The 110569-nt window shown below is 39.7% G+C and overlaps 1 protein-coding gene across 1 annotated transcript; it reads left to right on the plus strand.

Annotated features, from left to right (window-relative positions):
- Nucleotides 1–38234: 38234 nt before the first annotated feature.
- Nucleotides 38235–103048, plus strand: LOC139749589 (protein GPR107). The gene is made up of 14 exons (XM_071663673.1): nt 38235–38387; nt 42603–42713; nt 46995–47128; nt 51584–51719; nt 57829–57877; nt 62764–62879; nt 71201–71314; nt 75679–75809; nt 79950–80099; nt 83932–84049; nt 85057–85187; nt 90293–90434; nt 94524–94675; nt 96606–103048. Exons 1-14 carry the CDS (start codon nt 38289–38291, stop codon nt 96754–96756), a joined length of 1734 nt encoding a protein of 577 aa, XP_071519774.1. The 5' UTR covers nt 38235–38288; the 3' UTR covers nt 96757–103048.
- The last annotated feature ends 7521 nt before the right edge of the window (nt 103049–110569 follow it).

Consider the following 110569-nt stretch of genomic DNA (forward strand, 5'->3'; position numbering starts at 1 on the left):
TTTCGAGACTAGGATACGAGTGACGATGATTTCAAGACTAGGATACGAGTGACAATAATTTCGAGACTAGGATAAGTGACAATAATTTCAAGACTAGGATACGAGTGACTGATTTCGAGACTTGGACACGAGTGACAATGATTTCGAGACTAGGATACGGGTGACTATGATTTCGAGACTAGGATACGGGTGACTATGATTTCGAGACTAGGATACGGGTGACTATGATTTCGAGACTAGGATACGAGTGACAATGATTTCGAGACTAGGAGACGAGTGACAATGATTTCGGGAAGATATGATAGTGAGAATCAGTGAAAGCTTTTCCAAGTCCATTGGCCTCAGAACAAGAGTGAACCTGAACCATGAAGTGAGGGGATAGGTTGTGTTTGAGGAAGAGAGGACACATACAACCTTACCTACAACAATAACATCATGTACGCCTGGCAGACACAAAGTCATCACGCCAAATCCACGATCACAAGAAATACGAAAAAGAGAAATTCGTCAAAGTTAGTTGAGTCATCTTTGTTAATGTGACACAGTTTATGTTTAGTGGAGGTTTTACGAGGAGCAGGAGGGGAGAGGAGGAAACTGCGAGAGACTGATCAGATGAAACAAGTCGGGTGGTTGCCAAAGCACCAAGGATTACAGGTGGAGAATGGGTTGACTAAAGTGGCTGTGACGGCCTGGAACACGAGTTGGGCGGCTGATAATTCACTCTAGTTTAATGAGAAATATTGCACTGATAAGAGATTTCAATCACCACTTGTGAGTTAAGTCACAGTCCTTTCAGTAAATAACCTTATTTTGATATTGTCACAACCTCGGGGTAAAAAAAAAAAAAAAAGAATGGATGGGTGTTATACAGTGAGTAAGGTTGAGACCACACAGTAGAACAGAGAAGGTGTAGCATCAACTGACAAACTCATCTTGGACCTGGTGACATAATGGGTGGGAGATGTGAGACGCAAGAGGACAGACGGAAGTGCTGGTGATGGGAGAAGCACTAACCCTTCCAACACGCAACCATGGATGGATATCAGGAACAGAAATGTGAACATGATCAGTGGACAAATTCATCAGACAGATACATCTCTCAAAGAAGTAATATATTGACAGACGTACCAACTTATGACGTCTTCACATGAAGAAAGATTTCTTGAAAGTTCGAGAATATTGGTGATCGTATCATAAAGCACCGTATTTAGATCAAGGTATATCTAATAAGTATGTCAATCCCACCAATTTCTCTGTGAGCATATTTTTCACATATTACCGGAGCTAATTGCACCACCAATGATTTCAGAACAGTATTTAATACTCTAAGACTATAGGAAGCAAATTCAAATTTGAAGGCAGAATTTCAATACCTACCTTTACATTCATATGTAATGTATGAATTTTCATGAAGCACTTGTGAAATTGTTTATATCGGGGAGGAATCATGCAGTCTTTCCACAGACACAGAGGAACATGAAGGGTTTCCATTCAGGACAAACAGACACAGAGTCAACTCAGGAACTCACCGCAGGAACTGCCAACATGGATCCACAAGCCAGTGAATCTAAATTCTGGAGAATACAGCTTGCGAGTTGCACATGTATATTCCAAAGAATTTGCGGATATGGAGGGAAGAACTAAAGCTAAAATCTTATTTGTCTTGTCCTGATATTAATTAATTCGTAAGAGTTTCCCTTCAAGTTCTCGTTTTCGTTTTGCCAGTGGCTGTGTCACTGCAGCGTGGTACCAGTTTTGTAGATATACAGTATCTGGGACCCACTGTTTCTGGTTTGATTGAAATTTCACGTTTCTTTGACTTTTTATGGTGTTGTATTTGTCTTTCAGTTTAATAATTCTCTTACTTATATACTCTATGATGATCAATTAATTGTGTTCTTGTTCACATTTTCTATTGTAAGTCTTATTCTTGAATTCTCTGTCCAAACACACTGCATTCCACTAGGCTCCTCAGGAGTCATGTAAAATATGTGCACTCCACTGATGACAGGTAAAATCAAACCCAAAACATCTGAATGTTTTTGTCGAGAGCAACTTGAAAATAATATAAAGGTCCTCAAACACAACATTCGTTCAATTCTTTGATCGTCTCCGCTTTCCACATGCGTGTTCCAGCTATTTGAGTATAGTACATATAGGATTAACCAGACTTCGCTAGCATGAGTTTACATCGAAGGGAAAGTCACCACTGGCCAGATAGTACAAGTGGCATCGAGACCGAGGGAGGAGAATCTCGTCCAAGAACTTGATGACACTCTGAAGTGGAGCCCCATACAAGAGGTCCTACGGTGTGATATATATATATATATATATATATATATATATATATATATATATATATATATATATATATATATATATATATATTGCATATGAACGCACACAACCATATAACATACAAACTTCCTACAGCAAGGATCGACCCCGGGAGCACTACTCCTAGGCTATGAAATCCCCTAAAAGAGTAATGACTATTCGAGTACTATGGAGAAAAACTGGAGGAAGTGAAGTGGTTTAGATATCTGGAAGTGGATTTGGCAGCGGATGGAACCGAGGAAGTGGAAGTGAGTCACAGGGTGAGGGAGGGGGCTAAGGTTCTGGGAGCGTTGAAGAATGTGTGGAAGACGAGAACGTTATCTCCGAAAGCAAAAATGGCTATGTTTGAAGGAATAGTGGTTCCAACAATGTTGTATGGTTGCGAGGCGTGGGCTATGGATAGGGTTGTGCGGATGAGGGGAGATATGTTGGAAATGAGATGTTTGAGGACAATATGTGGTGTGAGATGGTTTGATCAAGTAAGTAATGAAAGGGTAAGAGAGATGTGTGGTAATAAAAAGAGTGTAGTTGAGAGAACAGAAGAGGGTGTTTTGAAATGGCTTGGTCACATGGAGAGAATGAGTGAGGAAAGGTTGACAAAGAAGATATATGTGTCAGAGGTGGAGGGAACGAGGAGAAGTGGGAGACCAAATTGGAGGTGGAAAGATGGAGTGAAAAAGATTTTGAGCGATCGGGGCCTGAACATGCAGGAGGGTGAAAAGCGCGCAAGGAACAGAGTGAATTGGAACGATGTGGTATACCTGGGTCGATGTGCTGTCAATGGATTGAACCAGGGCATGTGAAGCGTCTGGGTTAAACCATTGAAAGTTTTGTGGGGCCTGGATGTGGAAAGGGAGCTGTGGTTTCGGTGCATTATACAGACAACTAGAGACTAAGTGTGAACGAATGTGGCCTTTGTTGTCTTTTTCTACTGCTACCTCGCGCACATGCGGGGGGGAGGGGGTTGTCATTTCATGTGCGGCGGGGTGGCGACGAAAATGAATAAGGGCAGACAGTACGAATTAAGTACATGTGTATGTATATGTCTGTGTGTGTATATATATGTATACGTTGAGATGTATATGTGCGTGTGTGGACGTGTATGTATATACATGTGTATGTGGGTGAGTTGGGTCATTCTTTCGTCTGTTTCCTTGCGCTACCTCGCTAACGCGGGAGACAGCGACAAAGTATAATATATATATATATATATATATATATGTGGCATTGAGAAGAGTGGGAGGTGGGCTGTTTAGAAAGGGTAGTGAGTGGTGGGATGAAGAAGTAAGAGTATTAGTGAAAGAGAAGAGAGAGGCATTTGGACGATTTTTGCAGGGAAAAAATGCAATTGAGTGGGAGAAGTATAAAAGAAAGAGACAGGAGGTCAAGAGAAAGGTGCAAGAGGTGAAAAAAAGGGCAAATGAGAGTTGGGGTGAGAGAGTATCATTAAATTTTAGGGAGAATAAAAAGATGTTCTGGAAGGAGGTAAATAGGGTGCGTAAGACAAGGGAGCAAATGGGAACTTCAGTGAAGGGCGTAAATGGGGAGGTGATAACAAGTAGCGGTGATGTGAGAAGGAGATGGAATGAGTATTTTGAAGGTTTGTTGAATGTGTCTGATGACAGAGTGGCAGATATAGGGTGTTTTGGTCGAGGTGGTGTGCAAAGTGAGAGGGTTAGGGAAAATGATTTGGTAAACAGAGAAGAGGTAGTAAAAGCTTTGCGGAAGATGAAAGCCGGCAAGGCAGCAGGTTTGGATGGCATTGCAGTGGAATTTATTAAGAAAGGGGGTGACTGTATTGTTGACTGGTTGGTAAGGTTATTTAATGTATGTATGACTCATGGTGAGGTGCCTGAGGATTGGCGGAATGCGTGCATAGTGCCATTGTACAAAGGCAAAGGGGATAAGAGTGAGTGCTCAAATTACAGAGGTATAAGTTTGTTGAGTATTCCTGGTAAACTATATGGGAGGGTATTGATTGAGAGGGTGAAGGCATGTACAGAGCATCAGATTGGGGAAGAGCAGTGCGGTTTCAGAAGTGGTAGAGGATGTGTGGATCAGGTGTTTGCTTTGAAGAATGTATGTGAGAAATACTTAGAAAAGCAAATGGATTTGTATGTAGCATTTATGGATCTGGAGAAGGCATATGATAGAGTTGATAGAGATGCTCTGTGGAAGGTATTAAGAATATATGGTGTGGGAGGCAAGTTGTTGGAAGCAGTGAAAAGTTTTTATCGAGGATGTAAGGCATGTGTACGTGTAGGAAGAGAGGAAAGTGATTGGTTCTCAGTGAATGTAGGTTTGCGGCAGGGGTGTGTGATGTCTCCATGGTTGTTTAATTTGTTTATGGATGGGGTTGTAAGGGAGGTAAATGCAAGAGTCCTGGAAAGAGGGGCAAGTATGAAGTCTGTTGGGGATGAGAGAGCTTGGGAAGTGAGTCAGTTGTTGTTCGCTGATGATACAGCGCTGGTGGCTGATTCATGTGAGAAACTGCAGAAGCTGGTGACTGAGTTTGGTAAAGTGTGTGGAAGAAGAAAGTTGAGAGTAAATGTGAATAAGAGCAAGGTTATTAGGTACAGTAGGGGTGAGGGTCAAGTCAATTGGGAGGTGAGTTTGAATGGAGAAAAACTGGAGGAAGTGAAGTGTTTTAGATATCTGGGAGTGGATCTGTCAGCGGATGGAACCATGGAAGCGGAAGTGGATCATAGGATGGGGGAGGGGGCGAAAATTTTGGGAGCCTTGAAAAATGTGTGGAAGTCGAGAACATTATCTCGGAAAGCAAAAATGGGTATGTTTGAGGGAATAGTGGTTCCAACAATGTTGTATGGTTGCGAGGCGTGGGCTATGGATAGAGATGTGCGCAGGAGGATGGATGTGCTGGAAATGAGATGTTTGAGGACAATGTGTGGTGTGAGGTGGTTTGATCGAGTAAGTAACGTAAGGGTAAGAGAGATGTGTGGAAATAAAAAGAGCGTGGTTGAGAGAGCAGAAGAGGGTGTTTTGAAATGGTTTGGGCACATGGAGAGAATGAGTGAGGAGAGATTGACCAAGAGGATATATGTGTCGGAGGTGGAGGGAACGAGGAGAAGAGGGAGACCAAATTGGAGGTGGAAAGATGGAGTGAAAAAGATTTTGTGTGATCGGGGCCTGAACATGCAGGAGGGTGAAAGGAGGGCAAGAAATAGAGTGAATTGGAGTCATGTGGTATACAGGGGTTGACGTGCTGTCAGTGGATTGAAGCAAGGCATGTGAAGCGTCTGGGGTAAACCATGGAAAGCTGTGTAGGTATGTATATTTGCGTGTGTGGACGTGTGTATGTACATGTGTATGGGGGGGGGGGGGGGTTGGGCCATTTCTTTCGTCTGTTTCCTTGCGCTACCTCGCAAACGCGGGAGACAGCGACAAAGTATAAAAAAAAAAAAAAAAAAAATATATATATATATATATATATATATATATATATATATATATATATATATATATATTTATCATGGGGATAGGGGATTAAGAATACTTCCCACGCATTCCTCACGTGTCGTAGAAGGCGACTAAAGGGGACGGGAGCGGTGGGCAAGAAACCCTCCCCTCCTTGTATTTTAACTTTCTAAAAGGCTAAACAGAATATATATATATATATATATATATATATATATATATATATATATATATATATATATATATATTGCGTATCCCTGGGGATAGGGGAGAAAGAATACTTCCCACGTATTCCCTGCGTGTCGTAGAGGGCGACTAAATGGGAAGGGAGCTGGGGGCTGCAAATCCTCCCCTCTCATTTCTTTTTTGTTTTCCAAAAGAAGGAACAGAGAAGGTGGCCTAGTGAAGATATTCCCCCAAAGGCCCAGTCCTCTGTTCTTAACGCTACCTCGTTAATGCGGGAAATGGCGAATAGTATGAAAGAAAAAAAATATATATATATATTGCGTCAAATACTGTGTCATTTTTCAGATCCAGCGTAAACAGGATGGTACTGAAAGTCACGTACCTCCTGTCTGTCCTCAGACCTTCAGCTCTGGTACGGACTTTGATCCTCCAGTTAAACCAGAAGAGCAAGCTGAACACCCCTGCCAGACATATTCTCGTGACAGATGAGCAAGCTGAACACCCCTGCCACACATATTTTCTTGTGACACCACCATCTTTAACGTTCTCATCAGTCTACAAGTACAATCTGTACACCCCTCATTATAAGGGAAGAAGACGCATAGCCTAGTCTATCATTAGCTCGTACGAGGTACAATCTCCATAAGAATGTAGACATTTCAGCATTTTCCTAATATCTATTATGCTAGTGTGTGTGTGTGTGATTATCATCCAAACTGTATTCCAGTAATTTCCAATTAACTGTCACGCTCGTTAGACGCAAGACTGACTGACCACCAGATCAACCACGTCGTTTTGTTTGGTTGGTTGGTTGGTCAGGCTCTGGGCCTACCAACCTTCACCTCGTGATTTAGGCTGACTGCAACAAGATGCGTCCACCAACCGAAATCAGAGATCGCATGCATAGTGTGAGATTATTATTATTACGATTCTTTTTTAATCATGCCTGACTCAAGCTTAACATCTGAAGAAGGTGTTTTAAGAGAGTTTTTTTTGAGTGGTGGATGTAAGCTCACGTTGACGGCCTTAATGATCCAACCAACCAACCAAAATATCTCTAACAACCTCTTCGCCTGATAGTCACGATTCTAAGGCCATAAACACACACTGTCACTGTGCACGTGGCATGATGAGGCTCACGACGCCCTGGGAAAGTACGTGTGCAGCCTGTATCGTGTGTCTGGCAGCCCGTCCATGTGTCGTTACGCTGAAATAAAGTTTGTCTTATCGCCTAAGATTAAATGTCGTACCACAGATAAGGTATGAGATGTAGTGTTTTTGCTAACCATTTCATAAACAAGTATTCGGTGAAACTCATATTTCATTTTCAAGCAAAGAAACAGATATGAATTATGGACAAAGTGAGCGCATTACGTATGTCTAAAAGCTCCGGATATTTTCATTCGATGGGAAACCCGTCATAATCAGCATAAAACGTACTACTGTCATTGTGTAGTTCATCGTTAATGAGGATATGTAATTACTATATGTAGCATAGCAATGTAAATATGGTTATGCCACCAAATATGAGCATTAACTTTTTTCTTTTATTATACTTTGTCGCTGTCTCCCGCGTTAGCGAGGTAGCGCAAGAAAACAGACGAAAGAATGGCCCGACCCACCCACATGCCCATGTATATACATAAACGCCCACACATGCACATATATATACATACCTATACATTTCAACTTATACATACATATACATACACAGACATATACATATATATATACACATGTACATATTCATACTTGCTGCCTTCATCCAATCCCACCTCCACCCCGCCACACATGAATTGGCACTCCCTCAGCATGCGCGCGAGGTAGCGCTAGGAAAAGACAACAAAGGCCACATTTGTTCACACTCAGTCTCTTGCTGTCATGTGTAATGCATCGAAACCATAGCTCCTTTTCCACATCCAGGCTCCACAAATCTTTCCATGGTTTACCCCAGACGCCTCACATGTCCTGGTTCAATCCAATGACAGCATGTCGACCCCGGTATACCACATCGTTCCAATTCACTCTATTCCTTACACGCCTTTCACCCACCTGTATGTTCGGGCCCCGATCGCTCAAAATCTTTTTCACTCCATCCTTCCACCTCCAATTTGGTCTCCCTCTTCTCGTTCCCTTCACCTATGACACATATATCCTCTTTGTCAATCTTTCCTCACTCATTCTCTCCATGTGAGCAAACCATTTCAATACACCCTCTTTTGCTCTCTCAACCACACTCTTTTTATTACCACACATCTCTCTTACCCTTTCATTATTTACTCGATCAAACCACCTCACACCACATATTGTCCTCAAACATCTCATTTCCAGCACATCCACCCTCCTCCACACAACCCCATCTATAGCCCACGCCTCGCAACCATATAACATTGTTGGAACCACTATTCCTTCAAACATACCCATTTTTGCTTTCCGAGATAACGTTCTCGCCTTCCACGCATTCTTCAACGCTCCCAGAACCTTCGCCCCCTCCCCCCACCCTGTGACACTTCCGCTTCTATGGTTCCATCCGCTGCCAAATCCACTCCCAGATATCTAAAATCTTCATTACCTCCACTTTTTCTTAATTCAAACTTACCTCCCAATTCACTTGTCCCTCATCCCTACTGAATCTAATAACATGAATAATAGCATAAACTGTCATATGAAAATTCACAATATGTCGGGGCATACCAAGGTAAATACAGTAATGTTGCGAATGCAATAGGACGTGGTGAGTGCGGCCATTACCACAGTGGATATAAGGTTAACATATCATCAAACATGGTCATACCATGACATGTATAAGCATCAGTTTAATAATATTCACATTAATATAGTCTACCATAACACGTTTTCTATAAGCAATCAGCTACTGTGTTGACACTCACGCGTTTGTATGCGATATCTCTTTGAGAACACGTTGAGCATATTAACACTCGTGTCACTCTTGCGAAATATTAAGCCAGTGCAAGACGCACACATCAGTACAAAACACAGCAGCAGAGGTGAGAACATAGTCGACTAAGGCATCACGCAACAGAATGACAGAGGGAAAAGATATGACACAGTGCCTTTTCTAGTGATCTGAGCAGAAATCAAGCGGCAATCTAACGACAAACTGTTGCTTCACAACTGCGTGCGCAGCAGAATAAGTGTAACAGGCGACATTGAACAAGCCTGGAAGACTTTTAAACAAAGACATAACCTCGTCAGATCTCTCCTTAGTCCTGCAGCCAGGTGGTACTACCACTAACCTTTGATCTAAGTCATATTAGACGCACCTTCAGGCAGTGTTATGCTATCCCAAGTGGTTTGTCAACATTGCTTACTGTAAAAGTTGGAAGACATGTTATGCATCTTGTAACAACAATGTGGAAAAGGATGATACATCCAAATGTTTGGTGTTGCCCTATTCTCCAACTTAGCTAATGTAAGACAGGTACTAAAAGACAGTTCCTATAATGTTGCCTTCCAGTTCATTAACCCAAAGTCCTTAACTACAAGTACGCCAAATCATCAGAAAATTTGAAGTGTTTACGCCATCAAATGTAAGGCATGTGAAGATGTATACATAGCTTAGACAGGTAAACAGAATCTGATAGATGCTACTGGCAAAGTCATTCAGTACGCAAAAGGCGACCACAGTTATGCCATCGCTAATCACGCAAGAAAACGATCACCCTGTAGACGTTAACAACCCAATCACATTTTATCCTTCATCTGATTTTGCCACCCGTAACCTCACTGCCAATACTAAGAACTGTAATTCATACCCAGGTAACTTTCAAGCACACCCAATTATCAACCAAATCATGAAAGAACTGACAAGAAACAATAACATTAGAAAAGTAGTTGAGCGCACATCTCGTTACCCAGGCAGACCTTCCCCCACACAACCCCCCTTAAACACATGGCAACCCCCAACACACACACACACACACACTTTCCCTCTAACGGTCAAGCCAGAGTATACCCCGAAATGACTGTGACATGACGGAGTCTGTGTGGTGGTGTTGGGATTTAAAAACTTTATGATATTTTTGCACCTGATAACACGGACTGTCCCCGTGAAACATGTAGTGCAGCATGTACTGAACAATACGCGTTCGAGAGAAAATTCCTCTCTTGGATCCTTGCTCTGTTCCCTCGTTTGGAAAGTTAGATTGGAAGGGAAGATTTCCATACACCAGCTCCCGCCCCCTCTTAGTTGCCTTCTAGGACACGCAGGGAATAAGTGAGCAATATTCTTTCTCCTCTATCCCTATATATATATATATATATATATATATATATATATATATATATATATATATATATATATATATATGGGCGATCATAGCCAAACTGTTGCGCTCCTGCCTAAGACGCAGGGGTCCCGGCTTCGAACCTGCAAGTGCGCGTTCAAATGCACTATATTTGTGTGTATATATATATATATATATATATATATATATATATATATATATATATATATATATATATATTGATAGCCGTTTCCTGCGTTAGCGAGTAGCGCAAGGAACAGACTTAGAAAGGCCGCATCCACTCACATCCATTATCTAGCTGTCATGGGTAATGTACCGAAACCACAGCTCCAAATCACAAGAAGGCCGAATTGACCTTTCTATGGTTTACCCACGACGCTTCACATGCAGTCCACTGACAGCACATCGACCCTTGTATACCACATCGTTCCAATCCACTCTGTCACATGGACTCATTTCATTTTTTTTAATGTTCAGGCCTCCGATCACTCAACATCTTTTTCATTCCATCCCTCCACCTCCAATTTGGTCTCCCGCTTCTCCTTGTCCCCTCCACCTCTGACACATATATTCTGTCAACCTTTCTTCACTCATTCTCTCCATATATCCAAACCATTTCAACACAGCCTCTTCTGCTCTCTCAACGACACTTTCTATTACCACACATCTCTCTTACCCTTTCATTACTTACTTGATCAAACCAACTCAAAGCACATATTGTCCTCAAACATTTCATTTAAACACACCCACCCTTCTCCGCACAGTCTTATCTACAGCCAATGCCTCACATCCATATAATAATGGTGGAACAACTATACCTTCAATCATAACTGCTTTTGCTCTCCGAGATAACGTTCTTTCTTTCCACACATTCTTCATCGCTCCCAGAATCTTCGTCCCCTCCCCCACCCTATGACCCACTTCCGCTTCCAAGGTTCCACTAGCTGCTAAGTCCACTCCCAGATATCTAAAACACTTCACTTCCTCCACTTTTTTCCACTCAAACTCACAACTGAATTAACTTGTCCCCCAACTCTGGTAAACCTAATAACCTTGCTCTTATTCACATTTATTCTCAACTTTCTTCTTCCACACACTTTTCCAAACGCAGTCACCAACTTCTGCAGTTTCACACTCGAATCTTCCATCAGTGATGTATCATCAGCGAACAACTGACTCACTTCCATGACCCCCCCCTCATCCCTAACAGACTGAATACTCACCCCTCTCTTAAGACTCACTCATGTACCTCCCTCACCACCCCACCTATAAACAAATCAAACGATCATGGTGACATCACACACCCCTGCCGCATACCCACCTTCAGTGGGAACCATTCACTCTTCTCTTTCCTACTCGTAAACATGCCTTACACCCTTGATAGAAAAAAAAAAATGTTTCTAGCAGGTTTCCTATCACACAGTGTATTCTTAAGACCTTCCACAAGGTATCTTTATCCACCGTGCCATATGCCTTCTCCAGATCCATAAATGCCACATACCAATCCATCCGTTTCTCCTAGTACTTCTCACACACATTCTTCAGTGCAAACACCTGATCCACACATCCACTACCACTTTTGAAACCACACTGTCCTTCCCCAATCTAATGTTCTGTACATGCCGTCACTCTCCCAATCACCACCCTACCATACAATCTACAAGATACACTCAACAAACTCCTATAGTTCGAAGTCACCTTTATCTTTAACTTTATACAATGGCACTATACATGGATTCCTCCAATCCTCAGACACCATACCATGATCTATTCATTCACTGAAAATCCAGTAATCAACACAGTCACCCCCTTTCCTTATAAATTCATCAGCAATACCATCCACTCCACCACCTTGCCACATTTCATCCTTTATAAGGCTTTCGCTGCCTCTTTTCACCAAACCACTCTCCATGACTCTCTCTCTTCGCATAACACCCCGACCAAAACACCCGACATCTGCCACTCTGTCATCAAACACATTCAACAATCCTTCCAAACACTCACTCTGTATCATACGTACTTTATCATTACGTGTTGTCACTTCCCCCTTTGCCCCCTTCACCGACGTTCCTATTTGTTCTCTTGTTTCTCGCACATTCGTTAACCTCCTTCCAAAACATCTTATTCTACCCAAAGTTTAATGATACTTTTTCACCCCAACTCTCATTTGCCCTCTTTTCAACCACTGCATCTTCCTCTTGACCTCCTGCCGCTTTCTTTTATGCATCTCCCAATCATTTGCACCTCTTCCCAAACGCCTTTCTTTTCTGTTTCACTAGCAACTTTACTTTTCCATCCCACCGCTCACTATCATTCCATCTCTCCTGGTATTTCTTCACACAAGTCTCTTTTCCCAACTCCCTTACTTTCACCACTCTCTCTTCACCACTGCATCCTCTCTTCCTAAAACCTCTACAAATCTTCACCTTCGCCTCCACAAGATAGCGATCAGACATCCCACCAGCTGCCCCTCTCAGCACATCTCTTGTACACGCGTATCAATTAATATATAATCCAGTAACGCCCGTTGACCATCTCTCCTACTCACATTCGCGACCTTGAATACCCCATTCCCCCAATTTTACCCTTCACTGCCACATTACTTACCTTCGCATTCAACTCACCCTTCACTAACACCCGGTCTCGTGCACTAAAGCTGCTGACACACTCACTCAACTGATCCCAAAAGACTTGCCTCTCATGATCTTTCTTCTCGTGGTCAGATGCATAAGCACCAATAATCACCCATCTCTCGCCATCCACTTCCAATTTCACCCACATCAATAACGTCAACAAAAATGCAACGGAAATTTAATGCCCGCAAAACACTAACTGGCACCAGACTTAGACAAGAAGAATCCTTCAAAATCCTATTTATCAATTCATCCGTTCCACTTTAAACTATGCCTCACCCGCTTGGTCTTCCACTTTCGCAAAAACACGGTTGCAAACCATACAAAATGATGCACTCAGATCAGTTACTGGCTGTCGAGTAACCACAAACACTCAACACTTCACAATGACACAAAGGTCCTCCCTAAACAGACCTATCTCTAAGTGTCTCGACACTCACGTCTCTGTAACAACTTTAGATCCCCGTTATCCACTAACCACCAACGCTCAAGGAGAAATAAAACTTTATCCCTGACTCACACTTCAGTAGTTTCTTATTCACGGCTTCCCCTAACTCCAACAAATATAACCGACAGAATACACATGCACAGAAATAGCCCAAACACAAACAACCGACCTCTTATTTCAGTCTTAAACTGAAATTCAGCAGACATACACCCATCAGATACCACACTCCCCAGACAAACACGAGTTTGGAAATACATCCATCACTATAACATTACAAACACCGTTTATCCCAGGACTCATCATGACTATGGTGTTACTACCACAGAGAAGACTTCGAGCACTCACTACTGAACTGGTCTACACCCTCCGCTGGTAGACGAGCACACACACCACAACACGTGATGGCCCACGGTCCTGACCCCGGCACGTGAACAACTCCCCGAGAGCTGCATGAGCCTCATGAAGGTAGAAGGAGCCCGTGAGGGAGGAGGTAGTGTATCATATGCATGTGTGGGTGGGTGTGTGTGTGTAATACTTCCTGTCCCATGGGACCATCCTACCTTCATGAGGCTCCCGGTCTACATCTAAACGAAGATCACACAAGAAAATTTACGCAAACTCAAGTGTATCCTTTTAGCACGTCAAGAGACGTGAGACTTGATAACATGAAGACGCTTGAAGACGTTGGGGTCGGGTTTCTTTTTCCTTGTGGCGCCAAGGACTTGAACCCTGGTCCTATCTCGTGGCAGGCTGTTAATCCAACCACTCTAGGCATTCCGACCTGTATATGTACCTGTCTCGAGGATGGAGCGTTTGTGTGTGTTGAGGTATTGTAAGCTGAGGGGCGACCCCAGCCATCCCTCTGTCTCACGAGAGGTTGTGATCCCCGGGGAAGCTGTAGCAACACACACACACACACACACACACACACACACACACACACACACACACATATTTATATGTATATACACACACACAACAGCATAACCCGTAATTTCACATCTGTCCAACCTTAAACACCAATTTGGTAGGTTTACTGTTCAACGGTAAAAGACTGGAGGCAGCAAGCAGCGCTTTCCCGTCGAACAGATCCTGACTGACCCAACCCACGAGAGACAGAGGTTCATCATGATCATCCCAGTGAGTATAGCAGTGTGTTCTGGAGACACACCACAGTGCTTGGTGAAGCAAGACTCATTCCCTGTCGGGGTAACGTCGGTGAAGTGCCTACACCACCGCTGACGGTCTGCACTTTAACAGGGTCCGAGCTCTGGGAAGAGTCTCAGCTCCGCAAGAAGAGCAGACGAAGGAAGGCAGCGAGAACATGAGTGGTACTGACGACGTGGTCGACCTAGCGAACGCTGTAGGAAGCGAACACTAGCACAGGCCGGTCCTGCAGGGATCAGTCCCTTGCTGAGACACGATCTCACGAACGCACTGGGCACCGCCTCCCTACTAACCACAGCTAAATACTCTCATGTTTAATGAAAAATGGAACTAACTGACATGCCATGAAGTGACCTTTAACACCAGAGACCTTCAGTAGATTAGTACATCACTATCACGCTGTGTGACAGCGGTTACTGATGCTTCAAGGTCAAACCCACTTTGAACCTGAATTAGTTTAATTGTCTTTCCCTAAGATTCTTCGTTCATCCAGTTCAGTGTTATATTGTGTGACTCACCTGGCTAGTACTGACTGGTAGTATTGACGTCAAGATATTTCCAGTTTGCAATACAACCATTTTCTCGTATCCATGTTAAAGTGTGTTGTGACTCAGTATGCTTACAGTTTTGTAACAATTCATGTGTTGTTTTATTGATTATAACCATGATTGCTGTTATGTATGTCACATTACATTTCAGCCTAACAGGATCATTAATGTCAGTATTAAGGAGTTCTTTCAAACCACCGTGATGGGCCCCATGGTATTCTTGATCGATTGTAATCATTCTGCTACTAAGTTGTCTCAGTAAATTTTTTTTCTCTTTTTCGCTGTTTCCTGTGGGGCTGGGTAGCGCCGAAATGGATGAAGGCAAGCAAGTGTGAATATGTACATGTGTATATATGTATATGTCTGTCTATGTGTATGTTTATGTTGATATGTATATGTGTGTATGTGTTTATGTTGATATGTATATGTATGTATATGTGCGTGTATGGGCTTTATATATATATATATATATATATATATATATATATATATATATATATATATATATATATATATTTATATATCTGTTTCCCATTTTAGAAAGTTAATACAAGGAGGGGAGGATTTCCGGCCCCCCGCTCCCGTCCCCTCTAGTCGCTTTCTACGACACGCGAGGAATACGTGGGAAGTATTCTTTCACCCCTATCCCCAGGGATAATATACATATATATATACATATACACACACACACACATACACACACATACGCACATACACACACACACACACACACATACATATATATACATATGAAAAATGTAAGAAACAATTTAGAAAACAAACTTTTAGCTTGAAATGAATGAAAAAAATGGATGTCACATAATGGTTCAACCTCTGGCTATGGAAAAGGAAATGTACAATTTATTCACACAAACGTCAATAGCAGTTCTCATCAATTTCACCACTGTATCAATAAGCTTCAATGTCTAAGCTACATTTTTTCTCCAACTTCACTATTTTCTTGTCAAAAACACCATGCATGAAAACTATCACTCCATTAACACAACTATAAACATTTACTTCCCCTTTACATTATCTCGGAAAGCAAAAATGGGTATGTTTGAAGGAATAGTGGTTCCAACAATGTTGTATGGTTGCGAGGCGTGGGCTATGGATAGAGATGTGCGCAGGAGGATGGATGTGCTGGAAATGAGATGTTTGAGGAAAATGTGTGGTGTGAGGTGGTTTGATCGAGTAAGTAACGTAAGGGTAAGAGAGATGTGTGGAAATAAAAAGAGCGTGGTTGAGAGAGCAGAAGAGGGTGTTTTGAAATGGTTTGGGCACATGGAGAGAATGAGTGAGGAAAGATTGACCAAGAGGATATATGTGTCGGAGGTGGAGGGAACGAGGAGAAGAGGGAGACCAAATTGGAGGTGGAAAGATGGAGTGAAAAAGATTTTGTGTGATCGGGGCCTGAACATGCAGGAGGGTGAAAGGAGGGCAAGGAATAGAGTGAATTGGAGCGATGTGGTATACAGGGGTTGACGTGCTGTCAGTGGATTGAATCAAGGCATGTGAAGCGTCTGGGGTAAACCATGGAAAGCTGTGTAGGTATGTATATTTGCGTGTGTGGACGTGTGTATGTACATGTGTATGGGGGGGGGGGGTTGGGCCATTTCTTTCGTCTGTTTCCTTGCGCTACCTCGCAAACGCGGGAGACAGCGACAAAGTATAAAAAAAAAAAAAAAAAATATTTATATATATATATATATATATATATATATATATATATATATATATACATACATACATATTTCTTTTTTCTTTCTTTCAAACTATTCGCCATTTCCCGCGTTAGCAAGGTAGCGTTAAGAACAGAGGACTGGGTCTCTAAGGGAATATCCTCACCTGGCCCCCTTCTCTGTTCCTTCTTTTGGAAAGAATATATATATATATATATATATATATATATATATATATATATATATATATATATATATATATATATATATATCCCTATGAGTCCACGGGGAAAATGAAATACGATAAGTTCCCAAGTGCACTTTCGTGTAATAATCACACCATCAGGGGAGACACAAGAGAGAATAAAAGTCAGTTGATATACATCGAAGAGACGAAGCTAGGACGCCATTTGGTAAACATGTTATTGTCCAAAACATACAACGAGCGTTCATAAACGAAGAGACGTAGCTAGGACGCCATTTGGTAAACAAATGACAACCCGAATGGAGGTCGGAGGCGTACGAGTCTGGCAACAAGCTTATCATAAACTTTTTATGTGGACAAGAAGGGAACTTTTTACAAATTTTAACAATAAAGCTATCCAATTTGTTTAGACCTTCACTAATATCAATGTTACAATTCTTTGTGTAATCAATAATAGAAGATTCAATAATAATTCTCGTGGTACAGGAGTTAGAGGTAATAACTGAGATGGCATTACTCCAGTCAATACAATGATCATAATCCTTAACATGATTAAATAAGGCATTTGATTCTTGTCCTGTTCTTATACTATATCTGTGTTGCATAAGTCTAACAGAAAGATCCTTACCAGTCTGCCCAACATAAAACTTATTACAATTTCTAAATGGTACTCTATAGATGCACCCGTGCAGAACTTTCTGGTGAGTTCCTGATTAAAATATTCTTTAGGGTATTGCTGTTGCTGAGGGCAACATTTACATTATAGGATTAAAGCAAAATGGGAAGTGAAATTATTATCAAAAGAGAGCACTAAAAGGTTCTTGGTGTCAAGGGGAGGTTTGGGTTCAACTCTATAGAATTATTTCTTTCCCATCTTAAGGGATTTATCAATGAAAGATCTAGGATACTTGAGTTTGAGAAGATATATTCTATTGGATCCAAGTTAAAGTATCCTGGATCTTTCACTGATAAATCTCTTAAGTTAGAACCCCGTATCCACAGCCAAACACCACAGGTCTCTATGTGGTTTCCCCCTACCCGCTTCATATGTCCCAGCTCAGCCCCTTGACAGCAAGTCGCTTCTCGTATAACACGTCGCTCCAATGCACTCTCCCTTGCACACCTCACACCCTCCGTCATGTTCAGGTCCCGAGAACTAAAAACATCCAGTCTTCCATCTCCAATTTGGTTACCCCCCCCCCCCCGACACATCCCCTTGCCCTTGTCCACTCCACTTCTGACATGTATATCACCAAAATTGGCCTCTCCTTACTCAACCTCTCCACATGTCCAAACCATTTTACCGTAGCTAGAGTATTTCAGATACAACTCATCCATCCTCTGAGGAAGTTAGACATGGTAGGATTCCTTTGACCCATTATTCTTCACAAAGAAGACAAAATGCAGCGAGTAAAGCTAAGGTAGAATCAAGGGCCTCAGGCGTAGATAATCACTAGGCATCCACGAAGATGATTAACTATAAGCAATCATTATGTAAACTTGCACAGAATAAAGAAAACGGTGAAGACATCGAACAAAACACAGTAAGTGCAACTGAAATGACTTCAGTTTCTCTAAAAGGAGAAGAGGGAAACAGAAGGTATGACTTTCAAAATACGTCAAGCACGGGGACGTAATGAGCCTTTGATCCAAAGCAAGCGACGAAACAATTCATGAGACTGACAGAAGCTTGTTCAGGCTGAAGAAACAAACCTGTGTCTTAGAGTCGGAGAACAAGGGAATTCCCTCTTGCTCAAGACTAATATAACGCGGATAACGCTAAGGTAACAATCTGACACACACGGTATGGCCTGGAGCTTTGGACTAAAGACAACACGCATCTGCTGAAGCTGAACGACAGGCCTAGCTACTGCAGAGAGATGGATACCAATAACAACTGCAGGCTTTAGCCACTGATGGCTGAACGTACAGTTCAACCTAACCTACCAGGACTGTCATTCCGAGCTCCCCTCTCGTCTAGGTTACATCACCTCACACCAACCAAACCTTTAACCGCCAGACAAACCTACTTCATAATCATTGTTGAATATACAACGAATATTTTGTATTTTATAATCGTTGCTATTTTCTCTATGTCTAGAAATGCTCTGAGATTTTTCACACTGCATCTGGGCTCCTATTCTGAAAGCAACCAGCGATACAACTTCGACGTGTGGCCGTTACCCTGCTCCCCTGGCGTCTCAATAAACTTGCCTGTAGAGTAGAACAGCTCACTCAACAGGACTGCAGTTAGGATATTTGATTCGATTTAGTGCCCCTCCGCGTTACTATTCAGAACAAAACCATTCGAAAAATCAGCAGGGAATGACAGCTGCAACATCTCACACGTAAAGTTGACGTGTGACCAAAAAATACGCCAAGAAAACAACAAAATTGTGTCTGAAGGAGAGAGTAGCTAGACACAAGAACAGCTCGAGTACAAGTTAAGGGCATTTGTGACATCTGGCATAACAGTAGCCAATCAAGTGACCGCATTTATCGTTATTTAGCCAATCAAGTGATCGTATTCATCTGGCACGGCTGTTGTCACTGTGTGTAGTTAGTCATTTGATAATTATTCAAATTTTAGGCCTATCAATCGCCAGGGTCATTAAGGCGGTAAAGTCAAGTTATAACCATCAATCAAAAAATATTTCAACACCTTCAGGGATTCGAGATAATGCTAAGACCATACACTATATATATATATATATATATATATATATATATATATATATATATATATATATATATATATATATATGGTCCGCGTTATAAGTGTTGACTGGGGACCAGCCCATAAAGACAACAGATTAGCACCAACTAGCCAAGACACAGGCTACTATAACCCAACATAAGTAATAAAAGTTGCTACAATCATCGACACTCCTCGGTATCTTTTGTCTAATGTTCGGGAAAATCTTTTTCCCCTGCAAAATAAACTACGCTTGGATTCATAATTCTCCCTCAATCAAACTTGTATATGTCATTTAACCTAACCGTCCAACAAGCAAAGCAAACGAAGCTTTTGTTAATAACACTTTATACTGTAAGATAAGTTATGAAGTGGATGACTGCAGTAACTTGACCTGTTGTGTCAGTCGATTACCTTGTACATAACGAGGATCAGGAAGGTAAACAATGACCGTGGTGGTCATGTAATAATAATAAACACAGACAATCGGAAAAGAGTACTTTCGTCATCATGCTACTTGCGTAAACTATACCAACATTCATCACCCGTTACCTTAACTTCCCATTCTCTCAGAATCATGCTGGTCTGTCATAAGGAATACTGATGGGGTCGCGACAGGGTGACAAATTACTGGATGGCACTGAGTAACAATCTACTGGATGGCATGTGACAATCTACTGGTGGGCATAACGTCTCAAAACAGTCAAGTACGTGGTTAATCATGTTACGATGGGCGGTAACATCTTAAGTCCTCGTGACGAGGTTAATATACTTAAGTTGTCACTTACGGACTCCAGCTAGGACAAGCCATCACACTGATTCTAGATAGGACAGTCGATTAGGTCATCATGCAATAACTACGACATTTCAAACCATCGTTATCAAGGTTATCATGCGATGACACCCAGCTTGGACAGTTTGACATACTGTTTTTAGGAACAGGCAATCACACTACGCTTTCTGCTACAAATGACCTCAAGCAAACCAATATTGTGCTTACACTACACAAGCGGATCCAAGATATAACAGTCTGTTGGCACTGTTGTTCTCGTGAATTCTTAAGGTACATTTAAAGCAACCTGATCGTTTGATACAATATTCCCTTATTTTCTGCTCATATAACATATATCATACCTACAACAGGATCAGTTTTCTCCACAACCTAGTCAACAATAGTAACAAGCCACCACAGTACTTCAAAGACCATAAATCCACCACTCAGTACACAAAACACTCCATTTTTTCTAGGCTGTTGGGTCTGGCTGTCCTATCGTTACCTACAGTGGAGATGATTCCTCAAGTTCCTGAGCTCTGTAATGTGATACACAATAATATCGACTGTAATAAAAAATATCTATTCTAATGAGCGTATAACGGCACAACACTTACCCACAGGAAACGGTACACCACACTGGCTATCTCTCCTCGGTGTTGACGTTCTGGGGTTACACATGTACTCGACAGCCACTAGTGTTAAACAAACAAGAGTAAATCCACCACTAGATACATCAAGAGGCTCTTTTGTGCCGCAGTTCAGTACGGAGATCCTGATCACTGCCCACAACCACTAAGCGTTGCAACCGCGTAAACGAGCGTGCCTGAGAGTGTGTCTGGCGCACCACAAGAGACCAGTTCGAACAACTGGCTTGCCCTGGGTCTGTGGCAACCGACCGGAAGGGCCTTGGATCTGGCGGTGTCCTCCCCTCCCTCTAGGGCACCCTCCTCATGCCTTGCCTCTCCCCAGTAACGTTCTGGTTGTCCCTCGTCATCTCAAACTCCCTCTCCACTACCCTGTCGTCATATGTACTACTGACGGTGCCCATCCTGAATGTCACGTCAAAAAGATTATTTTTCAAGGTTATTTTTCTAAGCATAAACACAGCGTACCTGTGACGGTGTGGATGAGGGGAACACATCAGGAGGGAGGCAGATACAAGCATGGGACGTACACACGGTAAAGAGGTAGACATCTTCCTTCATGGATCGGATGAATTTCGATATGATAATAACTACTCGTGTTATCGGTAGGTTGGTAAGCGTTAATATCAGATAAACATATTCCTGATAATTATGGTAGCCCTATATTATAGATCTTTCCATCGAAATATGAAATCAATAAACATTTTTTTTTTATGGCAAATGACAGTAAATGTTGCAAGCAATGGATGTATTACAATGTTACAAAAGCAGGGCTACCAACGTGAGGCCTGACCAAGGAGTACTTCTAAAAATCCTTTGTCACTGGTGTCATATTGTTTAACAAACGTAAAAGTAGTAACTAACTTCAGCAAGGGTACATGATACAGGATATATAGCTCAAGGAAGAGCAAACTTTGAAGACCGTATAAGAATATTCTCAAAAGAATCCTCACCAACAAAAAGGTCACCCCTGACATCTTAGGACGTCAACAATATCATGTTCATTTCAACAGCAAGAGAGCTGATATGACACGATGTTCAGGGACATAATTTTATGTATCTGTAACTTAGATGTATTCTAGCAGTGACATAATTTTGAGGGTCTATCTTTATTATCATTAAGGACACTCTTCCTCCCTCCCTCCAGCTCAGCGGTGCTGCCGGTCAGCTGGCCAGACGAGTCAGACCATCCCATAGGTTGTTGATATGTATGGGGGTCACTGAGACCTGGCAAGCGGCGGTTCGTATACAGGTCACCTCTCACAACTGGGGGACGATCACCATCAGTTATTGTGTCACCTCCATACGATGGTTGGTGACATGGATCATAACGACGCATAAGCTTACAAATTCTGGCCACCACCTCCTGGACTATCTATCATCTTGGTAAGCAAAGCTCCAGCATGTCTCGACTGCTCTTTATTTCATTAACTTATTTAAATCATATTTTGACCTACATTTTTTGCGAAAGGGGAGACTGATGCTTACACTCGATACCAAAACTTGTGTTGACAGCAGCCGGCAATGATGACGCACATTTGACATGTTGAGTATTAAAGGAAGGAAGCACATAGTTATACCATAGAAAAAAAAAATTACATTATAAGTTGGTTATAATGCCAGTCTTACAACACTGCTTGCCGGTAAAGGTGGGAGTGATCTTGCTGTGATGTTGTCATCATAGGTTTGATAGCTAAAGTTAATGGAATATAGCAAACATAAGTTAGATTCCTATGAACCCAACACAGGGCCTATGCCCGTAGCAAAAGGGTGTGCATGCGGGTATGCTGGCTGGAACATTTGTTGGTCCTGTGGTCAACCAACGAAAACGCTCAAAATGCATCGGCAATCTCCATGCTGAGTGACCTGGGCCTCCCTGAGAAATCACATCCCCAACCTGGAAACAAGGCCTGGCTGTGGACTTAATACAGCTCCTCCATGACATACAGACGAATAGTTGACGAAAAAATGTTATAATTACTTTCAAACGATGAATACCATTTCACAGAGACATTTTCAAGTGTTATCTAGTACAGAAATACGCTACACAGGTAAAGCAGGTACTACTGAGAAACAATTTTTTTTTTTAACAAAATGAAAACTTTTGAGTGCGCTTATTTTTCTATATTTCTCTTGTTATGTCTAAGCAGATAGTCGAGAAAATATGTAGATGAACATCTAACTGAAAGCAGATATTCCCGTATGAAATTAACTTCTTTTTTTTTTTCAAAGTAACAGGGAAATGACCCCCACAGCCCCTGTCTTTGCCCCCCAATTATTCTACTTTAACAGTCATGGGAGGAAGTGCCCTTTTAGCTGGGAAATGTTTCTTTTGGCCGTCTGGACCAAATGTCATTATATGTTATCTAAGATATCATAATATTATACACCGTGCTTCAATACGTATATGAATGTACGACTATTCCTAGTACTATTATCATAAAATTCAGCAGAAGCAAAGTGACAAACAATGCGTGTTTGCCTCTATCAGTCTCACACTGACCATACCTCCTCTGAGCTAGGCTTCAACCGTAATCATTTTCAACGCCTCCCTCCTCAGCCTTCCCACATGCTCCTTTACGGTGGTGACCAGATCACCTTTTTATGTGAACCCCCAACCTTGTGGGTGTCAGAAAATGTTCTATGAACATCCATCTGCTGATAAATGAAAACGAATCGAATACTCTTAACTGACATTGAAGCGAATACTCTTAACTGACAGTGACCCGAATACTCTTAACTGACAATGAACCGAATACTCTTAACTGACAATGAACCGAATACTCTTAACTAACAATAAACCGAATACTCTTAACTGACAATGAACCGAATACTCTTAACTGACAGTGACCCAAATACTCTTAACTGACAGTGATCCGAATACTCTTAACTGACAGTGATCCGAATACTCTTAACTGCCAGTGACCCGAATACTCTTAACTGACAATGAACCGAATACTCTTAACTGACAGTGACCCGAATACTCTTAACTGACAATGAACCGAATACTCTTAACTGACAGTGACCCGAATACTCTTAACTGACAGTAACCCGAATACTCTTAACTGACAATGAACCGAATACTCTTAACTGACAATGAACCGAATACTCTTAACTGACAATGACCCGAATACTCTTAACTGACAATGACCCGAATACTTTTAATCATGAATACACAAGACCGCAGCGTGGGGGCAATAATCAACAAACAGTTCAAGCCCAGGTTTTCACTGGCAATAATTATGATAATTGGAAGATCCTGGGACTGTCCAGTGATGAGTGAGTACAGTTACATATTTCAGACTGGAAATGAGGTACGACTTGCAGCAATAACTGATCTCTTACCTTCTATGAGGACTCGTGTCTGCTGGGCACATAGATTATTCGAGGTGACCCTCACACAACCTTGCATTCTTCACACAGGAAATTTATCTTTGGATTAAGATCATCCTTCCTGCTACCGATGATCCATCTTCTAAGTCTAAGAAAATCAAGGGACACCTCTTAAGTAAGCGATGCACGTTGGAAAATATACAGAGAACGGCACAAAGAAATGATATGCACGAATCTGGTCAGCCAGAGAAAAGCCATTAACTGGTTTCCTCTTATATTTTGATCCAATATCACAGCTTAGTCGACCAAAATATAACCTTAATGACAAAGATTGAAATTCACCTGTCATCTTTATTCGATTAAGACAAGAAGAATAACAGTGGTTTTGTTTGCATGATTTTGTGCAATTTATTGAAGCACAACACTGCCTGAACTTTAATTGTTGCCAATTTTTCAAGGGCTCATCTCTACCGCTAGGTGCACCAACGTGCAGGAAAAATATAGTCATCCAGTAAGGAAAAAACCACAGTCATTTCTATAGATAGTTTATAGTTATATCTTGCGGACTCTCATCGACCCTCCTCTCTTCTGTTAAATCGATCGATTCCTAAGGATTAATAAAAAAAAACATCTTATTCTATAAATAGCGAAAATCTCACTAACTTTAACGCCTTAGCATCGGACCTTCCGATTACACACAGTTTAAGGAGACAGTCCATGAATTTTGAGGGCGTCATGGACTGTGAAATAAAGACCGTCTTTTTAAACCCTGGCAGGGAGACCCTCATCTCAGTCCCTGTGGAGGGTAAGGATATTCTTGAAATTGTATTCGTTGAGAACGCTTGGCACCTCCCTCACCCGCAGGAATTACTGTGGGATTATATTGGTACGACTGTTTGCACGGGAAGTCCCACGGTTGATTTGATCTCATTCTTCCATACTTCTCTGCTGGTGAGAACCATATTGCGTCATATGCTGGCTACCCTTATGAGCTGAAAAAAAAAGAAGAGCAGCATACATATGAATACAGTAAACCATATGAAATAAATTCAATTTAATATCAAAATCTCAAACTGCAGTGAATAATGAATACGCACTCCAATTACAGTAGTAAGATAAGAATTTCTCATGGAATTATTTTGAAATATTTACACTTTTAGAATGATAAATAATCTTTTTATTCCTGTAGCTCTGTATTGATATGATGATAGGTAGTTTTTCTGGTGTATTTCTAGTTTGCATTTGTAAAGTCTGCTGACAAGACAAAAGTTCACGAATATTTGGCTGTTTCATTCATGATAATGGCATAAGTCTGCATGTTATCAACACTGTGAAGGCTTTTCTCCCACTTCAAAAACAAAAATTCCAGAACACTACTCATACATATATTAACTCAAAACTAGATGGTTTAATGATAATAATGATAATAATAATAATAATATTTATAATAATAATAATAATAATAATAATAATAATAATAATAATGATAATATTGATAATAATAATAATGATAATAATAATAATAATAATAATAATAATAATAATAATAATAATAATAATAATGATAATGATATTGATAATAATGATAATAATAATAATAATAATAATAATAATAATAATAATAATAATAATAATCATAATGATAATAATAATGTGATAATAACAATAATACGCAGACATGTCTCTCCTAGGCCACCCCACCCCCAACAGACCGCAGACTTGCCCCTCTCTCCGAGAGCCTCGCATTCGTTCCTTTTCCACCCATCCATAAGCACGTTGAACAGCCATGGTGCCATCACACACCCCTGCCACAGACCCACCTTCATCTCGAGCCACTCACCTTCCTCTCTTCCTACTCGCACACACGCCTTGTTACATTAAAAACTCCTTGGTTCAAGTAGTTCTCCTCCCACACCGTGTGAGGACAATATTTGGAGTGAGGAGGGTTGATCGTGTAATAAATGATAGGGTAAGAGAGAGTTGTGGTAGTATGTACAAGGGAGCTGAGTGGGTTTGCTGATAGGGTTTGAACGTATGGAGAGGATCAATGAGGAAGAAGGGTCTGACTAACGTACATATGTCAGAAGTGGAGAGAACAAGGAGAAAACCGAGTAAGACGTGGGAGGATGGAGTAAGAGATGCTTTGATTGTTTAGAGTCCTAGACATGCAGGAGGATGTGAGGCGTGCACGGGACGCAGCAAATTGGAGCGATTTGGTATTTCAATGTGCTGAATCAGGTCAGCGGTTAGAGGAAACCACGGAAAGATTTGTGGGGGCTTGGTTGTGGATAGAAAACTCTGGTGTCTGTGCACTGCACATGACAGCTAGATAGTGGAGGTGAGTAAATGAGGCCGTTCATTACCTGTTCCTGGCGCTACCTCGCCACATAGGAAACGGCGAATAAGTGTCTGTGTGTATATATATATATATATATATATATATATATATATATATATATATATATATATAATTCATTTATTTATTTTGCATTGTCGCTGTCTCCCGCGTTAGCAAGGTAGCGCAAGGAAACAGACGAAAGAATGGCCCAACCCACCCACATACACATGTATATACATACACGTCCACACACGCAAATATACATACCTATACATCTCAACGTATACATTTATATACACACACAGACATATACATATATACACATGTACATAATTCATACTGTCTGCCTTTATTCATTCCCATCGCCACCTCGCCACACATGGAATAACAATCCCCTCCCCCCGCATATGCGCGAGGTAGCGCTAGGAAGACAACAAAGGCCACATCTGTTTACACTCAGTCTCCAGCTGTCACGCACAATGCATATATATATATATATATATATATATATATATATATATATATATATATATATGTGTGTGTGTGTATATACAGCGCTGATACAGCGCTGGTGGCTGATTCATGTGAGAAACTGCAGAAGCTGGTGACTGAGTTTGGTAAAGTGTGTGAAAGAAGAAAGTTGAGAGTAAATGTGAATAAGAGCAAGGTTATTAGGTACAGTAGGGTTGAGGGTCAAGTCAATTGGGAGGTAAGTTTGAATGGAGAAAAACTGGAGGAAGTAAAGTGTTTTAGGTATCTGGGAGTGGATCTGGCAGCGGATGGAACCATGGAAGCGGAAGTGGATCATAGGGTGGGGGAGGGGGCGAAAATCCTGGGAGCCTTGAAGAATGTGTGGAAGTCGAGAACATTATCTCGGAAAGCAAAAATGGGTATGTTTGAAGGAATAGTGGTTCCAACAATGTTGTATGGTTGCGAGGCGTGGGCTATGGATAGAGTTGTGCGCAGGAGGATGGATGTGCTGGAAATGAGATGTTTGAGGACAATGTGTGGTGTGAGGTGGTTTGATCGAGTAAGTAACGTAAGGGTAAGAGAGATGTGTGGAAATAAAAAGAGCGTGGTTGAGAGAGCAGAAGAGGGTGTTTTGAAATGGTTTGGGCACATGGAGAGAATGAGTGAGGAAAGATTGACCAAGAGGATATATGTGTCGGAGGTGGAGGGAACGAGGAGAAGTGGGAGACCAAATTGGAGGTGGAAAGATGGAGTGAAAAAGATTTTGTGTTATCGGGGCCTGAACATGCAGGAGGGTGAAAGGAGGGCAAGGAATAGAGTGAATTGGATCGATGTGGTATACCGGGGTTGACGTGCTATCAGTGGATTGAATCAGGGCGTGTGAAGCGTCTGGGGTAAACCATGGAAAGCTGTGTAGGTATGTATATTTGCGTGTGTGGACGTATGTATATACATGTGTATGGGGGTGGGTTGGGCCATTTCTTTCGTCTGTTTCCTTGCGCTACCTCGCAAACGCGGGAGACAGCGGCAAAAAAAAAATATATTTTATATATATATATATATATATATATATATATATATATATATATATATATATATATATATATATCCAGGACCCCTTTTATGGCGCTCCTGCACCCCCGAAACTGTACTCCGAAAAGGAGCAAAGAAAGAGCAGATTCGTATGACGTTCCTGGACAAGACTGTAATTCCACATCGTCCACAGAAGATACCAAAGTCTCACCAACTCTGACTCTTGACCTGCAGAGAGTGTGTCAGTGTACCGCTCTCTGGCCAGCACAATCGCAGTAGAAGCACTGGATGTTTACGATCTAAACTGGATTACTGGCTGTGCAGAAGGCGGCGCCCCAAGGGCTCCCAGAGCCTGGATTCACATGGTCAAGGATGCGGGCAAGTCGAGTGCTTGACAACCTTCTCCTTAGTGATGGCCGAGTATACGAGGGAGGGAGCACACCAGGTCACAAGAATGCGGTCCTCGACAGCTAACACTACTTCTACTTCCAGGTTAGGTTAGGGATGAGAGGAGACCCGAGAAAGACATGACTCCAGTCATTAAGGTCAAAAGTGGTTTGTTAAGGTCACAGATCGTAAGCTCACCTTTTTTTTTTTTCATCATTACCATTACACTGGTGGCTCTGGTGAGGTCATCTGAGCCGTGTGTCATGGTCGTCGGCCCAGCTCATGACCTGTGTACCCTCTGGGGGTTAAGATGTCCAGCGACTTGCCAGACGCGGTCTTGTGAGCTGACTTCTCCATGACTTGAGGTCGCTGCCAATGGGGTAATAAGTGGAGAGTGGAGAAGAGTGAATAATGAGAGGAATGTTGATGTTTGTAGAGTGGAGTTGGTACTACAGATGGATGAGTTCTCTGTTGATGAGATAAGCAAAGAACTGAAACCAATCTTAACCGAACCTGGCACTTAATGTTTTCCTACAGTCTAGGAAGATAAAGCAGAAGGGAATACCACAAAGCTAAACATAAGCATAACTTGTATAAGGATAATGACAATTACAACAATAGGATTGATAACAGAAAATTTAAAAGGGAAATTAAAAGTAGAAAAGGCAGATTTTCTTAGGAAAGTAAGAGAAAATAAAAGCAGACTCAAGATCATATAAGAAAAGATATGGAAAGGTAATGAAAATATTTGTGAAAGTCCTACTGTACTAATAATAATTTCTATAAACATTTTAAACTGATTTGCAATGAAGATAACGCTGAAAATGTTAATGAAAGTATTGAATATGAGGTGAACAATGCAAATATCTCTGCCATACTCAATAACCCCATAACTGATGATGAAATGATAAGATACAGTATATCAAAAAAAAAAGGTCCCTGAAAAAGACTTGATATTGATTACATTTGTTAAATGTATCCAACAATTAGTAAACCCGTTATATGTAAAACATATAAGAACTGTACACTGTCTACGTCATCGAATTGATCTAAAAACTTAATGGTTGTGATCAAATCACCCCTCACTTTTCTAAGGTGGTCACATTTAAGGCCTGTAACCTTATCCTGTTGCTCAGCTCTCCCAACTCTGGTACCATCTCTGTTGTCTTCCACAGAACCTTCACTCTTAGTTCTTGGTGCTCTGTACGTGCGTTGACCAAACTTGAGAAGACTATCCTAGTTTTGGTCTTATGTAGGATGTGTGTGTGTGTGTGTGTGTGTGTGTGTGTGTGTGTGTGTGTGTTGCGGGGGAGGGACTGCCCTTATCTGTACAGACGTCCGGGACAGTACACCCCCACCCTCCTGCCCCAACCGCTCCATATACCCTTCCGTTTACTCTAACACGCTGTGCTCTCACTTTCACATGCTGTACTCTCCCTACATATATGCTATACTCTCCCTCTCACATGCTCTGCTCTTCCTTTCACATGCTGTACTCTCCCTCTTACATGCTATACTTTACCTCTCACACATTATACTCTCATCACACGCTAAACATTACCTCTCGAATGTTATACTTTCCCTCTCACGTACTATATTCTCCCCCTCACGCTATACTTTACCTCTCACAAGCTAAACTGACCGTGTCACACGCTATAACGGTCCGGTTAGCGAGTACATCTTGTCCGATTATAAATGGTTTACTGTAGGGGATGGAGACGGTAGGGGAGGCCGAACTACCTAAACCCCATTACATTTCTGAGCATAGCTTCAAATTAGTGAACAAATTTCCAAACATTCTATAAACGATGCATATAAGCGACCAAGTCAGCGAGCAGATATAAACGCTGTCATATATATACATTAGAACTTTACATCCTTATGTAATTAGTGCTTATCATGGGTAAATATTGACTCTACAGTTATGTCAAGATTACATGTATGTGCTGAAGAACTTTGCCGCAACCATCTGGTTCTGAATTATTACACACTGCAACAAAGGTATGGTTTGAAGTGGAAGGTTAGGTGATGTCGTAGTTCCTTTAAATGATTGGGCTACGATTGCAAGCGATATGCTATTGTAAAGATGAAATAGTATTTACTTGTCCTAATCAACAAACTCCCCTATGGCCGATTCTCCTTATCTGATATAAAGTCCCCTGATTATGTGATTATTACACAAAGGTACACTTGGGAACTTATCGTGTTTCGTTTTTTCCCGTGGACTCATAGGAATATCTTGATCACGCGCAAAATTGTGATTCTTTCCAATATATATATATATATATATATATATATATATATATATATATATATATATATATATATATATATTGCCGCTGTCTCCATATGTATATATGGTCCCCCAGAGCAGGAGTACAACAGAATATGAATGTCACTACTTTCTTGCAGTTAAGATAAAACACACCACACCGATCTAATTACCCTCTGCACAACATATGCTCGACCCAACACTAGCACCCACGACCTACACAGTTTTTAACTACACACATATTTTCGTCTATTTTCCAGCTGATTCTAACGCTCAACACAAAGCATTTGACCACAGTTGACACGATGCTGACTGGGATGACTTATTCTCTCTATATTCTCTCAAACGTCTTAACTTACTAGGACCTGATTTTCACGCCTGTTTCCCTGATACTGGAGGAAAAGGCAGACCAGACCTCGTCTTCTCCGACAGAGACAGTAATTACCTTCATCCCTTTCTATCTCCCGGGCCTCGATGTGGGTCCGATCACATTCCCTTCTTCCATCACCTCTCATCTAACCCTATACTCATCCCATCACTCCCACATTATCATTGCAATAAGGCAGATTGAGACACCCCAAAAAACTAAATGCACATTCACCATCAATTATGAAAATAAATCAACCACATTAATATATACACACATAGAGCACATGCATCAAGCAATCATACATGCAGTTGACACAACCATCCCCAAAATCACATACACCGCGAGATACTTCTTCCCTTCCCACAATACCAAGGACTCTTCTACCGTCGATGATTTGACCAAAACAAACATCGATTGTGCCTAGTGCAGCGGGATCTCACTATTCCGTGTTGATCCCTACTTTATATATTCTCCACACAAATGATTTACCTGAACCTCTATACACTGACTCTATGACTGCAATACGCAGATGAGACGTAATTCAGCTAATACGAGCTGTGGCCACTACCAACATTACTAGTAAAGCTCAGAAAAAAAAATGATCAAGTTTCCTTATGGGAGATGAAATGGAGAATAAAATCAGACTCTGCAAAGTCCAACATATTTCAACGTACGACAGAGACACGACCTAACTAGCGTTCACCTACACTCCCACATACAACGTCATTCTCCTATCTCTGTCACTCACCAACACTTTACTAGACCTACAGTATGATGTTTACCTAAGAATGAACAAACACATTCAAACAAAGGCGGGTATTGCAGGAGGAGAGCTAGTGATATTGTATAGATTCAGGGATGCAAATGTTAAAACCAAACTGCATCTCTACAAAACCCTGATCAGACTTACGCTCCTGCAGCACCAGAACACACAGCCAAAACAAACATCGGCTACCTCCGGGTAATTCTGAATCAAGCACTGAGGTGGATCTGTAACATTAAATGGCATACTTCATTGAGAATACAGACCTGCATGAGAGCAAAGTTGCCAGCCTTAAACTTCTACTGCAGACACCTTTGGCGCCACTTGGTAGCACCTACGTGCGTGCCAGCCACTCAGTGGTCCGTAGGAAGGGGATTACTGCAGAGGAGCGACGCTGCAAGCATTGTCTTTAGTTTGATCATGGACTCTGGCGAGGACGCTTCTTGTTCTTCTACATCATCGTGGACAATCACATCGCGGTGACCATCTGTATCGGATTTTTTTTTTTTTTTTTTTACAAAATACCACTGGTTTTGTATTTGGGTGTGTGTGAGTGAGAGGGAAGAGGGGGAGAGAGAATTTTTGTTGTTGATACTCACTAATTTAAGCTATGTTCGATGCATGAGGGTTTCATTTTGAAAATAAAGATGATTCATCCCCAACCGCATAGGAGCAATAGATGGGAAACACAGACTCATTCAACCAAGTGGCAGTGGTTCTAGTATATAATTTTGTTATAATTAGTATTTTTCCTTCGTGTCGCTGGGTGTGCACGATTCTAATTACAGGTTTACTTTCGTTGATATTGGTTCCTATGGTAAGGCATCTAACTCATCAATACACAGCAACAATATGACCATTCATCAAATGCAGGAAAATACTTTGAACATCCCAAATGACAGACCAGTGTCAACAGATGAAGACCCGCTCCCCTTCACTGATGACGAAGCCTATGTATGGTCTTTCCACCCTTATTCTAAGACCGTACGAGGGAAAACACTGCCACAAGAAGAGAATTTTGAATTATCGGCCGTCAAGAGCGAGACACTATATAGAATGCGCTTTGCCATTGTTACAAAGAAGTGGCGCATTTTCCACAGACCACTGGATGTAGATGTTCGAAATGCTGAAACTGTCATGATGGCGGGTTGCATATGACACGTTTTTGTAAGAGCAAGGAATGGTGTTGACTTGGGAAACACTGAATGGTATAGGACTGGATGAAGGTGAACCTGTTGTACAACCAGGGGGTCCGCGATCACCTTTAATAGAAAAGTTTGCCAAGTACTTTTCTAGCGAAGGATCTGGCAACTTAGAATGAACAGCAATTAACGGATCTTTCACAATCCTAATCTGAGTTTTGTTTGAAACAGACTACTGCAATTGAAGTAATATTCTTTATCTTTAAAAATAAAGAGTAAAAAGTTTTGATTTTGTAAGTTTAATCATGAAAAATATAAGTTGATATATTTTACAATACAACTGTGTTAACGTGAAGAAAAAAAATCATTGTATTGTCATTATAATCATTCTTACTACTTTTTCATTTTCATTCAAAATCCACTAGACTACTATTTTATTTCTATTCAAAATCTACTAATTTTTTGTAATGTTGTTGATTGTACAACATATGCATTATCTATAAAGAATAGCAAAGAATATATCATTATGAATAATACAGAAATACATCTGCCTTTTGTCTGGTACGTTCAAAATGTCAGCTCCTCCCATGCCTTCCCTCTTGAGAATTCATTGCTGTACTCATTGCACCTCGGGTCCCTAATCGATGGTCGTTGTTCTGCTTCAATAATAAATCGGTCTGTATCAAAATTGGTCATCGGACAACTACAACACCAAGTCCTTATACAAGCTAAGTTGCAATGACCTACTGGGTTGGCTGTTGGCTTGTCCCGGTCGCATGACTCGACCACTGAAGGCGGTCCGTGAGGCAAGAGCCACGCGACGCATTAACGCCACCTGCATCGCAGAACTGCGTCTCCCTGCCACACACAGACGCACGCCACTGACGCCCGTGTGAAATCACACCATCAAAGACCCTAAAAATTTTGCAAGACAGGAGACTGGGTGTCTCGGAGTATGAGGTTGATAACCAAAACACAGGCGTCGTTCAAAATCAAAAACAAACCAAAATGGCGGAAGTCATCCGTGTGTTGTATTGTATGTAAACTCACAAACACACCCAGAGGATGTATTTCATAGATTCCCGCGGGAGGAAGAAAGGTAAGCATCACATTGTGTTATACTCATGCATAAACCATATCAGATAATGGCAAAGAAGATATAATGGCTGATAATCACCAGGTCGACTTGGCAGCGGTTTACCTATTAGTTCATTGTTACGCAGTGAAAAAAGTACTAATGAGCATTCCATATAAATAGATGTCACAGAAATTTCTTTCAAATGCTAAAGAAGAGATAAGCGCAGCAGTGTATCACATTTACCTACCCATGTTTCTGCAGTACAATGTTATCATTATTTTTAGGTACCTGAGATGGAAGGAAATTCTAAATCAGCGGGGAACAATAAGGAAATTACAATACAATGCAATAGAAAGTGGAAAGTGAGTCAGTTGTTGTTCGCTGATGATACAGCGCTGGTGGCTGATTCATGTGAGAAACTGCAGAAGCTGGTGACTGAGTTTGGTAAAGTGTGTGAAAGAAGAAAGTTAAGAGTAAATGTGAATAAGAGCAAGGTTATTAGGTACAGTAGGGTTGAGGGTCAAGTCAATTGGGAGGTAAGTTTGAATGGAGAAAAACTGGAGGAAGTAAAGTGTTTTAGATATCTGGGAGTGGATCTGGCAGCGGATGGAACCATGGAAGCGGAAGTGGATCATAGGGTGGGGGAGGGGGCGAAAATCCTGGGAGCCTTGAAGAATGTGTGGAAGTCGAGAACATTATCTCGGAAAGCAAAAATGGGTATGTTTGAAGGAATAGTGGTTCCAACAATGTTGTATGGTTGCGAGGCGTGGGCTATGGATAGAGTTGTGCGCAGGAGGATGGATGTGCTGGAAATGAGATGTTTGAGGACAATGTGTGGTGTGAGGTGGTTTGATCGAGTAAGTAACGTAAGGGTAAGAGAGATGTGTGGAAATAAAAAGGGCGTGGTTGAGAGAGCAGAAGAGGGTGTTTTGAAATGGTTTGGGCACATGGAGAGAATGAGTGAGGAAAGATTGACAAAGAGGATATATGTGTCGGAGGTGGAGGGAACGAGGAGAAGTGGGAGACCAAATTGGAGGTGGAAAGATGGAGTGAAAAAGATTTTGTGTGATCGGGGCCTGAACATGCAGGAGGGTGAACGGAGGGCAAGGAATAGAGTGAATTGGATCGATGTGGTATACCGGGGTTGACGTGCTGTCAGTGGATTGAATCAGGGCATGTGAAGCGTCTGGGGTAAACCATGGAAAGCTGTGTAGGTATGTATATTTGCGTGTGTGGACGTATGTATATACATGTGTATGGGGGTGGGTTGGGCCATTTCTTTCGTCTGTTTCCTTGCGCTACCTCGCAAGCGCGGGAGACAGCGACAAAGCAAAAAAAAAAAAAAAAAAAGAAAATTTAAATCAACCAAACATAACCTAACCTATGACGAATTTAATTTCCCACATTTACAAGCTTAATATTTTAATGGAAATAAAGTACATGACAGCTGAGTATGTATGATTTTTTCTTATTCATTTTTCAGTTTAACTAACATGCACGGCATCAAAGAATGTATTGTTTTATCCAGTGGTAATTTTATTCTTGATTACCTGCATGGATTTTGCCGTCACTCTGCAGGGCTTTCTATTTCTTTGAGGAACTTGTTTCTTTAAATATCAATACATGATTACTATGGATCTTGATACTTTCTTTTTCATATTGTAAATGTGACTCAATTTGCTACATTGCATGCAGCCTGAGTCGTGGCCTTCAGCCATAGTGATTAAGTGTCTGTTGCATGCAAGTAGATTATTTTTGTATATTTGGAAAATGATTTTTAGTGTCATTGTGTCAGTGTGTGTTTGTCCAGCTTTTTTTTGTAATATCATACAGTGCATGCATTAATGCTTGATTTCCCTGCATTGCACTAAATTATAGGCTGTTTCCATTGCAGTGCATGACTAATGAGGTGTTAAGGTGTTCAAGAGAATACAATACAATATATGAGTGAAACTGAGGTTTTTATAAGCAATTGATAATTTACAATAATAATAGTCAAACAAACCGATGTTTTTTTTTTTCCCTAAGATACGTGTACCTTCCTTCCAATGCACCAACTTCACTGTTACATCATGAATATATAAAACATGTTACCACCTTACTGTTCTGTAATCATCCCTTATTGTTTCACGTACTTCACATAACAGCCGAGAAATTCAGCAAATACAGTGGCCAGACGATAATAATCCATGTCGGCATAATACCGTTTGGTCAACCAGTGCCGGCAGTATTGAAATAACCATAATCATAATCCGTTATTCCCTGATTTTGACGTATAGACTTTAGAATGTGTGTAGTGGATACCTAAATCACAAATGTACTCCTTTCTGTTAGACAGAAACTGTTATTAGTGTTTCTTAAGAAAAAGTGTGCTGTCTCGGACTGACATCAACTGGTTGAAGGAATTTTGCCTAGGCTGTATAGGTCTGTAGTCACCTTAATGACGTCGCCGTTAGCAGGGGACAGCTTGTGTCCTCAAGTGACCAAATAATCCTCGGAAGAACGTGTTTGGCTGTAGCGGGTCAAAAGCTGCCTCCGTAATTAGCGCCGCTCTAACCAACATGGAGGTCAGTAGCGTGCGACATTCGGCTCAGACGTCTCTAATACCCTATGGGAATAGCTAGCTACTTCTCACAGACCTGACCTCACCTACAGGAGCTCCACGTCGACTCAGCATCCACGCACTTTTCCCAAGTGCTCCTGTTCCATCTGACGCCTACCAGCATCACAGGATCCCTGCCAAGCCTGCCTCGTATTTCTTAACCTGCCACAACTGACCTCTCCTTTCCTCTCATGACCCTGCACCTTCAGTAGCTTAATGACCTCTTATCCAAAGCCAGACAGGCGCCGACGCCGCAGATTGCAGGACTGCCAACCTTAAACAGTCAATTTCCCCTTTCACAAATATTGCTGTTTTCTTTGTCTCTGAAATCGTTAGAGTATTTATTATATGGCACAAGGCATTGCAAGAATGGCCTAAAAGAAAAAGATATCTATCCTAGTCGAAAAATAATATAAACTATGATTTTTCCCATTTTTAGAATCAGGCTGGACTTTATGAAAAAAAAAATTGTCAAAGTTTTAGACGAAGATGAGAGTTTCAGCTATCTGATGGGAAAGTTCTGTAAACTTAGTGATGCAACATTAAAATATTTCTTTGTTGGTCCGAAGATAGAAAGATTTCATGTGATCCTGAGTTTGACTCCAATCTGACACTCATTGAATTAGCAACTTGACACCCCTCCAAGGTAGTTATCAAACTCTAATTAAGAAACTAAAGCAGGTATCTATGAATTGATCATCTTTACTAAACTACGCACTCATGCGATGCAAGATGTCTCTCAAAATACACTTCCGCCACTCTCATCTCGATGTCTTTAACCTGGGAACATGGGTACGATCAGGTTAGAGTATAGAGAAAGGTTTCGTCAAGAAATATCAACGAGAGAAATTTTACCGGAGCAGGTGGAACCCAGCAATGATGGGCGATTATTGCTCGTTTTAAATGAAACAAGCTATAAAAGCTACGACAAATGCCAGTATTCTCTCAAAAAGAAGTGATATTTTACCAGTCAATCATAAGTTTTGTTTTTTAATTAATATATAAGAATGGTTTTATCTTAAACTGGTTCCTGACATATCAGATTTGAAGGATTAAATCATTTTGATACACAAACTTTTCAATTTTTTTCGTGTAATAATACTACTAATTTTCAAAAACAGTATCTACTCGTTATACGGTTATCTTGTTTTCATATTTTATTATTCATATCATTTGATCATAATCCAAGTAAAGTGAATTGCCAAAAATAGAACAATTATCTACTTTCTCTTTTCTTAGTTCGTCTCTGCTCCATTGTTTACATTTCAGTGCATTCATAACAGAATTAATTAGGATTATCTGCATAGTTCAAAGGAAAAATTGCATCATATATTTTCATGAGCTTGTCTATTAAATTTCCTGAATACTTTAACACACCTTATCAAAATATATTTAAAAGCACATAAAACTCTAGGTTTTCGTATTTCTAAATGACTCGCGGAACTGTCATGGCCGAGAGGTTTAGTCAACAAGCAAGATGATTAGTATTTGGCGTAGATTTTCATTGCAACTGATTTTGCTGATTCTTGCAACTACTCCTCAGACCTACGCACGGAAACACGAATTAGAGTTAAAGGTAAATAACTTTTATGATAAACGTTAAGATAACTGTTCAAGTTACAGATGGAGAGGTACATTCAAGTGACATTATGGATTAGTTCTCGTGACTCGCATACACTCAATACTAGAGTGGAAGCAATATGATGGATATGATTTTTCTTTAAGGGTATATCAGGAGTAACCTGGATGTGGGGGAAACGCATCAATGCATTCGTTACATTCAGGGAATTAATGTAGACTGGCACTGTGCGATTTGATGATTAATTGCTAGGCAGTGGTTGTTTTTTTTCGAGTAGTCAGCAAAGTAGGTTTTTCAGTCACAGGTGTCGAGTAATCAGCATCAGTGGATGAAATATGATGTTGTCACCTAGGTAAGTAGTGGGTCAAGCGTTATTTTACCGAGTAGTCTGCACTGTTGGTTCAAACGTTCTTTTGCCTATTGGTGTATATTATCGCTCTTTGTAATCACTTTTACATTTGTAGAACGGGATATAATATGATTTGCTGAAGTTTTGGCGGTAGGTATTTGTCGACGCTATTGGCATTTCCTGTTGCAACATTGAACTTGACACCATATTTATGGCCTACCCAGAGCTATTTATTTTATGACTGGACCAAACATGAACATGCTGTTACCTATTTGAAGATGAAATAATGTGCAGAAACACAAGTATGAAAGCTACAGCAATTTTTGTAGCAAGATTTAACACGAGTAAAGTTCCTGTCCAACACGTCCACCATCCTCAGTACCACCCTAGTTATAGCTCATGCCTCACAACCGTGTGGTATCATCGGAACCACTATTCCTTCAAACAAACCCATTTTTGCTCTCCAAGATAACATTCTCTCCTTCCACACATTCTTCATTGCTCACAGAACCTTTGCCCACTCCCCCACTGTGACTCACTTCCAGTTCCATCGTTCCATTTGCTGCTGAGGCCACTCCCAGATATCTTAAACACTTCACTTTCCCCAGTTTTTCTCCATTCAAACTTACAGCCCGGTTAACTTGTCCCATAGCCCTACTGAACCTAATAACCTTGCCCTTATTCACAGTTACTTTCAACTTTTTCCTTTCACACACTTTTCCAAACTCAGTCACCAACTTCTGTAGTTTCTCACTCAATTCAGCCACCAGAGCTGTATCATCAGTGAACAGCAGCTGACTCGCTTCTCAGGCCATCTCTTCCCCAACAGACTGCATACTCGCCCCTCTCTCCAAAACTCTTGCATTCACCTCCCTAACCTCCCTATTCATAAACAAAATAGACAACCACGGGGCATCACACACCCCTGCTGCAGACCAACCTTCTCTGAGAACCAATCACTCTCCTCTCTTCCTACTCGTACTCATGCCTTATATCCTTGGTAAAAACTTTTCACTGCTTCTAGCAGCTTACCTTTGACACCACATACTCTTAAGCCCTTCCACAAAGCATAACTATCAACCCTATCATATTCCATCTCCAGATCCATAAATACTATGTACAAATCCATCTTTTTCCTAAGTATTTCTTGTGCACATTCTTCAGTGCAAACACTTGATCCACACATCCTCTACCACTTCTGAAACCACACTGCTCTTCCGCAATCTGATGCTCTGTGACATGATGATGAAGTGCTCCTGTATGCTTCCAAGGATTTTGTATCTCCACGAGAATTTTAGTTATTCCAATCTGTTTCCCCGTGACTGAAATCCCCATTATTGGTTGTTTACCATCTCCTAGGAGAGAGTGTCTCATTCCAGCTTTCTTCACCCTTATTTTTACTTCATCATTCCATATTTACACGTGTTTTGGATTGTTGCTTTCTTGGAGGACTGCAAACACATTGTATTGTTACACACTTCCTTTCCAAAGTAATTGTCTGAAAGTATTATCTTGTAGTAGATCCTGGGATTTTGATGGAATTCCATATCGTGAGGGCTAGACTTTCCTTAATTTTTTTTTCTGTCCCTCCATGCTATTGTGTACCCGTCTGGACAGACTAGGTTAGACTTTAGTTCATTTGTGAGTTGTATCTCCATCATTCCCCCAGTGTCATGGTTACAGTTACATAAACAGTTCCTGAATTCCAGTTTCTTCTGTTTAGATCAGATGTCTTTGAGCTAGGAGTAGGGCTGTTCTTCCTAGGCTTGCTCTAATTTCTCTTGTTTTTTCCCTTCTGCCATTTCTCTCTGACTATCTCTCTTGTGTCCCCCTGTTGTGTGTCTCAAGAAGTACCCTTGTGAACTTATCTTTTCACCATAGTAATCGACTAAAGTTCAGTGTAGTTTATTTGTTTTATCTATGGTAATCAACTTTTCTGTAATGCTCACAAAATAATTTTCAACATTCCAAAAGTTGTAGACTCATAGTTTGAAGTCATCCCAGAAACATTCTTGAAGCAAAACATGAATATGGATGAAAGTGATTCTAAGTTGACTCTCACTAGACTTGGGCACATTTTCTTTTGAAATCTAAAAGTTTTTTATGCATCAGAATAACTCTTTACAAAGATTTCAGCAATCATGACTTTTTTATTGATAAGATAACTCTTAATGCACACATAAAGTGGTGTAAGAAAATCAATATGAAAACCTGCAGGTTGCTTTGTTAGAGATTTATTATATATTTATTAATTTTATTAATTTGTTGCTGTCTTCTGCATTAGCGAGGTAGCACAAGGAAACAGACAATAGAATAGTCCAACCCACCCACACACACATGTATGTACATACATGTCCACTCACACACATTTACATACCTATACATTTCAACATAGACATATAAATACATACACAGACATATACATATATATACACACGTACATAATTCATACTTGCTGCCTTTATTCATTCCCGTCGCCACACATGAAATGACAACCCCCACCCCCGCATGCATGCGAGGTAATGCTAGGAAAAGACAACAAAGGCCACATTCGTTCACACTCAGTCTCTAGCTGTCATGTATAATGCACCGAAACCGCAGCTTCCTTTCCACATCCAGGCCCCACAAAACTTTCCATGGTTTACCCCAGAAGCTTCACATGCCCTGGATCAATCCATTGACAGCACGTCGACCCCGGTATACAACATCGCTCCAATTCACTCTATTCCTTGCACGACTTTCACCCTCCTGCATTTTCAGGCCCCAATCGCTCAAAATCTTTTTCACTCCATCTTTCCACCTCCAATTTTGTCTCCCACTTCTCCTCGTTCCCTCCACCTCTGACACATGTATCCTCTTTGTCAATCTTTCTTCACTCATTCTCTTCACGTGACCAAACCATTTCAAAACACCTTTCTCTGCTCTCTCAACCACACTCTTTTTATTACCACACATCTCTCTAACCCTTTCATTACTTACTCGATCAAACCACCTCACACCGCATATTGTCCTCAAACATCTTGTTCCAATACATCCACCCTCCTTCGTACAACTCTATCTATAGCCCATGCCTCGCAACCATATAACTTCTTGGAACCACTATTCCTTCAAACACACCCATTTTTGCTTTCCGAGATAATGTTCTCACCTTCCACACATTTTTCAACGCTCCCAGAACTCTTGCCTTCTCCCACACACTGTGACTCACTTCCGCTTCCATGGTTCCATCCGCTACCAAATCCACTCCCAGATATCTAAAACACTTCACTTCCTCCAGTTTTTCTCCATTCAAACTTACCTCCCAATTGACTTGTCCCTCAACCCTTTAATACCTAATAACCTTACTCTTATTGGCATTCCACCAATCCTCAGGCACCTCACCATGAGTCATACATACATTGAATATCCTTACCAACCAGTCAGCAACACATTCACCCCCTTTTTTAATAAATTCCACTGCAGTACCATCCAAACCCGCTGCCTTACTGGCTTTCATCTTCTGCAAAGCTTTTACTGCTTCATCTCTCTTTACCAAATCATTCTCTCTAACCCTCTCACTTCGCACACCACCTCAACCAAAACACCCTATATCTGCCCCTCTATTGTCTAACACATTTATCAAACCTTCAAACACCTTTATGTTGGTGTTTTTATTGTGTTTGTTGATGGGGTATAGAAATTTGGAAGGTAATGAAATTTTCAGTATGGATATCCGACATATTTTCTTAACAGTACTCCATTATTGTTGATGGTTAGTGTTATATTACTGGGATTAATTGGTTTGATTATACATTGAAGCTTAAGACTAATTAGATGCATATTTTTATTGAACCTTTAGCATTTGGTATGGTATACTTTTGCAGGATGATAATAGGCGGTATTTCCCAATTAGTACCTTTGGATTCTACCGTGATGGCTATCTTGATGTTGAGGTGACCAAGTTCAAGATAAGACCAAGTGATCCTAAGAAGGAGGTAAGTTTTTTATTAGTTTCTTATGATTCTCACCTTTGTCTTCAATTTAGATTTGGGTAGATGTATATTATGAGGACACATACTTTTTTCTCTCATTTATGAAAGTTATGCATAACTTAAATTCACTTGCTAGAACACTCATAGTCTTACAAATTTTAGTTTTAAGTAAGTATTCCATACCCTTAAAGTATGGCAGAGACTCGAAGGCCAGCAAGGAAAGAGTAGATGAAGATTTTGGAAGAAAGTTTAGTGAAGAGCTGTAGAAAAGTCAGTTGTACTGGAAGGAGATGAAAAAGGAGTAAGAGTGGAAATGGAAATGTGAGATGTATGGAAGGGGAGTAGGTGTAGGTGAATCAAGAGGAGAAAATGAAAAGAAAATGAAAAGAGTATTTTGAAGAACTAATGAGTGTGGGAGAAGGTGAGGCAGTGGTTAGTATATGCATGGGTATGGAGGATGAAAGGAAAAGGATACAAGTGCAGTAGCCTTTTGCAAGAAGGGAGGCAGAATGGGTAATAATGAGGTTGAAATTAGGAAAGGCACCTGGGGTGAATGAGGTTACGGGTGAAATGTTGAAGTATGTAGGAGAAGTTGTTGTAGAGTGGATGCAATTGATATGTAATTTAGCACGGAAGCAAAAGTTTATTCAGAGGAAAAGGGACTGTGGATGTTTGTAGTAATTATAGAGAATTAAGTCTGTTAAGTGAAATGGGAAAAGTGTATATAAGATTGTTGATTGGTAGAGTGAGGGAAGTGACTGAATGTGTAGTAAGTCAGGAGCAAGGAGGTTTTAGGAAAAATAGGGGATATGCTGATTAGATTTTTATGGTGAGAATGACTGTGGAAAAGTATCTAGCTAAAGATACGAAGTTGTATGCAGCTTTTACGGGTCTGGAAGAAGTGTATGACAGAGTTTAGTGGAATATTTTATGGGATGTTGGATTGTATGAAACCCTTGTAGATGGAGACTTGAGTGAAAGTTTTGGTAAACACATGGGAGTGAGGCAGGGCTGTGTGATGTACTGTGACTTTGGAACGTATATATGGATGGAGTGATGAGAGATAAAAGCAAAACTAAGGAAAGGGGTGCAGAGATGTAGTTTGGTGGTGAGGTATGGTGGCTAGTAACAACCCTGTTTGTGGATGACAGCTCCATATCCACATCCAGGCCCCACAGACCTTTCCTTGGTTTACCCCAGACTTTTCACATGCCCTGGTTCAGTCCATTGAGAGCACGTCAACCCCATTATACCACATTGTTCCAATTCACTCGATTCACTCTATACCCTAGCCTAAGCCAGAGCACAGCATCCCCTTAGTGTAGCAGAATATGCATGTTAAGAATTCATGAGTATTTTGTGAAGATTAAGCTTTCCTTAGAGGCCAGATTTTAGCTATAAACCCTTGGAACAGATTCATTGACCATTTTCCTTTTAATGTATGTGAGGTGATGAAGTTTTAAAGTTTCCAGAGGTTTATTGTTACTTTATTCTTGTGATAAATATCCTATATTGCTAACAATAAGGGACTTTTGTTTGTGGGGTAGCTTAAAGTATTCATCTATTTGATTTACCACTTCTCTTTTTGGCTTTTTTCCATGGCAGAAGTTTTGATCAGATATAAGCATGATAAGAGTATTAGATTAAGCATATATGAAACCTACCACATCTGTTTTGCTTTTCTGTGCCACAGTGGTGCAGATTCTTTTGGAGCTAAGATATTTAAAGTTGAATGATCCATGCATACCAAGATTGTTAGAATGACACAAACTATTGGCAGAAGAAATAGAGTTTAAGGGGCTCAGAAATCTTTGTCCCATTTGGGTACAATATGTTCTGTCTCAGAAGGCATTGGTTGTAATCAGAACAACCATGGAGAAATAGAGATTTGCGTATTCCTTGAACTTGGTTATGATTTTACTCATAGATGAAGTGCCCATATATATATATATATATATATATATATATATATATATATATTTTTTTTTTTCTGCTGTCTCCCGCGTTTGCGAGGTAGCGCAAGGAAACAGATGAAAGAAATGGCCCAACCCACCCCCATACACATGTATATACATACGTCCACACACGCAAATATACATACCTACACAGCTTTCCATGGTTTACCCCAGACGCTTCACATGCCTTGATTCAATCCACTGACAGCACGTCAGCCCCGGTATACCACATCGCTCCAATTCACTCTATTCCTTGCCCTCCTTTCACCCTCCTGCATGTTCAGGCCCCGATCACACAAAATCTTTTTCACTCCATCTTTCCACCTCCAATTTGGTCTCCCTCTTCTCCTCGTTCCCTCCACCTCCGACACATATATCCTCTTTGTCAATCTTTCCTCACTCATTCTTTCCATGTGCCCAAACCATTTCAAAACACCCTCTTCTGCTCTCTCAACCACGCTCTTTTTATTTCCACACATCTCTCTTACCCTTACGTTACTTACTCGATCAAACCACCTCACACCACACATTGTCCTCAAACATCTCATTTCCAGCACATCCATCCTCCTGCGCACAACTCTATCCATAGTCCACGCCTCGCAACCATACAACATTGTTGGAACCACTATTCCTTCAAACATACCCATTTTTGCTTTCCGAGATAATGTTCTCGACTTCCACACATTCTTCAAGGCTCCCAGAATTTTCGCCCCCTCCCCCACCCTATGATCCACTTCCGCTTCCATGGTTCCATCCGCTGCCAGATCCACTCCCAGATATCTAAAACACTTCACTTCCTCCAGTTTTTCTCCATTCAAACTCACCTCCCAATTGACTTGACCCTCAACCCTACTGTACCTAATAACCTTGCTCTTATTCACATTTACTCTTAACTTTCTTCTTTCACACACTTTACCAAACTCAGTCACCAGCTTCTGCAGTTTCTCACATGAATCAGCCACCAGCGCTGTATCATCAGCGAACAACTGACTCACTTCCCAAGCTCTCTCATCCACAACAGACTGCATATTTGCCCCTTTTTCCAAAACTCTTGCATTCACCTCCCTAACAACCCCATCCATATACAAATTAAACAACCATGGAGACATCACACACCCCTGCCGCAAACCTACATTCACTGAGAACCAGTCACTTTCCTCTCTTCCTACACGTACACATGCCTTACATCCTCGATAAAAACTTTTCACTGCTTCTAACAACTTGCCTCACACACCATATATTCTTAATACCTTCCACAGAGCACCTCTATCAACTCATCATATTCCTTCTCCAGATCCAAAAATGCAACATACATATCCATTTGCTTTTCTAAGTATTTCTCACATACATTCTTCAAAGCAAACACCTGATCCACACATCCTCTACCACTTCTAAAACCACTCTGCTCTTCCCCAATCTGATGCTCTGTACATGCCTTCACCCTCTCAATCAATACCCTCCCATGTGATTTTCCAGGAATACTCAACAAACTTATACCTCTGTAATTTGAGCACTCACTTTTATTCCCTTTGCCTTTGTACAATGGCACTATGCAAGCGTTCCGCCAATCCTCAGGCACCTCACCATGAGTCATACATACATTAAATAACCTTTCCTACCAGTCAGCAATACAGTTACCCCTTTTTTTAATAAATTCCACTGCAATACCATCCAAACCCGCTGCCTTGCCAGTTTTCATCTTCCACAAAGCTTTTACTACCTCTCCCTGAGGATAGGGGAGAAAGAATACTTCCCACATATTCCCTACGTGTCATTGAAGGCGACTGAAAGGGAAGGGAACAGGGGGCTGGAAATCCTCACCTCTTGTTTTTCATTTTCCAAAAGAAGGAACAGAGAAGGGGGGCAAGTGAGGATGTTCCCTCAAAGGCTCAGTCCTCTGTTCTTAGTGCTGCTTCGCTGGCGTGGGAGATAGTGAATAGTATGAAAAAAAATATTTATATATACTTCCCACGTATTCCCTGCATATTGTAGAAGGCAACTAAAAGGGAAGGGAGCGGGGGGCTGGAAATCCTCCCCTCTCGTTTTTAATTTTCCAAAAGAAGGAACAGAGAAGGGGGCCACGTGAGGATATTCCCTCAAAGGCTCAGTCTTCTGTTCTACCTTGCTAACGCGGGAAATGGTGAATAGTTTAAAAATATATATATATATATATATATATATATATATATATATATATATATATATATATATATATATATATATATATATATATATTGATTATAACTTTAGCTATTGTATTATTGCTGCTTATTAATACTGTTGACTTTTGTAGGCCTGTTGTTAAAGAAAGTATTCATATCTTTGCCAGTTTGGATTCAGCCTTGAGAAGACTGCTAACCCATACACAGAGAATGAGCCTAAGAAATGTCAGTTGGAGAATTTTCAACCAAATGACACTTTAGTGCAGCACGTCTTCTTCATATTTGATCTGAAAAATGAGAGGTAAGTTTTGATATTGTTCTCATTCATCATACTCTGTGCCAAATGTGTTGAATATGAATTGTTTGAATATTGAAGAAAAAGAGGGTGGCTGTTGTGAGAAATTTGATAAAAGAATGTTTTGCTCATTAGTAGGAAAATGAAGTGATTAGTGGATTACTAGAAATTGTTAAGATTGCTTCACTTTGAAGAGAGATTCATGGGATTTGAAGAAATGCATGATAAAGGTTGGATTGGTGTACAGTGTATGTGAATTGAAAGTGTAAAAATTAACTGAATGAAATTATTGTAGTTCTAGATTGTTTTTGTTTTTACAAACATAGGATCCCTTCTATGGGACTCCTGCAGTTTCAGGGCTTTGCTCTGATGAGAAACTGGGAAGTGAATGACTCCTTTGGAGCAAGAAGTTCCTTGTTTAGCCCACTATTTTAAATCCATTGAAGATGATACAACTTTGCCAAAGGGGACTTTTCATTTGTGGTGTAACCACATGCAGGCAGAGCCTGTGTAATGTTCTGAGTAACACGTTCCTTTGCCTTCCCACCACTGTATTCCTTACCAGTCATTGCACATTTAGATCTCTTATTGACTTGGATAGATTACTGTAAAAAGTTAAATAAACAAAATGAAGTGCCCACATCACTCATGTGAGCCATTTGTATCAAAACAACTGCTAGTAAGCATGAGTTTGCACCACTGCATGGCTCCCAGTTGTTGGTATGTGAGCCTTGCTTGGGGCACAGTATGTCATACTGAACTAGGTTTGATATTTTGACTTCAGACCATGTTAATCAGCTACATACGAAGAGGTACTGTTTAAATCAGGAGTCAGCAATGTGTGTCTCTTTAAGATGACTTGTGTGTGTGTGACTCTTGGCCTTTACTTTTACTGAGATTTATTTCTCAGTAAAGACTTATATATGTATAACAAACAGAATGAATGTAGTATTAAAAACATTTAATAAACCTTTTGATATATGAACAGGTCTCCTCATATAATGACTTGGCCTCACTATATTTCACATGTGAGTGAGGAAGTGGTATGTTGATGACAGGCCAGAAGTATTATGCAGACAACTCACTTATTCTTTGCTTTGTAGTTAATTATAGGAACACGTCTTATTTGCCACTGAATCATTAGTACACATAGGGAGCTTGTGAACTCAATTTATTTATAAGAATGTACTTTTTCATGTTTCAAATTTTTTTGTATATGAAAAAAGGGGAAAATAGAAAGACTGTGAATGATTGAATGCAGAGGAAGATGGGGGAAAGTAAACAAGAAATAAGATTGGTAAGAAGAGAGTGATGAAAGTAAGTGAGCTTAGAAAAGAGACCTTTGGGAATGAATACCAGGAGACTTTTTAAGAATGGCAAAAGGTGAGTAAAAGAAGTAAGGGGAATGAGGTTGAAGAATGGGAGGTATCTAGAGAAGCAGTGCTGACATGCGAGAGATGCATGTGGCATGCATAAGGTGGGAGATTGGCAGACTAGAAACGAAAGTGAGTAGTAGGATGAAGTAGGAAAGTTGCTAGTGGAAGAGAAAAGGGAGGTATTTAGACTACTTATAGGGAAGGAGTACAAATAATTAGGGAATATATAAAAGAAAGCAACAGGAGGCCAAGAGGAAGGTGCAGGGTTAGAAAAAGAGGGCAAATGAGAGTTGGGATGAACGAGTATCAGTAAACTTAAGGGACAATAAGAATACATTTGAGAAGGAAGATAATAATGTACGAAAAACAGGAGATCAAATAGGAACCGTTGACGGGGGCAAAAGGGGAAGTGGTAACAGGTATTGATGAAATGATGAGGAGATGGAGTGATTATGTAAGATGAAATTTGGTGAGGTGACTGGAGTGGATGGTACTGCAGTTGAATTTATTATAATGTGACTGTGTTGTTGGTAAGGATTCTCATTGTATGTATTTATCATGTTGAGGTGCTTGAGGATTGGTGGAGTGCGTGTATAGTGCCACTGCATAAACCAAGGGAAAAAAGTTAAGTGTTCAAACTGTGGAGGTATAAGTTTGTCAAGCATTCTTGGTAAGTTGTATGGGAGGGTAGTGATTGAGAGGGGTCAAGGTATGCACAGAATACCAGATTGTGGAGGAGCAGTGTGTTTTCAGAACCAGTAGCAGATGTATGGATCAGGTGTTTGCCATAAGGATTGCATGTGAGAAATACGGAGAGAAACAGATGGATTTGATGATGGCATTCATGGATCTGGAGAAAGCACATGATAGGGTTGAGAGAGATGCCTTGTGGAAGGTCATAAGGATGTCCGGTGTGGGAGGAAAGCTGCTAGAAGTAATGAGAAGTTTTGATCAGGAGTGTAAGGCATGTATACAAGAAAAAGAGAGGAGGGTGAATGTTTCCAAGTGAAGGTTGGTCTTCTGCAGGGATGTGTGATGTCACCATAGTTGTTTAGTTTGTTTATGGATGAGGTGGTGAGGAGGGTAAATGTGTGAGTCCTGAAGTGAGGGGTGATTATGCAGTCTTTGAGGGATGAAAGAGCCTGGGAAGTGAGTCAATTGTTGTTTGCTGATGATACAGCAGTTGTGGTGGTTTGAACGAGAAACTGCAGAAGTTGGTGACTGAGTTTAGAAGTGTGTGAAAGGAGGAAGTTGAGATTAAATGTGAATAAAAGCAAGGTTATTACATTCAGCATGGTTGATGGACAAGTTAGCTAGGGTGTGAGTTTGAATGGAGAAAACTTGGAGGAAGTGAAACGCTTTAGTTATTTGGAACTGGACATGGCAGCAAATGAGTGAAAGTGAGTCATATAGTGGGCGAAGCAGCAAAAGAGTGAAAGTGAGTCATAGAGGGGGCGAAGCAGCAAATGAAAGTGAAAGTGAGTCATAGAGGGGGCGAAGGTTCTGGGAGTACTGAAGAATGTGTGGAAACGCACCATTATCTGGCAAGGCAAAATAGGTATGTTTGAGGGCATAGTAATCCCAACAGCATAATATGGATGTTAGGCGTGGGCTATAGATAAGGCTGTGTGGAAGAGGGTGGATGTGTTGGATATGAAATGTTTGAGGACAGTATGTGGTATTAGGTGGTTTGACTAAGTAAATAATGAAAAAGTGAGATAGATGTTTGGTACTAAAATGAGTGTGGTTGAGATAGTTGAAGAGGGTGTAGTGAAATGGTTTAAACATATGGAGAGAATGATTGAGGAAAGGTTGACAGAGGCTATATTTGTCAGAAGTGGAGGGAACAAGAACAGGTAGATCAAATTGGAGATGGAAGGATGCAGTGAAAAAGATTTTGAGTGATTGGGGCCTGAACATGCGGGTGGGTGAAAGGCATGCATGGGATAGAGTGAATTGGATCAATATGGAATACAGGGGATAAGAAGCTGTCAGAAGACTGAACCAGGGCATGTGAAGCATCATGGAAAAGTCTGTGGGACTTGGTTGTGGATGGGAGCTGTGGTTTCAGTTCATTACATATGATAGCTAGAGAATTGATGTTAACAGATGTGTCCTTTCATTGTCTTGTACTCAGCTCACTAATCCATGAAACTGCGGTCAAGCATGACAGAAAATGAAAATAAAATGTACAGATGATATTGAATAGTAAATGATAGTAATACAAACACAATTATGTAAAACATAAGAGATCTAAATATCTAAAGAGTGTGTAAAAATACTGTAATATTTTATTTACCTATTTACTCATTTACTTTTTTCTGTTATATGAATCATAGTGTTTGTGTGTTTGGTATGAGTATTATGGTTTTACACTTATCGATAAGTAAGAAATGAATTTACATACCATGTGACTCTAGAGACAATGAGTTTTATGCCAGATATTGAAAAATGGTACTTCCAGGATATTAGAATGCTTATGTAAACTGATTCAGTTCCTCAGTATCTGAAGTACATTTGTGAGAAGAATGATATAAATGGGACAATAATAAGTGGAAAGTGCCTGTGTTTTGTTACTATTTGTTGTATCTATCTTATTCAGTGCTCTGTGGTCTGGCACGTTTTGAATCTGCTGCCATTAGTTATTAGTGTGTGAATCTGCCTCTAGGGTGGTGCTGTTAGCAGCACTAAGGCGCCAAAATCTGTTTACACTTTAGCCGTGCTAATTAACAGTCCTGTTACTTTCTTATACTCTCCTGTATTTTAGCCCTTCAGGATGTCATCCAAGAGACCAAGAGGTGCAGATGGTGCTATTGCCAATAAGTGTAATCATGAATATTATCTTTGCTTGAAAAGGTGGACTTCCTGAAAAAATTACATAAAGGAACTTTTGTAAAGACTTTGTGTAAGTGCTGGGAGATTGGATCATCAACTGTGTATGAATTAGGGCACAATTTCTGTTTTCTGGCATTTTCTGTAGTTTGGCAATGGCCAGGTCTCAAGGTTGCCAGGTTAAAGAGGTACAACCTGTATTCCCATGTATTGATTATGTTTCATTTGATTGATTATGCCTTCATATTTTCAGGGTTTACTTGAAATGTAGTGAAGACATGGCATACCTTCATGTCTTGAAAGGTAAAGAGAAATTAGGAGAAATCATGGGAGTGGAACATCTGCCAAAACTAACAGACAGTAATCTCTTCATATCACATAAACAAAAGGTATGTGCAGCATAGTTTGTTCTCTTATTTCCATGACTTTCCTTCCTCTCTTAACAGTATCAGCATTTTCAGTGAATCTCCATTCTTACAGATTGATTAGGTAGAAAGTTAGTCCATTAGAAACCAAATTCTGTTACATTTCAAATTTTTTCAAAGGGAATTAGAAATTCACAACATATACATGTGTATTGTAACCTTACCTTGGTCCAGAAAGTTTAGAGTAATTGTGAATAAGAGCAAGGTTATTAAGTTGAGTAGGGTTGAAGGACAAGTTGATTGGGATGTAAGTTCGAATGGAGAAAAATTGGAGGAAGTGAAATGTTTTAGATGTTTGGGAGTGGACTTAGCAGTGAATGGAACCATGGAAATGGAAGTGAGTCACAGGGTGGGGGAGGGTACCAAGGTTCTGGGAGTGATGAAGAATGTGTGAAAGAAGAGAATGTTATCTCGGAGAGCAAAAGTGGGTATGTTTGAAGGAATAGTAGACCCAACAATGTTATATGGTTGTAAGGCATGGGCTATAGATAGGGTTGCAAGGAGGAGGGTGGATGTGTTGGAAATGAAATATTTAATGACAATATGTGGTGTGAACTGGTTTGATCAAGATATGTGAAAATTAAAAGAGTGTGGTTGAGAGAGCAGAAGAGTATGTGTTAAAATGGTTTGGACATATTGAGAGAATGAGTGAGAAATGATTGACAAAGAGGATATATGTGTCGGAGGTGGAGGGAACAAGGGGAAGTGGGAGACCAAATTGGAAGTGGAAGGATGGAGTAACAAAGATTTTGAGCGATCAGGGCCTGGACATAATAGAGGGTGAGAGGTGCGCAAGGAATAGAGTGAATTGGAACGATGTAGTATACCGGGGTCAACATGCTGTCAGTGGATTGAAACAGGGCATGTGAAACGTCTGGGGTAAACCATGGAAAGGTCTGTGGGGCTTGGATGTGGATAGGGAACTGTGGTTTTGGTGCATTACACATGACAGCTAGAGACTGAAGCAGGGGGTAGCATTGCTGTTTCCTATGGGGCGGGGTAGTGCCAGGAATGGATGAAGGCAAGCAAGTATGAATATGTACATGTGTGTATATGTATATGTCTGTGTATGTGTATTCATATTTATGTATATGTGTATATCCCTGGGGAGGGGAGAAAGAATACCTCCCACGCATTCCTTATGTGTCGTAGAAGGCGACTAAAGGGGACGGGTGCGGGGGGGCTGGAAACCCTCCCCTCCTTGTATTTTAACTTTCTAAAAGGGGAAACAGAAGAAGGAGTCACGCGAGGAGTGCTCATCCTCCTTGAAGGCTCAGATTGGGGTGTCTAAATGTGTGTGGATGTAACCAAGATGAGAACTGCTACCTCACTAACGCGGGAGACAGCGACAAAGCAAAAAATAGTGTTTATGTTGATATGTATATATGTATATGTCTTTGTATGTGTATGTATGAATGTGTATATGTTGATATGTATATATGTATATGTCTTTGTATGTGTATGTATGAATATGTGTATATGTTGATATGTATATATGTTGATATGTGGAATTTATTAAAAAAATGGGGTGACTGTGTTGTTGACTGGTTGGTAAGGATATTTGATGTATGTATGACTTGTGGTGAGGTGCCTGAGGATTGGCGGAAGGTATGCGTAGTGCCATTGTACAAAGGGAAAGGGGATAAAGGTGAGTGCTCAAATTACAGAGGTATAAGTTTGGTGAGTATACCTGGGAAATTATATGGGAGGGTATTGATTGAGAGGGTGAAGGCATTTACAGAGCATCAGATTGGGGAAGAACAGTGTGGTTCCAGAAGTGGTAGAGTTTTGGAGAGAGGGACAAGTATGCAGTCTGTTGTGGATGAGAGAGCTTGGGAAGTGAGTCAGTTGTTGTTCGCTGATGATACAGCGCTGGTGACTGATTCATGTGAGAAACTGCATAAGCTGGTGACTGAGTTTGGTAAAGTGTGTGAAAGAAGAAAGCTGAGAGTAAATGTGAATAAGAGCAAGGTTATTAGGTACAGTAGGGTTGAGGGACAAGTCAGTTGGGAGGTAAGTTTGAATGGAGAAAAACTGGAGGAAGTGAAGTGTTTTAGATATCTGGGAGTGGATTTGGCAGCGGATGGAACCATGGAAGCGGAAGTGAGTCACAGGGTGGGGGATGGGGCAAAAGTTCTGGGAGCATTGAAAAATGTGTGGAAGGCAAGAACTTTATCTTGGAAAGCACAAATGGGTATGTTTGAAGGAATAGTGGTTCCAACAATTTTATATGGTTGCGAGGCGTGGGCTATAGATAGAGTTGTGCCGAGGAAGGTGGACGTGTTGGAAATGAGATGTTTGAGGACAATATGTGGTGTGAGGTGGTTTGATCTAGTAAGTAATGAAAGGGTAAGAGAGATGTGTGGTAATAAAAAGAGTGTGGTTGAGAGAGCAGAAGAGGGTGTATTGAAATGGTTTGGTCACATGGAGAGAATGAGTGAGGAAAGATTGACCAAGAGGATGTATGTGTCAGAGGTGGAGGGAACGAGGAGAAGTGGGAGACCAAATTGGAGGTGGAAAGATGAAGTGAAAAAGATTTTGAGTGATCAGGGCCTGAACATGGAGGAGGGTGAAAGGCATGCAAGGAATAGAGTGAATTGGAACAATTTGGTATACCGGGGTCGACGTGCTGTCAGTGGATTGAACCAGGCCATGTGAAGTGTCTGGGTTAAACCATGGAAAGTTCTGTGGGGCCTGGATGTGGAATACTCAACAAACTTATACCTCTGTAATTTGAGCACTCACTCTTATCCCCTTTGCCTTTGTACAATATATATATATATTTCTTTCTTTTTCTTTCAAACTATTCGCCATTTCCCACATTAGCAAGGTAGCGTTAAGAACATATATTATTTATTTATTAGTATACTTCCTTGCTCTGGCCACCCCCTTGAAGGAATTCATAGAGGGAATGGGTATCAGGAATATAGATAGATGGAAAATAGTACAGTTCTGTACACATTTCCAGTATTGTGTTATTGGTAACCAGCATAAAATTATACCAGAAGTTTATGTCTTCCTTTGTTTTGTGTGTTGTATGATGCAGTATAGGATGGCCCCAAGTCTGGTTTGGTCTTTCCTGACCTCTCAGTAAGAGTGATACTTATTGTTGGCAGGTTTGTTTCTTTCTTTTCACTTGTTTAGACACTTTACATTGATTTCTTACACAAGCACAAGGCTAAGGGTGAATGATATTTACACTGAGCTACATTAATACACACTCTTCATACTTTCTAATTCTTTGTACTTTAGAAACTTTATATGGTTTTGTACATTACTGAAGCAGAAGTTGCGGGAGTACGCAAAAGAGTGTAAGGAAGTGAGCTTCAGATTGATATGGATGAAAATGAAAGTGGGTTACTTGAGTTAGGCAATAATTAGTGCTAATACAACTGGCCAAAGGAAGGACAATGAAGAGAGACGAGTGTTTTGGGTGCAGTTGAGCGAGTGTCACCAGTTTTGATGCAAGAGATTGGATGATTTAAATGAGAAAGTGAGTAGTGTGACAGTTGAGGGTATGATTGAGGGTAATGGGGTATTGAGTGGTGATTTAAGAGGTTGGTGGTATATACAAAGCACCAGACTGGGGAGAAACTGTGTGGTTTACAGAATGATGAGGATGTGTGGATCAGGTGTTATGTTGGAGATTAAGTGAGAGGAAATACTTAGAAAGCAGAAGGATTTGTATGTAGTATTTGTGGCTATGGAGAAAGCTCATGATAAGGAAGACAAAGATGCTTTTGTGGAAGTTGTTACGAATATATGTAGTAGGATGAAAGTTGTTAGAAGCAGTGAGAAGTTTTTTCAAGAGTGTGAGGCATGTATACAAATAGGTAGAGAGGATGGTGAGTGGTTCCAGGAGAAAGTGGGTCTGCAGCAGAGGTGTTTGATAACACCATGGTTGTTGATTCGTTTATCGATAGGTTAGTAAGGTGAGGTAAATGCAGGAGTCTTGGAGAGAGGGTCAGGAAGGGGATGGGAGGGTCCTGGGAAGTGAGTCAGTTGTTGTTTGCTGATGACACAGCACTGGTGACAGATTCCAGTGAGAAACTGTGGAAGTTGGTATCTGAGTTTGGGAGGGTATTTAAAAGGAGGAAAATGAAAGCAAATGTGAATAAAAGCAAGGTTATTAGATTTAGTAATGCATAAAGACGAATTTAGTCAGGGTATGAGTGTGACTGGAGTGTTTCAATACCTGAGAGTGAACTTGGTAGCATATGGAACCGTGGAAGCAGAAGTGAATCTTAGGGTGGTTGAGGAGGTGACAGTTGTAGGAGCAATAAGGAATGTATGGAAGAGAGGTTGAAGTTATAGTAGTTCCAGTGATGTTATGTGGCTATAGATGAGAATATTTGGTGGAGGGTGGATATGTTGGAAATGTTTGAGGACAATATGTTGTGTGGGAAGGCTTGATCAAGTAAGTAATAATAGGGAAAGGGAGAGGTGTTGTAATATGAAGGGTATGGTTTAAAGCAGAAGAAGGTATGCTGGAATGGTTTGGACATGTGGAGAGAATGAGTGAGAAGAGTTTGACAAAGAGGTTGTATATGTCAGAAGTGTAGGGTTTAAGAAGTGTGAGACCAAATTGGAGTTGAAAAGATTTTGATTGCCTGGGTCCTGAACATGCAGGAGAGTGAAAGGCATGCATTGGATAGTGAATTGGAGCAGTATTGGATACTGAGGATGATATGCTGTCACACTGAATCAGGGAATATGAAGCATTCAGGGGAAATCATGGAAAGGTCTGTAGGGCCTAGTCGTGGATAGGGGATTGTGGTTTTGATTCAATATACATGACAGTTAGAAAAATGAATGGGAGCAATTGAGGCCTTTTCTTCATCTGTTCCTTGCACTAGCTTGTTAGTGTAGGAAGTGACAAGCAAGTATTTATATACAATATCAGCACTGTATTACTGGTTTTAGTATTTGGCCAGGGAATGAGTCTCTGGAACATTCACCAGTGAACAACTCAACACCATGTCCTCTACACCTTATGCCTTAATACTATGATCCCCCCCAATCTCCTTTCAATGTACGTGCACACATGGCAGTGTCTTTGTGCTTTGGCTCTTTTTTCTGTTGGTGTAAACAGTTCAGGGAAGTGCTGTGATATACCTTTGTTAGCTACCAGTCTGTATGGGGCATGACTTCTACTAGGAGGTTGAGAATTTTAGGAATGGCCTCTCATGCAGACCTTCCTTATAACATAAAACCACACACTGTTTAGTATTTCTTCACACTCCTCATGTTATTCTTCTAAACTTTCCTCACAAATGGATACATATCATAAATGTTTCATTACTATGGAGGCTGTCCAACAATCTACACATTTTCTCTGTGACCAACTGGTTTGCACAGCCTTCACATTTTCTCAGGGGTCACCTAGCATGTGCAACCTCAAGTTGATGGCTGTGCACTTGTGATGGTGGTTGTAGGAGTACCAAGAATAGCAAAATTTTTACCCATACCTTCCTGTGATGGAATAATTCCCTGTTGGCTACTAATGATATAATAAGTCAGCTGGTTATTGAAACAGACATGTGAAAAGTTGAATAGCTTGACATTGAGAGAAGGCATATAAGAATTGTCATATGATGATGGGAGCAGTTAAAGGGTAAAATGATACTTGTTCTTGAATCTGATTAATCTTATGGGAATCTTATCTCATTAATATTTGAGTATTGATAGTGACATGCTCAAGGCATGAGGATGATTGGCAGCATGGTGTCTCTTCACTACTATATGATTTTGTAGACCAGAGTAGATTTCTTTATGTATGTTGGGTTTCTGTGGTCAGCCGTCACCCAGCCTCATAAGTGTTGTGCTAGTCCGAGAGGGGTAAGATTTAGGGAAACATTTTATTTTTATTAGGGTGAAAGGGTGTATTAACCTCCCTCCACACCAGAAAATTGTTCTCATATGCCCTATAAGGGCTGTTCCTGCTGAGGAAATGGTTTTTATACCTAAAAGAATTTTTTTTCCTTAAAATCTTTCCGGTATGGATTTAAGTGGGGTAACTATGAAAATGTTGTGGTCTGGTAATCGTCTTTAATTATAAACTTTTTTCTTTCAGAGGGCTCTGTGGTTCAGAAAGAAAAGGGATATTAAAGATACTGCTGAAGGTATGTACTGAAAAAAAAAATTATAGTTTTTTACTTTGTAACCCCAGTACCACTTTTACATGGCCCCTGCAGCTTGAAGACAGTGTTGTAGTCAATTGCTGGGAGTAGTAGATATAGGGTGTTTAGGTCGGGGTGGTATGTGGAGTGAGAGAGTCAGAGAGGGTGGTTTGATGAAAAGAGAAGAGGAGGTGAAAGCCTTGTTGAAGATGAAATCCAGCAAAGCAGTGGGATTGGAATATGTTGCAGTTGAATTTATTAGAAAAGGGGATGACTGTGTTTTTGATTGGCTGGTAAGGATATTCAGTGTATGTATGGATCATGGTGAAGTGCCTAAGGATTGGCATGTATAGTGCCACTTCATAGAAGCAAAGAGGATAAACATGAGTGTTCAGACTACAGAGGCATAAGTTTGTTGAGTGTACCTGGAAAATTATATGGGAGGGTATTGATTGAGATGGTGAAGGCATGTACAGAGCATTAGATGGGGGAGGAGCAGTGTGGTTTTAAAAATGGGAGAGGATGTGAGGATTAGATGGTTATTTTGAAAAATGCATGTGAAAATTACTCAGAAAACCAGATAGATTTGTGTGTAGCATTTATGTGTCTGCAGAGAGCATATGATACAGTTGATAGAGATTCTTTGTGGAAGATCTTAAGAATATATGGTGTGGGAGGTAAGCTGCTAGGAGCGGTGAGAAGTTTTTGTCAAGAGCGTAAGGCGTATGATATTTCACACTTAACCAATGAAACTCAATAACCTTGTCATCAAGTTCTTGTGGAAGACTCTGTGATATTTTCATTTCCATCTCAGTGCAAAATCATTTCTTTTCATAGATCTTGTGCACCAACCATGACTCACTTTAAAATCTGTGATGCCTAGTTCCTTTCTAGTTTCAAGGTAAAGATTTGAATTGATCCTCGAAAAACACCATATCCATTCTTTTGGATTTCACTGACATACTTTGCCACTTGTTATACTTTCCTCTGTTAGCACATTTGTTTTTTGGCATATGGTTAAGTTATGCAGAAAACTTTCTCCTGTCTCTAACATTTTTTTTAGATATCTTAAATTCCCTTGCTGTTGCACAGTTGTTAGTCTGTTCTGCATTTTCAGTACTTGGACCTTGAACCTTGCTGTGAACTTGTTTCTTTTTGATTCCATGCTGGAGAGAATATAGGTTAAGCACATTTGGTCTTTTTTTGGTGGGAGAGTCACGCAAGTACCCGTACTGGTATTTTTTTGGTGTCTAATTTATTTTTAGAAATGAAGACTTGTAAATTAAAAGTACTGTAACATTTTATTATATACAAACTTGTAATATTTCTGGAAAATAAGAAATAAGACAATGAGAGTGTAAACACAATTTCAGCAAACAGTAATATTAAAGGCTGAATGAGTATATTCTCAGAAATAAACAGTAGTTTTGCTGAGACGTGATGCATTTCAATGTAAAATAGGATAGAATATGTGACAAAAACGAAAGACTTTACCTAACCCTCCAGTGTTCAAGAGATGTCACTCATTTTTTTAATACTTTTCGGTTAAGATACTGTTATATTAAAATGATATTCTATTCATACCATGCTCAGTATACTACATTCACAGAAATGTAATATTTTTTGCTGAAATGACGTACATAATACAGTGGAAAGTGGGATAAAATTGTGAAGAAAACTTGACTTTTGCTTTCTTTCGTTGTTCAAGAAATTTTACCATGATTGCTTTTCGAATGATTTTCAGTTAAGAAACACTGTTGTATTACAATAATGTTCTATCTTAACTGACTTGAATAGATACTTGAATGGAAATATACAGTTTTTTTCGCTGAAACTACCTGCATTTTGGTGTAAAGTGCTGTAATGATTAATGGTAAGCAAAATGCGAGGTGGCGATGGGAATGAATAAAGGCAGACAGTATGAATCATGTACATGTGTATATATGTATATGTCTGTGTGTGTATATATATGCATACATTGAGACGTGAAGGTATGTATATTTGCATGTGTGGACGTGTATGTATATACATGTGTAAGTGGGTGGGTTGGGCCATTCTTTCGTCTGCTTCCTTGCATTACCTCGCTAACGCAAGAGACAGCGACAAAGCAAAATAAATAAATAAGATAAAATGCTTTCAGCACTTGGTGTTTCAGGCTCCGTGATCCTCAGTTTATAGGACGTAGAGTGCTTTTTAAAGAGAATTTTCCGAAATGAGTTCTATATGCCATAAGATATGGTGCTTTATTACCCTAATTTGTTGTTCCCTTACCCTCAGAAACCTAGGTCAGCCTATACACAAGACATATCATGAATTATTGATTTCTTGGGGGAAAAAATCAAATTTTAACATACATGAGGTAGACTTATAGATGAGTATATATAAGTTGGTTTATGTTGTGGAAGGTATTAAGAATATATGGTGTGGGAGGCAAGTTGTTAGAAGCAGTGAAAAGTTTTTATCGAGGATGTAAGGCATGTGTTCGTGTAGGAAGAGAGGAAAGTGATTGGTTCTCAGTGAATGTAGGTTTATGGCAGGGGTGTGTGATGTCTCCATGGTTGTTTAATTTGTTTATGGATGGGGTTGTTAGGGAGGTGAATGCAAGAGTTTTGGAAAGAGGGCCAAGTATGAAGTCTGTTGTGGATGAGAGAGCTTGGGAAGTGAGTCAGTTGTTGTTCGCTGATGATACAGCGCTGGTGGCTGATTCATGTGAGAAACTGCAGAAGCTGGTGACTGAGTTTGGTAAAGTGTGTGAAAGAAGAAAGTTAAGAGTAAATGTGAATAAGAGCAAGGTTATTAGGTACAGTAGGGTTGAGGGTCAAGTCAATTGGGAGGTAAGTTTGAATGGAGAAAAACTGGAGGAAGTAAAGTGTTTTAGATATCTGGGAGTGGATCTGGCAGCGGATGGAATCATGGAAGCGGAAGTGAATCATAGGGTGGGGGAGGGGGCGAAAATCCTGGGAGCCTTGAAGAATGTGTGGAAGTCAAGAACATTATCTCGGAAAGCAAAAATGGGTATGTTTGAAGGAATAGTAGTTCCAACAATGTTGTATGGTTGTGAGGTGTGGGCTATGGATAGAGTTGTGCTCAGGAGGGTGGATGTGCTGGAAATGAGATGTTTGAGGACAATGTGTGGTGTGAGGTGGTTTGATTGAGTAGGTAATGTAAGGGTAAGAGAGATGTGTGGAAATAAAAAGATTGTGGTTGAGAGAGCAGAAGAGGGTGTTTTGAAATGGTTTGGGCACATGGAGAGAATGAGTGAGGAAAGATTGACCAAGAGGATATATGTGTCGGAGGTGGAGGGAACAAGGAGAAGTGGGAGACCAAATTGGAGGTGGAAAGATGGAGTGAAAAAGATTTTGAGTGATCGGGGCCTGAACATGCAGGAGGGTGAAAGGAGGGCAAGGAATAGAGTGAATTGGATCGATGTGGTATACCGGGGTCGACGTGCTGTCAGTGGATTGAATCAGGGCATGTGAAGCGTCTGGGGTAAACCATGGAAAGTTGTGTGGGGCCTGGATGTGGAAAGGGAGCTGTGGTTTCGGGCATTATTGTATGACAGCTAGAAACTGAGTGTGAACGAATGGGGCCTTTGTTGTCTTTTCCTAGTCCTACCTCGCACACATGAGGGGGGAGGGGGATGGTATTCCACGTGTGGCGAGGTGGCGATGGGAATGAATAAAGGCAGACAGTGTGAATTGTGTGCATGGGTATATATGTATGTGTCTGTGTGTGTATATATATGTGTACATTGAGATGTATGGGTATGTATATTTGCGTGTGTGGACGTGTATGTATATACATTGTGTATGGGGGTGGGTTGTGCCATTTCTTTCGTCTGTTTCCTTGCGCTACCTCGCAAACGCGGGAGACAGCGACAAAGCAAAATAAATAAATAAAAATAATGTTGTATATGTCTGTTTGTGTTGCCAGTTATGGTAGTGAATTCTTTTTAATTTTATAAGTGATCTTTATATTTCATTAAGTACATGAGTGATCTTAAGGAGTGATATCTCCATATTTACAAGTGTTTTGCACATATCCTAAAAGTGCTTTATATGTATTCTAAACAGACAAAAACCACACAACATAGACCCTGTAGCCTATAATCCCTCCCTCTAACACTGACTACTGAAGCCTTCAACATCCAGTATTAGGTATAGTGCAGTTTTCTGCTATTTTTCAATCTTATAGATGTTTACCTATACCAATGGTGTTCTGTATATTTTTCTCTATATGTTCATTTGTTATTGAATTTATTACATTATCAGTGATATTCCGTGTCATCAGTTTATATATGTATATATTTTTTCTCCCATGTCCTTCCCTGTACTATACATAACCTTTGCAAAGTAAATAGACACATTATCTGTACATATAGTGGGTGGGGAAGCAAATCTTTTTAATAGTTTGTATACTAAGAGAGTGGGTGAGAAAGTTGGCTGGGTAACTCAACCTGGGCCAAAGTATGCAGCTTGGCAACCCCACTGTGCTTTGAAAGCAACTACCTATGGAATGGGTGTTGGTACGGCAAAATGTTAGATGTAAGCCTTTATTGTAATAATTCAATTTCAAATTGCTATGTTCATCATATATATGTTCTGGAAAGAGAAATTAGAATATACATGTATCCATTCCTGAAGTTTTTTGGACTTCAGAATCTGCATAGTTTCCTTAGGGTAAGTCTTCCCAAACTTTTTCATTAAGGACCCTAAAATTCAAGATTCATTCATATCTTTGATAGCCCCAGATTGCCAGCTTAACATTTGTCAGACTGTGTTTATAACCCTAAGCAAATTTCACCCACTGGTTTGCTGCCTTACATTAAGATTTTCCCCCCCTTAGGATTAATTACTATATATGTGATAATGTTCATCACATTGCTCTAGGAGTTCCTGAGCTGCCCACCAGTACAGCAAAAGTACCATCTGAAGTAGCCAATAGCCAAAAGTGCAATGATGTGAAGATCAATATGACAAAGAAAGGAGATTTCTACAGTTTTAAGGTTAGTAGATGGATTATAGATATTAGATTTTGTCATGTATTAGAAACTATAGGTATGCATGGAAATAATGCATACTTTTTCTAATTTGAACCCAGGACCTCTTTTATGGTATTCATGCAGTGCTCAGGAAATTAGCCATTCCCACTAGGCAGAGTGAGTGCAGGGTATTTATAATAGTGTTCAGAGTCTCCAGTTTAAAACTTGTGAATTGAGCATGAGAAGTCCTGTGACAAATTGTGGGCATGGGTGGTGTCCAGAGGTTAGACAAGAAAATTAAATTTTTTCTTTCATTTTATTTATTAATTTCTTTATTATACTTTGTCGCTGTCTCCCGCATTAACGAGGTAGCGCAAGGAAATAGACGAAAGAATGGCCCAACCCACCCACATACACATGTATATACATACACGTCCACACACGCACATATACATACCTATACATTTCAACATATACATACACATACATACACAGACATATACATATATACACATGTACATAATTCATACTTGCTTCCTTTATTCATTCCCGTCGCCACACCGTCACACATGAAAATACAACCCCCTCTCCCCACATACACGCAAGGTAGCGCTAGGAAAAGGCGACAAAGGCCACATTTGTTCAAACTCAATCTCTAGCTGTCATGTATAATGCACCGAAACCACAGCTCCCTTTACACAACCAGGCCCCACAAAACTTTCCATGGTTTACTCCAGACGCTTCACATGCCCTGGCACAATCCATTGACAGCATGTCGACCCCGGTATACGACATAGTTCCAGTTCACTCTATTCCTTGCACACCTTTCACCCTCCTGCATGTTCAGGCCCCGATCGCTCAAAATCTTTTTCACTCCATCTTTCCACCTCCAATTTGGTCTCCCACTTCTCCTCATTCCCTCCCCCTCTGACACATATATCCATTTTATCAATCTTTCCTCACTCATTCTCTCCATGTTCCCAAACCATTTCAAAGCACCCTCTTCTGCTCTCTCAACCACATTCTTTTTATTACCCCACATCTCTCTTACCCTTTCATTACTTACTCGATCAAACCACCTAACGCCCCATATTGTCCTCAAACATCTCATTTCCAACACACCCACCCCCCTCCGCACAACTCTATCTATAGCCCATGCCTCGCAACCATATAACATTGTTGGAACCACTATTCCTTCAAACATAACCCATTTTTGCTTTCCGAGATAATGTTCTCGCCTTCCTCACATTTTTCATCGCTCCCAGAACTTTCGCCCCTCCCCCACCCTGTGACTCACTTCCGCTTCCATGGTTCCATGCACTGCCAAATCCACTCCCAGATATCTAAAACACTTCACTTCCTCCAGTTTTTCTCCATTCAAACTTACCTCCCAGTTGACTTATCCCTCAACCCAACTATACCTAATAACCTTGCTCTTATTCACATACAGTGTCAGCTTTCTTCTTTCACACACTTTACCATACTCAGTCACCAGCTTCTGCAGTTTCTCACCCGAATCAGCCACCAGTGCTGTATCATCAGCGAACAACAACTGACTCACTTCCCAAGCTCTCTCATCCACAACAGACTGCATACTTGTCCTTCTCTCCAAAACTCTTGCATTCACCTCCCCAACAACCCCATCCATAAACAAATTAAACAACCATGGAGACATCACACACCCCTGCCACAAACCGACATTCACTGAGAACCAATCACTTTCCTCTCTTCCTTCTCGTACACATGCCTTACATCGTCAATAAAAACTTTTCACTGCTTCTAGCAACTTGCCTCCCACACCATATATTTTTGATACCTTCCACAGAGCATCTCTATCAACTCTATCATATGCTTCCTCCAGATCCATAAATGCTACAAACAAATCCATTTGCTTTTCAAGTATTTGTCACATACATTCTTCAAAGCACACACCTGATCCACACATCCTCAACTACTTCTGAAACCACACTGCTCCTCCCCAATCTGATGCTCTGTACATGCCTTCACCCTCTCAATCAATACCCTCCCATATAATTTCCCAGGAATACTCAAACTTATACCTATGTAATTTAAGCACTCCCCTTTATCCCCTTGCTTTTGTACATTGGCGCTATGCATGCATTCCGCCAATCCTCAGACACCTCACCATGAGTCATACATACATTGAATATCCTTATCAACCAGTCAACAACACAGTCACCCCCTTTTTTAATAAATTCCACTGCAATACCATCCAAACCCGCTGCCTTGCTGGCTTTCATCTTCTGCAAAGCTTTTACTACCTCTTCTCTGTTTACCAAATCATTCTCCCTAACCCTCTCACTTCACACACCACCTCAACCAAAACACACTATATCTGCCACTCTATCGCCAAACACATTCAACAAACCTTCAGAATGCTCACTCCATCTCCTTCTCACATCACTACTACTTGTTATCACTTCCCCATTAGCCCCCTTCACCAATGTTCCCATTTGTTCTCTTGTCTTACGCATGCTATTTACCTCTTTCCAAAACATCTTTTTATCCTCCCTAAAATTTAATGATACTCTCCCACCCCAACTCTCATTTGCCCTCTTTTTCACCTCTTGCACCTTTCTCTTGGCCTCCTGCCATTTGCATTATTTCCCTGAAGAACTTGTCCAAATGCCTCTCTTCTCTTTCATTAATAATCTTCCTTCTTCATCCCACCACTCACTACCCTTTCTAATCTGCCCACCTCCCAGATTAGGCAACTAAAAGGGGAGGGAGTGGGTGGCTGGAAATCTTCCCCTCTCGTTTTTTTTAGAATTTTCCAAGAGAGGGAACAGAGATGGGGGCAAGGTGAGGATATTCTCTCAAAGGCCCAGTCCTCTGTTCTTAATGCTACTTCGCTTACGCGGGAAGTGGCAAATAGTATGAAAGAAAGAAAAGACTTTCATGGACATATTTTTTTACATATATGTTTTTTGTACAGATCTGAAAACTTTAGGTAGGAGTGAGGTGATGTAATGAAGTTGGACAGTAACTAATCCATTTTTCTTTTTTTCACCACTGGAGTTCACCAGTTATGGAGACTTGCAATAGCCACCCCATTAAGGGAGTTCCTGAAGGGAATGGGCATCAGAGATATGGATAGAATTGCTGTTAGGATTGAGATGTAGATAGATAGGTAGAATTGCTCTTAGGTTACTCCAAGTAGTCTTATGTGAGTCATGCCAGACAACCTTCTTACAGAAGAATTGAAAACCATAAATGTGATAGAATTAGATTGTGGGATTAAGAGGAAGAAGAGATAAGACAAAAATGAAATGAAATTAAAGCAATTCAGCAGACAACCATGGAAACTGACAGCATAGAATTGCTGGTCAGTCAACATAGAAACTTTAAACTAAAGAGAGTTGGGAACAAAGGAATAAAGGATGTGAGAAATGACAAAATTGACAGAGAGGGAACAGTGAGAAACATGGATGATGGTATTTACAACACAAATTCATACCCTGTTTATCTGTTATGCTTATGGAATTAGCATATGATATTATGCACCCAATAAAGGGAAATCAGTACACAATTATAAATTATGAATGAGTATATGTAGAGATTCTAACAAAGTCCTCATAGATTTTACTGGAACATGGATGAATGGAACACTAAGCAGTGAAACAGATTTAGAAGGATATGTGACCTTTAGAGCTGACAAGAGAAAAAAGTAAGGTGGGTTAGCAATATATGTAAGACACAAATATGATTTGAAACATAGTGAAATAATCTCACAAGAAATGTGAAAACATTAGCATTATTTGTAACAGGAATAAGAACACTTCATATATTAACCCACAGACCATCCAAAAATATAATGGAGGAGCTTAGCATGACACAAAAATTAAAGAAATGCTAAGGGATATTAACAAGACAGAAACATAATGATTTGGTCTGCAGATTTCAATTTTGCTTTTGAACAATGGGAAAAGATGGAATATAGATGTCATTATAGTAAAAATGAGAAAAGTTCATTGGCAGATAAAAGAGGACAGTTTATCAGACTGATTAGGTTATGTAAGGCCTACAACCTAACACAAATTATAAACATACCAATAAGAAAGATAATGCAATTGAACTGATTTTTACAAATGACATAACTTTAATTACAGACTTTATGGTCACAAAAATGCATATCTCTCACCATAGTATGATAGGAGCATGTACTAACTATAGCACTGAAATAGATGTTACAAAGATGTATATATTTCAAGGAACTTTAACCTCTAAAAAGATAAAGTGGAAAGAAGTAAATAATCTGACAAGGAAGTATTTCTTGGTTGGATAGTCTGAATAGCAGAATTGCAAAAAAAAAAAAAAGACCTGGCAGTCTTCTGCTTACTCATGGATGAAATGATGATAAAACTTGTGCCAGATGAAGAATGTGTAATGTGAAGTGTAAGATACCATGGGACAGTAAACAGCGGATGAATAGACAAAGGGAATGGAAGAAAAATCAAAGATATTCAATATGCAGAAATAAAATGGAACAATTAGATGACTAAAATAGGTAACACACACAAAGATATAATGGACTCACACAGAAGGGAATAGAGAGTAAAGGAATAAAGTAATAGTTTATGGATCAAAACCCAAAAGTCCTGTTTGCGTAATATGAAAAGAACAAAAGGTTAGAGATTGGACCATTGAAAGGTGACAATTATGTAAATTACCCCAAAAGAACATGTCAAATATTATTTAACCAATACAGGAGAGCATGAGGAAATAGATGAAATGTTTAGTTATTACAGTGAACATGCATTCACAAGTGTAAACTTATTAGCAAGTGATATAATTGAAGTTGATCTGCTTTTTGAAAGGAAATTCAGCTCTAGGGCCTGATGGGATTCCAGCAGTCTTTTTTAAGAAGACAAAATATACCTTAGTCAAAACTCTATATGTGCCGCTGAGACAAAGCACAGATCAAACAAACATAACAGATATGCACAAAATGACATATATAGTACCAATATACAAATTGGTATCCAGATTACTGCTGAAACATCTTGGACCAATTAGCCAAACTTCACACATTATCAGAGTATCTGAGGGAGCAATGAAAAAATAATGGAACATCTCATTTCAAACAGATTCATTAATGAAGGATAGCATGGTAGTCCAAGGTAAATGTATGCAAACACCTGCACATTATATGTGGAAGTTTGATGAAAGGGGAAAAATGGACCCTTTTTCATAGTTTTGCAAAAGCACATGTAAAGTAAACTGGGAAGTGTTACAAAAGAAAGGGGCTGGTAAAAATATATAGGGAAGCATTGGGAAATGGAGCAAAGAATTTTAACCAACAAAAGAAATGAAAGTATGTCATTGCATATGGAAACATATCTGAGAAGGATGTACTGTTTTGGTTGTAGTGAGATGTTTTGCAGATGACACAAGAATGATTAAAGCAATGAAAGTGAAGAACCAAGATAAACTTTAAAGCAACATGGATAATATCTATAGATGGTTGGATGAGAACCTATTGGAATTTATTAATGTGAAATTTGAACACAATAGTCAGGGGATTGATATTGCTATTGCAGTGCCTACATACAGAGGCCCTAAAGGAAAAGAAATCGAGAGTGAAGTAAGGGTCAGAGATTTGTGGAAACTTGAATTCAAGGACTATATTGAAAAGATAGTGCCTTCAAGCCAGATAATGAGTGGAATGATACAGAGAACATTTCCAACAAAGACAGACACTTCTTGTATTTCAATTTCTTTATAGAAGTGATAGAAGAATGATTCATGTTGGAAGTTCTTAATCTCCTTCAAGGCTTAAATTAGGGTGTCTAAGTGTATGTAAATGTAACCAGGATGAAAAGAGAGGAGAGATAGCTGGTATGTTTGAGGAAAGAAACTTGGAACTTCTGGCACTAATGATACTAATTAGGCTCAAGGGTAAAGGGGAAGAATGGTTCGGAAATGTCATAGGAATAAAGTCGGGTTGGTGAAAGGGCTAGAGCTAAGGAAGGATTATTACTACAGAAGTAGGAGCTGTGAGAGTGTGTGATAGAGTTTAAGGAAGTGAAATCTAGATTGATGGAGGTAGAATTGAAAGTGCATGGTGAGAGATGTGTAATATTAGTGCTTATGAACCTGGCCATGAGAAGAAAGATCATGAGAGGCAAGTGTTTTAGGAGCAGTGAAGTGAGTTTGTCAGCAGTTTTGATGTAAGAGACCAAGTCTTCGTGATGGATGATTAAATGCGAGGGTAAGTATCTGGGCGGCATAGAGGTATTCAGTATTGTGAGTGGAAATGGTGAACAGCTTGTGCAGATGTGTGCTGGAGAAGGATCAGTGATTTGGAATTCCTAGTTTATAAAGAGAGATATGCCCAAATATACACATTTGAGTGGGAGAAATGGTCAGTCATCTCTATTGGAGTATGTATTCATTGATTGGCATGTAAAAAACAGAGACTTTTGGATGTAAATTTGTTGAGAGGGGCAATTGGTGGAATGTCTGATCAATATCTGATGGAGGAGAGTGTTAAGATTTGTAGAGGTTTCAAAAGAGAGGAAACAGTGTCATTGAGAAGAGAGTAGTGAGGGTGAGTAAGCTTAGAAAGGAGACTTGTGTGAAGAAATACCTGGAGAGATTAATGTAAAATGGCAAAAGATGCAAGTTGATGAAGCATGGGGAACGTGTGTGGAATGGAAGGTAATTTGAGAAACATTGCTGGAATGTGCAAGTTGTTCATGTGACATGCGAAAAATGGAAGATTGGCAGATTAGGAAGGGTAGTGATTGGTGAGGTGAAAAATTAAAGTTGTTAAATTGATTAAGAAAGGAGATGACTATGTTGGTTGGTAACGATTTTCTGTTGATCATGGTGAGGTGCCGAAGGATTGGCAGGATTGGCAGAATGTACATGTAATGCCATTTCATAAATGCAAGGGGACTAAAGGTGAGTGTTCAATCTACAGAGGTAAAAGTTTGTCGAATATACCTGGTAAGTTGTATGGGATGGTATCGATAGAGAGGGTGATGGCATGTACAGAGCATCAGATTGGGGAGGAGCAATGTGGTTTTAGAAGTGGCAGAGAATGTGTGGATCAGGTGTTTACTTAGAAGAATGTATGTGTACTTAGAAAAACAAATGTGTTTGTATGTGGCACTTATGGATCTGGAGAAGGCATATGATAGGGTTGATAGAGATGCTTTGTCGAAAGTCTTAAGAATATATGATGTGGAAGATAAGCTGCTTGAAGCATTGAGAAGTTTCTATCAAGGATGTAAGGCATGTATACAAGTACGAAGAGAGGAGAGTGATTGGTTCTCAGTGAAGGTCTGTCTGTGGCAGGGGTATGTGATGTCCCCATGGTTGTTTGATTTGTTTATGGCTGGGGGTGGTTAGGGAGGTAAATGCAAATTTTGGAGAAAGGGGCAAGTATGCAGTCTGGTGGGGATGAGAGGGCCTGGGAAGTGAGTCAGTTGTTCGCTGATGATAAAGCACTGGTGGCTGATTCAAGTGAGAAACTATAGAATTTGGTGACCAAATTAGGAAAAGTGTGTGAAAGGAGAAAGTTGAGAGTAAATGTGAATAAGAGCAAGGTTATTAGGTTCAGCAGGGTTGAGGGACATGTTAGTTGGGATGTAAGTATGAATGGAGAAAAACTGGTGGAAATGAAGTGTTTTAGATATCTGTGAGTGGACTTAGCAGTGATGGGAACCATGGAAGTGGAAGTAGACATAGAGTGGGTAAGGGTGCGAAGGTTCTAGGAGCAGTGAAGGTGTGGAAAGAGAGAATGTTATCTCAGAGAGCAAAAATGGGTTATGTTTGAAGTAATAGTAGTTACAACAATATTATATGGTTGTGAGGCATGGGCTATAGATAGGGTTGAACAGAGGAGGGGGGATGTGTTGGAAATGAAATGTTTGAGGACAATATGTAGTGTGAGGTGGTTTGATCAAGTAAGTAATGAAAGGGTAAGAGAGATATGTGGTAATGAAAAGAGTTTGGCTGAGAGAGCAGATGAAAGGGTAAGAGAGAGAGATGTGTGGTAATATAAAGAGTTTGGCTGAGAGAGCAGAAGAGGATGTGTTGAAATGGTTTGGACATATGAAGAGAATGAGTGAGGAAAGATTGACATAGAGGATATAGGTGTGGATGAAGAGAATGAGTGAGGAAAGATTGACAAAGAGGATATAGGTGTGGCAGTAGTGATAGTCACAAGTAGGGAATTCATGTTTGGCAGAACTTATCTGAGGGTCAATCCTAGTTTTGCATGGACCATTTTTGAAAATTTAATCTTGCTCTTCAAATAGAATGTACCCTTTTTTTCCATGTTGAAATTAAATATCTTTGTATATTTTTTTCTACAGTTTTTAGTATATGTGGCTCAAGAAAGAGAGGAAGGATTTTATAATCTCAATTTCCACAACTGCATGAATTATGCTCCTGATGAAGGCTCCTCATTCATCAACATGAAGCTGGAGGTAAGACTTAGTCTTTATTGTAAAATGTCCAACTTTTAGCTTGCTGCATTGATACATTGATGAAGCTCCATTAGTCAGATGCTGATAACATGACAGAATGCGGGTATCATTATTTCTAACCATCAGCTCTTGTTTTATCACTTTCTAAAAGCAGGATCAGAAGAAAGGGTCAAGTGAGGAATATTTCCTTGAAGGTTCAAATTGAGATGCCTAAATTGTCTGAATGTTCCTGAATGTAACCAGCATAAATAGAAGAGAAAGATAGATGCTGTGTTTACTGAGTTTGAAGGGTAAGAGGTAGAATGGTGTGGAAATATTCAGGAATAGAGTCCAGGGTTAGTGAAAGGACGAGCATTAAAGAATGGATGCAACTTCTAATGCTTTAACCCTGTTCACCAAAAGTAAAGAAATTCAGAAAATATGTTTCCCATACAGGACGTACATGTATTACCCATAAGTTAAGAAAAAATAAAAGGATAGTCTACTCTCATTCTGTAGTGGTGAATGAGTCATTTGTTGTTTGCTGATAGTATAGCACTGATGAAAATTCAAGTGAGAAACTGTAGAATTTGGTGACTGAGTTTAGGAGAGTTTCTGAAAGGAGGAAGTTGAGAGCAAGTGTAAAGAAAGTAAGGTTATTAGGTTTAGCAGTGCAGAGGGACAGGTTAGTTGAGGTTTGTTTCTTTTTTCTTTTTCCCACATCAGTGAGGTAGCACCAAAAAACAGTTGAAGAATGGCCCATTCCCTCATATACACATATATGTACATAAACGCCCATACATGTATGTATACATATACATATCAACATTTACACATATACGTACAGACATATGCATAGATACACTTGTAAATATTCATACTTGCTTTCCCTCATCCATTCCTGGTGACACCCTGTCCCATAGGAAACAGCATCGCTACTCCCCACTTCAGTGAGGTAGCACCAGGAAACAGACGAAAAAAAGCCCCATCCACTCACTCTTATTCTCTAGCTGTCATGTGATATGCACTGAAACCACAGCTCCCTATGCACATCCAGGCCCCACAGACCTTTCCATGATTTACCCCAGACGTTTCACATGCCCTAGTTCACTCCATTGGCTGCAGTTTGACCCCAGTATGCCACTTTGTTCCAATTCACTATTCCATGCACACCTATCACCCTCCTGCATGTTCAGGCCCTGATTGCTCAAAATCTTTTTCACTCCTTCCTTCCACCTCCAGTTTGATCTGCTTCTCATTATTCCCTTCACCTGTGACATATATCCTCCTTGCCAACCTTTATTCACTCATTCTCTCCATATGATGTGTTTTGGGGATGAAATTGGATGTGGAGAGAGAGAGTCATGGTGATTGAGATGATGAAAAGAGAGAAACTGATGAAAGCCTTGTGCATGATGAAATATAATAAAGCATCAAGAGTGGATGGCATTGATGTAGAAATTCTCAAGAAGGGAATGGGCAGAAAAATTGACATGTTTATCCAAGGTGAGGCGCCTGTGGACAGGCACAGTGCATGTAAAAACATATTTTAGTTATAAAGGTATACCAGGTTTATAAATGTTCTGGAGATAGGGACCAAGAAATCTCATGATTTCAGTATCATGAATTTTAGTTCAGTGATTTTCATTGTAAAGACAAGGTTAGGTACCATAGGAGCAAAACACATATCAAACATAAACCACAAAAAATTGCAATCATGCACATGCTAGATTAACATAGAAAAAGAGATGCAGTAAATAATACTATCCATTACAGAAACTGGTGTTAGAATTTGGGAGAACATGTGAAGGGAAAAAATGAGAGTTGCTATGGATAGATTTAAGGTTATTAAGTCTTGCAGGGGAGAGGGACAGGTTGGTTAGGATGTGGGATTGAATTTAGAGAATCTGGACCAGGAAGTGTCGTTAGGTACCTGGGAATGGACATAGCAGCAGTTGGAACTATAGGGTTATTAAGGGGGCCCAGGACCTGGGCACATTATGGAGTGTGTGGAAAGAAAATATAAAAGTAATGGTATTGTAGGTGTGATGATGCTGTGTGATTCAAGTTGTGGCCTGTGATAAAAAATGTTCAAAAGAGATTGGATGTATTGCAAATGAAATGCTTGAGGATAACAAATGGTGTGAGATGGGTTGTTCAGGTAAGAAATAACAGGGTAAGAGAGGTGTGATATTGAGTAGAGTCTGTATCAGAAAGCTGAAGAGATGTTGATTTATTTGGACATATGGAGTTGATGAGTGAGGAGAAACTTGTATGTCAGAAGTTAAGGAAACAAGGAGGAGGAGACCAAGGATGAGATTTAAGAACATAATGAAAGATGCTTTGAATTATCAGGGCCTGAATACTGCAGGAAGATATGAGGCATGCCTGAGACAGAATGAAATAGAGCTATGTGTTATACATAGGTTGATGTGTTGTCATGAGGCTTAATCAGGGCATTTGAAGCATTCAAGGAAAGTTTTTTTATAGGGAAGTTTGTGGTGGTTGGGAGTGGATAGGTGGCTGTGGTTGCAATGCATTATGTAGGACAATTACAGGAAGTGTAAAAGCAAACAGTGCCATTATTTGTTTGTTCCAGGCACTAACTACAGGGAAACGGCAAACAATTGCATTATTTATGATTCAATCAGAATGGTATGAGCACACCACTCAGCTTATCATTACCAACACCATCCTTGCCAACCACCACCATGTAAAATTCCTAAAGGTTTCAAAAACATGCACTCCCATATGTATTAGTGACAGTTAAGTCAACAAACGGTGCTGGTACATCACTGTTTAGACTTCTAATTACTATTGTCTGAGAAATGAATAAGGGTTGAGTTCCAAAACCAGAGTTGTTTTAGTTGTTTTCTGTCATTAGAAAAGTAGAGAGCCTTATGTACATTTACCATTACTACAAGTTAAGGATTACATGTTGCTCATATGCACCTCCCATGTGGCTAACTCCAAACTAAATACATCAGCTCTTTGCAGCAGCCTTGGGCTGCCAAAAGTCCTTACATGGCAGTTTTGAATGCAACATGCTCCCCATGAACGTGTGACAAACATGCAGTGTTGCGCTTATACAATAGAATACATAAAAGAACTCCAGAACCTCTGATAGGGCTTGGTCGTGTTACATGGTGTTATTTGTATCCCCCACAAGTATGCAATAAACGAAAGTGCACACAAGGTGCAACTGTCAGCATGAGGAAGGCTCAGGGTGAATCCTCAGCTACAACAAAATGGTGCATGATGAGGTTATGGGATGGGTTATTCCATTACGTTGTAATTTCTTAAAGACACCAACATATAGAAGTGGCAAAGTGTTTATTGTTAAAAATTTATATGATCAAGCCAGGTGAGTGATGCATGCACATGTAAACCTCTATTTTTGTTTTTTCCACATCAGGATTAATCTTATATAAATGGAATGTGTGAGAATATTCCAAGAAATAAGTCATTTTCAGTTTGCCCTTTTGCCTTATGTCATTACCTAAAGTAATTTTTTTTTGTCTGAACATGCCTTTGCCATATCTGACTTCCTGAGTTATGACTATGTTAATTCAAGGAAAATATGTTGTGGGTCTGCATTTTGTTCACGGTAGCAGAAATAAGGCAAAATTCAAATGGCAGGCAATATGAAACCAAAGACCATTGACAGGAATGTATTTAGAGAGAGAAGATATTTGGTACTCATTTCTAGGGTTAAAGAGTGGTTAGAATTAAGAAACCTGGGACCAAAAGTAGCATTAGGGCCTGAGATGTCTATCATGGAGAGGGCAGCGCCTCCCAGCTGTCCAGACCCATGCTTACCAAGCTTACTGTGACCTTTCTTACATAATCAACTTTGTGGGTACTTACAGTTAATAATTGAAACCTACCATGTGTTTCTTGAAGCTGATTTCAAAAAGTAAAACATGCCTCACTGAAACTGGCTTTCTGGGCTCATATGAAGTAGGGGAAAGATGTTTAAGAAAAAGAATTAGCATAATCTGACTATAGTGAAAATGAAAATATTAAGGCATCTTTCCATCATGATCATCAGGATTGACATTGGTCTCAACTGAGAATTTTGTACATGTGATCATTGGAGGCATTATCAGTCGAGTTCTATTGTAACAAGTATCACAAATATACATGCTATACTTGCCAGTTTACACATGTTGACATGAAAGGCTGAATTCTACTTTCAGCCTTTCACACCAGAGGGGTGATACTGTGAAGTTTCTTATGGAATCCATTGTCTGAACATCAAAGCACCTGTAGCACCTTTCTGAAAAGATGGAAAGATTTTAACTGAATGGATTTTGTTATGATGTTACAGCTTAGTTGTATATGGATTTGTGTAATTAAATGTTTGCATTATTTCTCTACCTCAGATTGAAGAAAAGAATCCAGATGACAACTATCTTTCAGCTGGAGAAATGCCCCTTCCTGCACTGTATTTCATGATGGCTCTCCTCTTCTTCCTTTCTGCTTGCTTTTGGTTCTTCCTACTCAAGAAGAGCAAGTAAGAATGAACATTTAGTCCTTATATTACAGTGCCCTCTAATATTTGCAAGTATGATAACTTTCATAACAGATTTGATTGTTTATGTATCACTGCCATACGCTTTGATGCCTACAAGAATGTATATGATACACATAATCCTTATCTTATGAGAATATTGTTAACCTTCATGATTATTAGGTAAAGCTAGAGAACTGTGCCTGTTGTTGCTGATAAAGCTATTTTGATACCTGTAATTCATTGTGAGTTATTGATGTGCTCATCATTATAAGTATTGTCAGTGGAGTATTCAAAAGATAATAGTCTTTCAAATCGTATTCTCTTTGCCTAAATATTATCCAAATTGTTTAGAATGCAATATCTATGGTACTTTTCTTTCTCCTTCTGAAAAGGTGTTCAGATTATGTAATGATTAATTAATTTTATGATAGCATTGCTGGTGAAAATTTTTTTTGAAGGTTAGTGTGAAGATTGAGAAAGAAGACTTTGTGGATTTGGTGTTTTAAATGAGAACATTTTTGGTTGATATCTTTGGTGAGGATTACAAAATGATAAAGGGTTTCTGGGAAAGAATATATAGAGATTATAACTGCATGTTCTAATTGTTAACTCTTTGTTGGCCCAGTTATCATCTGCAAGGTGTAATGGGTTGTGGTTACTGGCCTGTAAATTCTTATTTGTGACATTGTGGTTGACCTTAACTCTTTATGTTTTGGTTTGGTAAACAGAGAAGAGGTAGTGAAAGCTTTCCAGATGATGAAAGCCAGCAAGGTGGTGGGTTTGGATGGTATTGCAGTGAAATTTATTAAAAAAGGGTGTGACTGTGTTGTTGACTGGTTGGTAAGGATATTCATTGTATGTATGGTTTATGGTGAAGTGCCTGAGGATTGGCAGAATGCATGCATAGTGCCATTGTACAAAGGCAAAGGGATAAAGGTGAGTGTTCAAATTACAGAGGTATAAGTCTGCTGAGTATTCCTGGAAAATTATATGAGAGGGTATTGATTGAAAGGGTGAAGGCATGTACAAAGCATCAGATTGGGGAGGAGCAGTGTGGTTTCAGAAGTGGTAGAGGATGTGTGGATTAGGCTTTGAAGAATGTATGTGATAAATACTTAGAAAAGCAAATGGATTTGTACGTAGCATTTAAGGATCTGGAGAAGGCTTATGATAGAGTTGATAGAGATGCTCTGTGGAAGATATTAAGAATATATGATGTGGGAGGCAAGTTGTTAGAATCAGTAAAAAGTTTTTATTGAGGATGTAAAGCATGTGTACATGTAGGAAGAGAGGAAAGTGATTGGTTCTCAGTGAATGTTGGTTTGCGGCAGGGGTGTGTGATGTCTCCATGGTTGTTTAATTTGTTTATGGATGGGGTTGTTAGGGAGATGAATGCAAGAGTTTTGGAAAGAGGGGCAAGTATGAAGTCTGTTGTGGATGAGAGAGCTTGGGAAGTGAGTCAGTTGTTGTTCGCTTATGATACAGCGCTGGTGGCTGATTCAGGTGAGAAACTGCAGAAGCTGGTGACTGAGTTTGGTAAAGTGTGTGAAAGAAGAAAGCTGAGAGTAAATGTGAGCAAGAGCAAGGAGGAAGTGTTTTAGATATCTAGGAGTGGATTTGGTAGTGCATGGAACCATGGAAGGGGAAGTGAATCATAGGGGGCAAAAGTTTTGGGAGCGTTGAAAAATGTGTGGAAGTCGAGAACATTATCTTGGAAAGCAAAAATGGGCATGTTTGAAGGAATAGTGGTTCCAACAATGTTATATGGTTGCAAGGCATGGGCTATAGATAGAGTTTTGCGGAGGAGGGTGGATGTGCTGGAAATGAGATGTTTGAGGACAATATGTGGTGTGAGGTGGTTTGATTGAGTAAGTAATGAAAGGGTAAGAGAGATGTGTAGTAATAAAAAGAGTGTGGTTGAGAGAGCAGAAGAGGGTATTTTAAAATGGTTTGGTCACATGGAGAGAATGAGTGAGGAAAGATTGACAAAGAGGATATATGTGTCAGAGGTGGAGGGAATGAGAAGTGGGAGACCAAATTGGAGGTGGAAAGATGGGGTGAAAAAGATTTTGAGTGATCGGAGCCTGAACTTGCAGGAGGGTGAAAGGCATGCAAGGAATAGAGTGAATTGGAACGATGTCGTATACCGGGGTCGACATGCTGTCAATGGATTGAACCAGGGCATGTGAAGTGTCTGGGGTAAACCATGGAAAGTTTTGTGGGGCCTGGATGTGGAAAGGGAGGTGTGGTTTCTATGCATTATACATGACAGCTAGAGACTAAGTGTGAACAAATGTGGTCTTTATTGTCTTTTCCTAGCGCTACCTTGTGCACCTGCGGGGGGAGGGGGCTGTCATTTCATGTGTGGCGGGGTGGCAACGGGAATGAATAAGGGCAGACTTTATGAATTATGTACATGTGTATATATGTATATGTCTGTGTGTGTATATATAGATGTATACGTTGAGATGTATAGGTATGTATATGTGCATGTTTGGACGTGTATGTATGTACATGTGTATGTGAGTGGATTGGGCCATTCTTTCATCTGTTTCCTTGCGCTACCTCGTTAACATGGGAGACAGCAACAAAGTATGATAAATAGATGAATATGTGTCTATGTATTTGTAGTTTAGGTTTTGTGTGTTTAAGCATCTGAGCACATCATTGTATGCAGGAATGCCTCTATATGTACATTATGTATATGTACGTAGCTGTATGTATGAACGTACAAACTAGCACCTGCATGTACCTATGTGCCTGCCAGTGTTAATGTATGAAAATATGAAAATATTTACATATTACTTGCTGCAGGTGTATATATGTTACAAAAGGTGGATGAGAGAGGGGCAAAGGTTCTGGGAGCATTGAGGAATGTGTGGAAAGAGAGCTCATTATCTAGGAAGGCAAAAATTTATTTATAATTTTTGTTTTCATACATGCTCTTCATTTTCTGGGTGAATGAGGTAGTATTAAGAACAGATGACAGAGCCTTGGAGGGAAAATTTCTCACTTGGCTCCTTTCTACTTTCCTTCTTTTGGAAAGTAATACAGGAAGGGAGGATTTCTAGCCGCCTCCTCCCACCCCTCTTAGTCACCTGCAACACGCAGGGAATATGTGGGCAATATTTTTTTCTCTCCTGTCCTTAGGGAATCAGTAGTACATAAATAGATAAATCAATAATGGTTTATTATATTTAGGCAGGCTCTTGGCTTAAAGTAAACAGTTGAGATATTACAGAACAAGGAGGTCATGATAGTTTCTTGTTAACCAATCAAATGAGTGCTTAAAATTAGAGTGAGCTGGATATTTCTACACTTCGAAGAAGCTCATGAGTAAGGTACATTAACATATTTAGGGTATGTTTGAAGGTATAGTGGTTCCAACAATGTTATATGGATGTTAAGCATGGACTGTAGATGAGAATGAGTAGAGGAGGGTAAGTATGTTGGAAATTAATTGTTTAAGGACAGTACGTGGTGTGAGGTGCTTTGATCAAGTGAGTAATAAAAGAGTAAGACCTAGGTGTGATAATAAGGGGAGAGGGGTTGAGAGAGCTGAAGGGATGGCTGAAATGCTTTGGACATATGGACGTAAACATCAGAGAATGAGTTTGGAGAGGTTGACAGAGAGGATGTACGTGTTGGAAGTGGAGGGTACAGGGAGAAGAGGGATACCAAATTGGAGATGGAAGGACAATGTGAAAAATTGTTTGAGTGCTCAGGGCCTTAACATGCAGGAGGCTGATAAGTGTGCATGGGATAGAATGAGCTGGAGCAGTGTCATATACAGAGGGCAATATACTGTCAGTGGACTGAACCTGGGCCTATAAGGCAGCTGGGGGAACTACTGAAAAGTCCTTGAGGCTTGGTTTTGGGTAGGGAGCTGTGACTTCGGTTGCATTACATGTAACAAGTAGAGAATAGATGTGAACAGATGAGGCCTTTTCTTTGTTCCTGGCACTACTTTGCTAATATGGGAAATAGCGAGCAGGTGTGAAAACAAAATAAAACAAAAAAATTTATGTTTGTGAAAATACGCTATTATCATATAGATAAGGATATGAGGACACTAAATGTTTGATTTTATTTGTTGCATATACTACTGTGGTAAAATTTGTAATGAATTTTTGTTTGCAGAGATCCTGTCTTCAAGATCCACTACTTGATGGGAGTTCTGGTGGTGATCAAATCCTTCAGCTTGTTATTCCATGGAGTTAATTATCACTTCATTCAGACTCAAGGTGTTCATATGGAGGCATGGGCTGTCATGTATTACATCATGCATTTGTGAGTACTTAGAAATGAATTATTGTTGTAGACTTATTTTTGATAATTTGGAATGTTATAGATTAACTGAATGATCAGTGACAGAGACTCCGCAGCAGAATTCAGAAATGGATTTTGTGTGAGACTGATTAGTTATGCTTTACCCATGCCTTTACCTTCCTATACTTTAGAATTCCAGTGTCCAGGAAGCAAACCACATCCACTCAGCAGGGTCATTGGTAAAAGAGTGTGGTGATGTGTAATGTATGTGTGAGGTGAGTGCAGGACAATTTAGAAATACTTGCAGATTTAGGCCATTCAGGCCCAGCAGGAGAATGACAGAGTGGCATTGCTCAATGGTATAACCACCCCAGCCACTTGTCCGCTTCGTACTTCCCAGTTGCTGGCACAACCTTTTTGCTTATCTGTAACACATTTTTCTCAAAAATTTTATTACCCCAGCACCTTACAATTTCTGTCTTGCCAAAGAAGTGGATGAATCATTGGTAACTGTGTATGAGAGGTAGTGGACACACATCTGACAGCTTCCTACTTGATATGACAGGTAGAGACTGAGTGTGAACAAATGTGGCCCATCCACTCTTATACACATAATTATGCATAAACACCCATACTTACACATATACATACTTATACATATCACCATATACACATATACATATGCATATACAGGCACATATATATACACATGTACATATTCATACTTGCTTGCCTTCACCCATTCCTGGCACTACCCCACCCCACAGGAAACAGCATAACTACCCCTTGCTTCACTGAGGTAGTACCAGGAAAACAGACAAAAAAGGCTAAATCTTGTCAGGTAAATGTAGGTAGTTACTCCTCCATATCCTCCTTATTTTCCTTTTCCTCCCCTTTTTGTCTTCCTCCTCCTCCTCCTCATCCTTCTCCTTTTCCTCCTCTTCCTTCTCCTCCTTCACCTCCACCTTATCTTCTCATCTTCCTCCTCCTAATCAGGTAGTTAGTTATGCGTTGGTTTGGGTGATAGGGGACTAGTTCTGTTGCATAGAATTCAGTACCAAGTTTTTTGAGGTGGGATTGTAATTGGAGAATCTTTGTTTCATTGCATAGATGCGTAAATTTGAAATATTGCTCACACCACTTTTCCAACTGTTTCCCATATGTAATGTTTTCTTTTGTTCTTCATAGATAAATATTATAATAAATTACTCCTGTAAAAAATAAAAGTGTTAATTAAATGCTTCACCATTTTGATATTCATTACTTCAAAGACCCAGTCAGTCTTGCTTATGCATTTCATACCCTTGTCTAAAATATAACACATCCCTTTTATTGCTGTATTTTGTTTTATATATGTTCTTTGGTGATAGTTGTGCTCTCTCAAATTCTTTTTGCTGTATCACTATAGAGCATCTTAATCTTTTGCTTAGAGCAGAGCTTCCACACATTGTGCTTTGCTAGGGGTGGTGGTCAGGGAGTTTGGTTGTAAAGTTGGTAATGTTGGTGATTGTTGATGCAGTATGTAATGTGCTCATATTATTTTAGTCACAACAAATCAAGAAATGTGGGATTCCCCACACCCCACCAATCAAATAGCAGTGATGCTATTTATCTGTTTATTTATGTCTCTGATGACTATTCCCTCTGGAAATTCCCATCAAGGGAGTGGCCACAGCAAAAGCCTTCACTTATCCTTATATGCCTCCCTCGCATACATCATTCTTTGCATTCTTCCCTGTTTCTGTCTCTCCAGTACTCATCCATTCTATTTCCCCATTTCACAGGTAGTCTTCCACTTTAATCATACTTCCCTTTGATCACACTTTCACACAAAATTCTTGTAAACTCCACATCTTGCATTCTTTCACATACCCAAACCACCTCAAAGAATTATGTTTCACTCATTTTACCACTCTTCAATTTATTCCCTTTGCATTCCCTGCCTTTTCAAATCTCTCATACACCCCCTCATTACTTTCTTCATTCATATGCATTGATTCATGCTTAGGAAATATTATACAAAAATATTTCCAAGCAAACCCTGCAAGTACTTGACTTTCTCATATATATCTATTTGTACATATCACATACATGGTGAAAGAAAAAATCTGTATATTTCAACCAGAAACAAAAGAAAATGTCTTCTGAGTGTTATGTTATAGGGGTTGGTTATTGGGAGGTGGCTCATATCTCCATTGGAGTCTTTTTATGAATGACTTCGAATACACTGTTTCCAGATATAAAGCAGAACACAGCTATATCATATTTCAATATTTAGGTAAATGATCAGATCCCAGGATGTTGAAATTGCTTAGCATTAGTACAGAGGCCTAAAGTTGAAAAAGAGAATTTGCTGCAGTTTTGGTTATGATGTTTGGGAACATTAAGTGAGTTAGTTGCAACAGAACAGTTAGAACAGAAAAGTTTTTGACTTCATTGCAGCAGTTAACAGTATGGTTGGATTTCATATTCTTTGTAGTATATATTGAAGTACTTTTGTTTGGAAGATGGTATCATTCGAGTGAGAGAATGATAAAGCCTAGTGGGGCAGGAGGTGAGATAGTAGAAGAATGCAACAAAGTTCATAGAAGTAGGAGAACATTAGATGAAGCAAAGAAAAGTGATAGAAGTTTGCAGTAATGTTTTTAGCCAAATCACATCAGAAATGAGGGATTTAAGGTCTGTGATATTTGTGACAGGCATAGTTATGTTTTACTTTCATCATGCTGTAGAATTTGTGTTTACTGTTGTGATTAAAGTTAATATATCTATATTGTATCATAGTTCTTTTCCCCTTGTGAATAGTGAGAGCGCTTGATTTTGGTAGAATGGAAATTGGAGGCCTTTTCTCTGTGTCACATAATTGTGAGCATCATTGTAGTTCATTTGTTGAGCACAGAAAATTAATTTATGTTTGAAACTTTATCATATTGAAGTCTGGCAAATGCAAGCTGCAAGAACATGAACTGATGTGTTCCCCCTTTTTTTTAATCAGATATATGGTTTCGGTGCATTATTACATGACAGCTAGAGACCGAGTGTGAACGAATGTGGCCTTTGTTGTCTTTTCCTAGCGCTACCTCGGGCACATTTCGGAGGAGGGGGTTGTTATTTCATGTGTGGCGGGGTGGCGATGGGAATGAATAAGGGCAGACAGTATGAATTATGTACATATGTATATATGTATATGTCTGTATGTGTATGTATATGTATACGTTGAGATGTATAGGTATGTATATTTGCATGTGTGGACATGTATGTATATACATGTGTATGTGGGTGGGTTGGGCTATTTCTTTCGTCTGTTTCCTTGCGCTACCTTGCTAACGCGGGAGACAGCGACAAAGCAAAATAAATAAATAATAAATGAATAATCAATCAGTGTTTTAGATGACCTTAGCTTAGTATTATGACATTTTAGAGGTTTCAGTAGTTATTCATTTGATTTGGGAACTTAGTTATTGTTTGCTGACCTGTACCTGCTAGTTGTTTGGAAAAGCTAGGACAGCTGGTTTTGAATGGTTGGTTTTAGGCTGAGTGATTGTCAAAGTTCCCTCTATAGACAAATTATGAAATAATTTATCAAAGAACAGAAGTATTACTGTTAATTGACTTGGATCTGCTAGTTGTTTGGGAAAGCTGGACAGCTGGTTTTGATTGATTAGTTTTAGGCTGAGTGATTGTCAAAGTTCCCTCAATAGACAAGTTATGAAATCATTTGTCAGAGAAAAGAAGTAAGTTTCCCATATCGACCATTTAATTCTGTTGTAAGAAACAAGGTATTAAAAGTATTAATTGTTTCATATAAACCTTGGAATTTACATATTTACATTTTTGTATTTTCCTTCTCCAGACTGAAAGGTGCATTGTTGTTCACTGTTCTTGCCCTCATTGGATCAGGCTGGGCCTTTATCAAGGATATCCTCTCAAGCAAGGAAAGGAAGATTTTCATGATCATCATCCCTCTACAGGTACAGTTTGATGTAGTGTGACAGTGCATTATGCTTGTACTTAACAGGCCGTTATTTTTAAAGAAGAATGGTGTTTGTCTATTGATTATATAATCATTGCAGGGAGATGAAACTAGAAATGTAAGGAGGGAGCGAAAGATTCTTTGAGTGGTGAAAGGTGTGCACAGGATAGAGTGCATTGGAACGATGGAGGTGTACAGGAGTTGACATGCTGTGAATGGACTGAACCACGACATGTAAAAAGATCAGGGGAAACCATGGAAATGTGTGTGGGCCTGGTTGTGACAGGGGTCTGTGGTTTCGATGCATCATACACAACACTTACGGATTGGATGTGAGTGAATATGGCCTTTCTTCATGTTTTTGGTGCTACCTTGTTAATGCAGAAAACCACGAACAAGTATGATAATACAAATATTTATTTATTTATTATACTTGATCACCATTTCCCATGTCAGTGAGGTAGCACCAGGAAACAGATGAAGAAAAACCCATGCACTCATATAAACACATATATATATACATATATGCCCATCCCTGGAGATAGGGGAGAAAGAATACTTCCCAAGTATTCCCTGCGTGTCGTAGAAGGCGACTAAAAGGGGAGGGAGCGGGGGGCTGGAAATCCTCCCCTCTTGATTGATATGGATACTAGCATATAGTTATCATTTCATATCTAATGGCTTCCTTCTACAGTACTTAGTAACCTCTTATCAAAGCCCCAATCAGCTCAGCAACTTGTTTTCAACAGAATGATACATTTTTGGGGAAGAATTGCAGTTTTTCAGAAGATTCTTTCCAGCTTAAAACATCTTGACATCTTACAGACAATTTTTGCAATACTTCAGTTTTATAATTCACATGTGTTCTGACTTTTATTTGCTTGATATGGTGTTTATTCTTCCCCAATAAGCTTTGCTCTTCATACAGAGTTATAGTAATGTTTTATGACATTCGGGTGCATATTATAATGTTTATTCTCCCCTCATAAGCTTTATATATTCCAGATCATTGCCAATGTTGCTTCAATTATTGTTGAAGAAACTGAAGAAGCTAGCCAGGACCATGCTTTGTGGGTGGATCTTCTCTTCCTGATAGATTTCTTGTGCTGTGGAGCCATCCTTATGCCTGTCGTTTGGTGAGTTCATATTTCCCACCCCAGCCTTCCTTCTGTCCTGTTGGTAGACTGTGGACTTATACTTAACACTCATTCATGTTTTATTTTTTATGGAAAAAATCTCTGAAAATATCCAGACCCAACTGTAATGTCATCATAATTACAGATGATTAAGCATCGGTAATCAGTAAATGATGTACAATTCAAATCACTCCGCCATAAAGCATACTAGCATAAAGATTACCATTGAGTGACAGTACCTCACTGCCCAGTAAGAATTTGATATGTCTTATTTGGACACACAGTGACTTAATTTTGTGTTGGCATTTAAGAAGGGCAAATGTTTGGTAACCACTCCTTTTTTAGTATGGAAACATAGGAACATTTCCTTTGTTTCTTTCATTGCTCATGTATCCTCCATTGCACTGTGTAAACATTTTATGGGAAAATAGATGAAGACATCAGAGATGTGTTCAATAAAGATGGGTAACTTTAGTTTAAGCCTCAGCCATCCCAAAGTCTTTTATTTGACAGAGTTGATATTGGGTCAGTCATTTGATCATAAAGCAAGTCTTGAACACCAAGTGATAAAGTCATCCACTGACACCCAATCCATTATATAGTACACCAGCAAACAGATGCTGAGTGAGTTTTACTGTCATCTTAGTAAACTGATGCCTATTCCTTCTGCAAACTCCCATCAAGGGGGTTGCCACGGAAAAAGAGTCTCCATTCACAGTTTCCAGTTAGAATAAGGGCAGGAAGAGGCAAGCTTTACAAGGATGGCTGGAGTCTCAACACCATAAACTGTTCAAATATGGCTGGAATTCTAAGCTGTCCTCTCTCTTAGAAAGTGGCCATATTTTGAACTACTTCCTTTCACACGAATTAAGCCACAGAGAACAGCCTTCTTTTATTGGAGTTAGTTGAGATTGATCGCTTTCACATTGATATATTGGTACCTAATTTTAATGAATATAATACTCAAGATTGTTCCAGTAACTACTGGAGAGCACATGACTAATTACTTATTTGTGATTACCTATAGTATTGTATGGGAGGGAGTTTTGTTCTTGTAGGGCCACATCTCTTGAACATTCTCTGCTGTCATACCTCTTCCTAAGCTTATGTATGCTGTCTGCATTAACCATGGCTCTCAGCTATTCTGTTCCAGTATTCTACCTCTCTTATACAACAAAACTACTTGTTTACATCTTTTTTTTAGTAAGTTTCTTTATTAATGTCATCTTATGTCCTCCTTTTGTTGTATCCCTACACCTCAAAGATTTTTTTTTTTAAGCTGAGGTGGCATGGTCAGCTGAAGCCCTAATCAAGGCCAGAAGTTGTAGAGGATGTGTGGATCAGGTGTTTGCTTTAAAGAATGTGTGAGAAATACTTAGATAAACAGATGGATTTGTATGAATGTGTGTGAGAAATACTTAAATAAACAGATGGATTTGTATGTAGCATTTATGGCTCTGGAGAAGGCATATGATAGGGTTGATAGAGATGCTTTGTGGAAGCTCAAGCACATGGCGTGGGAGGTAAGGTGCTAAAAGCAGTGAAAAGTTTTGATCAAGGATGTAAGGTATGTGTACGAGTAGGGAGAGAGGAGAGTGATTGGTTCCCAGTGAAGGCTGGTCTGTGGCAGGGGTGTGTGATGTCCCCATGGTTGTTTAAGTGTTTATGTATGGGGTGGTTAGGAAGGTAAATGCAAGAGTTTTGGAGAGAGGGGCGAGTGTGCAGTCTGTTGTAGATGAGAGGGCCTGGAAAGTGAGTCAGTTGTTGTTAGCCTGTTACAGCACTGGTGGCTGATTCGAGAGAGAAACTGCAGAAGTTGGTAACTGAGTTTGGAAAAGTGTGTGAAAGAAGAAAAAAGATAGTCAATATGAATAAGAGCAAGGTTATTAGATTCAGCAGGGTTAAGGGACATGTTAGTTTGGATGTAAGTTTGAATGGAGAAATATTAGAGGAAGTGAAGTGTTTTAGATATATTGGAGTGGACTTAGCAGTGAATGGAACCATGGAAATGGAAGTGAGTCACAGGGTGGGGGAGGGGGCAATGGTTTAGGAGCGATAAAGAATGCATGGAAGAAAAGAATGTTATCTCCGAGACCAAAAGTGAGTATGTTTGAAGGAATAGGACTTCCAACAATATTATATGGTTGCACGGCTTGGGCTATGGATAGGATTGCACAGACAAGGGTGGATGTGTTGGTGATGAAATGTTTGAGGACAATGTGTTGTGTGAGGTGGTTAGATCGAGTAAGGAATGAAAGAGAAAGAGAGATGTGTGGAAATAAAAAGTGTGGTTGAGAGAGCTGAAGAGGGTTTATTAAAATGGTTTGGATATATGGAGAGTATGAGTGAGGAAAGGTTGACAAAGAGGATATATGTGTCAGAAGTGAAGGGAACAAGAAGCGGGAGACCAAGTTGGAGGTGGAAGGATGGAGTGGAAAAGATTTTTAGTGATAGGGGCCTGAATATATAGGAGGGTACAGTAGGGTTGAGGGACAAGTCAATTGGGAGGTAAGTTTGAATAGAGAAAAACTGGAGGAAGTGAAGTGTTTTAGATATCTGGGAGTGGATTTGGCAGCGGATGAAACCATGAAAGTGGAAGTGAATCATAGGGTGGGGGAGGGGGCGAAATGTGTGTGTATGTGTATGTATATGTTGATATATGTGTGTATGGGCATTTATGTACATATATGTGTATATGAGGGATGGGCCATTCTTCATCTGTTTCCTGGTGCTACTTTGCTGATGCTGGAAGTAAGATATGAACAGCTTTCTAAATATTTCATTGTCCAAAACTGGAAAACTAGTATGATTGCCAAAAAAGCAGTTTGTCTCCTTAACTGTTCTCTTAATGTGGGACTGTGGCAACAGGTTAGGGATGGTGTTGACTCCCACATCCTGCTCACACAGAATCCTGAGGCTTATTTCATGCTAGATAGTAATCACATAAAGGCCACCCTCCTCTTTGTCCATCCTAGTTAGAATATATTTGCTTAGGTTGAATTTCATCAGCAGTGTATCAAGACCAACTTTGTTTAGGTTCCTTTGTAAGGTGATTCATTCTTGCTTGCTTTTCACTTCCCTCTTGACCTTTGCATCATCTGCAAACATATTCAGGTAGGAATCCATACCCTCAGGCTAGTCATTAACATAGATCAAAAAGTGTAGTGTTTCCAGAAGAGAACCCTGTGGCACTCTACTGCTTACCTCATCTCATTTGGAGAAGGCTCTTCTGAAGTGTGTTCTGTGTTCCCTTCCTTGGGATGATTTGCAATCCATCAAAGAAGCAGTTCAGATACAAACAATCCACTCAGCCATCCCTTTTGTCTAAGATAGAGCTTAATCTCTAGTAGGGCTCTAAGAGGTATGTTATACATGACCATCTTTCCCAAAAACTATGCAGTCTCTTGAGTAGTTTCTCCTCTTTAGAAAGTAATCCATTTGCCTTTTAATTGTCTTTTTCAAAACCATACATACACTTTCATCAGTGAGACTGGTCTGTACTTCAGTACCTCCTTTGCAGTCTCTTTTCTTATAGATACATATGACGTCTGCCCCTTTTGCGTTCCCTGGGCAATTTGCCTTTGCTGTAACATTCTAAAAAGTATTTTAAAAGATTTATTTAGTGTATATGCACACAGATTCAGCATATCCTGAAATCTTATCAGGACCATGAGTCTTGTATGGGTCAGAACCTTTAGTATTCTGTTAGCATCTTTTATATAGATATATCAGTGTGTTGTAAAGCCTCATTCCTATTCCATGTCACTGATGTTTGGGTTGTTTCTTCCTTTGTGAAAACTCTTGAACTTGTTATTCACTTCCTCACATATCCTTACTTATCTCCGAATCCCTTTGTCAAAGTAACTCCTCTTTTAGTTCCAAATGTCTGGATAAATATAAGGAAAACTTTGGGATTTATCTCTTGCCTTGTCTACAGTTTTCTTTTCACAGATGCTTATTTTTCCTTTCTTATCCTAGTATACTTATTCCTTGCTCTTTTATACCTAAGAAATGTTGACTGGCTGAAATGACACATGCATGGCTTAAATGACACATGCATTTTTGTCTGCACATGTTGAAGCTTTTATGCTTTTTGACATTTTTTTTTTTTTATTAAACCATTCTTGCTTGTTGCTTACCATTCCCTCTGTATTTGAGGTTAGAGGTATCCATGTTACTACTCCTTATTGTAAATTCACAGAACCTACTAATACAAAGCCTTGTTTTCCAGGCTTTTGACCTCCATTCCTCAATCTGTGTGGAGGTTGTCTAGTTTCCAGGGTAAATCTTTTTATGCCTTATCTCACCTCTGCTCTTTCAGTGTCCTAACATTTCATTGCTAGACAAGAGGACAAAGTATTACTGACTCTGAAATGCCTAAAATCAGTCATTATCTATTTTGTGAGGCATCCACTGCTAATACAAGGATTCCATAACCCTCATGTGGATATAAGAATTTTTGATGTTATCTTGAATTTGATGTGAGCAGGTGATATGAATTTTGGTTAAATATATCTTTCTGGAAGACAACTTTCCCTTTGTTAAGTCCTAGTTGTATGGAAAATATTTCACAGAAACTGAGTGTAAACTAATATGGCCTAACACAGAGCCTTGTTTTCCAGGCTTTTGACCTCCATTTTTCCATCTTTGTAAAGGTTGTCTAGTTTCCAGGGTAAATCTTTTTATGCCTTATCTCACCTCTGCTCTTTCAGCGTCCTAACATTTCATTGCTAGACAAGAGGACAAAGTATTACTGACTCTGAAATGCCTAAAATCAGTCATTATCTATTTTGTGAGGCATCCACTGCTAATACAAGGATTTCATATCCCTCTTGTAGATACAAGAATTTTTGATGTTAGCTTGAATTTGATGTAAGCAGGTGGTATGAATTTTGGTTAAGTATATCTTTCTGGAAGAAAACTTTCCATTGGTGAAATCATAGTTGTATGGAAAATATTTCTAAATATTAAGTCAGCCATTTGGCTTTTAGATTTAGCTTCAGACAAGCAAGTATTTTAATGTTTTTAGAATTTATATGCTTTACCTAGCATGAGGTGAGCCATATGTTTTAAATGTTAATCACAGACCATATTTATGCTGCCAGGTCAATTCGTCATCTACAAGAAGCTTCCCAGACTGATGGTAAGGCTGCTATGAACCTGAGGAAGCTGAAGCTGTTCCGTCACTTTTACATCATGATTGTTTGCTACATCTACTTTACACGAATTATTGTCTATTTGCTAAAGGCGAGTTAATGGTTTTATGGTTTGTTATTATTCTACTTTTAAGTTTTTCAGCTGTAGCCTACTTTTAAGTTTTTCAGTTATAGCAAGATTTTTTTTATAGAAGTTATCCCTGGGGATAGGGGAGAAAGAATACTTCCCACGTATTCCCTGCGTATCGTAGAAGGTGACTAAAAGGGAAGGGAGCAGGGGGCTGGAAATCCTCCCCTCTCTTTTTTTTTTTTTTTTTTTCCCCAAAAAGAAGGAACAGAGAAGGGGGCCAGGTGAGGATATTCCCTCAAAGACCCAGTCCTTTGTTCTTAACGCTACCTCGCTATCGCGGGAAATGGCGAATAGTATGAAAGAAAAAAGAAAAGATAAAACTGTAGTCAGAAATTTAAGGATATTTGTTAGAATTACTGCCTTTCGTAGATAAACATAAATTTCTCATATGATCACTATTGTTTGTTTGGAAGACATGCCAGGTAAACAGTAGATGCGGTTTGCAGTTTTGCCAAGAAAATGAAAGAGAAACCTTAAGATCCGAAAAGGTAGTAGTATTCTAACCTTTGAGTGGATGATGGTAGACAAATGAAACATAAATTAAACTTGCTTTGACAAATCTTCGATTTTTTTTTTTCATTTACCATGTGTATTTCTGTTTCTTAAAATCATAGTTGAATATGTTTAATTGGAGGGCTGTTGAACATAGAATTAGTTAAGCATGTTTGATTGGAGGGCTATTATTATTGTTATTATTATACTTGATCGCTGTTTCCTGTGTTAGCAAGATAGTGGCAGGAAACAGACAAAGAAAGACTCATCCACTCGTATACACTCTTGTATACATGCATGCACATACACATACATATATATACATACACATACATTTATTATTTATTTATTTTGCTTTGTCGCTGTCTCCCGCGTTAGCGAGGTAGCGCAAGAAAACAGACGAAAGAATGGCCCAACCCACCCACATACACATGTATATACATACACGTCCACACATGCAAAATATACACACCTATATATCTCAGCGTATACATATATATACACACACAGACATATACATGTATACACTTGTACATAATTCATACTGTCTGCCTTTATTCATTCCCATCGCCACCCTGCCACACATGAAATAACAACCACCTCCCCCCTCATGTGTACGAGGTAGCACTAGGAAGACAACAAAGGCCCCATTCGTTCACACTCAGTCTCCAGCTGTCATGTAATAATGCACTGAAACCACAGCTCCCTTTCCACATCTAGGCCCCACAAAACTTTCCATGGTTTACCCCAGACACTTCACATGCCCTGGCCCTGGTTCAATCCATTGACAGCATGTCAACCCTGGTATACCACATCGTTCCAATTCACTATTCCTTGCACGCCTTTCACCCTCCTGCATTTTCAGGCCCAGATCACTCAAAATCTTTTTCACTCCATCTTTCCACCTCCAATTTGGTCTCCCACTTCTCCTCGTTCCCTCAACCTCTGACACATATATCCTCTTGGTCAATCTTTTCTCACTCATTCTTTCCATGTGCCCAAACCATTTCAAAGCACCCTCTTCTGCTCTCTCAACCACACTCTTTTTATTACCACACATCTCTCTTACCTTATTATTACTTACTCGATCAAACCATCTCTCACCACATGTTGTCCTCAAACATCTCATTTCCAGCACATCCACCCTCCTGCACACAACTCTATCCATAGCCCACGCCTCGCAACCATACAACATTGTTGGAACCACTATTCCTTCAAACATACCCATTTTTCCTTTCTGAGATAATGTTCTCGACTTCCACACATTCTTCAACGCTCCCAGAACTTTCGCCCCCTCCCCCACCCTATGATTCACTTCCGCTTCCATGGTTCCATCCACTGCTAAATCCACTCCCAGATATCTAAAACACTTCACTTCCTCCAGTTTTTCTCCATTCATACTTACCTCCCAATTGACTTGTCCCTCAACCCTACTGTACCTAATAACCTTGCTCTTATTCACATTTACTCTCAACTTTCTTCTTTCACTCACTTTACCAAACTCAGTCACCAGCTTCTGCAGTTTCTCACATGAATCAGCCACCAGTGCTGTATCATCAGCGAACAACAACTGACTCACTTCCCAAGCTCTCTCATCCACAGCTCTCTCATACACATACATAAACATACATATATATATATATATATATATATATATATATATATATATATATATATATATATATATATATATATATATACACATGTACATATTCATACTTGCTTGCCTTCATCCATTCCTGGCACCACCCTGCCCCACAGGAAATAACATTGCCTTCCTCTGTGTCAGTGAAGTAGCATCAGGAAACAGAAGAAAGACTGCATCTGCTCACTCTCATTCTCTAGCAGTCATGTGTAATGCACCAAAACCACAGCTCCCTATCCACATCCAAATCCCACAGACCTTTGGTTTACCCCAGACATTTCACATTTCCTGGTTCAGTCTATTGACAAAACGTAAACCCCATTATACCACATCTTTCCAATTCACTCTATTTCATGCTCGTCTTTCACCCTCTTCCATTTTCAGGCTCTGATCATTCAATATCTTTCTCTCTCCATCCCTCCATCTCTAATTTGGTTTCCCACTTTTCCTTGTTCCCTCCACCTCTGACTCACACACACACACACACACACTTACAAACACACCACACGCACACACACTTGAATGCTGTTTCACACATCAGAGAGGTAGCACCAGGAAACAGACAAAGAACAGCCCATCCACTCATGTACACATGCCCTGGTTCAGTCCATTGACAGCACATCGACCCCGATATACTACATTGTTCTATTTCACTCTATTCCTTGCATGCCTCTCACCCTCCTGTATGTTCAGGCCCCAATCACTCAAAATCTTTTTCACTCTATCCTTCCACCTACAAATTGGTCTCCTGCTTCACTTGTTCTCTCCACCTTTCCTCACTCATTCTCTCCACCTTTCCTCACTCATTCTCTCCATGTCTAATTGATTTCAGCACACCCTCTTCAGCTCTCTCAACCACACTCTTTATATTTCCACGCATCTCTCTAACCCTTTTATTACCTACCCAGTCAAACCTCCTCAGACCACATATTGTCCTCAGACATTTTATTTCCAACACATCCACCCTCTGCACAACCCTATCTATAGCCCATGCCTCACAACCATATAACATTGTTGGAACCACTATTCCTTCAAACATACCTATTTTTACTCTCACCTTTTACTCTCACCTTTCACACATTCTTCAACACTCCCAGAACCTTTGCCCCCTCCCCCACCCTGTGTCTCACTTCTGCTTCCATGGTTCCGTCCTCTGCAAAGTCCACTCCCAGATATCTAAAACACTTCACTTTCTCCAGTTTTTCTCCATTCAGACTTACCTCCCAATTAACTTGTCTCTCAACCCTACTGATCCTAATAACCTTGGTCTTATTCACATTTACTCTCAACTTTCTTCTTCCACACACTTTGCCAAACCCAATCACCAACTTCTGCAGTTTCTCACCCGAATCAACCTCCAGCACTGTATCATCAGCAAACAACAACTGACTCACTTCCCAAGCCCTCTCATCCACAACAGACTGCATACTTGCCCCTCTCTCCAAAACTCTTGCCTTCACCTCCCTAACCACCCCATCCATAAACAAATTAAATAACCATGGAGACATCACTCACTCCTGCAGCAAACCGACCTTCACTGGGAACCAATCACTTTCCTTTCTTCCTACTCGTACACATGCCTTACATCCATGGTAAAAAGTTTTCACTGCTAGCAACTTACCTCCCATGCCATATACTCTTAAAACCTTCCTTAAAGAATCTCTATCACCCCTATCATATGCCTTCTCCAGATCCATAAGTGCTACATACAAATCCATCTGTTTTTCTAAGTATTTCTCACATACATTCTTAAAAGGAAACACCTGATCCACACATCCTCTACCACTTCTGAAACCACACTTCTCTTTCCCAATCTGATGCTCTGTACATGCCTTCACCCTCTCAATCAATACCCTCCCATACAAGTTTCATTGGTAATGATCTTGTATTTCATCTTTGCTTTTATTTTTCAGATTACAGTTCCATTTCAGTATGAGTGGCTTGACGAAATGTTTCGTGAGATGGCCACTTACGTCTTCTTCGTCATGACAGGATACAAGTTCCGCCCTGCCAACAATAACCCATACTTCAGAGTATATGATGAGGATGATATAGCAGATGAAGTGTATGTATTTACAGTTTTTACTTTGGAGTTTTTAGATATTTTTCTCTTCCACAGTTTTCTTCAATGATAATTTCAAAATATTTTGAAAATATTTATGAATGCTTATTTCATACTCAGTACAGCATTGTGAATGTAACTCATACTCTCAGGCTTTATAGACAGGTGAAGGAATGAAATGAAAATCGTTTAAAGATTTTTTTTTTTATTATTGTACTGTTTATAATAAACATTGTATGCTGAACACCATATATACATCCCTCACAAGATGGGACAGGGCCTCAAAGGGACTATATACAAATTACCATATTTTTTCTGTATAAGGACCGAAAAGATGCTGTTATAAGATCTTTTTAAGATTTAGGCACCATAGACTTTCTTATACCTGAAGTCAGGTTTTTTCTTTTCTCATATGTAATTGCTGTTTCCCACATTGGTGAAGTAGCTGTCATGTGTAATGCACCAAAACCTCACCTCCTTATCCACATCCAGGCCCCACAGACCTTTCCATGGTTTACCCCAGATGCTTCACACGCCCTGGTTCAGTCCATTGACAGCACATTGACCCCAGGTTACCACATCGTTCCAATTCACTCTATTCCTTTCACCCTCCTGTATGTTCAGGCCCCGATCGCTCAAAATTTTTCACTCCATCCTTCGACCTCCAATTTGGTCTCCTGCTTCTCCTTGTTCCCTCCACCTCTGACACATATATTTACTTTGTCAATCTTTCCTTACTTATTCTTTCCAAGTGTCCAAACTATTTCAACACACCCCCTTCTGCTCTCTCCACCACTCTTTTTATTACCACACTTCCCTCTTACCCTTTCATACTTATCGATCAAACCACCTCACACCACATATTGCCCTCCACACAACCCTATCTATAGCCCATGCCTCACAAACATATAACATTGTTGGAACCACTATTCCTTCAAACATACCCATTTTTACTCTCTGAGATAACGTTCTCACCTTCCAAGTTCTTCAACACTCCTAGAACTTTTGCTCCTTTCCCCACCCTGTGACTCACTTCTGTTTCCATAGTTCCTTCCGCTGTTAAGTCCACTCCCAGATATTTAAAACACTTCACTTCCTCCAGTTTTTCTACATTCAAACGTACCTCCCAATTAAGTTGTCCCTCAGCCATACTGAACCTAATAACCTTGCTCTTGTTTACATTTACTCTCAACTTGCTTCTTTCACATGCTTTACCAAACTCAGTCACCAGCCTCTGCAGTTTCTCCCTCAAATCAGCCACCAGCACTGTATCATCAGCAAACAACAACTGACACATCCCAAGCCCTCTCATCCACAACAGACTTCATACTCACCCCTTTCTTCAAAACTCTTGCATTCTTTTCCCTAACCACCCCATCCATAAACGAACAACCATGGGGACATCACACACTCCTGCTGCAAACTGATCTTCACTGGGAACCAATCGCTCTCCTCTCTTCCTACTCGTACACATGCCTTACATCCATGGTAAAAGCTTTTCACTGCTTGTAGCATCTTACCTCCCACACCATATAAGTAGTTACTTCTTAGTTGGTGGTCATTTAAAGAGAAAGTGATCATCCTTTTGGATAATTTTCCTTTTTCTTTAATGGATGTCTCTTCTTTCTTAGTACCTGACAGTTTATTGGCATGTGTATCCAGGATTTGTACTTTCCCTTACTTCCAAATTAGTTTTTGCTTAAAAGATTATACCAATCACCACATTGGTAATATCTCTCTTATACTGAGAGAAGAATTGATTCATGAACATATCCATCTTTTGTTTTCTAGGTAATGAATCATTATAATATTCATTACCAATTTGTCTTGGTTTAAGAAATAGTCTCGTGTGTTTATTTGTCAGTTGCCTTGATAGATATTTTAAATCAGGATTTGTTGGACATGTTCCATAATGAATTGTCTTTTTTTCCAGCCTGACCACCACTGGCATTACTGAGGGAATAACCCATGTAAATCAACACAGCAAGAAGCAGAGCAAAGATCACTTGGAAGTGGAAGTTTTTGAGGATAATGAGGAAGAAAATCTTCTTAACACCCAAGAGTCATCACATGCCTTTGACTGAAAATGAATCCAGAGTTAAGCTAAATATTCTTTTCAGAATAGACAAAAGAGAACACTTAAGTATATTCTGTGTTGATGCATGGATTGTATCAGCCATTGTTTTCATTTGAAATACTGAATTGGCTTCAGAGTGGGACATGGCTATCATACAGTGTAAAGGGGTAGTATGATATGTATAAGTATTTGAAATTGTTATATGATAACATACCAAATTTTTTAGTTTCATGCCTTTCTCTCTGAAATTCAGATACATATATGTAGTAACTACTACACTGGATTTACCCACACCTGTCAAAATGTGTGTGCCTTTACCGTGGCATTCATAGATTCCCAACGACCTTGATATGTGCGCCAAATTTCCTTACAGCTTTCTGTCTTTCTGCAGCTTAAGACATGTATTAGTATGAGAGTGTACCACACATGCAAATACTAAAAGCATTACCATTGCACAGCAAACTCATTACATTAAAAGCAAGTATGAGTGTTGGAGAATAAAGAAAATAAATTGGCTTTTTTTGTAAATGCTATGTTTTTTGTTGAATTTGTCATATTTCATACCATATAGATAGTTATATGACAAGATTTTCCATGAGTTTTGGTTATAATTCAAATGAACATTACATATTAAAGCTTTTTGTGTATCTTAGGCTTTATATTGCATTTTTAATTGGACATATGAAAACTATTTTTCAGTAGATTATGTAAATCATCTCCTAAAAATTAATGTTTTCTTGATATGGGTTTGCTTCAAGGCATTTCTGATGTAAACGATAAAATTAAGTTAGAAAAGTAAAGGGTAACCAAGTAATAACTTTCATTTTATCATGGATGACTGACAATTCTGGGACCACTCCCTTGGAATCAGATTATACAGTGAAAGGCTTAGCATTTGTTGAGATAACAAAATTATTACAAATGTTGTTAGAAACAGTATCATTAACGATCAGCATAAGAGAATTATGACCAGTCATTTTGAAAACTATATCTCAGCATCACAAGTCTTTTCTATGGTTGGCATTTTTTTCTTTCTTTTTATTCCTGTGGGTATTCTCAGTTTGCTAGATAGGATCTGTATGTTGTAATGTGCTAAATTAGGTCTAGTTGGTAAATGAATGTTTCTGTAAAATTTCAAATATTGGTCTAAAGTTATTGATTTTATTTCAACATTAGTACAAGTTTTTAGATATCCAGTTTAGTGGATGCAGCATCTCCAGCTTTCAAAATTGGTACTCATTTTCACTTGATATATGAAGGGATAGAATTTGATATATCACATTAGATGTATGAATAGCTGTTCTTTTGTGTGAATCAAATGAATAGCTTTCTCTGGTTTGTAAGAACTAAAGCCAAGTATTTTTGATTGAAACATAGGGTATCAGGGTAGCATAATCATATATACAAAGGACTTGCATTTGATACTGTTTGATTAGAGAGAAGTTCTTCAATAGTGAAGTTGTATTTACTTCGTATTCCACATGAAGGTTTGACTAGTTGGACCCCTTTTACTCTTCAGAGATGAAGCTAACAAAATTTATAGACAACTAAACCCAGTGCCTCGAATTGAACCTAGGTTTACATTTGGTACAGGGGGAAAGTATGCAGAACATCATAGAGAATTTCATAAAGGCTTATGTTTTTCATGCATTCATATGATAATTCAACAAATTTCAAATTTCTTGTAATGACCAAAATGTTCAGGTAGGACTTTGTTTCTCACCCATCCATTAATATGGGAAAAATATTTTGACAGCTTGATGGATTTGGATTATTGGTGACCAAATTCTTGTAGTTCTTTAAACATACTTATTTAGATATTTACTGTTTCTTTTCTTAAGAGCAAGCTTATTTGAATAGCATTTTGCTGGATATTGAGATAGGAAATTGTGCAGTTCATGTTGCATGCTTCACAAAGAGATTTATCATATGTGGTAAACAATTTCCCCTTTTAGAAATTGAAATACAAGGAGGGGAGGGTTTCCAGCCCCCCACTCCTGCCCCCGCCCCCTTTAGTTGCCTTCTATGACACAAGGGAAATACATGAGAAATGTCCTTTTTCCCATATCCCCAGGGATAAACTATTTATGTCACGTTCTATTTCTTCCTATCTCATATATGTCATGAACTTTTAAAGGTCTTTGACCGCCCTGTTTTGCTGATCACCCTTAACCCATTCACTGCAGATGGGCATATTTGCCCAAGATTTTTTTTTATTTATTTATTTATTATACCCCCCACTGTAGCTAGGGATGTAAGTTTAAATGGAGAAAAATTAGAGGAAGTATAGTGTTTTAGATATCTGGGGGTGGACTTAGCAGCAAATGAAACTATGGAAGTGGAAGTGAGTCAGGGTGGGAGAGGGAGTGAAGACTCTGGGAGCGATGAAGAATGTAAGGAAAGAAAGCAAAAATGGGTATGCCTGAAGGAGTAGCAGTTCCAAAAATATTATATGGTTGTGAGGCATGGGCTGTAGATAGGGTTGTATGGAGGATGATGGATGTATTGGAAATTAAATGTTTGAGGACAATATGTGGTGTGAGAAGGTTTGATTGAGTAAGTAATGAGATGTGTGGTAATAAAAACAGTATGATTGAGAAAGCAGAAGAGGATGTGTTGAAATGGTTTGGACGTATGGAGAAAGTGAGTGAGGAAAGGTTAACAAAGAGGATATATGTGTCAGAGATGGAGGGAACAGAGAGAAGCAGGAGACCAAATTGGAGGTGGAAGGATGGAGTGAAAAAAGGTTTTGAGCAGTTGGTGCCTGAACATACAGGAGGATTAGGCATGTAAGGAATAGAGTGGTATACTGGGGTCGATGTACTGTCAGTGGACTGAACCAAGGCATGTGGAATGTCTGGGATAAACCATGGAAAGGTCTGTGGGGCCTGGATATGAATAGAGAGCTGAGTGTGAACAAATGTGGCCTTTTTTTTTGTATGTTTTCCTCTGAAGCAGGGGACAGCGATGCTGTTTCCTGTGGGGCAGGGTAGCAACAGGAGTTGATGAAGGCAAGCAAGTATGAATATGTACATGTGTATATATGTATATGTGTGTGTAAATGTATGTATATGTTGATATGTATGTATGTATGTATATGGTCGTTTATGTATATATACATGTATATGAGTGGATGGGCCATTTCTTCGTCTGTTTCTTAGTGCTGCCTCGCTGATGCATGAAACAGCGATTAAGTATTGAAGAGGGTGTATTGAAATGGTTTGGTCACATGGAGAGAATGAATGAGGAAAGATTGACAGAGAGGATATATGTGTCAGAGGTGGAGGGAATGAGGAGAAGTGGGAGACCAAATTGGAGATGGAAGGATAGAGTGAAAAAGATTTTGAGCAATCAGGACCTGAATATACAAGAGAGTGAAAGGCGTGCAAGGAACAGAGTGAATTGGAATGATGTGGTATACCAGGCTCGATGTGCAGTCAGTGGATTGAACCAGGGCATGTGAAGCATCTGTGGTAAACCATGGAAAGTTTTGTGGGGCCTGGATGTGGAAAGGGAGCTGTGGTTTTTGTGTATTACACATGACAGCTAGAGACTGAGTATGAACAAATATGGCTTTTGTTGTCTTTTCCTAGCGCTACCTTGCACGCGCAGGGTGTGTGTTTGTGTGTGTGCTGTTTCATATGTGGTGGGGTGGCATTGAAAATGGATGAAGGCAGCAAGTATGAATATATATGTGTGTATATACGTATATGGCTGTGTATGAATATGTATGTATACATTGAAATGTATAGGTATGTATATGTGTGTGTGGGCATATACGTATATGCATGTGTATGTGGGTGGGCTAGGCCATTCTTTCATCTGTTTCCTTGCGCTACCTCGCTAACGCTGGAGACAGCGACAAAGTATAATAGAAATAAGATTATATATATATAATTTTTTTTTTATACTTATGGCTCTATATATATACACCCATTAATGCTTTTAGTAGCATTCCACATATTTTCTAGACACAACAGCCCAAATTTTTTTTTCATACACTAGTCAGTATATGTGGAGTAACATATGTTAAGGAATTGTGTACAAGATCACGTTCACATTATGCACTTGTCACTGACAAGATTATAATTGTTACTGGAAGGTCTTTATAGTCATATTTGCTCTGTCTATCTGTCTATCAATGTCATATGTTTTTAACAAAAAATACTTACAAAAATAACAAACTTTGTATGTCAGAAATACTCCTGGAGTACCAGATATGCCTGGCAGCAGAGAAGCACAAACTAAAAGACAGTTAGATACATATTTTCTTTAAAAAATGTGAAAATGCCTTGAACACTATGTCCCAGGATATTACAACTGCTGCAGTGAAAGGGTTAAGCCTTTTAACCACTATCAGTGAACTCGGCCACACAGCTTTGTTAGATTAAAACAGACTTCAGAATTAATACATAACAAAAATGAGCCAGATGAAGTTGCGTAAACACTTTTTATTTCATTAACTTGAATGTGTGTGTTTGAAGTCTTTCATGTCAAAGTGAATTCTGTATAGGGTACAGAGTCATTCATTTACTTTCATCCCATTACTTGGTAACCTACCTTAGCACTCTTAATTACAATGTTTATTTTTCCCAAAGAAAATAATATTTTTTTATGGAATAATCTAGTCTCGATAGAATTTTATTCCCAGTTCTTTGTACAAGAGCCAACCAGTTATGTAGTAGGAGATGGCATATTTGATATAGATACTCATAAGATTCACTTCCACAGAATATGTATTAGTTTATGTGATGGTATATAAATATGAAATTTCCTGCATTTAATATAATATTAGTTATTGAATCCATAGCTGCATAGCTCAAGAAGTTTAATAGTAGAATCCAAGCTTACAAAAGTTTTAACGTATTCTGTTAAAAGTTTTAGCTTTCATTGTAAGAAACTTAAAAATAACTTTCAGAGAATAGGAACAAGATTATAAAGCATTATTTTTTACACTGTAAAGAACCTTAATGTACACAAACTTACTCTATTTTGTGATTCAAGGATGCATTGTAGTGTATAGATATATATTTGGTTGCATGCCTGAGTATATGTATATAGGTTCATATGTGCATGAATTAACATAATGCCTGGTTTTTGATATGCTATCTAAATACAGATTTTTTATACCTAAATACCTCTCATACCTCAACAAAGTTGCATCAGGAACAGATGAACAGCTAGTGGCCTCATGTGCACATTTGCACACTATCAATGTAATGCCATTTAGTTGCCCTCAGAAACTGGGAAATCATGTTTTGTGCATGTGGAGAGGAATGAAGAAAGACTGACTAAAAGAATCAATGTGAAAGAAAACGAGGATACAAGGGAAGGGAATGACCCAGGAGGAGTTGGAAGGATAGAGTGAAAGAGGTTCTTGAGAAGAGAACCTGAATATTCAGGCAGACAAATGGCATGCATTGGATAGAATGAGCTGGATCAGTATATGGTGGCAATTAGCCATGAGTGGGCTGAACCAGGGCATATGAAGCAGTCAAGGTAAGTGATAGAATAGCCTTTGGTGTTGGGCTGTATATTATAGACTCTGGTTTTGAAACATTATACATTAAAGTTAGTGACACTTTGTGTAAATGAGGCTATTTTTCATTTGTTCTTGACACTACTTTACTAAAGCAGGAAAAGCAATTAGGTATAAAAAAATGATCCAAGGAATTGGATACACTTGAGTCTGTGACATCAGTAGTCATTAGTGTGTAGTGCAAGTAGATAAAGTCCCATGTTTGCCCAAATATTCATCCTCTAACCCAATTGCTGTTGTTTTTCTGTAGAATATTAGTTTCTAAATAAATAAAACTATTTTTTTTTTACATAGGTAATTATTCATTATTGCTACTGAATACAAATTGTAAATTTTGACATGATTTTCATTTTCATAACTATTTTGCATTGGATTCATTGAAGTTATAGATGACCAATGTAAATTTCATTTTTATACCATCTGTTTGTGGAAATCATGTTTTGAAATGGTGTTTATGTTGTCAATAGTTCTACTTTTAAGCTATACTGCTTCACACCATATAATACAATGGTTTAGAAGACTCTGCTGTTGAAAAGTCACTTTTTTTATGGATGAACAATTCTGTGTAATCATTCCTTTTAGATTTAGGGCTTCAGTTTTGACATTTTTAGCATGAGTTTACAGTTTTTTCAATTGGTGTGAAACTATGTCTGCTTCTAGATGTAAATAAATTTATGTATAGTTTTAAGTAGTGACCATGATATGACTGCATTGCTGGATTTTCATGCAAAGGTTCTAATATTATACATTTTCCTGAATATGCTTGAGTTTTGAAACAATTCACCTATTCTTCTACACTTTTTGCGTGGATCCTAAATGACTAATAAGTCTCAAGGCTCAAACATTTATGAAGGGCCCAAAAGTTTTAGAATACAAATTGGTTATCTTTTGACTGTCAGCCGAACTGAAAAAAATAGGAAATAGATGCTTAAGTTGTGCAGTGAATATGAAAAACAGCAGGGGATAAAGATAGATATTTAACAAAACTTGTGACTTTGGCCAAGGTGAACCGTGGTATTTTTATTTTGAAGTGAACTTGTGGTAATTGGTTATAGAACATATTTGTTAAAAATTTGAATTATGAATATAAGGGCAGTTATTGTGAAAGTTAAGAAATGTATATGTTTAAAAAAAAAAAAAATCAAGAGGGAATTTAAGAGTTCTACATTGGCTGTAGAAATCAAACAGAAATAAGGAATTTAAGAGTTAAACAAAGGTTATAGAAACCAAAGAGAAATAAGCATTAACCATTCTAATGGGGTGGTCCATAAGTACAATGAAACTGAATAGATGATTTGACAGGGGTACTCTTCCTAGGAGGGTAAAGGATCACCACTTCTGCCTGGTTTTCCCCTATACAGCCACTGCTGCCTCCCACTGTCACAACTCTCATTTCAGTAGATGTATATGAATGAAATATTGAGTTATTTGACTGTGTTTTGCAGATTATATCAAAGTATAAGTCCATTCCAAAGGACTTGAGTGTACTAGAATTTAGCTTCTAAAGGATCTTTTGGACCCCATCAGATGGAGCTTAGGATCTAAGAGAAATGCTTGTGAAAATCAAACCACAAATTTAGACCAGAAAGGTTGGACCTTCTGGTCTGAGTTTAGGATGTAACTGTGTGGTTCATTAGTTCCTAACATCAGTCCAGGACTCAGGCATCATGAGCATTATTATAGCCTGTGGCACCTTACTTTGATGAACATGGTTCATATTGGGAGGGAGGAATCCCATATCTTTATTTCAAACCCCAATGCACCATCACAAAGAAATCTACCATTTCTCCATTCATTTATCCCAAAAATATAGAAGCTTGTAGAAGTATGCAGGTAGCAAATGATCATATAATGAAAGTTGATGAATTTGAATGGAAAACAGCTTGGTAAAAAATTAATTTAAAATATTTGTTTGTTCTCCTGTCCCTGCCTCTTTAGACTGTTTAATATCTTGTTATAGATAACTTGTGGGCATTTTGAAACTGCACTAAGATTGTGAGGGAAAGAGATGGTTGAATGATCAGTCACAGTTGTTGATCAACAGTTAACCCGTTTGGTGATTAATTGAACATTCATTGAGTGAGTGCTGTGTAGCTCATATTTGTTATGCAGATATGACGTTCCTTGAAGGATGTCTGATATTCTTATGATAAGAGGGGTTTTAATACAATAAAGCACAAATGAAATAACGTTTGCAAATATGGTAACTTCAATCACTGTATTTTGAATTATATCTTTCTGTGCAAATTATCTTCATTCTTTTCCCATGTCCTCAACCTACATTTGTTGTCCAAAGTTGAACACGTATATTTTTTCATACTTGTTGCCTTTCCTTACCACAGAAAAGTGGTAGCCTTACTTGCTTATCCACTCTCTTGCTCTCATATATAATTTTCCAAAACTTAAGCTCCCTATCCCCAGTAAAATCCAGTGTGCTTTTCCATGGTTCCCCCAACTGCCACATATGCTTTAGTTCAGCCCATTGCTCCCTGAACACCACACTCATATAATTTATTCTATCCCATGTACACCTTTCACCTCACTGAATGTTCTGGCTCTCAAAGCCTTTTTCATTCCATCCTTCTACCTCCTGAATCTCACCCATATAATTTGATTATACAAACCCAGGACCCCTTTTCTGAGGCTCCTTCAGCTTCTAGACCACTCCAACCAAGAACAGTGAAATGATGAATTCCTTTGGAGTCAGAAGTTCTTCTGCAAAACTGTACTCCTTTTTGCTTAATGACATTGATACAGCTTTATCAGAGATGACTTTTCACTGATTCAGCCACATGCAGATGGGGTCCAGTTGCAAGTGGAAGATAATTTGGCTCTGCTTGAAAAGAGAAAGTTGAGAATGAATGTGAAAAAATGTAACATTATTAAGTTTAGTAGGGAGAGAGACACTTCAGTTGGAGTGTGAGTTTGAATTTCTAGAATCTGGAGGAAGTGGAGTGTTTTAGAAATCTGTGAGTGGTTATGGTAGCAGATGGAAATGAGCTAAAGTAAACCAAAGGATGGGTAAGGAAGCTAAGGTCTTTGGTGCCTTGAGGTTTGCATAGCAATAGAGGTTACTGTTAGTTAGGACAAAGATGGGTATGTTGGAAGGAAAATTGTCCTAACAGCATTGTATGGATGTGAGATGAGACCTAAATATGAAAAAATGTATGCTAGAGGAGAAATGTGAAGAACATGAAATGTTTGAGGAAAGTAAGTGGTGTGAGGAGGGTTGACTGAAAATGAATTGATAGGGTAAGAAGAGAGATGTAGAATGATAAGGCAAGAGACATTTAGAAATAAGAGTATGTATGCAAGTCAGAAGAGGGTGTGCTGAAATGACTTGGACATATGGAAAGACTGGTTGAGACAGTATACCTATTGGAAGTGGAGGGAACAAGAAGAAATAGGAAACCAAGGATGAGGTAGAAGGTTGGTGTGAAAGTTGTTTTACATGATTAGGGCCTTGGGGACAGGGAGAAAGAATACTTCCCCTGTATTCCCTGTACTATGTAAAAAAGTAACTTCTAAAGGGGGCAGGATCACGGAGGGGTGTGGGAGAAAGAATACTTCCTACAGCTTCCCTGCGTGTGGTCAAAGGCAACTAGAGTCAGTGAGAGAGGGAGAATGGAAACCTTTCACTCCTTGTATTTTTTTTTTTTTTTTTTTTTTTTTTTTTTTTTTTTTTTTATACTTTGTCGCTGTCTCCCGCGTTTGCGAGGTAGCGCAAGGAAACAGACGAAAGAAATGGCCCAACCCCCCCCCCATACACATGTATATACATACGTCCACACACGCAAATATACATACCTACACAGCCTTCCATGGTTTTCCCCAGACGCTTCACATGCCCTGATTCAATCCACTGACAGCACGTCAACCCCGGTATACCACATCGCTCCAATTCACTCTATTCCTTGCCCTCCTTTCACCCTCCTGCATGTTCAGGCCCCGATCACACAAAATCTTTTTCACCCCATCTTTCCACCTCCAATTTGGTCTCCCTCTTCTCCTCGTTCCCTCCACCTCCGACACATATATCCTCTTGGTCAATCTTTCCTCACTCATTCTCTCCATGTGCCCAAACCACTTCAAAACACCCTCCTCTGCTCTCTCAACCACGCTCTTTTTATTTCCACACATTTCTCTTACCCTTACGTTACTCACTCGATCAAACCACCTCACACCACACATTGTCCTCAAACATCTCATTTCCAGCACATCCATCCTCCTGCGCACAACTCTATCCATAGCCCACGCCTCGCAACCATACAACATTGTTGGAACCACTATTCCTTCAAACATACCCATTTTTGCTTTCCGAGATAATGTTCTCGACTTCCACACATTCTTCAAGGCCCCCAGGATTTTCGCCCCCTCCCCCACCCTATGATCCACTTCCGCTTCCATGGTTCCATCCGCTGCCAGATCCACTCCCAGATATCTAAAACACTTCACTTCCTCCAGTTTTTCTCCATTCAAACTCACCTCCCAATTGACTTGACCCTCAACCCTACTGTACCTAATAACCTTGCTCTTATTCACATTTACTCTTAACTTTCTTCTTCCACACACTTTACCAAACTCAGTCACCAGCTTCTGCAGTTTCTCACATGAATCAGCCACCAGCGCTGTATCATCAGCGAACAACAACTGACTCACTTCCCAGGCTCTCTCATCCCCAACAGACTTCATACTTGCCCCTCTTTCCAAAACTCTTGCATTTACCTCCCTAACAACCCCATCCATAAACAAATTAAACAACCATGGAGACATCACACACCCCTGCCGCAAACCTACATTCACTGAGAACCAATCACTTTCCTCTCTTCCTACACGTACACATGCCTTACATCCTCGATAAAAACTTTTCACTGCTTCTAACAACTTGCCTCCCACACCATATATTCTTAATACCTTCCACAGAGCATCTCTATCAACTCTATCATATGCCTTCTCCAGATCCATAAATGCTACATACAAATCCATTTGCTTTTCTAAGTACTTCTCACATACATTCTTCAAAGCAAACACCTGATCCACACATCCTCTACCACTTCTGAAACCACACTGCTCTTCCCCAATCTGATGCTCTGTACATGCCTTCACCCTCTCAATCAATACCCTCCCATATAATTTACCAGGAATACTCAACAAACTTATACCTCTGTAATTTGAGCACTCACTCTTATCCCCTTTGCCTTTGTACAATGGCACTATGCACGCATTCCGCCAATCCTCAGGCACCTCACCATGAGTCATACATACATTAAATAACCTTACCAACCAGTCAACAATACAGTCACCCCCTTTTTTAATAAATTCCACTGCAATACCATCCAAACCTGCTGCCTTGCCGGCTTTCATCTTCCGCAAAGCTTTCACTACCTCTTTGTTTACCAAATCATTTTCCCTAACCCTCTCACTTTGCACACCACCTCGACCAAAACACCCTATATCTGCCACTCTATCATCAAACACATTCAACAAACCTTCAAAATACTCACTCCATCTCCTTCTCACATCACCACTACTTGTTATCACCTCCCCATTTGCGCCCTTCACTGAAGTTCCCATTTGCTCCCTTGTCTTACGCACTTTATTTACCTCCTTCCAGAACATCTTTTTATTCTCCCTAAAATTTAATGAAAATTGGAACAAAAGAAAAAGCCAAGAAAGGAGTAGCTCACCTTCCTCAAAGGCTTAGGCTGGGAAGTCTGAATTTGTGTGGATTTTACCAAGATGAGTAGGAAGAAGTTGGTAATTTGTTTGACAAGAGGAATCTGTATGTTCTATATGATTATAACAAAGCTAAATGAGAAAGGAGATTAGTTTGTGAATGTCTTAGTGGTAAAGTCAGGGGTCAGTGTGAGGGTGAGATTTAAAGAAGGGTAGCACTTCTGAAGGAGGAGTAATGAGAATGTGTGAAAGAGTGTAAAGAAGTAAGCCCCATACTGACGTGGGTAAAAATAAAAGTGGATTACAAGGAGTGGGTGATATTAGTGCTCATAAGGAGATAAGAGGGCTAAAGAAGAAATGGGCTTGTTTTGGGAGCTGCTGAGTGAGTGTCAGCAGTTTTGATTTAAGGGATTGAGCATTAGTGATGGGTGATTTGAATGTGGGAATGGGTAATGTCACAGCTGAGGGTATAATATGAGGGCATTGGGTCTGCAGTGTTGTGAATATGAATAGTAAACAGGTGATGGAAATGTGCTGAAAAATGAACGGTGATTGTGAATACCTGTGTAAGTAAGAACAATGAAGAGGGGACATTATTGGACTATGTCCTGAAAGGAAGGCATACAAAGGAGAGACTTTGATGTGAATGCATTGAGAGGCAATTGAGGGTATGTCTAATCATTACTTGGTTAAGGCTCTAAGAAAAGAGGAAATTATATGGGTTGTAGGAGTGTTGTGGAAGTGAATGAGCATGGAAAACAGGCTTGTGAGAAGAGAAACCAGGAAAGACTGAGTGTAGAATGGCAAAACATGAGAATAGTTGAAGCTACGGAAGTGAGTGTGGATGGGTATTTAGGGAAGTACTGCTTACATATGTGAGAGAAGTGTATGGCATGCAGGTTAGAGGTGGACAGATGAGACAGGGTAGTGTGTAACAGGATGAGGGTGTTAAATTGCAAGAGAAATAGTCTCTAGAGATGTTATATGAATGCCAAGGAATGGTCTGTAGATGTGAATGTGCAAAGGAGAGTGAATGTGTTGGAAATGAAATGTCTGAGGACAAGTGGTGTGAGGAGAGTTGAGAAAGTAATGAGGGTAAGAGAGAGATGTGGTAATAAGAAGAAAGTAGTTGAAAGAGGATTGAAGAGGGTGTGCTAAAATGGTTTGGACAAGTGTGAGAGGTTGAAAGAGAAGCCATGTGTCAGAAGTGGAGGGGACAAGGAGAATGGGGAGACCAAACTTGAGATGGAATGAAAAAGATTTTGCACTCTCGGGGCCTAAACATGCTGGAGGAGGAAAGGCTTGTATGGAATGGAGTGAACTGGAGTTATGCAGTATACATAGGGAATGACATGATGTCAATGGACTAAACCAGAGCACATGAAGCAGCTGGGGGAAACCACAGAAAGGTCTGTGGGGGCCTGAGTGAAAATGGGGGGCCATGATTTCAGTGAATAAACAGGACAGTTAGAGAGTGGATGGTAACAAATAAAGCCTTTTCTTTATCTCTTCCAGGCACTACTGAATTAATACAACAAATGGCATATAAGCATGAAATCTTTTTTTATTTTTATTATACTGTTGCCGTCTCCCACGCTAGTGAGGTACCACAAGGAAACAGATGAAAGAGTGGCCCTACCCACACATGCACATATACATACCTATACATTTCAACTTCTACATACATACACAGAAATATGCATGTATACACATGAACATATTCATACATGCTGCCTTCATCCATTCCCATCACCACCCCACCGCACATGAAATGGCACCCCCCCTCCCCCCGCAGGCGCATGAGGTAGCGCTAGGAAGAGACAACAAAGGCCATATTTGTTCACTCAGTCTCTAGCTGTCAAGTGTAATGCACCAAAACCACAGCTCCCTTTCCACATCCAGGACCTACAAAACTTTCCATGGTTTACCCCAGATGCTTCACGTGCCCTGGTTCAATCCATTGACAACACGTCAACCCTGGTATACCACATCATTCCAATTCACCATTCCTTGCACACCTTTCACCCTCCTGTATGTTCAGGCCCCGATTGCTCAAAATCTTTTTCACTCCTTCCCTCCACCTCCAATTTGATCTTACACTTCTCGTTCCCTCCACCTCTGACACATATATCCTCTTTGTCAATCTTTCCTCACTCATTCTTGCCATGTGACCAAACCATTTCAATACACCCTCTTCTGCTCTCTCAACCACACACTTTTTATGATCACACATCTCTCTTACCCTTTCATTACTTACTCGATCAAACCATCTCACACCACATATTGTCCTCAAACATCTCATTTCCAACACATCCACCCTCCTCCACACAACCCTATCCACTGCCCATGCCTCGCAACCGTATAACATTGTTGGAACCACAATTCCTTCAAACATACCCATTTTTGCTCTCCGAGATAATGTTCTTGCCTTCCACACATTCTTCAACGCTCCCAGAATCTTTGCCCCCTCCCCCACCCTGTGACTCACTTCTGCTTCCATGGTTCCATCTGCTGCTAAATCCACTCCCAGATATCTAAAACACTTCACTTCCTCCAGTCAAGTAAGGATGTAGTGCTAGAACCACTCCAGACGTGAGAGCAGCAC

The sequence above is a fragment of the Panulirus ornatus genome, chromosome 1 (genome assembly GCF_036320965.1).
Source record: "Panulirus ornatus isolate Po-2019 chromosome 1, ASM3632096v1, whole genome shotgun sequence".
In the NCBI taxonomy this organism is placed as follows: domain Eukaryota; kingdom Metazoa; phylum Arthropoda; class Malacostraca; order Decapoda; family Palinuridae; genus Panulirus; species Panulirus ornatus.

Excerpts from the sequence above, each read along its gene's own strand:
- LOC139749589 (XM_071663673.1), top strand. The coding sequence starts at position 38,289 with ATGATTAGTATTTGGCGTAGATTTTCATTGCAACTGATTTTGCTGATT. Across the intron at positions 75,810-79,949 it reads TTCCTACTCAAGAAGAGCAA|AGATCCTGTCTTCAAGATCC; the intron begins GTAAGAATGAAC and ends TTTTGTTTGCAG. Across the intron at positions 94,676-96,605 it reads GATGATATAGCAGATGAAGT|CCTGACCACCACTGGCATTA; the intron begins GTATGTATTTAC and ends CTTTTTTTCCAG.